We start from the raw sequence: 115406 nt of genomic DNA, 5'->3' as shown, positions 1-115406 counted from the left end.
TGAGTCCAGCATTTTTATCAAATTTTGGCCTAAAACTGAAAAAGGTAACAAGGGGTTAGTTCAGCATTTTTATAAAATTTTTGCCTAAAATTTGAAAAAATCACAAGGGGTAAGTCCAGCATTTTTATCAAATTTTGGCCTAAAACTGCAAAAAAAATCAAGAGGGGTTAGGCCACCAATTTAATCAAATTTTTGCCTAAAACTGAAAAATAAATTGCCTAAAACTTGCGTTGTTATCAAATTCTGGCCTAAAACTGAAAAAAAAATCACAAGGGGTAAGTCCAGCATTTTTATCAAATTTTTGCCGAAAACTAAAAAAAAACACAAGGGGGTAAGTCCAGCAATGTTATCAAATTTCGGCCGTAAACTGAAAACAAAACTCACAAGGGCTTAGTCCAGCATTTTAATTAAATTTTGGCATAAAACTGAAAAAATGTCACAAGGGGTTGTTAGTCCAGCAATTTTATCAATTTTTTGCAGTAAACTGAAAAAAATATCACAAGGGTGAGTCCAGCATTTTTTCCGGCCTAAAACTGAAAAAAGTCACAAGGGGTAAGTCCAGTACTTTTATCAAATTTTTGCCTAAAATGTGAAAAAAACAAGAGGGGTAAGTTCAGCAATTTTATCAAATTTGGACTTAAACTGAAAAAATCACAAGGGGTAAGTCCAGCATTTTTATCAAAGTTTGGCCGTAAACTAAAAAAAAACACAAGGGGGTAAGTCCAGCAATGTTATCAAATTTCGGCCGTAAACTGAAAACAAAACTCACAAGGGCTTAGTCCAGCATTTTAATTAAATTTTGGCATAAAACTGAAAAAATGTCACAAGGGGTTAGTCCAGCAATTTTATCAAATTTTGGCCGTAAACTGAAACAAAAATCACAAGGGGTTAGCCCAGCAATTTTTATCAAATTTTGGACTAAAACTGAACAAAAATCACAAGGGGTTAGTCCAGCAATTTTATAAAATTTTGGCCTAAAACTGAACAACAAATCACAATGGGTTAGTCCAGCAATTTTATCAAATTATGGCTTAAAACTGAAAAAAAATCACAAGGGGTAAGTCCAGCAATTTTATCAAATTTTTGCCTAAAACTGAACAACCAAAACACAAGGGGTTAGTCCAGCAATTTTATCAAATTTTTGCCTAAAACTGAAAAAATCACAAGGGGCTAGTCCAGCACTTTTTACCAAATTTTTGCCTAAATCTGAAAAAAAAAAATCACAAGGGGTTAGTCCAGCATTTTTAACAAATTTTGGTCTAAAACTGAACAAAAATCACAAGGGGCTAGTCCAGCACTTTTTACCAAATTTTTGCCTAAATCTGAAAAAAAAAATCACAAGGGGTAAGTCCAGCATTTTTAACAAATTTTGGTCTAAAACTGAACAAAAATCACAAGGGGTAAGTCCAGCATTTTTATCAAATTTTCGTCTAAAACTGAACAAAAATCACAAGGGGTAAGTCCAGCATTTTTATCAAATTTGTGCCTTAAACTGAAAAAATCACAATGGGTAAGTCCAGCAATTTTATCAAATTTTTGCCTAAAACTGAAAAAATCACAAGGGGCTAGTCCAGCACTTTTTACCAAATTTTGGCCTAAATCTGAAGAAAAAAAATCACAAAGGGTAAGTCCAGCACTTTTATCAAATTTTGGCCTAAAATGTGAAAAAATCTAGAGGGGTAAGTTCAGCAATTTTATCAAATTTTAAACTGAAACAAAAATCACAAGAGGTAAGTCCAGCATTTTTATCAACTTTTGGGCTAAAACTGAAAAAAAAATCACAAGGGGTAAGTCCAGCATTTTTATAAATTTTTTGCCTACACTGAAAAAATCACAAGGAGTAAGTCCAGCACATTTGCCAAATTTTTGCCTAAAACTGAAAAAAATAACAAGGGGTAAGTCCAGCATTTTTATCAAATTTTTTCCTAAAACTGAAAAAAATCACAAGGGGTAAGTCCAGCATAATTATCAAATTTTGGCCTAAAACTAAAAAAATAACAAGGGGTAAGTCAAGCATTTTTAGAAGAAGACCCTCTGATAGTTTGCCGTTGACATGTGCAGTACAATCGAAGTATACATAGATTGTTAAAATTAATTCAAATTGAAGTAATATTCGGCAAAGAGTTAGTCAGAGTGACGACCAGGCGTTCAGGGGACTCAAAGTCTGGTCGAAACCAGCGTGGTGATCACCCATTAGTTCCTTTCTGGGATTGGCTAGTCCCGGTCCCTCCTTTACTCTCCCACCCGGCAAAATTCATCCAACCTAATTTGGGGATAGACATGACGGACCCCAATCCATTCCTGCGGCCAGCAGTAAAATCAAGTCTATATATGTACAGGCAAAGGATTCGAACCGGGTGTACCAGCTCTGGATAGCACGCACAATGGAACTATCCAGTGCACTGTGTCGCCACAGTGCCCGTTGGTGTTCAGAGGTGTTTTTAAACACTACTTATATTATTCACTGCGTCCAAGCAAAACGTAAAAAAAGGACACAAGCGGGAATTGAACCTGTGTGTGGTGGCTCCCAGCCTACACGTGCTTCCTGTAGCTACGGCGCCACATAATTTACATACGAAAAAAGAAAGTTAAAACGCAATGAAAGTAAACAAAATAAACATGGAATTACATAATATCCTGTTTGTAATAATAAATATAAGTATTAGAAGAACAGTTTTGAGTAATAAAAGTTGACCGAAATAATATTGGAAAAACCGAAAGAGAAACGGTAAGATTTTATCTCTGTTTGAAACCAGCAGCACTAGGCCTGTGGGTCAGGATCACAGGTCTTCAAGAATTATTTGCACGACTTTATCAAATTACAATTTTCGGCCCAAATTTGCTAAAAATGCTGGACTTACCCCTTGTGATTTTTTCAGTTTAAGGCAAAAATTTGATAAAAGTGCTGGACTTACCCCTTATGTTTTTTCTTCTTAATTTTTAGGCAAAAATAAAAAGACCAACACTCATCAGACTCTTGAGAAAACCAATTGGTTTACCAATCTCTGGGGTCATATACTGTAAACAAAAACAACAACAGAATCAACAAACAGTAGCCTCCAGAAGTTTCTTTTTCTTCAAAACCACTGAAGAAACAAGATATTTTAATAATTGATATCTACATACCCTCAATAGAGACAATAACTTAAAGGGATTGTATACCTTTGGTAATTTGGAACGCACGGTTTGTGTCAATCCTATAGTAGATCCATAAACCAGCAAAAAAGTGGTAGAATCTTTTAGATAATGCTGAAATTCTGCAACAGTTATGTCCACGCAGGATGAATAATCTGCAACTGGAAAACAAAATCTGAGAAGCATTACTGTAAGTAACGCTTCTCCAATTATTGTTTTATTTTATTAAAAGTGATATCGTTTTCCTTTACCACAGTACTATTAAGTGAAGAGTTTCTCAGATTACATTAAACTTTCCAAAGCTGCTGTACTGATTACCAAAGTTTTGATTGCCATTAATTTGTGATTACCAAACGTATACAGACCCTTTAAAGAACATGGTGTTTTCATTATGATTGGTGGATTAAGCTCTCAGGTTTTTCAAACCAAATTCAACAAAGTCACATCTACTGCCACAACAGACACATAAAAACCAATCATTTCCTTCTTTAAGCAGACAGTCAAGTCTTTACAACCTTAAAGGGAGTGTACACTTTTGGTAAAAACTCAAAAAATAATGACCTTAAAATCTTACTTAATAGAGCAGTGGAGAGCTGTTGGTATTGTAAAACATTGTTAGAAACGACACCCTTTGAAGTGATGTAGTTTTATAGAAAGAGGAGACATTTCACCAAAAACTTGAACCTGAGAAAAACTTGAAACCTTTCTCAGGCATCTGAAGACCACACAATCCTTTGAAACCAGTTTTTTGTTTCATTGTTGTCTTGCAACTTGGCAGACCAATTCGGCCAAAGTTTTCATACATTTGTTATTTTATGCATACACCGGAGAAAGAATACTGGTCTTTGACAATGGGAGACTTTCTGGGACGATAGAGGGCAGCAGACTTACCGGGTAAATCCATTGTTCTCAGAATTATGCGCATGTTCAGAACTACGTAAACAATGGAAATTTACCCGGTATGTCTGCTGCCGCCTAGCGTTGGAAAGTCTCCTATTACCAAAAGTATACCCTGCCTCTCACCACCTTCTTACATTCTTAACACTTTAAGTACAAGTATAAGCTGTTACAATCAAATCTACCATTAAGAATTGAATATTTATATGCATTTGGCAATTAATCAATAAAATAACACAAGCAATTAATATAACCATAATACTTTTAATGTAATCATAGCCATTCATATACAGACATTAAAATATTGAAGCAACACAGGCAAACAATGCAAGATGAGAAGTTGAAAGAATAAAAGTCTGGGAAACCTTGACATTTTGATTTTTTTCCCGTATAAAAATGACCAATCAAAATGCATTGAATTATGTACAACATTGCTCATGTTGTACACGTTTGGTGCAAGACATAGGGTAGGTGGTAGCCCACTTAACTTGGTGCAAGACATAGGGTATGGTGGTAGCCCACCTCTATTGTATATTCATTGTGTACTTGAAATCACATGAATTCTTTAGTGTATTGTAGGAGGGGACTTCTGTACTTCTCAAATAAAAACAAAAAGCCTCAGAACAACTAGTCTCAAGTAACCTTTTGAAAATAAAGTTGTTTGAATTGTTAAAGAGGGGGCTCCAAAGTTAAATTCAATGTTGTGATTTACCAATAGGATTCGGACTGCCTCTAGCTACCGGACTACCTCGGTAGTCTAGTTGTAAAGACATTGCTCCAAAAAATCAAGGGTCGTGGGTTCGAAACCCACCAGAATAATATGCCTGTGATATTTTTTTCACAGGACTCGGGAAAGTGCTGAGTATACAGTGCAAACACACATCGGTGTACATGGTGTATGGGTAACACCAAAAGTAATAATACCAAAATATGTTAAAATCCTTTTAAATAAAAAAATTCATCAGACTTTTTGCTAGAATGAAAGACAAATTAGAAGAACAACGTCTTGAGTTAAAGATAACGTTGATTAAAATAAGATTATATTTCAATTTAAAAAAAGCAAGGCAAGGACAATAATTTATTTTGCAACAAATTTGATACAAAAATCTACCTCAGACTAAAAACAAATCACAAAATGCAATAAAAATTTTCACATTTAAAAAACAAAAAGTTAAAAAAAACAATACAACAAACTGTTGTTAAAAAATTACTTAAATTACACATGCAATGACAACAATCAAATTTACAAAGCAGCTTAAAACATTGGAACACCAAAATTTTGTATAAGTTAATGAAAATAAATTTTCTCTAATCTACTAATATTTCTTACACATTGGAAGCTTTTACCACTCATGAATATGTAAATTAGGTTAATACGTAAATGAGGTAAATATGTACATGAGGTTAATACATACCAATGTATGTCAACCTAGTGGTCCAATCAGATTCAAGTTCATTTCATCTTTTGGACTCAGTTCATGCTGTAGACTTGTGTACAGGTCTTTTGGACCCAGTTCATGCTGTAGACTTGTGTACAGGTCTTTTGGACTCAGTTCATGCTGTAGACTTGTGTACAGGTCTTTTGGACTCAGTTCATGCTGTAGACTTGTGTACAGGTCTGTACAAGTCGTGATGACGGTGTTAGTGTCAAGGCTGTCACATGACTATTTACTGTTTGTCGCATTGGTAGCATATCGTAACGGCACTCATGCAACTTTAGTTTTTGTCGTGGTGGCATGACTCTCACAAGGAACTGATATTTAGTGAAATGGGAGACTTTGGAACGCTTGGTGGCAGCAGACTTACCAATACAAAGAACAATGGATTTACCTGGTAAGTCTGCTGCCACCTAGCGCCCCCAAAAAAATGCACCAGCATGTGCTTTATAAGCCTTTTTGAGATATGGCGGACACAATGCTGTAAAGTTGTGGTAAATTTGTGCGTACTGACCATAGAAATAGAACGTATGTTATTCAATGAAGTGCGCATTTTAGGCGACGCGGTGTTTACATGTAAACCTAATGACCACCAACATGGTGAGCGTGGCATCAGTCGCGGCACGTGACGCGCGCCTATCATGTCTGCCGCGCGTCTATAACGTCTGCCATACCTCAAAAAGGCTTATTGGATGCTGCAAGAGAAAAGGTTTGCGGTAAGAAAAGTCTGTGAAACTGGATCTCGACTGTGTATGAAAATATTACGCACCAGATACAGAAATATTCTACATGTAATCACTAATATTAACGCACCTTGATCAACTGCACCATACTAATACACTATGAAACTGTGTAAATAATATCTCCATTATATCATGTTATTACGATTAGAATACACCATTACATGTGTACTGTGTATAAAATTGTTTTTACTTTTGTTCCGTTTAACAATTAACGTTTAAAAATCTATGCATAATAGCTTCAACCATCATAAAATATAGCTTTTTTTTAATATATACAAATTGGGCAATATTAAAAACTGGCTACAATTAATCTAATTGTACACACAATGGTGTCAATACTGAGTATGTTCTTTTTCTTTAATCATTTCTAAATGTAATTGTCATCAACTGCATGTCTTTTTAGTTGCTAATTAATAATACAAATCAGGGAGATTAATTATTGTAACTTGCAGAAGAGAAACTGCTAAGCAAAGGACACATCTACATGTACAAAATGCTCTAGCAGCAGGCATCAATGACCATGGAGCACAGCTTGAGACTGAAAGCGTTTGAATTTTTCCCAAGTAAGTAAAAATGGATGGCCCAGAGAAACCCTCATGGCATAGGAGAAAACAAACGCATGTTTCAACTCACACATAGCGCCTCAGCCAGGAATCGAACTAGGGACATGTTAGTGAGAGGCAAGTGGTTTATGCACAAACCAATCATGCCACCCAGTTCCTGGCTTTATGTTCAGTCAACTTTTCATCAACATTCCATGTTTACTTCATAATCAACTAACAGCAAGGAAATTTAATTAATTTCAATTTTTTTTTAAGCTGACGCAAAAAAAACAAAAAAACCTAAGCTCAAAGTAAAGGCAATATTTCTCAAAAAAGCCTCTCTAATGCTGGATGTTTCTAAAGCTACATTTGAATAAAGTCCTCTACTACTGACTTATTCAATGTTTGGCACATGTACTTTAAGGGTAAACTTCTGCTGAGTATATATTACTACTCATTGCACGTAGAATGGTCATGTTTACCCTACCAGGGCTCCAAATAACCCACAGCACCCATAGCAATTGCTGTGCTTTTGCTGTGGTGCCGTAGAATGGTCATGTTTCCCCTACCAGGGCTCCAAATAACCCACAGCACCCACAGCAATTGCTGTGCTTTTGCTGTGGTGACGTTTGTAATTTTCTGCTTTTACTGTGGTGCTGTTTGTAATTTTCTGCTTTTACTGTGGTGACGTTTGTAATTTTCTGCTTTTGCTGTGGTGCTGTTTGTAATTTTCTGCTTTTGCTGTGGTGCCGTTTGTAATTTTCTGCTTTTGCTGTGGTGCTGTTTGTAATTTTCTGCTTTTGCTGTGGTGCCGTTTGTAATTTTCTGCTTTTGCTGTGGTGACGTTTGTAATTTTCTGCTTTTGCTGTGGTGCCGTTTGTAATTTTCTGCTTTTACTGTGGTGCTGTTTGTAATTTTCTGCTTTTGCTGTGGTGCTGTTTGTAATTTTCCTAAACAAATTGACACTTGCCTCATTGAAGTGCCCCTTTAGTTGTCCCTTTCAAGAGCTAAGTTAAACGCCTGCCCTCTACACCCACAACCCTCCACCACAACAAGAGCAAAGTTAAAAGCCTGCCCTCTACACCCACAACCCTCCACCACAACAAGAGCAAAGTTAAAAGCCTGCCCTCTACACCCACAACCCTCCACCACAACAACCACTAAACACAAACAATATCCCTTTTAATAAGAAAGCTCCACATTATATAATACGTATGAAAGGTTTACACTGCCATCAGATTGGGCGCTTTGGGCTATAAAAGCATTTGAAATGAATGAGGAAGGGGTCAATATGCCAAAGATAAACATTTTTCTAGAACATTTCTGGACGGGTTAAATTGACCAAGAGAGGGCGCTATACAAATAAGAACATGATTCTTGGGGCTTAGGTCATGCGCATTAACAGAGACATGGAAAGTAACCAGAAGCCTGCCTTACTCTTAAAGTTTGACCCAATCTCATGGAGCTGCTTCAGCAGAAACACAAATCGCTTGACAATGTTATGCTTAGCAGAAATGAGCAGGATACCAGTCACAAATTGTACAGGGGACATGGTAGTTTGGGTGGTTACCTTATTCTGGTAAGCATGTGCCTAAAAGCAGCTTAATGAAATTGAGATGACAGATCCTACTGCATGGGTTTTAGAGTCTTGTTTCTTGGAGTGGAAAGACAATATCTTCATATTCATCTATGTTGTTGTTAGCGTTACCGTTAGCATTACCTTCCGCCGCATCTTGTTGCTTCCACACCGTACTGCTCTCAGCTCTTGGCTTTTCTCCTTTACCATCTCCGCCTTTCTCAGGATGTCTAACCTTTTCTTCTTTACTCTCCCCTCCTTTCTCATGATGTCCGCCCTTTTTTCCTTTGCCCTCGCTTGTTTTCTCAGGATGTCCGCCCTTTTTTCCTTTACCATCTACGCCTTTCTCATGATGTTTGCCCTTTCCTCCTTTACCCTCGCTCGTTTTTTCAGGCTGTCGGCCCTTTTCTCCTTTACCATCGGCTCCTTTCTCATTATGTCCACCTTTTTCTCCTTTTCCCTCGCTACCTTTCTCATGATGTTCTCCCTTTGAATGCTTTTTCTCCTTCTTGGATTCCTTCTTAGCTTTCTTGGCCGCCTTCTGTTTCTCCTTTTTACTGGACGTTGCTGGCGACACCAGGCTGACTGTTTCATAACTATGACTGCCTCCACCTGCATTGTTGACATTCTCGGAGGGTTTATTCGACTCGACGTCAATGTACATGTGTTCTTTCTTCTGCCAGAGATTACTGCTAGTCGGTTGTTCGTCAACGTGGACCATTCCACCAACAATAGCGGCCATGTTGGACTGCGGTGTCAGAGGCATGTCTTCAATCGATTGATAGCTATCTTCCTGTATGTCCTGTGGGGTCTGAGGAAATTCTGGAGCGCTGTCTCTCTTCATGACCTTTGACCCTTGACCTTTACTCTTTTTCTCGACCACAGCGTATACTGGAAGCTCATCATCGCTCATGGATTGTGCTTTGAACTCAGTCCTGGCATTGTTATTGCTTTGACCTGGCGTCGCCTTGTGGACCTTGTTAACCACGGCGTAGTTTGCCTCCGATATATTATTGTTGTGGCCACTTCCTGGTGCGTCAGTTGGGACGGCACGCTTCTCTGTAACTGCATAGGGTTGGATGTCATCATCTGGAATGAGAGCATTTTTTTTTTTTTTATTTGTGTGAAAAGAGGAAGAAACTATGAATAAATAGTAAACGTGCAGGTATAACCATGTGTCAATCTTTTTTGTGGGAGTGTTGTGTCTACATTGTGTGAAAAATACTTCAAAAAAAGATCTCTTACTGCCAAAAGACTGATCAAGTCAAATGAGTGAAATCAAAGCTTGTCTTTTAAAGGCTGTGGACACTATTGGTAATAATTCAAAATAATTATTAGCATAAAACCTGAAATTGTAATGAGTAATGGGGAGAGGTTGATAGTACAAACATTGTGGGAAACGGCTACCTCTGAAGTAACTTAGTTTTGGAGAAAGAAGTAATTTTCCACAAATTTGATTTTGAGACCTCCGATTTAGAATTTGAGGTCTCGAAAGCAAGCATCAGAAAGCACACAACTTCGTGTGACAAGGGTGTTTTTTCTTTCAATATTATCTCGCAACTTCGTCGACCAATTGAGCTCATATTTTCACAGGTTTGTTATTTTGTGCATAATGTTGAGATACACCGAGTGAGAAGACCGGCCTTTGAAAATTACCAATAGTGTCCAGTGTCTTTAAAAATTATAATATGAATGACAGAATTCTTAATTGTCTACAATAAACCAGAACGAAGGTTAAGTCATGGCCTCTGGTATTTTATGTTTACAGTTGTATTTGCGAAATTTATTTACTTTCAAATTATTCTGCCAGCAGTATATATTACAAACAATGTAGATTTAGAGAAAGGATAATATTATACCATAAAACAAAACCTTACAAAGAAACTGAATGTTCATGACTTTCACATTTGGCTTGGTTTCAATATCACTTTGAACTTGATGACATGAGTCAGATATAATTTTGAATTTAGAAGGGTAACAAACACGTGACATTTTATACCATTTTTAATTAATTACTCAATTTGTGGCAGAACAAGACAAAATTGAATAGAGCAGGATTTGAGCCAACAACTGCCAGAATAATGTGCCTGCCAATAAATAATGGTAGAGCGCCGGCACTTTTCCAAAGGTCTCACAAAACAAATACTTGATTTGTACATGACTCTCACATATATGGCATGGTTTCAATATCACTTTGGACTTGATGAAATGACTCGGATATAATTTTGTATTTTGACGACGCATATTGCATTAGTAGGGTAACAAACACAGCTGCAATGTATACCATTTTAACGTGAGGCTTGTTACTAATTTTCAAGGGGGTAAAGACAAAATTGAAAATAGCAGGGTTTGAACCAACAACTGCAGGAATAATGTGGCGACCAATAAATAATGGTAGAGCACGGGCTTATTTCCAGAGGTCTCAGCTTCAAGTCCTGCTGTAGTCAGTTTTGCCTTTGTTCAAACAAAAATTCTTTGAAAATTTACCCAGTCAGTGTTCCTTGCGGTATATTACTTATTGCTATAATGCATGATCAATGGGAGACTTTGGAACGCTAGGTGGCAGCAGACTTACCAGGTAAATTTCAATTGTTTATGTAGTTCTGAACATTACTTTACACTTTACCGTGAACAATGGATTTTACCTGGTAAGTCTGCTGCCACCAAACATCCCAAAAGTCTCCAATAGACAAGGGTAGGGTGTCATGGCCAAGTGGTTTTAAAGCATCAAGTTTGAGTTATCGTGGTTAACACATGGGTTTGAATCCCAGGCGTGACAATTGTGTCCTTAAAGACCCATAGTTGTCAAAGACCAGTCTTCTCACTTGGTGTATCTCAACTATGCATAAAATAACAAACCTGTGAAAATTTGAACTCAATTGGTCATCAAAGGTGCAAGATAATAATGAAAGAAACAAAACACCCTTGTCAAACAAAGTTGTGTGCTTTCAGATGCTTGAATTTGAGACCTCAAATTCTAATTCTGAGGTCTCAAAATAAAATTAAAGTATAGTGGCAAATACAATCTTTTTCAAAAACTAAGCTTTTTCAGAGTAAACCGTTCCTCACAATGTTTTATACTATCAACAGCTCTCCATTGTTCGGTACCAAGTAAGTTTTGATTATTTTGAGCAATTACCAATCACAGTGTCCAGCGCCTTTATTAGCAAGATGTTTTACTACAATTGCTTCTCTTAACCCAGGGTATAAATGGGTACCAGCGAGGGTAGAGGTTGATATTGTGTTTAAAAAAGCCCTTTGGAGTGCTGCAGTTGCCCAGGTTGTAAATTCCCCAAGGAGCTGAGAAAGATTAAAGGAATGTTACTGTCCTAATGACCAAGGCACTAATGTAAAAACACTGCATTGAGACGTTATTGTAAAATGCCTGATGTAAAAACAAGTCATAATTATGACATACCTGTGGGCTGATCGGGGGCAGCTTGAGTTGGTTGTGGTCTCGTCTCGTCTGTTATCTCTTCATAAAGGCGTGGTGCCTTCGTCATCTGCCAATCATTGCTGGCTGATGGCTCTATACTTGAAGATGGCCCCTGAAACCAAATCACCAATAAAATATAATCAAATAATCAATCCAGAAAACACTCTTCCAATCATAAATAAATCCTTCATCTATCAGGGGCCAAGTTCATAGAGCTGCCAAAGTGCAACAACATTATATATACTTATCAGAACAAGGCAACCAGCCAACATACTGTGTCATCTGTAAGCGCCATCCTGCTCACTTTTGCTTAGCAGAATATTGTTAAGCACTAATTGCTGAAAAAGCAGCCCTATGAAATACACCATTTCAATCCTCATTCTAGCACAGACGTTTTTAAACCTCATTCTAACACAGATTAAATTTCAAACCAGCAATAGTAATAAAAACCTCATCCTGACGTTTCACAAGACGAATGAGCCACGTCCGAAGTCTAAAACGGAACTCCTGTGCCATTCTCTTTACTTCCCACGTTTAACAGAACACCACGAGGTACTTATCCACAATAATTTCTGATCATTCTGAACTGTAGTTCCTTTCACACAAATCTCCGCTTCTATTCCAAAGAAGGAAATCACTTCTTTTGAAGTGAAACCTTTTCATAACAAAACTAGATGTTCCAGGAAGTATCTGAAGTTACTTTTGTAAAGCCCTGGATTGAACTACCTGGGCCCAATTTCATGGCCCTGCTTACCGTAAGCACAGAATCGGCGCTTACGGAAGCAGGGAATTCTGTGCTTACGGCAAGCGTATTTTACAGGTTAGCGGCGATTTTTGGCTTCTGCGCGTGCGTACTCCGCGTTAATAGGCATTCTACGCTTACAAGGCTAGCGCAGAAATTCGGCGCTTGCACATAAGCGGGGAATCGTGATCGTAAACACAGAATTGTATACAGTACCTCATCCAGTACCTGTACATGACACTTAGTACAGGGGTCACGACCAGGACCTAATTCATGGAACCGCTTAAGCAGAGAATATTGCTTAACAATTGTTTGCTAAGCAGAAATGAGGATGATACCAGTTACAAATTGTACATGTGACATGATTGTTTGGCTGGTAACCTTTCTCACACACACATGAAATAAGCATTAGCATAACCTTAAGCATAATTTGGTTGTGCTAAGCTACTTTTTGTTGTGAAGCAGCGTTATGAAACTGCCTAGGGTCGAGACTTTATCGATGATGATCACCTGATTAAAACTGAAAGTGACAATGTAACTCTACACTAATGTATTTGTCTTTTAACGATGTTGATGATATGGAAAGGTTTGCGGTTACACCATGCAATGACTATCTGTCGGGATGATTCTAGAACTGTTTGTTTCAATTCAAAGTTTTAATCAGTATGCTCTGATTGTCTTCTGGACAAAGGTGGACTCTGATACTGCATGCTGCTTAAGTACTGTGGATGCAGATTAGCATGAAGGCGGGATGATGGTGTAATATGTTTTTTTTCTTTTTAAGTAAAGTTTTTTGTACTGAACTCAGTCCCTAAGCAAGACACTTTACTATAATTGCTTCTCTCCAGCCAGGAGTAAATGGGTACCTGTGAGGGCAGAGATGGCAGTACATGTAGTTGGTGGCACAGACTGTATACTCCCCAGGGAGCTGAGATGGTTTAAGGAATGAAATGGCCCAGTGATTAGGGTAATAATGTTAGAAGCGCTTTGAGACATGGTGTATAAAGCGCTATACAAAGACCAAATTTTATTATTATTATTTACTGTGGGCCTCTAGACAATTAAGAAGAGGTAAATAAATAATAAATAAATAATTGTGTACTTTGTATCTTATTATTAGGATTCACTGGCGTCACAGCTGAGAAGCTCAACAGAAAGGATGGATGTCTTGGAAGGCAACTAATCAAAATAATTAACCATGGAGCAAATTTTCCCCAACGTTATACATGAACTTGTACCTTGAAAGTAATTAAAAACAAATTTGAGCTTAGATTTAGTCTTTACGACTTTAAAAAAGAAAATAGAGAATATCCTTAAATAAACCAGCCATGACTATTACCCATAGTTTTAGGGAATTAGAGCAGGTTATTTTTTCAGGAAATCTAGTGCCAACTTCCTCGTTTTACTTTCAAATTATTTCCTCATTTTCACTGCTGAAGACAAAACAAACAATCATTAATGCGGTTTGCACTTCCTGTTTTAGTATGCAACACTGTTACATGTAAATAGTGTTTGAAGCTTTACATGGTGTGGAGAATAAGAGTAACTAGAAATATAAATATGAATAGTAAACTTGCAGGTACAACCATGGGTAAAAATCTCTTTTGAAGGAGTGGTGGCTCTGAAAAGAGCCGCTTAGGTCTTGACGTTTCGAACAGTATACTCTGCTCGTCTTCAGGAGAATGAAGACGAGCAGGGCATACTGTTTGAAACGCCAAGACTAAACCGGCTCTTTTCAGAGCCAACACTCCTTCAAAAGAGATTTTACTCATGGTTGTACCCGCAAGTTTACTACTCATATTGATATTTATAGTTACTCTTACTGTTACAATGAACTGTTTTAGTTTGTGCAACAGTTGAGTTGTTCTTATTGTAGTACAAAAAAGGCAAAGTTACATTCTGGTTTCGGATAAAATTTCAAAGCAAGGGTTGAGCGTAGCATACAAATGAAGTGTTTCCAGACAGGAAGGTCGTATGATCTTGATTTTTTTTTTTTATGTTGAGATTTGCTTGTGATTAGGATGATAAACTCTAAAATGAAATTTACTTGATATTCCTCATTACGATAGAGCAGGTCACATATAGGGTGTGGCATACAGGGTGTGGCACAAAGAGTCTAGCATATAGGGTGGGTATACCTGTCTATCACCAGGTAGTGGGTGTTTGGATCTAGGGTGTGGAGTACAGGGTGTGGCATATTGGGTGTGGAGTACAGGGTGTGGCATATCGGGTATAGCATCTAGGGCGTGGTATACCTGTCTGTCACCAGGTACATGTGGGGGGGGGGGGGGAGGTGTTTGGATCTACGGTATGGCATATACATTGTATAGGGTGTGGCATCTAGGGCGTGGTATACCTGTCTGTCACCAGGTACATGTAGGGGGGGGGTGTTTGGATCTATGGTATGGCATATACATTGTATAGGGTGTGGCATCTAGGGCGTGGTATACCTGTCTGTCACCAGGTACATGTAGGGGGGGGGTGTTTGGATCTACGGTATGGCATATACATTGTATAGGGTGTGGCATCTAGGGCGTGGTATACCTGTCTATCACCAGGTAGTGGGGGTGGACTCATTACTGGTTGTTTTTCTACATGTTGATCATCTACAGGTTCATAGATCCCATCATGGTCCGCGTCAAGTGTTTGGTCGTCCTCAATGGATTGGTAGTGAGTAGCGATGCGAGCATTCTGCTCAGCTTGTTGGCGAGCTCTAACGACGTCCAGGCTTTCCCGAGCCGATACCTGAAAGATAAAAACCAAGGCATAGTTGAGTGTTTAAGACATCTAATGTACTTGGGAAATACATGCAGGGCTCAATATTGGGGAATATCTACATGACTGTAGGGCTTGTAGCTTAACATTTTTACTGGACCACAATTTATTTCACAAGACAAGAATCAAGATGCACATGTCTGTTTATTTGTTCTGGTATCTGTCACTTTGTTCCCGAGTCTGTCACTATGTCCTTGTTTATGACACTTTGTCCCTGTCTGTCACTAAACCCCTGTATAAATAATAATTTGGGGGGCTCGGGGCCTCTAGCTGCCAGCCATATCAACCCATTATGACCACGGAGCACAGCCAAGACAGAAAGTGTTTGATTTTTCCAGAGGGAGGAAAACTTGAAAGTCTGGAAAACCCTCAAGGCACAGCAGAGAAACAACGCACAACTCAACTCACATATATGGCCTTGGCAAAGAATCGAAACAGGGTCACCTTGGTGAGAGGTGAGCGCTTTACGCACAAGCCAACCATGCCACAAAATCTGTCGTTTTATCCCTGTCCGTCACTACATGTTTGTCCTTGTGTTTGTCACTCTGTTCCTGAGTATGTCACCATGTACCTTGTTCATGACATTTTGTTCCTGTCTATCCCTATATCTCGGTACTGTCATTTGAGACTAGTTTGTTTAAAACAAAAAACGGAATTCTGGTAGATAAATTAATGTAAGAATCGCAGCCCTATTTCCGAGCTACATGTACCTGTGTGTATGGAGGTTCTCTCTTCTTACTGGGCCCCGTGCTAATACCATCAGACATCACACTGACAGCTGCTCCTGCTTCTGCATGCCCAGTGCTGGACGTTCTGTATAACAAGTATTAACCAATATATATTTGGTTTGCGGTAACACCATGTGTGTATCTACTTGCCAAGTAGAGTTTGTTCTTAGAGAACTGTCTTGCTTAATTCTACTACCGCGGAGTAGATTGTTCGGGTTTTCGAGAGACTTCTCAGTTCTGAAAAGAACTGTCCTGCTTATTAACAATTACCTGGGCGGATGGTAAAGAAATAGGTTGGGTATTAACCAAAGTATTAACCAATCAATCACTTCATTCATCATGTTGTAATTTCATTAATTCCAAACTGGTTCCATTTTAGCTTTTTAAAAAGACTCTGCTCGGGTCGAAACTTCAGGGCATTAGCTTTATTTTTGCTTCTTCGCAATGGAAGTAAGACTATTCATTCATCACTGCTGACTCCACAGCTTTTGACATTTTCTTTATAAAGCCCGGTTCATACTTCCTGCAAATGCGAATGCGAAGCGAATTTTACGTGAATTGACGTCACAACCCTCCTTTCGCACCGATATTCGCAAGTGAGTTGAGCAGAGTTGATCTGCTGCGAATTATTCATTGCGAATTTTTGACGTCAACATTCATATCGCATTCGCTTTCGCAGGAAGTATGAACCGGGCTTAAGAAAATGATGACTGACCTTTCAATCGGTGATACTTCATCAGCGTCCTCTTCATTCTGTAAATCAGGTGGCTTGTATGGCACAGGCGGAGCTTCTTCATCATCAGCCCCACCCGAAGCCCTACCTCCTACCCCGCCCACCGCACCACTTTCCAAGGTGACATCTCTCAGCCGAGCATAACCGCTCTTTTCACTGCCATCCGGCGACGAATCTCTCACGGGATGCTTCTGCAAACTACGAAGTCTCGCATAACCATTCCGGTCATCTTTGTTTCCAACGCTCGCGTAGGATGCAGTTTGGGTTTCTGTGACTTTGCCCACGACAACGCTTGCATAGGCTTCATCTAATTCCTCTCCATCCATGTCCTGCTGGTTGACGACCGCCGGATCGTTGGTGTCTTTCGGGTTAGGTTTCGACGCAGAGGCCATTTTATTAGCTGCGCTGTCAGTAACACAAGCGTACTGATCATCTTCAACATCAGCGATCTCTTCTTCCTTTGATGGTTGACGCTCGACCTTTGACATCTGATTATTTGCTCCTTTGGTGTCTCCAATGACATCATACGTCCGATTGTAGTCATCCTCCTCTTCCTCATTTGTGGGCGTGACCGGTGCCATGGGAGTGGGGGGTAGCTCTGGAAGCCTTCGGTCGATCGTCGCGCTGCGGATGAGTGCCTCATCCGAGGGCCCATTAAGTGACTTTTGGGACTGAACACTGGACGAACGGACCTTAGGCTTGCTGTTTTGTGGAGCTGTTGGTTGTGGATCTGTTGGTGCCTTCAACTCGTCTGGAGTTGGACTCTAAGGAAACAAAACACAGTATTAAACCATAAATAGATTAATTTAATTGAACAGAGTTTGTGAGAGTTTGTGTTTATCCCTTTAATCTGCTTTGTTGTTAAAAAATCTAACAAGCTGGCAAGAAAAACCGATTTGAATCAAACCAAATTATTATTTAAATCTGTTTCTAAACTGCCTAAACGGTTCGAAGCCAACATAATTTTTTTTAAACGAAGCAAACAGAATTTTTTTTAAAGATAATAGAACCTTCTAGTTCCTAAAAAGAATGATTGACATCCCTTTTGTTGTTAGAATTGTCTTATCTTATAATCCTCTACAAAATGTACCACATTATTTTCCTTCCCCTACAACTTTGCTGAGTTCACCCTCCCCCATTATTGCATGTTTGTGGTTTGTGACTGTGAAAACTGGGTATCGTGTTCTATTTTAACACCGAATCCATCATAGAAAGTCCTATAGTTCAGTTTGGAATAGGTAGAACTGGATATCAGGGTTAAACGGAAAACCGGAAGTCATCAATCAATTTAGCTGTTTAGGCAAATATATTAAGATGCAAGAATGGCCTAATTGTTAAGATTACTTTCTAGTTGGACTTACCAATGGTACGATGTGTACTTCATCATTAACAGCTTCAATATCGCCATTTACTTCTCCTTCTTCTGTCTGGCCATCCCTGAAACCAATTACCAAAGAAAACCATTGGTTTTTGTACAAATTGACCGCGACACCACAAAAGCAAACATTATGTCAGCATGCATACAAATAAAAACGAGCAATCAAAGAATACAGCATATAACCAAACCATGCTATAAGTTGATTGTTTTTTAAAAGCAGTGGACGCTATTGGTAATTACCCAAATTAATTATTAACATAAAACCTTACTTGGTGACGAGTAATGGGGAGAGGTTGATAGTATAAAACATTGAGAGAAGCGGCTCCCTCTGACGTGACGTAGTTTTTGAGAAAGAAGTAATTTTCCGCAAATTTGAATCAATGACCTAAGATTTAGAATTTGAGGTCTTAAAAATCAAGCATCTGAATGCACACAACTTCGTGTGACAAGGGTTTTTTTCTTCTCTCATTATTATCTCGCAACTTCGACGACCAACTGAGCTCAAAATTTCACAGGTTTTTTATTTTATTCATATGTTGAGTTACACCAAGTGGGAAGACTGGTCTTTGACAATAACCAATATTGTCCAGGGTCTTTTAATTATCAAAGAGTTGTTTGTTTGTTTGTTTATTTGGATGATCTTCTCGTCAAGGGAACTCGGAAAAATAGCAGTAGGGAATATAAATGCCAAAGCTGGCAACAGCCAGTCTCTTCTGAGAGATTATTGGATTAACACCTTATTGGAATTGCACAAACGACTTGTACTTGATAATTTGTTTTGACTCTTTTAGAAAAGATGAAATGTTAGTTGGTGCAAATAAATAACAGCAAAACAGGCCAATATGTTTTTATGAAATAACAGACACTAATGCGCTACAACACTACATATGAGTGTTGCTAAAACTAAGAATGCCCTGCATGAGGATAACAACCTCCTAAAATCGTTTGTGTTTATATTTGAGCAGAGTAAACTCTGCTGATGAGTTTACTGCCTCAATGTTTCAAAACCTCTGGCTTCTGGCCAATGGTATTATTGAAATGTCAAGCCCAGCAAAGCAAGACTAAAGAGAAAAGGATAACCTAATGTGATAGGAAACACTTCATAATCTCAATTAGTAAATAAAATTATCGTTAATCTGAACACGGAAAAGTGATAGGTGTGTAAGTCTTGTAACATAATCACTGTGACATCATCAAAGCAGGTGCACCTATTATGATGAGTCATCTCATGATGGCAGAGACTAAAACAACTTAATCTCCAAGACAGTAGTAGGCCACTTAAAGGCATTGGACACTATTGGGTATTACTCAAAAAAGTTATTAGCATAAAACCTTTCTTGGTAACAAATAATGGGGAGAGGTTGATAGTATAAAACATTGTGAGAAACGGCTCCCTCTGAAGTGACGTAGTTTTCGAGAAAGAAGTAATTTTCCACGAATTTGATAGCGAGACCTCATATTTAGAATTTGAGGTCTCAAAATCAACCATCTGAAAGCACACAACTTTGGTGTTTTTTCTTTCATTATTATCTCGTAACTTCAATGAACGACTGAGCTCAAGTTTTCACAGGTTTGTTTTTTATGCATTTTTATGTGTATGTTGAGATACACCAAGTGAGGTAGTCTGTGACAATTACCAATAGTGTCCAGTGTCTTTAAGCAGCATCCAGCAACAGAGTAGACTTGTGAACAAGTCATTAATGGTCCTTAGTGGTGAGATAGGAGAGTTGTGGTGGTGCTATGGCGAGATCGCGACTTGTTGCATGCCAACTTCTACTACCCATTAAAGTCGGGCAACCTGCAGTTCGCAGGGGAGCAGTGATCTCGCGAGAGCACCGCCACAACTCAACTATCTCATCGTGTGGGACCACTAACCACTTGTTCACAAGTCTAGCAACAGAGTCCTGAAGCATGCTTCTGAAGACAATCAGAGCATACTGATCAAAACGTTGAGCTGTCAAGCATCGGTTCTTTCCAGAACCAACACTACTCAAAAGAGATTTACACATGGTGCTATCACGAACCTCACCTATTTTTACTCCCAACAAGCAAACTTTCAAATCCGTTTAAAACTTAATGAACTCCCCATCATCCATTGTAAATCAAAATCATATTCAGTCACAAAATCACTGCAGGGCTTCGATAAGAGTGCCCCCCCCCCCCCCCCGCCCCTACCCCCAGAACCCCTTTTCCCCAGCAAGCCCACACAAAGCCCCAACAATTTAAGTTTAGGATCAAATCTGTGTGGAATATAAAATTGTTGAGGATTTTGGAGTATAGGTACACACAGCCTTTTTTACTGTGTAGCTTGAAGGTGACGCTGTGCACTGTCAAATCTGTTAATGACAAAAAGAAACTTTTTAGTTAAAAACACAAAAAGATGATACTTACTTTTTGGGCTCATTGTTGCCACATGCACAGAGAACTAACGCAGCAGACAGGGTCACCATTGTTGCCATGGAAACAAACAAAATGCCTAGAAACCTGGATGATGAGTAGCCCCCAAAACCTGATGAAAAGGTAAATAATAGTTTAATTTTTAACATAATCGAGGACCCTGCGGATAAATAATAAAATAAAATAAACGCCGAAAGGACTTTTATTTGATTGACTGCACGAACGATAAAAGTTGCTTTAATCAGCTACATAATCAAGAACCCACCTTCAATAGAGTTTGTTTAATCTGTTTGTTTGAGATAATATTCCCAAACAAGGGAACTCTGCAAACACCCACAAGGGGATTTAAACACCAAACTGGCAACAGCCAAGCTCTCTCATACAAACATGCCATTAGTTAAACGTTAATTGCACAAATCAAGAAATTGTGATTCAGTAACTAGACAACAATACTTATTGTAGTAACTGAGAAATCAGCAGTTAGCTTGGAAAGATTGGAACCCACAAGTTAACCGCAGAGATTTCTGGAAATCAGCAGTTAGCTTGGTAAGATTGGAACCCACAAGTTAACCGCAGAGATTTCTGGAAATCAGCAGTTAGCTTGGTAAGATTGGAACCCACAAGTTAACCGGAGAGATTTCTGGAAATCAGCAGTTAGCTTGGTAAGATTGGAACCCACAAGTTAACCGCAAAGATTTCTGGAAATCAGCAGTTAGCTTAGTAAGATTGGAACCCACAAGTTAACCGGAGAGATTTCTGGAAATCAGCAGTTAGCTTGGTAAGATTGGAACCCACAAGTTAACCGCAGAGATTTCTGGAAATCAGCAGTTAGCTTGGTAAGGTTGGAACCCACAAGTTAACCGCAGAGATTTCTGTATCCTGTGACCACTTTTCACTCCCTTTTATTTTATTTCATTAAAAATGAAAAAGCTGGATACATAAATTTGTCTGATTCCTTTTGAGGGTCATTGGGGAGCCTTACTAAAAGGCAGTCAGGTTGGTGTATATTTGGGAAATATTTCGAAGAAAAATGGACAAAAACTTACCAGATCCCGGAGCGAATTCCCAGGTTCATATTTTGAACCTGTCGCATCAAACGCATCATTTTGTTGTTGGGCTAAACAATTCTGTAAAAGGGGTGTTACAATGTTGCAGTGCGTGTGCGCGCTGTCTGTTTGCATTGCACACCGTTCACTCATAATGGCGCGCACGCACTGTAGCACTGCAATACTGTAACACCCCTTTTACAGAATGGTTTAGCCCACTAACAAAATAATGCGTTTGCAAAGCGAAGCGACAGGTTCAAAATAGGAACCTGGGATTTCGCTCCGGGATCTGGTAAGTTTTTGTCCATTTTTCTTTGAAATATTTCCTAAATGGTGTTTTGAGTATTACTATATGGCAGGCTGCATTAGACATTGCGGATTAAGTTCGTACCCTCACCTCAGAATTTGTGTCATGATTTTTGAAAGTGGTAAAAATGGGGCAAATCTGGTGACTAGCCGTCAAAATTGTACATGTTGGACCAGATCAACCGTTTCCGCTCGAAACAAACTTGTAACCCTCCGGCCTGGCGGCCGTCGGGAGGAGGGTTACGTTATCGCAACCAGAGAGGGTGGGGAGTACGTGTTGATTGTTTATTCAAAAGAGAGAGGACTGCGACTAAGGAGGAATTGACCTTTGAAGGAGTCGACTGCCTCAGCTTGAACAACGTTTTATTCCAGTCATGTCAGTCATCAATTATTGTTCTATTTTTGTAATTGTATTGACATTGTATTGACGAATATTTGACCCATGAGGGATAACTTTCCGTATGGCGCCACCACTTTTTCACTCATTTTTTATTTTACAAAAAGGGATATATCGAATATATCCCATTGAGGTAAATTGGATACTTTATTGTTTCATATCGAACGCAAAAGTGGTGGCGCCAAACGGAAACTTGTCCTTACATAATATAATAGTAACTACGTACAACAAAAACAACACATTTATTATACGAACCAAATTGACCGCCGTCGTCCGCCGTGCCTCCATCGCCACCATCATTCGCTGCACCGACAGGCAGCGATTGAACACAACTCAGGACATTTTGCACCACAAGGACACAGAAAACCCACCCTGAAAACCTCTCTTTACCTTGCATCATAATAATATTGACTTCGATGACATGATTTTAGAACAGAATCCATCCATTATTCGCGACAATCGTATGGTTTTAATACCCGGAAATAACAACCGATATAACAACAACTTGAACAAGCAGCCATTTTTTTTCAACAGTCAGTGAACAGTCAGTCGGGTGCATTTACTATCTGGTAAAAGTACGTAGTAGGAATACGTGGTGGCGTCTGGGTGCGAGACTAACAAATAAATAAACAAAAGTAGTAAACAAAAATAATGTAATGCCGTTCTATAAATAGATGTGGCATTCGAGATGAGTCATCGGATCCTGTTTTCTTAATATATGTTAATTATTCCAAGGTAATAACAGTTATGTCTAAACAAAATATGAATCGATTAAAACAAGAAACCCTTAAAAATATTAGTCACATTTCATTAAAAAATTATATTAGTTATGTCAATAAAAAAGTATATAAAAAACATACGGAGAAACAAGATTTAATAACAAAACTTAAAAATGCCTAGAGAAAGGACCCCGTCAACTCAAACAATTAACAGATTAAAAAAAAAAAAACGAAAAAAAACCTCGATCAAAAGGAGGGCGTTTTTTTTTTTAAATACACGAAAATATTTAAAATGCTCACACAGCTTTTGACAGTCGGCCTACGTGGGAAAGTATCGTTGACTCTTTGAACTTCCATCATCTGTTCACGGGTTGTAATTTGCATAACGTCAAAAAAATCTTTTAAAAAAAATGTCCATTTTATTTCCAGGCCAAGTATGGAAGTCAACTGACTGGACTCGACCCAATTCTTTTATAGAGCTGCATAAGCACAAAAAGTAGCTAAGCATTATGCTTACCAGAACAGGCCACCAGCCAAAATTAATACGGTCACATGTACACTCTTTTAAGTTTTACTGTCATCCTGCTCATTTCTGCTAAGCAGAAAATTGTTAAGCAACTTATATTTTTTTCTATAAGCAGGTGTATGAAATTGGGCCCAGGTCAAAATGGTGACCGTATTTCGGTTTCAAATTGTTGGATTTTAGATGTGATTGGCCGTTATAACTAGGAGCTATAGGCTTTACACTGCGGGTTGAATCTCATCAGGTTCAATAACGAAGTCCTCGATTTGGTTTTCCACTCCGAGTGCTTGGATTTTTTATGAAGATAATTATGTGTCAAATAATCACCTCCTCCCCCGGAGATTTGCTTTGCTGCTCTGCTGGGTTTTAATTAACACTGCTTGGAAAGATTTGGCTCTCAATAAGAAAATGCCGGATAGACATAAATCGACCTTCGGGCTTTAAGAACACTTCTATAATTTCAGATGAAATATTACTTTATTAATCCACGAGTGTCTGAGTCGCATGTGTAGTAACTTTTAAAAATTACGAAAAAAATATTCGTTATTACTTTTTATCTTTTTAAAACACATGGACACTATTGATAATTATTTTGTCAAAAACCAGTCTTCTCACTTGGTGTATCTCAACATTATGCACAAAATAACAAACCTGTGAAAATTTGAGCTCAATTGGTTGTCGAAGTTGCGAGAGAATAGTGGAAGAAAAAAACACCCTAATTGTCACGCGAAGTTGTGTGCTCTCAGATGCTTCATATCGAGACCTCATATTATTCTAAATCTGAGGTCTCGAAATCAATTCGTGGAAAATGTATTCTTTCTCGAAAACTACGTTACCTCAGAGGGAGCCGTTTCTCACAATGTTATAAAATAATTATACTATCAACAGCTCTCCAATGCTCGTTACCATACGGTTTGTAAGCTAAAAACCTAACTGATTAATTACCAATAGTGTTCACTGCCTTTTAGGAAACCGGGGGAGATAAAAGTGTTTGGGTATGATTTCAACCGAGCTCAGATCCTCAACAAACTTCAAGCGATTGTCAAGAAACTTGATCGACCGTATAGCTCACAAGCCTGAGGAAACCTATATACAAGGATGCTTGCATGTGAACCAAAAACACTGATTTAAAGCCATTGGACCCTTACGGGGGAAAAAAACTTCACAGATTTACAAATAACTTACAGGGTTTACAGAAGGTAATGGTAAAAGACTTCTCTTGAAATATTATTCCATGAAATGCTTTACTTTTTGAGAAAACTTTAAAACAATATCAATATTCTCGATACGGAACATGTCCTGACACGGCGACACATGCGGAAACAAGGGTGGGTTTTCCCGTTATTCTCTCCTGACCGATTGGGCCTAAATTTTCACAGGTTTGTTATTTTATATATAAGTTGTGATACACCAAGTGTGGGCCTTGGACAATACTGTTTACCGAAAGTGTCCAATGGACTTACCTTACCCTTCCATGTGCACTATCAGAATAATTATTTCGGCTTGAAGTCTCCACTAAAGGAAAAGCATTGGGTAAAAGCATTCACCTTGCTCAATGATACAAGCGTCGTGACCGGGACTCGAACCAAAGCTCTGTTCTATTTTAAAGCATGTAAAATCACAAAAGATTGCTTAGAACAGAAAAGTATTGCTTAACAGAAACAGGATATCAGACGAAATTTCAATGAGTTACATTGATGTGACTGGTGCTCCATACTAAAGTTCTGTCTAAAGAAGATTGTTAAGCAGTATATTCGGCTAACAGCTTGATTAAATTGGGCACTGATCAAAAACATCGAGTTCTGAGTCCGCTGCTGCTATTAACCGCTCGGCAAAAAGACAGTACACTTTAAAACTCTTTTTATTATTAATTAAAGTTTTAAAGTGTAAGAGTTAAAATTAAATCTTATTCTTCAGGTTCACTTCTTGATGTCTGGTTTCGATTTGCTTCTTGTTCGTTTTGCCTCGGTTTTCAAATACATCACAAATAAGACACGGACAATGCTATACTTTTTTCAATCAAGGCTTCATTTTATTAAAGATTCAACCACACAGATAAAGCACCGAATAGTGTAAGATAAGGGTAGATTGTAAACCATTAAATGGAATTGCATTTCCCCGAGTTCCTACTAAAAACATTGGATTTAATGTAGGCCTATCCCCAAATTACTTTCACAGTGTAAGCGTTTTTGGTTGTCTTTACGATTAATTATTAAAAGGGAATGGCAGGTTTTGTTTTAAAGAATTTGGTGTAATAAGTTATTCGAATACAGTTATTTTTTAGGTTCAACATATTTTCAACTGGGATCCTGGCTAAATGACTATAAAAATAGGGGATCTGTTACTTGTAAAAAACGTATATTTCTATCATTTTTTGGGACAGGGTATTTTATTTTATAAAGACCACAACTAATAAGTAGGGGTTGTGGATACTACGTCATGGGGAGACTAAGGAAGAGCTGAGAGAGGGCGCCATACTCCAATAGTCACGTGATCTGACCAACGCACATGGAGGCTCGGATGACATCTTAGCTACTGCTCTTGCGTCTACGTGCTACGACGAACTGACGGAAATATAGGCTGAAAAGAAAAAAGAAAACAAAATTACTCATGATACATCTCAAAAATAGACTTCAATCTCAGGAGAGGTCATCTTTACCCGTCGCGTCATTTCCCCCAATAGACTCGTTCTAATAGGACTAGTCCTAGGACGTATTAACAACTTTAGGCTTGACCTAAGTTAGAATGAGTAGCTCGTCCTAACTCCAGATAAGACTATCGGTCTTAACTCTTTATGAAAATCCACCCCTGGGGTGCGTTTTCGTGGTAGCAACCAATACATGTTGTGGTAAACCACTTACCAAATGACTGAAACAATTATTGCTCATCACCACGAAAACGCAACCCATGGGCTCTATTTTTTAATAACTCTATGGACGAGAGGTATCAATACAGAGCACTGCCCTTGGTGGGGAGGTTGTGGTAAACGCGCCTGCACTATAATGTATCACACATGGTGGTTGTAATGACTCACAAAATGGCGCAACCAAGATTAGGGTGATGTTGACGTCACTGGTTAATTGGGTCATATTGCCTTTAAATATGTCCATGCAGTACATATTGTATGTATGTATACACAAATTGATTTGGTTGAAATGAGTGCACGAATGAATGAATTTATACGTGACGTTATGTGACGTCATCTATAAACTTGTTTACTTCTTGTTTACTAACCTTGTTTACTTCTTGCACCTGTTGATTGATCGACCTCTGACCTTGTCGCACGCACACCTCTGTCCTGTGATCTGGTCAATGCAACCTGTTGTAACGTCACAAAAAAGAATGAATTAAAAAATGATAAAACAGAGAAAGAATGTAATTATCGTCACCCTTTATACTATATGGATTACACATGACTTCATTGACCACCATCTTTGATGAAAAACCAATGGTAAAATTGCACGCGTGTATAGTACGCGCTGCGCAGGACTCTCAGCCAATGATAGGCTTTCTTTTCACGCGTGTGTATTCGTCTACAATGGCGGCCAAATGCACATTGCCTCGTGTACGAGCAATAGGAGACTTTCCAACGCTAGGCGGCAGCAGACATACCGGGTAAATTTCCATTGTTTACGTAGTTCTGAACATGCGCATAATTCTGAGAACAATGGATTTACCCGGTAAGTCTGCTGCCCTCTATCGTCCCAGAAAGTCTCCCATTCACAGGCAACAGCCAGTTCCGGGTAATCTTCAAGAAGAATGGATATGGGCAATTCCAAGCAAACAAGGACATATGACACCAACAAATCAAATTTTTGACACAACTTTCTTTCCACTTAAAAGTTAAATAGCAACATATGAAATCAGTTTATTTTTAGTTGTTGACATGCAAGGAATTAACCCAATTTTGCCAAGAATAAGAACTCAACTTGGGCTCGAAATAGGCTTCGCTAGTAGAATTGACCGGAAAACTGTAATGCGACTGACCGTAATGCGACTAACCATGGTTTTGCTATGTAGGCCTATACCTCAAAGTTCAAGTTGCTGACCATTTATAAGTATCCTGTTGGATACTCATGTGTATATATTAAAGAGTTGTGTGATACATATTATGGTAAAAATTTCGCAAACTTTTTAGCTAAAGGAAACTTGAATTGTGACTAGTATATTTTTGTCCATGTCCTTTTGTGTAATGCGACTGCCCGCTTTTTACAACGTTATGACATCCAGAGCACAAAGCCCACAAAATGTATAATACCATCAATTCAAAGCCTTGGGTGTCAAGTACAAATCAGTCTATAAACTTAGTGGAAATAATATCTCGCATAGAACTATCTGATCAAGAAATGACACAGACAAGTGTTTATAGTGTAATGTGACTGGCCATGGAATTGCCCATAATGATACATGCACTTGTTGAATGTTCATCTTTTATTTAGGGATCGTGAGGCATGGATTGGAAAATTACTCATGTGCTACCAAAGTGGTCGCGTAGCATGCACTGCCGTTGGTTGCCTCCAAGTTTCCTGCGAAGGTTGCTTCGTGTGACAAGGTAATAAGACGGTATCTGCTTTTATTACACCTCATAGATAGATTATGCGTAGTGATTAGTTTATGGCGCGTCACAGGATGTCTTAGTTTTGCTAGGAAGGCACACCAACGGCTATGTACTATACCCATTAGCAGCCAATGTACTATACCATTAGCAACCCGGGTACTATTCCGCGCTGCGCGGTACCAAGACGTCTAGGCATGTATGGGGTGTTATAAGACAAATATCGATTCCGGCTTTTTACTCGTGCTACGCAGAGCTACGGTTAAAGACACTGGACAATATTGGTAATTGTCAAAGACCAGTCTTCTCGATCACTTCGTGTATCTCAACATATGCATAAAATAACAAACCTGTGAAAATTTGAGCTCAATGGGTCGTCGAAGTTGCGAGATAATAATAAAAGAAAAAATACCCTGGTCACACGAAGTTGTGTGCTTTCAGATGCTTGATTTCGAGACCTCAAATTCTAAATCTGGGGTCTCGAAATCAAAATTACTTCTTTCTCGAAAACTATTCCACTTCAGAGGGAGCCGTTTCTCACAATGTTTTATGATATCAACAGCTCCCCATTACACGTTACCAAGAAAGGTTTTATGATAATAATTCATTTTGAGTAATTACCAATAGTGTCCACTGCCTTTAAAACAATAATAATAATAATAATAATAATAATAATAATGATAAATAATAGTAATAATGACACCCTCGGGGACCCCCTTAGTGTTCTATTTTCCCTCGGCTCCACCTCGGGAAAATAGAACACTAAGGGGATCACCTGTGCCATAGTTTCAAAAATAGCACTTGAAGCAGTCAATAGTCAATGTATACCCAAAAAAGAATTGTAACTTACGGATGTATTGTCTGCCCCGTCCGCGTTTCTGCAGCATGTATTCAAAGTCGTCCATATCGGAATCGTCCCAAGCTCCTCTCTTCTCAAATTCATCAGCGTCTTCTTCTGTGTAGTATGGAGTGACAAGCACCACCAGGGCAGCCACGATGGCAAGGGCTAGAAGAACCTTCGTATTCATTCTGAAAATCAAACAAATTAATTTTAGTTTTCCCGGCAAAACTCAGCAAAAATAAATTTAGTCTCATTTTATACATTCCAATCCAAACAATCCATGTTTCGAGATTCATTCTGAACAACGTTCTTTATTATTATAATGCATCCGTGCACACGTAATTTTGTTATAATATACATTCAAGATTACATTTTCACTATCCTATAGTTGAAATTCTGCTGCCAGTTTGCAACACTGACGAGATTTAATTTGATTTTGGTTGGTGTCAGACGAGGCTATTGTTGGCGTCCTATACCATTAAGACCTTTGGCAACAATCGGTACATGCAAAATTCACACCTCTTCTTATTACTGCGTTTTTGTATTTTTTTTTGCTATTTTGTGAGTTCAAGTTCGGTTGAAATTCGCATCCGCGTCAGGAAAGAGATGAATTTCCACATTTAGAATGAACCTTCGAGGCCATTTACAGGAAACAGGCAATCTCAATAAAGAGAACCCATTTACAGTTGAGTATTTTGTCAATAAACGTTTTGGTTTTTCCACAAAACTGTTTTCAGAAACAAATATCCATCAATGTGCGGTTATTTCTCGATTATTTAAAACTATTACCACAATTACAATGTTGATTTTCTTACCTAATGATGGCTGGATGTACTCAAACAAGACAGAACAGACTTAAGAATCAGCAAGACGGTATGAACTAGAAATCACAACAATCTCTGAGTTTTATACCTTTCCGACACCCACGCCGCGGCCACTGGCATCGATGGACCGCAACGGTCGCTGTGTAAAAGCTGCGATTCGGTACCCTAATTAGCTGGCAGCAGTCACTTCGCGTCGTCACACCTCGGTAAATACTACCTCTATCAATGTTTGAGAAGATGGAAAAACAACGCCCCCTTTTTGTGTTTTGAAGCCTACGTCTTCGTTCAGAGTAATCAAATGGAATCAATTTATTAACGCCAATTGCTGCATGCTGAGTTGTTGTGTTCATTTTAAGATCTATCACAATATTACATTAAATTCTGGACTGTGAAAAGATATAGTACGGATATTGATGCATGAACACCAAGATTAACTTTTCAAAGTCATGCTTAATACAGCACTGCAATTAGATAAGGTAACATCTTAAGGGGGCACAAGGGTCTACCACTTTTTGCTATAGAGAAGGGGCACTTCTGGCCAAGCTTCCTTTCGCCTCCTAAGGATTCTTTTGCCATTTGCTTGTTGTTTATAAGATAACATAAATGTAGCTGTTGCAAACTGTTTAGCAACCGAAAGGACCTATGTAAGATATGATGAAGTTAGTAGGTTGCGTTAAAAGCTTAATTTATTAAATTACTCTTCTGTTAATTTTTAATTCCTTCGAGAAAGACTCTGCTAGGGTCGAAACGTCAGGCCATTAACTATTTTTTACAATTTTTAATTTCAAAAGTTTTTTCTTCAAATTGGGGTATTGGGTGGGGGTACTGACATCAATTTTGGGGCGTTGCCACCAATGTTACTCATTTTCTTTCCACAGATTATTATTTCCATACTTGAGAAGTATTGTACGCTTCTCAGCCCCTTTTAAAAAATGGTGGAGCGTTGAAAACTTGATCATAATCTGAGGTGAAATATATCTGGTTAGTTTACGGGATTTTCCTTCAAGCTGTGCTGATGAGGAAACTGGGCCAATATTATTATTAATTATTGTGTCTTATCACAGTCTTAAAAGTATAGTCACCCTGGGAAAGGGATACAAAAGATGGACGAGGTTGACGCTGGCACCTGTTTGTAACATTGTAGGATTTAAAACTTTGCATGGTGGAAGTAGGTGAGGTTTGCCGTCTACTATGTGTAAATCTCAGTAGTGATGGTTCTGAAAAGAACAGGGCCCAATTTCATAGAGCTGCTAAGCACAAAAATGTGCTTAGCATGAAATGTCTTCCTTGATAAAAACAGGATTACCAACCAAATTACCTTTTGTTGTATATTGCTTGTTATTGATATTCAACTGACTATCCTGAAAATCAAGTGGAAATTTGTTTGGTAATCCTGTCTTTAACAAGTCATGCTAAGCAAATTTGTGTGCTTAGCAGCTCTATGGTATGGGCCCTGGTGGATGACAACTCAACGTTTCGATCAGTATGCTCTCTAATGGTATTGGGATGTTTGAAACATGTTGGTCTTATAGTTAGAAAAACTACGACGTCGATTTTGAGCTAAGAGTGGTTCAATTATTAAGGGGCCACCCTATAATAAAATAGTTTATATTAAACATGTCTCGGCTGCACTGATTTCAGAAAAATAATATAAACAATTCTATTAAAAAGTTGGCATGGCTCGTTAGACATAAATTGAAAATAATTGCTACATTGATTCAATTAGCGTTCAATCGTTAACAGAAGTATTTCAACTTCATTCGTTGAGAGATTATTGTGGCGTCTCATGGTTAGGCGATTTGGTGAGTGGCGCACAATTCAAGTTCTGGCGATTAGGGTGCTGGTTCGAGTCTAAGTCGCATATTTGTGTCTATAAATATCAAAATTGCCATTGTCGTATGATTTCAATGGGGAATTTTGTTCTTTGAAAATGATTTTAAAAGGGTTAATATCCATAAAAACAATATCACGAATTTTTTTGAGGAGGTCACTTTTATACTACAGAAATAAAAATCCCGGCCACGTGAGTTCTTGAGCATGATGCTTTACTTTCGCTTCATATATGTGAGGGCAGTGGTTGATGAAATAGGCTTCGGAGCACCACGACAGCACTTTGCTAGCAGGGGGCTGAGAAAGATTAAGGGAATGTTATTAGTATAAATGATTATAGCGCATTGATACCTATTTTAGTATGTCCAATACGCAAAAGATTGCATAATCACTGTTAATCTTTCTGAATAGTCACAGCATCATTTAAACTTAGCGTCTTCCGCAGTTCAGCTTTCTACTGAGAAGACAAGTTGAATATACTGTTCGAATCTAAGAACCAACACTTCTCCCAAAAGATGTTATACGAAGTCGTACTCAGAAGTTTTACTAACATGGTTTATCTTAAAGACACTGGACACCTTTGGTAATTGTCAAATACCAGTCTTTTCAACATATGCATAAACAAAACTGTGACAATTTGTACTTAATTGGTCGTCGAAGTTGCGAGATAATAATAGAAGAAAGTACACCCTTGTCACACAAAGTTGTGTGCTTTCAAGATGCTTGATTTCAGGACCTCAAAATCTTATTCTGAGGTCTTGAAATCAAATTCGTGGAAAACTACGTTACTTCAGAGGGAGCCGTTTCTCACAATGTTTTATATTATACTATCAACAGCTCTCCATTGCTTGTTACCAAGTAAGTTTTTATGCTAAAAATTATTTTGAGTAATTACCAAAAGTGTTCAGTATTTTTAAACTGTTTTTTTTTTTCACTCAGTAGATTCACCGTAAACACTTGAAGTTTGAACTTTTACATTTATATTTTTCGAAAGGGAAATGTCAGTGTTCAGTTCAGTGTTCATTACTCTTATGAAAAAACATATCAAGACTTCTCCTTAAAGATTGTCTACAAGGTGGTACCCACAAGTTTACTGCTATGGTATTTCTGAAACAGTTTTTAAAACTCGGCAACTTTAATATCCTTGAAGTTTGAACTTTTACACTTGAAATTTCAATAAGGAAATGTCAGTGGTCGGTACAGTGTTCTTCACGCATTCTTTAGAATAACACGTCAATAGTTATGTTGCAATCGGGGCCAACTTATGGCAATAGAATCAAATCCTTGTCTGGTTAACAATTATTTAATTGGATTGGACAGAGAAGTCTTTTAACAGATGTTGTTTTTATTTCATTAATATCTCCTCATACCGGGGTGATGTTTTTGCTATATTATCCGCCAATCTTTCATGCCCAATTAACTCGCGAACGAAATCACACATTTGTACAGTGATTTCTGAAATCCATTCCACTGTCTTTATAATAAAAACTGAAGTGTTTAAGATTGATGAGTGTGAGTACGAACAGGTCACTGAGGTTGAATTGGTTTTGCCCCGAGGTTGTTTATTTTTTTATTTCTAGTTTTTATTTTGAATTACAAAAAAGAAGAACTTTTAACAACGTTAAACAAAATCTCCTCATAAGTGAATCGTTAGTACAACATCAGGCTTCAGATAGCTCATCACAGTAGAGAGCCGGCACACACAAAACATTATCTTGAGGTCGCAGGTTCAAGACTCGCTCTAGTTAATTTCTCTTGGTTAAATTTAAACTTAATAAAGCCTCATCCCATCAGTTTCCCTTTTTGGTTTCTTACTTGAAAAATGAAAATTGTACACATTTGAAAAACCACTCAGCTTCTCCTCTGACCCACATCATGAAGAGGTGGCAGCATTCCAGTGATGTTGAAATCGGCTCTAGAATGCAACTGGCGTTGGGTTCGAATCCCACTGCAGTATATGTGGAGGCTTTCAGTGAGCGCAGCGCTTACTAAAGCGTCAGTGTTTAAATAAGATACAGACCCCTTGCAAAGTCCGCCATCTTTGATGAAACGTGCACGCATGAAAGGCTATCATTAGCGAGGTGTAGCTGCACGTTCAACGTGAACTTGAACGTGAACCTCAGAAAATTGTGTTGTTTAAGTCTCACGTTTTTAGCAATACGTGAAGTTACCAGTTTTTTACATCAGCTATGTACGTGCGCGCAGACGTCATACGAGAGCATGAAATAAGCCCAAAGTGGCGTTGTCACCTAGAAACAACACAATTTCGATGCAAAATAAACAGGTACCTCAACTCCTTCATACCATACTCTGTCCGTCTACTCAACCTCAGTGTTTAACTACTTTGTTTACTTTCTGCTTAGATGGTGTTTTCAGTATGATTCCATTGTGGTTTATTATGTAGTTTTCTGATTAATTAATAGTATGTTTTTCCAGTAGTTTATTTATGATTGTGCTTTATTCATTTTGTCTGTATTGCATGTATTCAAAATGAACTTCCTCCATGGTAGGACCAATAAAAATTGAATTGAATTCAATTGAATTGAATTGAATCGAATTGAATTGTCTGTATAGTTCACGTTCACGTATTTGCTCGCGTAACGTCCAGCTAAACCTCCCTATTGGCTGATGAGAGTTGTGCGCATTGCGTTTACCAAGTGCACATTGACATTGTTTATCAACGATACATCCAAGATGGCGGTCAATGACGTCATGTGCAATCTATCTTTTGGGTGAGCAGCTATGGGATTTTACAAACACATTACCGCAAACCAACATGGTGTTACCTCACCATTCAATGCCTCAAATCCTGCATAAGGTTGTATTTTAATGTGTTAACGGCGTGGGATTTTGTTCGGTCCAAGTGGTTCATCACTCAAATATTAATTTGTTGCATTCTACTGTTGATCTCTTTGTAATTCTTTTAATTGTTTAAATAAAAATGTTTTTCTGTAATTTAAAAAAACCCATATATTATGTCTATAAAGCTCTTAATTTTAAACACGATTCAGCCTTTGGGTGCGAAGTTTGAATGTTTTTAATAAACCAACCAATAAACCAACCAACTATTATAAATATTTCTGTTAATATCAATACACTTATTATGTGAGGTTTGCGGTATTACAACGTGTAAATCTCTTCTGAGTAAAGTGTTGGTTCTGAAAAGAGCTGGGTGGTTGACAGGTACATAATATGAGCTTACATTAGATAGGTGTTAATGGCTGAGCTATAAATTGTGGTATATTAAAAATAAAGCCGCACACACTTAATTAAGTTAGGCTTCAATGTTATTTTCTTTGCGGTCGTATAAGGATAGAGGTCTTTAATTTGCCAAAATATTGTCTTGTCGAGTGATTAGAAGACCTTCTATTATCTCTGCTCAGTCATGCATGACAATCTTCATCCATTAGTAGGCCGTGGACATGAACGTCTATAATAACCCGTGGACTCCCTGCGATGCACTCAACCGTTGACGTGACGAGAGTGTCTGTGTGTCACGCTCGGGGAACACGGAGTGATATCCTCTTAAGCGTGACACGTTGGGGCGCTGGTTCCGAAGGAGCATTATAAAGGATAGAATTGTATATATGGTTCAATACCGTGTTAGAATTGCCTGTTTGTTTCAACATCTTTTAAAAGGTATCAACTTCTTGTTATTCTGCTTGTAGATATTGTGGTGGATACCATTTTTAATATGAGTGGTAGATAAATCCGCTCTTTGAATAGCAAAGGTTATAGGTTCGAATCCCACCCGAGTAATATGCCGTGGAAAGTACTGTGTATACATTACTCTACATCGATGTATGGGCAAAATTATTATTTTGATGCTTTGCGTTCGTATAAACAAATTCATGAACAACCAGATAGGCTTCTTTGACCAATTAAAATAATCAGAAATGATAATTTCTGACAATTATATAATAACGAACCATTTGATATTTTGTTTTGAATGATTTGTATGCTAGAGATTAGACGCCGCAAAGACCCGCACGATTTACCAAGCTTTAGCATATAGGTCCATGTCATACGCGGCAATTTACAAGCAACCAGTTCCAGGCAATCTCCAAGAAGAAAAGCCATTACAATTGAATATTTACATATTATTCTCGGGGATCGTGAGACATGTTTGAGAAATGACTCATGTGCTACCAAAAAGGTCGTTTAGCATGTTGGTTAACCTCCTCATACCTACAAATTTGCCTCGTGTGACAAGACCCTAGACGTCACACACATGCAACGCATCAAACACAGACAAGTTGTATAGTTTGATGGCACTACCTTTGCCTTTTTGGTCGGATGGAAGTGAGTAAAAGCTCCCGGCCATTAAGGACATCGTTGGTCAATGTGGTCTTATAGATGGTAATAATTTAGCGTGTGGTGGGCAGCAAGCAGTAGTGCATCAGACTCAAGTTCGGATTGCTGAAATATCGGAGTGTGGACTTATCATCGACTCCATTCCCGGCTTCATGCTGCAGCAAGTCAGCTCTCACCGCGATGTCAGAGGACCAGGGGTAGCCATCACACACAACCAACGTTCCGATTATGCACGGCAAAAACTGTACACGCTTGTAATGAACGAACGCTAGTGGGCGCTCTGTTTCTCTGATTCCCGGATCTCCCCAAGCACAGGAAATCAGAGAAACAGAGCGCCCGCTAGCGTTCGTTCATTACAAGCGTGTACAGTTTTTGCCGTGCATAATCGGAACGTTGGTTGTGTGTGACCACGCAACACCAATGGTCTAGGAACCTAGACTAGGTATTACCTTGTGTTTGGGGTTATACCGCCCTCTTGGAAATTATTAAAGTCTTACAATACTATTTTATAGATGGATTGCACATGACGTGCCATATTTGATGAAAACCAAAGTATACGCGTGCGCACGCGTTGCGTACGACTCTCAGCCAATGACAGCCTTGCATGCGTACACTATTCATCAAAGATGGTGGAGTGCGATATGTTAGATCGCAGATTGTGTTTTGGGCTCTCTGAAGGTCTTCTCGGGTCTCAGGTGGTAATATTGAGTCTTGGTGGTAGTATGAGTTTGCAAATAATGTTATCTAGCTGTGTCATTCGAGCCTTGAAGTGATGACGTTCAGGCTAGGCAAGTGTAAGAATCAGTTTAAGTATCAAGAAAAGGAAGTTAGGAGTACACCACTTATTCACAGTTGCACATGTGACTGTGCCCTTTGTTTCCGAGCTGTATTTTAAGAGGGATGTGACACAGAGGGACCAGTTTTGTTTTGTCACTTGGTTTCTGGACGCCATTTTGTCTCAAATGCAGCACAACCCAATGGGCAGACTAGTCTGGCACCCTTTGTTTGCCATTTAGTTGTCGTAACTCTCTCAATTTTCGGCTCTTCTTCTAGACCGCCCCCTAGTGAAATATATTATTTTGTTTGAGGGAACAGCGACCAAAAGTCACACATAGGTCCTTTTCAAAACGACAGTGGCTTCGGCTTTGGATTCGACTCAGGCTAGCTTGGCCCCGCCGGTTGATTTTTCAATAATATTGCGCGTGCTTTGCGTACGCACTCAGGGCTTCAGACGAGAGACTCAAGCCGAATCCAAAGCCGAAGCCGTGGCTTCAAAAGGGGCCAAAGTTCAAACAAACTTAATGTGCGACTCTTGATGTCCACTCATTTGCAACCATCGTCTTTTGGGTTTCGCTTTGACGTCAAATGTCTTTTCGTCACTAGCTGGCGCTATTCACGAACAACAAGTAGCAAGTTCGAGTGAGCGACTAGACCATGTAGACTGACCAGGAACTGTGACGTGCTTTTCGAATTGACCATATCGACCATGCCCCATGTGCATGTCCAATATGGTCAATCTCCCTGTACTCTGGCTTCTAGTTAAGTCTAGATTGTCTAGTCACTAATGGTTTGCTCCGTTAAGGAGAATGTGGTAATATGTATTCTGACATGGATACAAGAACATTATATAAAGCCCATCCGACAATACAAAAGTTAGTAAATATCGTGTAAAATTCAAATTTCCATGTGAATCACAGAGAATTATGAATAAAAGAAAACAATTTGTAAGACTCACATTTGGGGCTTTATAAAAGGCCAATTTTAATTTTATTTTCAAATGGTAAGGCATTGACTTATTGTTAAACACAATTGAAATACAGTAATTATAAGGGATGTTATTATGTAGAATATCAAAAGATAATATTATTGTAAACACAAGAACAACACATGTGTAGCAAACCCCCTCAGTCAACATAGACAGTTAAAAAAAAATCTACTGAGCAAAATTGGGGAACCAATTTGAAACCACAAGGGAAACTGACTGGGTGAATTTGAAAATGATTTTGGGTGGAACAAAATGGAGGAAGTTACCAGTCAGTCATTGATAGTCATGTGAGATCAAGGTGCTTCATCGACTCTTTGAAGTTGGCCCTGAAAGGCGTTTGCAGAGAAGAAATGCTTATAAATTCACAAAATACGAGCTTAACCACAAAGGAACATCGATACTTTCCCAAGTTTGTAGAATCGGTTGACATTTTCACAGGTTGTTGTCTAGTGGTATTTTTAATAAAAATAGATGATTAAAATGAGTTTTCAGTTTAAATTAGTTATCTATCAACTAGAGGCATTGACACGCATTGAAATGATATAGACTTGAATTAGGAATTCAACAAGTACAGTCAACAGTGGTGTATAGGACACCATCATGCGCTATATAAATCTTTTTAATAATAATAATAATAATCAAGTTTGCAGAGTTAAACATAGGTATACGTTTCAATGACAATGCATCAACTAATTTAAAAGTCACATTGGATACGTAGGATACATCGAACGAAATTGAAAATATAATTAAATAACTATTTTATTAAGTCATAATATATTGTTTGGAATGGTTCAAACGATAGGCACTTCCCTCTATGTTCGCGAACGCTAGGTGGCAGCAGACATATTTAGGTAAATCCATTATCCACAACCAGATCCACGCATGTCCAGAACACCTACGTAAATTACGGATAAAATCGGTTATGCAGCCTGCCACCTAGCGTCTGGAAATCTCCATTTTGCAACATGCAAAAAACCGCAGTTCTAAGGGGCCTCGGTGACGTCTTTTGTAGGTCATCAATACTTTGCAGACTCGGGATAAACTTGAATAAACCCTTAAGTTGCTCACAAATCACAGCAAATGCAACAAATGCATCAAGCAGTCAGCTCTGAAAATTCAAACGTAAAATAAGACATTCAGTGTCTTAGGATTTATTTAAAACACACATAAAAAATAACAATAATTAAAACAATGGGAGACTTTGGACCGCTAGGTGGCAGCAGACTTACCTAGTAAATATTTAGTGTTTACGCAGTTGTGAGCGTGCACACATTTCCGACAACAATGGGTTTACCTGGTAAGTCTGCTGCCACAGTGTCACGAAAAGTGTCACATTAAGTTCATCAATAATAATCGACATTTCAAAATGAATCAAAGTTACAAACACAACATATCAAGCGCAGCGGATTCAAGGTTCAAAGTGGCACTGATGGATTGTAGTGATGACGTCACTGACGTGACCGCCATCTTTGATGACAAACAATGAAAAACAATGAAAAAGTCAAAGTGCACGTGTGTCGTACGCACCATGCATGACTCACAAAAGGGCAGCAAATAAATGTAGTCAATATTGTGTGAGCTAAAGGTAAGGTACTGCTCGTGGAAATGATGAAATGATGTATCCTCAACTGCAAATACCTGGGCTGTTAAAATTGACACCATTGGTGTTGTCACAATAATAGATACCAAAGAGACAATCCAATAACCAAATCCAAAATCCAATTCATCATGGTGTTCAAATACCACTAATGTTTGTGTTGGACGAAATGAGCGTTATTTGAACACCCTACGGTGTAAACTTTGATACTCTATATGTCTATTATGTGACAACACCCACTGTGTCAATTTGAGCACCCCAGTTTTTGCAATCGACGCCTAGAAGTGAAACTTACCTTATTTGAAACAGTGGATAAACTGAGGGCCTTGTCTGAATAGATCACATTTGCAGACTGAACCTGTATCAGGGTTGATGCATCCTGAAATAGATTAAAGACAACACGAAAAGGCTTAAATTATCTCCGAAATATTCTTATTATCTTCATTGCTTTTACAAAACATGCTAAAAAATCCAAACTCGAACTATCCACTCATGTTAAATGAAGCACGTTCTCGGTGTGCACGTATGATGTAATCTACCACATGTTCTATACAATTGCATTTTGATACTTTTTGTTCTTATTATATTATTTCAAATGAAGGCACACCTCATAGCCAAGTGCCTTCTCAAAACCACAAATTGGACTTGGGCTAGAGCTTAGGCTCCTTCAGTTATTTATAAGACGGGCACCTTCCAAGACAAACCCCAAGACATGGTTTCGAAAAGGCCAAAGAATTGCATCATTTCTGAAGGACGCGTCTCGGGAAGATCATGGAATCGGTAAAAAGTACAAACAGATTCCATTTAGGTTTTTGCACACAATTTGACCGAGGATGTCTTTTGTTAAACATCACAGTTCTAAAAAATAAAAAATGCTTTCGTTAACACAATGTGGAAATATCTTTTAATAGTGTTCGTTCTGTAAAGAACCGGCAACGTTGTCAACTTTGTCAGAGTCCAACATCCAAAGAGATTTACACACGGTGTCACCGCAAATATCTCTTAGTAATAACTCAACCATGACAAGTTTCAACTTATACTTAGTGACAAAAATTAACAAAATTGTCTTACTTCTGTATCGCATGCCACGCCCTCTCTTGGCAAACTCCTCATCAAAGAGACCGACTTCTCTTCTCTCTCGATCAAAGTTGATGGCGGGCTTCGTTTCTTGTTCTTCAAACGTCTCACAATTGACTGTGACGATAGCGAACATGACGACAGACAGGACAAACACCATTCGGAAATCCATATTGCTTTGGGAATCTGAGAGACACGGAGAAATTGTGTTTAGTACAATTCATAAACAGAAAATGTCACAAGGAAATTTTAAGGCAACCAGTTCCAGGCGATCTCAAAGAAGAAAATGAATTCACATTTGAATGTTCACCTATTTTTCTTGATGATAGTCAGACATTGTTTGAAAAATTACCCAATACCGAAGTGGTCCAGCAGCATGCACTGCAGTTGGTTGCCTCCAAGTTACATGTAAAAGTTGACTCGTGTGACAAGACCCTAAACTCACTCCGTGGCAATAAAGTTACACAGAGAAGTCCCCTCGACCCACTAAGCAAAAGTAGCAGTCCCGGCAGATTTCCTAGTAGACCTTTCCAGGCGCAGACAGTTCTTTTCAGAACCTTCTATCTACCGAATTCCGAAATCTACTATACGCTGAGAACAAGAAGCAAGTAAGTTCTCAAACTGAGAAAAATCTACACAGCAAAGTCTGTATTTGTATATACGTGTTACTGTAAATTGAATATACATCTAGATGAAGTAGAGCTAATGTAAGGGTATTGATCTGTTTTCTGTACATAGTTGGCGCTTTTGGTAACTGCAAGGATCCTGAAAAAACTTGAGATCTAAGGCTATACGGGACGTAGCCTGACTCGAGGAGTTACCGGCACAAAGGTGATAAGATGAAATAATCAGATGCTCGAGATTTGCGGGATAAAGCCTGACAAAGCCTGACTCAGTAATTTACCATACAAAAGAAAAGGTGATATTTCTTTTGCAAGCTCTGATATCACAAACAAAGACTTTATAAGAACATGTCAAAAGGTAACGAGCATTTTAAAACAGTGAAGATGGTGGAAGCACTTAAAATGAGTAAAACCATTAACGTAAAACAAACTGCATGAGCTTTCGTATCGACAACAGCCCACTACAACATGGTCCAGCATTCTCCTGAAGACGATCAGAGCATACTGATCGAAACGTTGAGTTGTCAACCACAGGTTCTTGTCCAAGCCACATTACTCAAAAGAGATGTTCACATGGTGTTACCGAAAACCTCTCTGATAGTTTTACTCCACCAAGTTTCACATCCTACTTATACTTCATCAGTTATTGGTATACGAAGGCTCATGCAGGTTTTTTGTATGTAATTATGTTAGTCTTTAAAGGGTCTGGGTATATTTTGTAGGACAAAAAAACACAATTTCCACAGGTTTACATTAAAATTACTCATCAGTTCGAAGATAATGATGGTAGAACGCTTTCCTGAAAAAAAATACTTGCTGAGGTGCCGTAGTTTTTAAGAAATGGGTAAAACATTGTCATGAAAATAACTTTCGTCTCAGTAAAAAGCATGTAAAAACGTATTTTCATGACATTGTTCACTTGTTTCTCAAAAACTACAGCACCTTTAGCAACTAATATTTTAAGGCACGCTTTTTATACTGTCATTGTCTTCAAACGGTGTAAGTTTAATAAATCTGTGACATTGTGTTTTGTGTTACAAAAGTAGCCAAATCCTTTAAGTGCTACCACTAACTTCCTTGTTGTATCTATCAGAGTATCATAGATGGCTATTTTCTTAGTATTGAATATTTCAAGACAAAGATGCTTACCTGAGTATATTCGGAAGGCGACTCAAGTTGGTTTTCTTCTGAGATACAAAGTGAGGAGTAGTCGAAGATGAAGATGTTTATAAGCTGTCAGTGAGGAGACGCATGGGTAGTGAAGCTTGACACCGCGTAGGGGGAGATTGCTTTAAGAACCTCTTCCGGCATCTCCTTTGAATTTATCCCATCAGTAGTAAACAATTAATAAATTACATGTAATGAAATAAACTTGAATGTTTCGTGTTCATGTTTTTTTACCATGTTTGGAGTGATGGTTATGCGTACAGTGACTCGAGTCGATATGATTGGGTGTGATTTGATGTTTTCTGAAAATAGAGTTGTGTTTACGGGACAATACGTCAAGCATTTTATTTTCAGAAATATTTTGTACCGCATCTTATAACAGAAAAACTATATTATCATTACAAATTAAAGACTTATTTCAGAGGGAGCCGTTTCTCACAATGTTTTATACCATCAACAGCTCCCCATTACTCGTCACCAAGTGAGGTTTTATGGTGATAGTTATTTTGAGTAATTACCAATAGTGTCCACTGCCTTTAAAACAGGCCTATTAAAATTGAACGTGATCAGAAAGTGCGCCCCTTTTCACATTTTTAGCATTAAAGACAAAAACAGCATTGTTACAGTGCAGTCCCAAGCTTAGTTTCATACTACAACCATTTTCCAGTGAATAATTCTCTAGAAAAATGAATCTTAAAACCCATCAAAAGCACACAAAAAGCAAACACAAACCATAAACCAAGGACATTATGTTACTTTACAGGCTAAAAACTGTGTATCACTATTTTCTCCTGACTCACACAACTATGGTGGCTTTAAAGGGACATCGCAAATATATATTGACGCCAATATTGACGCCAATATTTGCGACTTTTACCCCAAGTTGCAAATATTGACGCCAATATTCACGCCAATATTCACGACTTGGCCCAAAGTCGCAAATATTGACGCCAATATTCACGCCAATATTCACGACATGGCCCAAAGTCGCAAATATTGACGCCAATATTCACGCCAATATTCACGACATGGGCCCTATGTCGCAAATATTGACGCCAATATTCACGCCAATATTCACGACATGGGCCCTATGTCGCAAATATTGACGCCAATATTCACGCCAATATTCACGCCAATATTCACGACTTGGCCCAAAGTCGCAAATATTGACGCCAATATTCACGACATGGCCCAAAGTCGCAAATATTGACGCCAATATTCACGCCAATATTCACGACATGGGCCCTATGTCGCAAATATTGACGCCAATATTGACGGCAATATTCACGACATGGGCCCTATGTCGCAAATATTGACGCCAATATTGACGCCAATATTCACAACATGGGTCAAATGTCGCAAATATTGACGCCAATATTGACGCCAATATTCACGACATGGGCCCTATGTCGCAAATATTGACGCCAATATTGACGCCAATATTCACGACATGGGCTACACGTCGCAAATATTTACGCCAATATTGACGGCAATATTCACGACATGGGCCCTATGTCGCAAATATTGACGCCAATATTGACGCCAATATTCACGACATGGGCTACACGTCGCAAATATTTACGCCAATATTGACGCCAATATTCACGACATAGCCCAAGTCGCAAACCCACTCAGGCGTGAATTTTTTTTAAAGCAACTTGGGGAGTCTGTTTCCCACACAGTCCGGCACCCAGACCCACCGATCTCTGGCTGTACTTTCCTACGCATGGCGCGGCGCAGCACGAGTAGTCCTTGTTGTATGTGTACATTGTTTATGTTGCATGCAGCGCTCTGTTTTGCTGGCGGTGCACGACGTGTTCGAAGATCTTTTGCTGAATTTAACCCGAGTTTTTATATTATTGTCAGAGCGCGCGAGCGAGATCGGGACCAGTGCGCCAGACTATTTTCTTGCCCACCCAGCTACCTAGGTTGCTAAAAAAACAATGAATATTCACGCCTGAGCGGGTTTGCGACTTGGGGCCCATGTCGTGAATATTGGCGTCAATATTGGCGTAAATATTTGCGACGTGTAGCCCATGTCGTGAATATTGGCGTCAATATTGGCGTCAATATTTGCGACTTGGAGGCAATGTCGTAAATATTGGCGCCAATATTGGCGTCAATATTCGCGACTTAGGTCATGTCGTGAATATTGGTGTCAATATTGGCGTCAATATTTGCAACTTGAGGCTATGTCGTAAATATTGGCGTCAATATTGGCGTCAATATTTGCGACATAGGGCCCATGTCGTGAATATTGGCGTCAATATTGGCGTAAATATTTGCGACGTGTAGCCCATGTCGTGAATATTAGCGTCAATATTGTCGTCAATATTTGCGACATAGGGCCCATGTCGTGAATATTGGCGTCAATATTGGCGTCAATATTTGCGACTTTGGGCCAAGTCGTGAATATTGGCGTCAATATTGGCGTCAATATTTGCAACTTGGGGTAAAAGTCACGAATATTGGCGTCAATATTGGCGTCAATATATATTTGCGATGTCCCTTTAAAGCCACCATACACAACGGACTATTGAAGCCAAAATTTACACAGGTTTAATTATTAATACATGTATAATGGTTGATCACTGGACACTGTATGTGACAATTTCGTTATCTCTCCTGTACCAATCCTGTGCAATACCTTTAAAATATTCAGTAGTCAGAAGTCTCATGACGCACTCTTGGTGTAACCCTCCCGTTATTTCAACCCCCTAAAACCAAATCATAATAATCCACACAACAACTAATTTGTTTACACCATTCATGCCTTCTGTCTACTGAATATACTATTATTATATGATTTCATCTTCCACTGTCACATCTAATTGTCTTTATTACAATCAGCCTCACATTACCTCTCTCGATTATTAACCGCTAAGGTGCAATTAGATACCAGACCCCACCATGTCGGCAGCTGGAAATCAAATTAAGAATTGTTCTTTTATCACTAGACAGCTGTGATTTACATGAGTGTGGAGAACTGATTTGATATTATGAGGAGAGCATGAGATTAAACTGCGGCAGTTCATTTGATGAACTGATGAGTTTTGCAGTTGAGATGTTTTGAAGCTGATGTTGTTTTGTTTACGACACAGAGCGCTGGGCAGGTACTAAAATAAAGAAGAAGCTATGACTAGACAAAGATAGTGCCATAGCTCAGTAGTTGTAGACGTAGTTCTGATTATGTCCAACTGTTATAAAGATGATTTGGGGTTGAACATAGAACTTTCACTAGAGTGGGATGTGAACCAACGTCCCCGGATTAACGTGCCGGTGCCCAATCGGCGGTCTCCCTTTATTTCATTAAAATTTTCCAGGGTTCCAGTCAGAAGCCTTTCAACCCGTATCGCATGCCTTGTATAGTCAGAGATGACATCCACGTTTACGATTCAACCTGGTTAGCGGCAGCAGAGGGATCACCTGAAGGGGACGTGAGGTTTAATTTCATATATCAAATAATAAACCACAAAGGAAACTAATTAAAATTTACCAAGTCAGTTTCCCTGGTGGCTTATTATTAGATATTATACTTAAGAAGAAAAAAAAAGACTTTAAGCAAAATGGCGGTCACCATAAAATCACCACCATTATTAAATTTTTTGACACCAACACCCAATCTCATAAAAGCAAAAACTCTAGACCTACACGTGTAATGCACTCTCAAACCCGTCACAGTCGAGGACAATAACAGTAAAGCTGGGGTTACCCAAAACAGTTCCCCAGACTATCTCCCAATAGGAAAAGTATACGACACTTGAGGGTGTACCCCAGTATTACAAGAGAAGTCAGGGTGTCAGTCTGATTAATATGTATAGGCAGGCCTTCAAAGTATTCTACTCTATAGAACTTACTTTTGTTGATAAACAAAAACCGCCTTGCTTGGCATGGACGGCCGAATGTTCGTAAAACACACAATCGCATTAACAGATTTTTAACCAAATCCACGATTTCTGTAAACTTTCAATTAATTAAAATACCTCCAATAATTAGTTGTTTATTTTTAACAAAATTAACACAATATTTGAATATTTGTGTAACATTGTTACAGACAGTAGCGATCTGTTTTTGGTTTGCATTCTTGGCTTTCCATAGTTTTCCAACCTGGGTTCGCAAAAACTCGGGCTGTGACGTTGCAAAAGAAAGGTCTATATTGAGTGGGGTTTTTTTTTTTTTGGGGGGGGGGTAGCATATCTCGACTGGCTTTGGGACTCCCAACATTAACTGGAGTATAGAGGATAAACGTTCGAGAGTCAATGGATAATTCCCCCTTTAATATCCTGAAAAAAAGCTGTGAGACTTCAATTAGGTACCTTATCGTGTATTTTATTATTGTTATTTTAGCATTTTGCCTGTAAGCTTTGAGAGTTCAATAAGGGGGTGCTTCACGCAAAACTAAATATCAGTAGAGGGCGCTTCAAAAAATAGCCATGAGTCACGTGTTTTATAATTGGTCTTTGGTGTGAATATTTTTTCATGAAGCCGGTGTTAAGATCTTAAATGAATAGGCTTATCATGATTATAACCAAAACGACTTCAATTTCGTTCCAGAATAATAATAAAAAGTAACACAAGCTTACACTTTGAAATAATTAAAGAACAAAATAATTTAAAAGCAAATGTTTTAATCATAACTATGTTAATACAAAATATTATGGCAGTTATTTAAAGGGAGTATTTATAAAAGGTCTATATTAATATGCAGATTAATGAAATCACGTTGTGTTATTTACGTTGCAGTGGGCGGGGCTTAATGCACCCTTGTAATTTAGACCGTTCTGTTTACACTTTGGGAAATAATCTAATACAATAATTTATAATACTTTTTGTATATATAACAGGCCCTATAGCAATGAACATTAGTCGAAAGGTACGTACAACAATTTCACGTGCACAACACTTGAGGTCAAAAACCCTTTAAGTTGAAGAAGCAAAAAAAAAATACCAGGTAGTTCTAATGGCTACCCCCCCCCCCCCCCCAATGCTCCATAAATGCTCCTACCACAATGCTCAAACCAAGGCCAATTCACAGAGCTGCTTTGAATTAGTAAGCACAAGTGCCAAAGCTTAACAAAGTAATGCTCACCAGTTAAAGTTCGTGCTAAGATACTGGGTCACACGTACCATCTGTGACTGGTATCCTATAAACTTCTGCTAATCATAATTATTTAAAGACACTGGACACTATTGGTAATTGTCAAAGACCAGTCTTCTCACTTGCTGTATCTCAACATATACATAAAATAACAAACATGTGAAAATTTGAGCTCAAACGGTCGTCGAAGTTGCAAGATAATGATGAAAGAAAAATCACCCTTGTCACACGAAGGTGTGTGCGTTCAGATGCTTGATTTCGAGACCTCAAATTCTAAACCTGAGGTCTCGAAATCAAATTCGTGGAAAATTACTTCTTTCTCAAAAACTATGTCACTTCAGAGGGAGCCGTTTCTCACAATGTTTTATACTATACCAGCCTCTCCCCATTACTCGTTACCAAGTAAGGTTTTATGCTGATAAATATTTTGAGTAACTACCAATAGTGTCCACTGCCTTTAAGCAACATTTTTTGCTTGAGCAGCTATATGAAATTGTGCCCTGATATGGTCCATGCTTTCGACTCACAAGAACTGGGTTGGACTTTCATTGAAATTACACACACTTACATTTTAGCTAGTAGAGCATTTCGTTCTTAGTGAATGAAAACTCTGATAAAAAGGCACTCAATTTTATACTGGGTTATTTATAGAATAGACAGGTGTCCGTAATTTATTTCTTTGTTTGAGTAAATTTGGGTGGATGAAAGGTTGTTTCTACTGAAAGAATAGGTGCAAGCGGAAGTATTGTTATCTGTAGTTTAGAATCTAAATAAGCCGTGGCCAAAATCTATTTCTTGTTGTGAACTTGGAAAATCTGGTTGGATTAGACTCGTCTTAAATCGAAGGATTGCTTCCTTTCTTAATTATATTCTTAACAAATTGCACCTGTTTTTAAATTAGTAAAAGTCCTCTCATTTATTGAACCCTGCGGTTTATTATCAGCTGAATAGTATTTGCATTTAAAGATAAGCTGCATTCTATTTCATTTCTACAAAACATATCAATAGTTCAGACACCGAGTCTGAGGAATCGATAATGAGTGCACCACAAAACTGAAGTACATCTTAATTAGAGGTTCCTCTTTTGTGGCAGAATATTGCGTAATTCACAAGCAACAAAAACAAAATGTTAGTTTATTATGTGAATTTCCAATCTTCACACCCGGTCCGATATTGAGATCCGGAAACATCTCCTATACCGAGGATCACGTCCACTCTTCGTTATGTCGCATCTACACTTAACTTTCCTGCCGTAGGTTGGATGAGCACAAGCTGTGTATAAAGTATAGGAGAAACAAAATATTATTACATCATTATTAAAGGTAGTGGACACTATCGGTAAGTACTTAAAATAGTTATTAGCAGAAAACCTCACTGCCCTCTGAAATGACGTAGTTTTCGAGAAAGAGTTAATTTTTTCCGCGAATTTGATTTCGAGACCTCAGATTTATAATTTGAGGTCTCGAAATCAAGCATCTGAAAGCACACAACTTCGTGGGACAAGGTGGGTTTTTTTTCTTTCATTAATATCTCGCAACTTCGACAACCAATTGAGCTCAAATTTTCACAGGTTTGTTATTTTATGCATATGTTGAAATTACCAATATTGTCCAGTGTCTTTAAGAGAATGGTCGATAGCGGGCGTATTATACTCCTCGCTGATAGCGAATTAAGTATTAAGAGTCAGTTCAGGTAAATAGTTGACATACTTGCTCACGGTCAAAACAATTTTTTTTTTTATACTTTGTGGGTGGAAGGGCCTTGGGCTGCAAGTAACCAAAATTGCATTTTCAATTCCATATATAGCCCGTTGCCATGGTTTTTTGGCAATTTTAGGCCGATTTTGGGGTCTGAAAAACTGGTTTTTAGCTCATATTTACAACTCCACCCCACCAAAATGCAAAATAATTTCAAAAAACCTTGTATATCACTACAAAGTATCATCCTTGGCCTTCCTTGAGAAAAAAAATTATTGCTTTAAATATCACCCTTGTGCTATTTTTGCATCGTGCATTACAGTATGTTTTTAGAACTTGCAAAATCGCCATTTTTACCCTATTTTTGGACCCCAAAATGTCAACTTGCCAGGGGTCTCAGAAAATTTTCCTTTTGGCTGTGATTAGGGCCAACATTGGTCTTTTCATATCTGGTGAGAAAAACTTGGGCAATTGTATCCTGCTGTGACAGTACTGCCTCAAAACTAGACTTTTTTCCCCAAAACGTGAAAATATGCTCTTAAAGGGTCTTTTCAAATAATATTGACATACGTGTCCACGTTGAAAAAAAGAACATTTTTCTTATACTTTGTGGATGGTAGGGACTTGGAGTCCAAATAAACAAAATTTACATTTCAAATCATTATATAATACGTTGCCATGGTAACAGTTCATTTGTGTTTAGGCCACTTTTGGCCGATTTGGGGGTCTGAAAACTGTTTTTTAGTTAATATTTACAACTCCACCCCACCAAAAAAACAAAAATATTTCATAAAACATTTTCCATCACTACAAATTATCATCCTTGGCTTTACTTGAGACAAAAAATTATTACTATAAATTTAACCTTTGTGCTATTTTTAGAACGTGCATTAGAGTGTGTTTTTAGAACTTGCAAAATCAACATTTTTACCATATTTTTGCCCTCAATTTTTTTTCTTTTCAGGAGAACATTTTCCTTTCGGTTTTGAATAGGGCAAAAATTTGTCTCTTTATTTCTTGTAAGAAAAGCTTGGGCAATTTATTGTATCCTGATGTAACAGTACTGTCTCAAAAATAGACCCTTTCCCCTCAAAACATGGAGAAATGCATTTTGAAATATTTGCTTCATTTTGAATTTATAACATCAATCTTGCAGATCTTCATAAGCACTCTGTAGGCTTAGTGCATTACCCAACATTGATCAGGACTTGTTGATGACCTAAATCTTAGAATTTGCCCCACCTCTGCCCCACCCCAATCATATTTCTTGACATTGCATAAAACAAAGTTTTGTGAACAGCGGCTCTTTTTTGGAAGTCACATTTTTGAATTCACTTTACAAATCAAGAAAGTTTGTGCAGTCTAAATTTGTTTTGGTTCTCAGAATATTTCCCTTTTGGTTGTGATTGGGCTATCATTATGGTTTGCATGTCTGCTGGGGCGAAACACTTTGGTGTTGTGACACTTCTGCATCAAACATGGTAATTTTTCCAAAAACAAGAAAAATGCATTTTGAAGATATCCCTTAGTTTGAATTAATAAAACACAAAAACGAACATGATTGTTAAACAATCTGGCACTGTTTCCATGCTCTTTAAAGTAGCAAGTACAACGTTTTTATTTTTAAGCCATAACCATGCTTTGCCACTGAGAGTTCTTGTTTTGTCATGACTACTTTACCAAGTTGTACAGGTATGATTCACATTGCAAGAAGAGAAGTAGTGCGATGAGCATACTTTACAAGTTGTCGTACATGGCCTTTAGCAGTCTCCTTGGTCTCCTGCCTGCTACCAAACTAAACATTTTCATCCCAATCGGAACAAAGAGGCTCTAAAAGTGCGCAAATACTGTCTCCAAAGTATCTAAATGGCCATTCACCTGCTTTGGCCTTCTGTAAGCAGTTTGTACTGTTGCAAACATTAAAAGAGTTGGTTTATTTTTAACGTGATAAACAATTCAGCAGGTAATGTTTGACAATGTTTTTTGTTCATCGTTCTCAGAGACATTTAACAAATATGAATTAGTAGGATAGTGAATGGAAAAAAATAATCAAACTAGGATAAATAAACTTTTGTTACTGCAATTGCATCTTACTTATTTATGTTGAGCAGGTGCAAGTATTTACAACTTCTATTAATGTTGTTTCATTAAAGGAACACGTTGCCTTGGATCGGTCGAGTTGGTGTTTAAAAAGCGTTTGTAACCGTTTATTTCAAAATGCACAGATTAGAAAGATATTTTAAAAGTAGAATATAATGATCCACACAAGTATCACCCAAAAACATGTTTCTAACCATGCATTTTATAACAAACGGTTACAAACGCATTTCAAAGACCAACTTGACCGATCCCAGGCAACAAGTTCCTTTTAAATGATCTCTTACGCTCATCTTGCAAATCGTTAGTATCATTGTTTTTAACAACACTTTTATGCGGAGGCTTTTTAATTTCCCACATTTGTGTTGGACATGATTGGATGCTCAGCACAGAAACTATATTGTTTATGATCTCTATCTCTATGAAAAGTTTTACATTTGGTAGCAGGCAGGGACCAAGGAGAGTAGGCCCTGTATTAAAGACAACTTGTAAAGAATGCTCATCGAGTGTTTCTCCCAGAAGACACGAAAACACCAATAATCGCCCCAATCACAACCGAAAGGGAACACTTTCGAAAAAGAGGCGCTATTCACAAAACATTGTTTTATGCAATTACACGGAATATGATTGGGGCTGGGCCGGGCAAATTCTAAAATGTATGTCATCAATAATTCCTGATCAATGTTGGGTAATCCCTACAGAGTGCTTAAAAAGAGAAGCAGATTGATAGAATTATTACTTTTTAATGTTATAAACTCAATTTGAAGAAAAAACAATTCAAAATGCATTTTTCTGTTTTGGGAAAAAAGTCTATTTTTGAGACAGTACTGTTACATCAGGATACACTTGCCCAAGTTTTTCTTACAAAAAATATCAATGTTGGCCCTAATCAAAACCGAAAGAAAAATATTCTGAGACCCCCCCCCCTGAAAAAACTTAAATTTTGAGGGCAAAAAATATGGTAAAAATGTTGATTTTGCAAGTTCTAAAAACACACTCTAATGCACAATCTAAAAATAGCACAAGGGTGAAATTTATAGAAATAGTTTTTTGTCTCAGGTAAATCCAAGAATGATACTTTGTAGTGATGTAAAAGGTTTTATGAAAGACTTGTGTTTTTTGGTGGGGTGGAGTTGTAAATATTAACTTAAAAAAACAGTTTTTCAGACCCCCAAATCGGCCAAAAGTGGCCTAAACACAAATGAACTGTTACCATGGCAACGTATTATATAATGATTTGAAATGTAAATTTTGTTTATTTGGACCCCAAGTCCCTACCATCCACAAAGTATAAGAAAAATATTATTTTTTCCCACCGTGGACGACGTATAACAATATTATTTGAAAAGACCCTTAAAGAGCATATTTTCACGTTTTGGGGAAAAAAGTCTAGTTTTGAGGCAGTACTGTCACAGCAGGATACAATTGCCCAAGTTTTTCTCACCAGATATGAAAATACCAATGTTGGCCCTAATCACAGCCGAAAGGAAAATTTTCTGAGACCCCTGGCAAGTTGACATTTTGGGGTCCAAAAATAGGGTAAAAATGGCGATTTTGCAAATTCTAAAAACATACTGTAATGCATGATGCAAAAACAGCACAAGGGTGATATTTAAAGCAATAATTTTTTTTTCTCAAGGAAGGCCAAGGATGATATTTTGTAGTGATATACAAAGTTTTTTGAAATAATTTTGCATTTTGGTGGGGTGGAGTTGTAAATATGAGCTAAAAAACAGTTTTTCAGACCCCAAAATCGGCCTTAAATGGCCAAAAAACAAAATGAGCCCTAACCATGGCAACGGGCTATATATGAAACTGAAAATGCAATTTTTTTTACTTGCAGCCCAAGGCCCTTCCACCCACAAAGTATAAAAAAATCATTTTTTGACCGTGAGCAAGTATGTCAACTATTTACCTGAACTGACTCTTAACTCTTTAATAAAGCCTTTTCGAAATTAGGCTGAATATAATAATATGGCCAAACAAAATTAACTTGCTAATCCAAAATGATCGGGCAGCCAGTCACAGACAATTTTTATGTTGTAGGCCACTTGCGTCAATATAATAGAGATCATTGGCCCCTTGCATATGACGTCACAAGCTCAAACGGTCCCCCACACTGAGGTCAAAGGAAGACCTATCATTGGCTGAGAGTTGTGCGTGGCGCGTACGTTCTTGCACGTTTCCAATGTGTTACCTCATCAGTGATAATATGGCAGCCAAATACTTTAAACAAATGGAAATTTACCTCTATATCGCTGATTACCAACTCCTCGTTTCTCTGCCTCAAAACTTGTTGAAGATTCCAAGTTGAACATGGACATAGAGGGCGCTGCAAGAATCGTCACTGCCAGGATGCAAATAAGAAAGGTCCTCATCTGCAATGTGTGGGTGAAAAATGAAGGTGACAAACCGAACCCCGTTGTGTACTTAATAATACTAATATATATACAAGGCTCTTATTTATCGCTATATCACACCCCTATAGGACGTATCAAAGTGCTTAGTATTTTGTCATCCAAGGTATCTAGAGTTACTGAGACCTTTTTCGTATAACGTGTTGTGGCGCACATGCATGCAGAAAATAACCAAACCAGTAACACTGGGGAGAACACCTTTTTATGATAAGTGAACTGGTTGTTTTACGTTCATTACAACACACGGACCTACGGCTATACGCCCCATTCGAAGGACGCAACAATGATCGTTAGGAGGCTTGCTTCAGAACAAGTGGCATGGACCAGAACCCGAACCCACACCGGGCTGGAACATGAGAATTACATATCAAAAGACTTGAGCGTTAAGCTTCACAATTAGTCTAATCATTGCCAATAAAACTAGATACAATGTGACACATAAATGAATAAATCAGGAAATAAAATGCAAGATTACTATTTAAAAAATTGTCAGTCTCAAGTAAACCAACTAAAGCCTCAATACAAGTTCCAATTAGGTCAACTTCAAATCTAACTCAATCTAAACCCAAGATGCCTATCTTTACACATACCTTGGAATTCTCCTCACTGTAGTATACAAGTAGATAAAACAGTCGTCAATCTTTGAGTCTCTGGCCTCCCGCTTTGAAGCACAGAATAGTTATCGCTGTGTCTAGATTAAAATGGTCATTTTATACCATACACGAACCAATAAACCAAATGGGTCGTCGTTTGGTGTGCACTGATTTCCCTTGACGTGTGTATTAATTCTCTTTCCGGAAACCAATCACTGCTTTTTAGTTTGATTCATTAATCATTAACGATATTTTATTTTGGAAAATTAATATCTTCATCATCAACCTGATAATTTTATAGTTAAATATCCTTTTAAGCATATCCCTTTGTTTTGCAGATTTAATGACCCGTGCTAATTAAAGCTGGGTTGGTGCTTGCTTTTTAACTAATTGGTTGTCTCTTTGTAAAGATAATGAAGATGTCATACAACTCGTATTGTCTCGCTTGGCTAGTCTAGTATGAGAGGCTCGCCCCCTCCTGTTTGGAGCACGACAAGCCCACTTGTACTACCCACTCTTTCCTATTATTGTTAGATCGTGGAATTGACTAAGGGAAACCATTGTCAAGATCGTAATACTTGGTGTTTGTGTTTCATAATGGCAAATATTGAGAAAACACGCGATGGTTATAAGTTGTTTCCGCTTGTGTTTTCTCTTTCTAAGAATCGTTAATTTGACGTCATATCTTCTAAATAAATAAGATCCACGCGAATCTTGTTTTCTTTATTCAGGATACAAAGCGCGCATGTATTAAAAATGCAATGGTCTTTTTAAAAATTAAACTGAAGTCTGATTACTGAAGAGGAAATAAGCAAGATGTTCTTTGAGTACCCTTACTTATTTTATATTCAAAGGCTGTATTACGTGAGGTTGACTGTGGAAGCGTTACACAATTGTGGACCTGAGAACATTAGAGTTCCATGCGTACTGTAGGGACTTGAAACACTATGTTGACTTACACACGTCCACACACCCACTTACAGCTCTATGCTGCAGTCACTATGTGAACATTCAACTGTTCGGTGAAAATTAATCAAACTCCTGTTTTCCAAAACTGTATTGACTGTGCTCAGTTTATTTATGAAGAATATTCCTTTTAGAAAATCGCACAAAGGGACTTCGAACATATTGCAACACTTCACATCTTATATATAATAAGCCATTTGCGTGTAATGTTTTGAATATTGTCTGGTACAAAGACGTGCTTACCACTTAGATTTAAATTCCTCAAGACAGTTGCATGATTCGGGGCAAGCTTTTGCTTTATTACGTAAGAGAGGGTGAACACCTATTACACGATTCTGAATGGTACAAGGGTTTTCTCATCTGGAGCATCTGGAGGTAGCTATACAAAATCTTGCCCCGAACCATTTGACGTGGCAACTGTCTTTATAGTCTGAGGAAACAGAAAGTCATGGTACCAGACACTATTAAAATATAACACGCAAATAGATTATTGAAAGTCCAGTGGTGTACACCGGTTCTCATTTTTGACACCGCATAGACAAGTTAGCGTGATGAACCATTTAAATATTGATGCCTTGCCATCGTTATTAGAGCGCAAAATGATATGATAGTGTGTGATCCATCAGTGTAAGATTATTATCACGCAGCATCATGTGTTTACCTCATTCTATTTCATTTATAAAAGAATTATGGCTGTAAAACCAAGGAAAGAATCCTTAAATCCTATAGCCAAGGCCCCATGGAGATAAGACAATAGGGAGGAAAACCACAGAAGATTTTTCCAGGTAAAACGCACACAGACTCCCCAATCCATGTTTCTGCAAGCACTACTATTATGTGGTTAGTAAGTTTGTATGCTTATTATACATGCTTCATGAGATTGGGCCCCGATGGTCTTTATGTTGTGCTAAGCATGCTCGAAAGATGTGCCATGTGTACTTCTCTTCCGGGTTGTGCCCAAACGTGTTAGTACATGCATAGAGTAAGGACAGAGAATGGTTGTATCACTGATCACTCCTCTATACACGACGTGTGCTCTAATTAAAGGCAGTGGACACTATTGGTAATCGCAAAGACTAGTCTTCACAGTTGGTGTATCTCAACATATGCATAAAATAACAAACCTGTGAAAATTTGAGCTCAATCGTTCATCGAACTTGCGAGATAATAATGAAAGAAAAAACACCCCTGTCACACTAAGTTGTGTGCATTTAGATGGTTGATTTCGAGACCAAGTTCTAAATCTGAGGTCTCGAAATCAAATTCGTGGAAAAAATAATTCTTTCTCGAAAACTAACGTACTTCAGAGGGAGCCGTTTCTCACAATGTTTTACACCATCAACCTCTCCCCGTTACTCGTCACCAAGTAAGGTATTATGCTAATAATTATTTTGAGTAATTACCAATAGAGTCCACTGCCTTTAAGAGAATGGAGTTTTAAACACCGTGCCCCCAGAGGAAAACCCCCAAAGTTGGTGTACTGGAACAACTAATGATGAAGGTTTGAATAATTCACATTAGAGAAGCTACATGGACGTGTCTCCGTGCCGTAGAAGATGTAATGACAGATCTAACCATTCAAGTTATATAGTGTTTTCTTAAGACTCTGTCGCATCTTCGATTTCCCGAAGGAGGAGATCTCGTCTCAAGAAACTGTCTCGCTTCGCAGGTTTCTCTCCCTCTGCGGATATTCATAGTTTCTGGTAAATGAAGCAACAGACGCCTCAAACACACGAATTACTGTCGCTCTGAAGCCTAGATAAAAGGTCCCGAGTCAGAAGGCATCACAAATACCGAGCTATGCAAATTGCACCACACCCACTCTAAGACAGCTGTTAAGAAAGTACAGCAATACAAGAAGATGCAACAATTGGCCTGGATTTGCTCTGTATATTACAACGGTTTATCACAAATTTAGAGTTCCAATAATCCATAAATCAATGGAAGCCAAAACGTTTTTGCAAGATAGGCCTTCCCGGATCTATAATAAAAACAGTTCAAATTACATTGAGGGGGAAAGACGAATGCCCTTTTCAGTTTTCACACTTCATAAATAATCCCCATGAAACAAACTCTAGGGTTCCTATAAGAGATTTTACCCCACTACAACCCCGGAGAACGTTCACACTAAACACGTTTAGAACTCCCCCGGGTTACTGTTTTTCCCCGGGGAAATACACGGTCGCTTCACACTAACCACTTGCAATCAAACCATAAGAAATGCGCTGAACGAATAATGCGACTTCAATTGGGAGTAAAATATTCCTAAAAAAATGGTTCCAAAGAGAACTTCAAAGCGCATGCATTCAGACATAACCACAAAGCTTTCAGTTATGTTTTTATTCTTAGGTTAGAATCCTTTGTATGCATATATTTTTCCCTGTAAAGGTCAACAGTATCACAACAAACACATGCTCTCGACTCCAAATTTGGCTTTCCAATACTTCATTCATAAAAAGGAAATGCTTTGTTCATTCCAGAACCGCCATCTTTGTTAATCAAACTCTCTCGCCAGACGAGTCAACAAGACTGTCACTTGCCGAAGCGAGTACTGGTTGCTTTATTGGCTCACAATGCAGTCTCAATGAAGGTTCGCAAATACGAGTAAGAAAGAGTGGATGGATAGATGATGGACGACTCTGAAATAAATTGAAGTCTCATGAAGATCTACACAATGATGCAAGTAACAAAGCTATGTGTCAGTGGAATCATCTGTCAGCCTAAGACATATTTTACTATTTCATCAATGCCATTTTACGAAACATTCTAAAGGCTCATGAAGTAATTAGCAACCAATTCTCAAGAAAATAAAAAACAACTTTTGAATAAAAACTTCTTGGCTGATGGGGGCGAGGTAACGTCGGGAATTAATTTGTTTAAATATACTCGGTTATTGATATTCCAATTATGATTGACGGAACCTTTTCGTGTAGAAGGGGCCTATAGTAAATACAAGCCTTTAACTTTCTCGAAAACATAAATTTAAAAGACTGTAGCTATGAACACGTTGCCTTGGATCGGACGAGTTGGTCTATAAAAAGCGTTTGTTACAGTTTTTTATAAAATGCATGGTTGGAAAGATGTTTTCAAAGTAGAATACAATGATGCACACAAATTTGGCTCGAAATTGCGTGGTTTTCCTTTTACTGTGCGAATCAACACGGTCGGCCATTTATGGGAGTCAAAAATTTGACTACCATAAATGGCCGAACGTGTTAGTCGATGAGGTAAAAGGAAACCCGTGCAATTTCGAGGCATATTTGTGTAGATCATTGTATTCTATTGTCACAACATCTTTCTTCCCATATGCATTTTATAACACACGGTTACAAATGCTTTTCGAAGACCAAATCGACCGATCCAGGGCAACGTGTTCCTTTAAATTTTGATCTACATTTTGGGGTAAAATCGGCTTAATCAAACCTAGCATCTTAGCTTTCAGCGTTACGAGAATCAACCAAATATTTCCGAAGCAAAGCGTGTGACTGAAAACTGTATGGTAGGGCCATAGATTGCTGATTTGTATGCAACATTTTAAAGAGAGATGCAATAAAAATCACACCAACTTGGCTTATAACTTTCTAATTACGAACTAGGAGTGAAGTTGGTATAGAAACAAAAAGTATTCGCAACATATCTCGTTCGTGTCGTGAATCTGTGGTTAATAATGCATACAGCCAGATTTCAGTGCCATAGTAGTGTAACTTACTTAATGAGCAATGGGGAGGGGGAGCGGGCAGTCATCTAACAATGACCCCCCTTCGTTGCAAGTAAAAATAAGGACGTCAACAGTGGGTATTTACGTATAGAAACCATACAGCATTGACCACCCACTTCATATTACGCTTGTACTGTCTTGCATATCAAAAACAACGCCAATAAGTGCCACAATAATAGTCTACGTATTCCTTACCTACTGATGCGTACGTAAACATTCAGTAGCCTCGTCTTATGTTTACCTGTAAGAATTCTTAATAAAGACCTATCTAGAAGTACGTCAGCAGATGGTGCTTTGAGATTACTGAAGACTTGTCTAATTAACACTCATTGAAACAAAGACTTCACACGTGGTATAGAAGCCGCCAACGTCTAATTGTAATTACCTTAATTATGAGAATAATAACACACTGTTCTTTAATTGGATACCAATTAAGTCCTATGTTCTAAAACATCGTAACACTACATGTACCACGGCTATGAAACTTTACGAAGTGTAACCGGTTTTAATTCGAGTTCGAATCCATCATTTTGGTGTTCATTAATTAGGTCATTGTCATGATTAAAGATGGCGGCCATGCATCAGTAAGGCTCGCGCACGGCTAAGCAATATGCAGCAGCCTGTGAAGGATGGGATCTATACGTCTTACAATGTACAGTACTGTTGCAATCGTGGTAGTCAGACACACAGTACAAACACCTTTATGTCGTGGTGTTTATTACTTAGTCTTCTAAGTATGTGTTCAGATGAGAGGTTTGATATTAAACTAAAATTAAAGGGACTGGCAGGGCGTGAATTTCACTCATACACGCTCGCTTTGATGAAATGAAGAACGAAGAGCCACCCCTATAGGTTTTGTCCAATTACTGCATCATAGAAGCCTGGTGCAAGTTTAATTCCCTCCACCCTACAATCTACTGTTTTAAGAGGAATATCAATATCAACTTATACTGGTCTGTTTTCATTTACAACATAAACCGCATTGTATTTTTCTCCCATCTTTGTATTGCTCAATTTACGTCTGTCCGGCAGCCTCAGTTCTCATTGCAATTGGAAAACAACAACAACTTTAACCAGCACTTTACATTCATACGAACTTAAGCCATTTCCACACCACTCTATTCCCGGGGTTGCCCCAGGGGGTAACCGCTGCCCTTTTTTGCAGTACACCACCAGGGTTTTACCCCCGGTCTGCCCGGTCTTCCTCCAGTCTGCCCTGGCAACCCCGGGGACTAGTAAACCCTGCTCCGGAGTAGCTAAAACCCCGGGGTAGTCTGGAATTGTGCAACCATCAGAACCCCGTCGGAGGAGGGAGACAGTGTGAAAGTGCACCGGAGCCTACCTTGGGATAAGTCCCGGACATCTCTAGAGCCAAACACGGGGTAAGGGATACAGTGTGAACATGACTTTAAAGACAGTGGACACTTATGGTAAATTGTGATGAAGACCAGTCTTCTTACTTGGTGTATCTCAACATATGCATAAAATAACAAACCTGTGAAAATTTGAGCTCAATTGGTTGTCAAAGTTGCGAGATTTGAACGAAAAAATACCCTTGTCACACGAAGTTGTGTGCTTTCAGATGCTCGAGTTCGATCGGACCTCAAAATCTAATTCTGAGGTCTCGAAATCAAATTCGTGGATAATTACATCTTTCTCGAAAAAGACGTTACTTCAGAGGGAGCCGTTTCTCATAATGTTTTATATTATCAAACTCTCCCCGTTACTCGTTACCAAGTGAGTTTTTATGCTAATAATTATTTTGAGTAATTACCAATAGTGTCCACTGCCTTTAAGTTAAGTTTTTCCGATTGCATAATTCGCAATTGACGCAGTATTGAAAGTCAACCACCAATGCTTAAAGACACTACGGCATAATGTGGACGTCATCCTTCATTATTCACCCACACAGCTAGGCCTACGTAGTACCACAGTTGACTAGAGATCGTGTAGGTGGTTTGACTACTATCAGTAGCACTAAACAAGACGCGCCACTTTCACAGTGTGAGTGTAATTATTTAATGGTTGGCGCATCAGCAGGGGTTTATTAAGGTGACGCTAACCGGAAATAGAAGTGGTTTTGGCAACACGGCTCGCAGGTTTGGCTTCAAAAGCTTTACCAGAGGGGGCAGGGGATCAGAACCCTTCCCCAAACCCCAAATGAGATCGACTAAATAGTCAAATGAATAGTTCGGTTCTTTAATTAGCCCCTTTCAAATTGTGTCTTTGCCCCACTCTACCGCTCTCATACATTTTTTTTTTCTAGAAAAAAAGAAGGGAAAAAAGTATTGTTGTGTCACTGAAAGGCTTAATCCTCCCAGTGCATTTTTTTCCATTTTCGTAAACAAGTCTCTGATTGCGCGGTTTAGTTCATTGCTTCATTCTTAGCCATTTCTGGATCATTTGGGCAAACCCTGGGTCAAACTGACACAGAAAGTGGTCAGGCCCTACACATAACCCGGAAATGGGTCATTTCTGACGCGGGGTTTGTGCAGGAGGAAACAGTGTAACAAGTAGACCTGAACCCACTTCCGGGTTCTGATGAACGGATTCGGGGACCACAATGACCGTAAATCGGAGTCATAAACGTATTCCTGAGCAACTTGACCCTTGCGGGACACGATGACCCGAAATTGGGTCTGACCATAAAGGGAAGAAACATTCCTCCATGGTCTGACTCACTTAGACCCGGATATGGGTCACTTCTAACCCGGGACTTTGTTAAGTGTAATGTCAACCTCATATAGTAGGTCTATACACAGTATATCAAAACGTTTCACAGTCATCGAAATGTTTTTTTTTTATCAGGGGGATTTTTTACTTATTGATCTGTTGATTCAACCAAAAAGAATAAAGTCACAATAAAAAATATACGTTATTTACACCAAATTAAACCCTAAAGAAATCCAGGGTTACTGTTTGAATGGAAATAACAGAAGTTTGAATTAATCGAAATCCCATCCCAAGTTCACTGAACTTGTGTAATGACTCCTCAACCCACTGACACCTTCGAAATCATTTCGTCGAAGCCCTTCTTTTAATATCGACCAGTAGGGAGTGATGCAACCAGTAGTAGCCATAGCGGATTAAAAAGCAATTTCACTATTGATTGAATACTAATTTGTTACGCGGCTGCGCATCCGTGTGTAGTGCGCACAGCTCAGACCTATAACAACACTACAACCAGCGCGCCTCAAGACGTAACAAATGATGCGTTAAGAGCAATAAGACGTTTAGAAGTAGGCGGCAAACTCCCCTGTCTATTCAAACACCTGTCGACGATCTCGCCTCCATTACCAATTCTTCAAATCAAAAGGGAGTTTGGAGAAAAGGCGCCTACTGAAAAATCACAAAGTTAGAGTTTCGGATTGAGGGATATAAAACGCTGGTTTAGAGTTTGACGGTCAGTTTACGAGAGGACAGCGCAAGAGAAAGTTCAAGTTTGATTTTTCATAGCGATTTGAGAAATCTGGTCAGTGCGGCTTCGCAAAAGGTAAGGGTGCTCTTAGAGGTTATACGGGATTCCTAGAGCAGACATATATAATTGCATACAATGTTCATGTTTTGAGTGATCAGCATTTAACTGTGTACATGGGTTTAATCCGTTGTTGTTTGAGTCAAGAGAAAATACTGAACATCATCTCATTGGCAGCATTGTCATCCACATTTTGTTATTAAAACCGAAATAAGCTGTTGCGTTATTTTTCTTGTTTTTTTATTTCTTCAGTTTTCAAATGCTGTTTTGCCGAATTTTAAATTTATTTCAGAGGAAAATATTTACCGAAAAAATAGGGAAAATCTTGTGGCCGCTTTGGGGTGTTTTGGTGCAATACAAGCAACTATATGTACACAATTCAAGACTCAGAGAAGTGCATTTTTGTTTCCAGAATCCCATTGTCATTTGGGTCGTGGCTGAGTGGGCAAGTGCACTGGACTCGAGCTCTGGTGTTTCTGATCAGCAGAGTTTGGGTTCGAGTCCCGGTCTTGAAACTTGTGTTCGGTTGGGTGCGTGCATTGTCAACCATGCCAGAAACACCAAGACGAACCATTTTTTTTTTTAACTTACCGAGTTCTTTAACGCTTATTTCACAACACACGGGACCTACGGCTTTATTTCCCATCCGAAGGACGAAGCAATAATGGATAAAGTGTCTTGCTTTGAAGACACCTGCGCTTTTAGCCCGTGATTTTATTCAAGCAGGATTTTATCTCAAGGATACAATGGAAATTAGCCGAAAATATTGTGTGTTTTGGGGGTTATCCTTGGATAATTTTGTGCAGTCCTTTTTTTCTTGTGTTCTTTTTGGTTTATCATATCTCATTGTCAATTCTCATTGTGTATGTTTTTTGGGATGTCTTTATCAGAATAAATTAAGTCAATCAATCAATCAATCAATTCTTGTACTATCCACACCAGATATTATGTCAAAGTTGTTTTTTTTCCTCTCTACATCAAAAGTTGTATTTCTGATAATAATTACTACAAATCATCCGCAAATAATTCAAACTTAGTGAGGAAGATTGGGGTCGAGTTGGCTCAGTGGTTTGTTACTCTGTCATCCACCTCTATGGACCCCGGTTCGAATCCCACCTCAGCTTCGCACGTGGATTGAGTTGTCAGTCCCTACCTGATTGTGAGGGGCGTCCCCATATTTGTTTTCCCATAAGTATAGTTTCCCTCACAAATTTCCCCATCAGTGTCGCCTCTTCTCCAATCAAATGATGTCAATCCAAGATTAGTAATTTTCCAAGGATGCCGAATAAATCAAAGATTTTTTTTGCGGATCCCGTAAATTACAAAGCCACATTGACTTCATTCTGTCCCATACAGTACACATGACTTCACCACACTCACAAACAAAGAAGTCTAGCATCCGACTGTCACTTCATTAATCCATCTTACAATACGAGTTTCTAATCAGGACACGGCTGATGATACTACTTCCCCCAGACTAAAAAGAAAACCTGTTGGAGAAACTAATTAAGTGGTTTTTCCTCCAAACTAATACGCAGTGTGGTTTGATTGGTCATCCATCAACTAGTGCAATTTATTCTGGCACTGCCGCTAGCTAATTAGTCATCGGCTACGGGAGCCAAGCTTTACTGTTAAAGAGAGTGGTAAGAGCTGACTCAGATCTGACTCCCAAATGGCAATTAGCTATGCTCCTCCCCTCCGAGTCAGTATGAGCCACGATCTTGTCAAGTGAATGGTTCTGACCAGATTTTAAGGACAGTTTGACTTGGATTTGCGTCCCTGGTGAGCGACAGGGGGGGAACAGAACAATCTTGTAGTACGCCTCACACAAAATGGCCAATTGAAATTTTGCAATTAATCTGCACTCCATAATCTTCCAATTCCTTTAAGGGTCTGGCTAATTTCTGAGGCTGGTTATAAATCGGATTCTGAGTCGGTATCCATATTATTATTTTTTTGACACCAATTCCGGTTAAAACTTTGTGTCCATCTTGGCAACTTGATTTCATTTTTCAATGTACTCGATTTGAGAATAAAAAAATTATGCATTGCGGTATCTTTATTAAGGTGGTACTTGTGTGTTTGGGCTATTAATCAAACTTTTCCCTGAGTATTACTAACGTTGTGTTTACTACTGTGGTTTGGGCTAAATATTATGGTTCTTTTTTAATTGCAAGGGTAAAATGTTCCACAGACGGTTTACTACCATGACTGAAACAATTTAACCTTTCCATCTGAAGTCCTGTAAAACAGTTATTTTCATTCTCTAAACGTACAGATACAAATACAAAGAATCAAGATGGCGTCTAAAACTCTGCTCACAGTATTCGCAGTTGCTATGGTGATCTCATTAGCGTCAGCTTTTTTGGATGACGACGACGATGACGTAGATTTCTTGACACCATTAGAGGAAGAGCTCGCAAAGAGAGATTTTAATGACTTCCTAAGCTTGGAAAAGAGATCGTACCCAAGTAAGTATAAAACATAAAGATGTAATAATTTGGAACGTTATAGACCCAACCTCCACCGCTGAGGTCAAACAGTGTTAATGTGCACGTACGCACCGCGCACACCTCTCAGCCAATGGTAAGTCTTCATTGACCCCAGTGAGGGTGCAGTCGGTCGGCATGTGACGTCATGCAAGGTATAAACAATGTGCGATAAGCACTACGCACTAAGTGTTTTCCCGAGTCCTCGGTTAGGAAGCAACACAATATTCACAGGCATAAAACTTGGTGAGGTTTCGACTCCTCGACTCCCGGGTTCTATAACAAAGAAAATGTATACCCAATTCCCAAGACGCTTGTGATAGCTGTTTTAGAATTCATGCCGAAAGGGGCGCAATTACAACGGGCATACGCACACACATTGCCGGTCACGGATGTCTCGAGCCGAGAATACTCACTTAATAAATGTTATCATGTTTTTGTTGGTGTCTTTGTTTAGAATGCAGACATTGGTTTACAAAGGCCCTCTGTCGGTGTGATGACAAGTATGACAAATACGACGAACGAAGATACACATGTTTTGGAAGTAAGTGTTGGATCTCATTTTTATTGAACACTCTCCCTCTTCACATTGTGCTACAATTATGCTACCATCATCTTTAGGGTTTGGCAGTGTGCGGCTTGGCGGCTTCGGAAGGAAGAGTAGCATGGGCGTCAATCAGGGGGGGGGGACAGGGGGACATGTCCCCCCCCCACCTTTTGGAGGGTGGGGGACACAATATCAAATGTCCCCCCACCTTTTTGACCACCTTTATCATGAAGCCCAAGTTTTGCACTGTGTAAGACGAAACCCTGTGTCCCTATATGGGCATTAATTCTGTGGGCAAAGGATGACACAATATCCCCTCTCTAAATTGGCCCTAGATTGCATCACAGAGCATCTAAAATGCAAAATTTTCCCGGGCCCTTAATCGGGCACGCACCCCGAGCCGTAAAGGCTTCTCACACGCATGCTCCATCGTTGGCAGATTTGCACCTCCCCCTTAAAAGAGTGGAAGGGACGTGTACCCCACCCCACCCCACCCCATTTTCGAAGGGTGGGGGACACAGTATCAATGTTCCCCGTGTCGTTTGACCACCTTTATTATGAAAATCGTGTTTTGCACTGAGGAACTGTGGAGCACTGTAAAGGTTTTACACTCGCGTGCTCACTCTTTGACAGTATTTCCCCCTAAAACTTGGTTTATAGATCCGCACTTGCAGATGCTGTTAACCCAAAAGGTTTTACTGCTGCTCACATTTTTACATATGTTCTGTTCCGTTCTGTATGCCTCTTATTGGCCTATTAGATTGCACCACAGAGCATCTAGAATGCAAAAAAATTCCGGGCCCTTAAGCGGGCCCGCACCCATGCCGTATTGGTTTCGCACTCGTGAGCTCACTCTTTGACAGATTTTCCCCATAAACTTGGTTCATAGATCCGCACTTGAAGATGCTGTCAACCCAAAAGGTTCTACTGCTGCTCACATTTTACAGATGTTCTGTTCCGTTCTATATGCCTCTTATTGGCCTAAGATTGCACCACAGAGCATCTAAAATGCAGAATTTTCCCGGGCCCTTGAGCGGGCCCGGACCCATGCCATAAAGGTTTCGCACTCGTGAGCTCACTCTTCGACAGGTTTACCCCCTAAATCTTGGTTCATAGGTCCACACTTGAAGATGCTGTCAACCCAAAAGGTTCTACTGCTGCTCACATTGTACAGATGTTCTGTTCCATTCTGACAGATTTGTCCCATAAAACTTGTGTCTTAGGTCTGGTGATGATAGGGATGAAACACCGTATGAGCATTAGAATGCAGAAACAATATTGATATATAATTGAGTTGCTTTTTAGGTACATTAACCATGATAGCAAGAATAGGTGCATCATAGCTTGAAATAGGCATTAAATTCCAACATCTGAGAGGGGGGGAACATCACCCCTCAGATTCACTAGATTGCACCAGAGAGCATCTACGGGCTAAACAAAATTACGGGGGCCCTAAAGCGGGCCCCGGACCCCACGCCGTAAATGTTATGTGTCCCCCCCCCCACACTTCAAGACGGATTGACGCCCCTGAAGAGTAGCAACACCTTTAACACATGTCGTAGCCGTAGCTACAGCCGCCAACTCGGGTACTATGCGTCATATAGAGGGAGCCCTCATTATTAAAAACATGTACCACGATGTCACCTTCATAATTATAAATCCCTGTTTGACCCATTGTGGGATCATTTTAACACAGACTCCGCGTCAAACTGCCTAGTCTTGTTTCAATACTCTCCCCTCAAATTGTTGTGCATTAAAGACACTTGACACTATTGCAAATTGTCAAAATCCATTCTTCTCACTTGGTGTATCTCAATGCATAAGATAACAAACCTGTGAAAATTTGAGATGATTGGTCGTCGGAGTTGCGTGATAATTATGAAGAGAAAAAAACCCTTGTCACACGAAGTTGTGTGCTTTCAAATGCTTGATTTCGAGACCTCAAATTCTAAAATTGAGGTCTCGAAATCAAATTCGTGGAAAATTGCTTCTTTCTCGAAAACTATGTCTCTTCAGAGAGAGCCGTTTCTCACAATGTTTGATACTATCAACCTCTCTCCATTATTACTCGTTACCAAGTGAGGTTTCGTGCTAATAATTATTTTGAGTATATTACCAATTGTGTCCACTGCCTTTATTAACTGGATCGCTTTGGATTATCTAGAGGGAAATTAAGTGTGGAACAAAGTGTATCCCCAATTTAATAGTTTGGAAAAGTGCCTTACCGGACATTCATAAAAAATACTAACTTTTCAACAAATTTTGTTTCTTTCTTTCCCGCCCAGGAAGCCGAGGCTACAACGACATGCCATTCGCTTGAACGTCTCTTCTTCTACACCGTCTCAAGTCTTTTTCTTTAATTGATGAATCTTTATGTAACTTCTGTGTATCACTGGTCTTGTAAATTGTTAATGAACCCAATTTTCTCAGTTCCAAGCATTTTGAGTTTCAATTATTATGATACAATTTTTGCCATTGAAACACATTTACTTCTTATGGTCCACAAAGCTACCCTTTTGTTAATCCAAGCCGTGTCTTGTAGAAAACAAGATTACTTTGTTTAAACTTGTGGAATAGTTTTGTCACGCTAGATGGCAGCAGACATGGGAACTACACATTATTCACGAAAATGTGCACATGACGTGCATGACGCGTCATGACGTCATGGCGTAAACATGCCGCGTTTGTTATGTGCTGCCACCTAGCGTCGCCAAGTGTCCATTGACAATAAGGTGTAAGTCTATTACTTTGATGCCCATTAAAGATATTGATTGGTTTTGATTATTGTGTGTGTGATTGCTGTCAGGAGGCCAATACCACCTACTTTTGATTGTTAATTATTATTTACCTAGTATTTACATCGTCACAGCCGAGAGTTTTTTCCGATCTTGATTGGCAAAAGTACAAGCGATGTCATAGGGAAATATGTTCCCCTGAGATTCTGTTAGAGCGCTATTAGAAGAAGTTTGTACACAGTTCACTGTAATGGGGTTAGGGTGGTCTCCTTCTACAATGGGTTTTAAATATGTTCCCCTGAGATTCTGTAAGAGCGCTATTAGAAGAAGTTTGTACACAGTTCACTGTAATGGGGTTGGGGTGGTCTCCTTCTACAATGGGTTTTAAATATGTTGCCCTGAGATTCTGTAAGAGCGCTATTATAAGAAGTTTGTACACAGTTCACTGTAATGGGGTTGGGGTGGTCTCCTTCTACAATGGGTTTTACTGAAAAAATAAATACAACAAATTATCTTTTAAGTTTAATGCTATTATATCATCCGTAATTAGAAAAGTCTAACTTCTTCATGCTTAAAAACATAGCTAATCGACTCTAGTAGAGTCCTTCTCGAGGGCTAAAATAATAGAGGTTAATGCTTAACTACAGAATGGCTTGTTCCACGAGTACGCCTTCTGTCAAATTTTATTTTTAATATCCTGAATGAAATAGTTTTTGTTATTGAAGTGAAGTCATGAGAAAACTGTGTAACTGTGTTTTTTTTTTTTTTTCCATCAAATCCTCGGTGCTAATTCTCTATGAGGAAAAAGACAATAATATTTTAGATAATTTATTGCAATATTTCAGAATTACCCGGATCCGCGGGGCCTGATCCTTTTCTGAATCAGTATAACCCGGACTCTGTGTCAAAATTACCCCTAAAGGTTTAAAATGGTGCCGAAACTGGATTTGAAATCCTATTCGTAACCGTTTTCCGGGCTTACTCCGCACGGACACGGATTCTGGTCAATTTGCGTTACACTGCCGTAAGGTAACCATGATTTCACATGACAATCATTAATACAAATCCAAGCTGTTTGAGTTACTAGAAGTTTCAAGTTAAAACTATTCTCTCGTTTTATATTGTTCGATTTGAAAATAAAAGTACTGAAATTGACTTTCGATGATTGTTTTTGTACTTTATTTCCTTTAGAAATTACCAATTTGTTAATAAGACTTATTGAACATTATGAATCAAGTTCAATTTAGATTGTACTCCCGTCCTTAAAATTGAAGTTAAAGTTGAACATTGCAATTACGAATAAACATGACAACAGTTACTGACGACTTGAAGTATTGATCCATGACAGAAATTCAGTAAGACGTCTCCTAATTACAAAGCATCTTCATTGGATTCGACCAATCGCCCAACAACGTGGGGCGGGGTATAAAAAGGGGGTCTCTTACACGGTGCTTTATAAATATTTGTACTGTTATCATGACTATTTAAACATAAAAAGGTGAATAGCTGAGCAGAAGTGAATTTGTTTAAAGTGGAGGTCGGATATAAACCAAATTTACCTTAATCCGGCGACGACTCCAATTAACTCCAGATGAGACTGAGACAAACACACATAAACCAAATATCCATAGATCTTCAACTCCCTGGGCATCTTCTCTTATAATAGAGCTATCAGCTCTAAGAGATTTTCTCGCAACTTAAGAAACAGTCCCAGGTCGATGTCTCTTGAAGCTTGGCTGGACGGGAAACTCGCTGCGAATGGCTGCTGGGGCTGCCCGAAGTAGCTCCCCGTCTTGCTACACCGTCTGCCTGCGTCCCGCTGGGTCTGTCGGGTTCCGTCTGGAACAATGTGTTCGGCTTTGTGGTCGTGAAGTTTTACACTGCAGTCTATTGCGAATTACCACAGAGCTCTCTCCGGCTGGAAACTGCTTTAAAAGTCTATGTTTGAACCGGAGAGCTTAAGATAATGTGTAACTAAACAGTTATTTTAAATGTCGCGTTGATTGTAGGCTACTAGATTGTAAAGCATCTGGCCATGACAAAATGCCCAGTTGTGGTGATGCTGGATGCACCCCAACAAATACAAATCGTTGAACCACTTTTCTACATTCTTCATTACGCAATCCACATGCCTTTCCTACTGTTGTCTGTCCTTTATTGTATGCCATACTCGTTCATTACAGGAAAATAAAATCATTCACAAGTTTGATGGAGGCGTGGAATGTTTCGCTGCGGGGCAGTATGGTTTCACAAACGCCAGCGTGTGCTGCAGCAAGCATTTTGAATAAAATAACCATACAGGGAACAATATTTTCCAATGCATTGACTTTTTTATTAGGAACACTCAAGAAAATCCGTAGTAACATCAAGTGCCTTGAAACTCTACAATAGTACAAACTTTGCGTTCAGTTAAATGAAGTAGAAGTCGCCTAAAATAGCACAAGGAAATAATATCTATACAAAATCCTTGCAAGTAAACGTTTTCAAAGAAACGGAAGCACAGCACACTTTTCATCTTAAAGTAAACATGTATGGGAAGTAATAAAAAAAGGAGATAAAAATCATTCATAACTTGTACCATCTAACCACTTCCATAACCGTGCCATGGTGATGCCACAGATTACAAACACTGTTACGTCACCGGACTAAATTGTTGAGGTATTTATTTATTTACAAATAATGTCTGTAGCCATTATATTCCTATGGCCCATTTCGTTGATTAAACCCTTATTTAGTGAGATGCACCTGTGAGATGCACCTTTGATCTGCAAGCTATGGTATCATGTCTCCCTTGGTGTGTCTTTGAATGGGATTTGAGGTTACAGACCAGAGCAAAGCGTTTACCGCACTGTACACATACATGCGGCTTCTCACCTATTTGACAAACAAGAAAATCATAATTATTTGATTTTGTTTGGGCAGGCTAAACTAATATGGATTTAGGAAGGGAAAACATATTGCCATATAAGCTGAAGGCAGGCAGTTACAGCACAATATAATTGACATTTTCCGAAAAGCATACGGGTGTGTCCCCGGAGATGATGTCCCCGGAGATGATGTCCCCCATAGAGGTAAATCTAGCAAGGGCTGGTGAAGGATCATTCAAAACAGAGCGCTATTAGAAGTAGTTCACATCATGTGACCCATTTCTCGTCATTTTGATGCGGGTGGGGGTCAACTTCCATTGACCCGGAACTTTTGAGATGCTAGGTGGCAGCAGACATTACCAAATAAAGCATTGTTCTCAGCAATGTGCACATGCTCAGAACTACGTAAAGGAAATAATATACCTGGTTAAGGCCCGGTCACACAGGCCTCGATAACGAGAACGAAAACGATAACGATAAAAATGCACGCCCTCGATTGGTTGAATGAGCGTGGGCGTATTCTGCGTGGAGCAATTCAACCAATCGCGAGCGTGCATTTTTATCGTTCTCGTTATCGGGGCCTGTGTGACCGGGCCTTAAGTCTACCGCCACCTAGCGTTCATAGTCTCCCATTCTGCCTCCTCGGGAGTTTTTTTTTTTTTAGACCGTAGGGAATTACAAGTACATACCTGTATGGAGCATGATGTGGTTTTTCAGGTTGGTATGTTTGCTGAATCCACGGTTACAAAGATGACATTTAAACGGCCAGGAACCGTTGTGGACGAACATGTGACTTCGTAGATCCCCTGGGGTGGGGAAGGACTTGCAACACATCGTACATTTATGCGGTTTGTCCTTGTGTAATCAAATTGATATAAGAAAGTAAACAGGAATAAAAGAAGACGTCTTGTTACTTCATTTCACAGAAGAAAAAATATATCATGATATAGGCAGGAATAGAACACATAGGCAGGAATAGAACACATAAAATATTCACGTTTGCTCTATTTGAAAATACATTGCAGCTGATAATTATTTCTACTATGTGCCTTGTGCTCAAAATAATGCTTGGCCGCAACATTCTTCTTTTTAAAACTGGTGTAAGTGTTTGTGTCATGTGACACTCATTAAAGTCACTACAACAATGACGTCATCTGAGTTTGTGACGTACCTTTCTATGCGTCATGCGGTGATAGTAGAGATTGGAGCTGGCTGTGAACCTCTTGCCGCATATCCCACATACATGAGGTTTCTCTCCTGAGTGAATACGGCAATGAGTATTGAGAGAGCTGGACGTACTGAACGCTTTACCACACACTGTGCAACCATGAGGCTTCTCACCTAGTCCAAATAAAAAAATGGCTCAAATCAAAACAAAACAGATGTCAGAAATGGAAAGAAAATCTGTCTCAATATTAATGGACCTTTTGCATTGACATCATACAGCCGCCATCTTAGAATTGATGAAACAATGGAAACGCACAAATTTGTAATGTGACGGCGCACATGATTGACCAATGAACAACGTCCTTTTGACTTCTAGGCGAGGGCGCCCTACTCAAATGACGTCATGCGCATACGGTCTATTGAAATACAAAAAATGGTCAGAGTTTAGTATACCTGTATGTGTTCTCGTATGACGTCTTAGCAATGATGGTCTGTCAAATGCCTTCCCGCATACTTGGCACGGCAGTGACGTCCTCTCCTTGCCCTTACGAGGTGACGTCCATAATGGTATCTTCTTCATCAATGAGGTACCTATTGGTGTCAATGGGGTAGGCCTACCCATTGGTGTCAATGAGGTACCCATTTGCGTCAATGATGTACCCATTGATATCGACGAGGTACCCAGTGGTGGTGTCAATGAGGTACCCAGTGGTGTCAATGAGGTACCCATTGATGTACCATCCTGAAGGAGCCCACGAGCCGCCAAGCCCCCCGGTGATTTGGAGTCTTTTATTGGTGCAGGCTTTCCGGTCGAGTTGGTAGACATCAATGTACCGTGCGCATTTGTATTTGTACTGAGTATTCTACGAATACTGTGGTCCGTAACTTGGAAGAATGCAACCAATTCCGTGCAAGCACAGATGACCTGGGTCACCTCAAACACTGGCTTCCCTGTTCGAACAAACACCAAATTGGATGTCATAAAAGTAAATGCGATTTACGAATATTTAGTTTTTGGTTCTAGTGTGACATTTGTTTATACAAAAGCATGTTGACTAAACACTGAATTAGACAAGTATTATTTGGCATTAACGAAATATTTAATTCAGTTTTAACTCGGATTATGTGCCAGGATGAAACAATTTTGTATAGGTCATTTGACACAGACTCGGGGTCACACTGAGCCAGAAATGGATCAGGCACCACGGAACAGAAGGATCCGCGTCAATTTTGATCATGGAGTTTTCAGAGTGTTAAAGGATTTTTTTGTAATTTTCTAAAGCATAAAAATACCTTTTGCTTTGTAGACCACAATATTCGCCTGGCTTCTATGAATTGTTGATTGAAGGAAACACACCCAGTTACAATAACGCTCAGGTTTAGTACCATCATGACGTACCTCTTCGTAGCATCCGAAGTTACGCCATACCTGCAATGGATTAAATGGGCATACTGCTTTGGAATGAGAACTCTGGATAAAGTGTTTGTTGTGAAATGTTGTTTAAACAACAAAGGACTTTTTAAAAGTGGAATTTAGTAATGATTCGCACATATACCCCTCGAAATTGTGAGGTTTTACTTCTTCGTAAACTAACACGTTGGCATAACTCTGCGGGATCAAATAATTATTTGGATCTACAAAATAGCATGGTTATAAATAATTGAGCATAATCACAAAAAATCAAATCAGAATTTTACTACAAGCCTCTTGTAAACAAAAGACAGAATCATACTGCACCAAATTACACCCAAGGCATGTCATTAATCACCAATAGTGCAAACTGGTAGCCGCTTTCACTTATAGCTGACAGGGGGCCGGGAGGGGGGGGGGGGGGTTACGTGGAACTCTTTTTCTCTCCTAGATAAATTAATCATCAAATTGAAGGCATGTTTATAATGTCCAACACTGTATTACCCTCCGGTTAGTGTTGACCTATGACCCCTAGAAGCGCAATATTGAGATAATCTTTTTATATTGTAAGGGTAGATGTACACAGAGTGCCCTTTGATTTGGCAGGTACTGCGTTTAAGTCTGCTTGGGTGGGATTCTCACAGCGAGTCACTGGACGTTAAAATGTGATGTTTTTCTTTCTCATGTTAGATTAGTGTAATATCAATTAATAAACCACAGAGGAAGCTGAATTGCCAACAAGATTAATTAGATTGGATTTGAACAAAGAAACATTTACTGGAGCGGAACTTGAACCGACGACCTCTGAATTAACGTGCTGGCGCTCCAACAACTGAGCTATCCAGCACTGTGCGGGGCGGTCTTCCTATTAGTAAAAGAACTTAGTTTGTAATTTTTATATAAAAAAAACAATCAAAGCTAATGATTGGTGCACAGGAAAATACAGGGAAATATTTTTGTATAACAGTATATAGGCCTACCAATCGTATACGGTTTAACTTCGCTGCAGACTTTGCAGTAATCACTGCAGCAAAATTGATTGAATTCGAGGTCAGATAAGGTGCCCGGAAATGATCTTTTCATGACATAGTTTAGATAGTTGGTACAATCCATATTGCAAGTAAAACAAACACTCCACTGTCATCTTAACAATCACCCCAAGAAGCTTAGCACTTAAAGGTACGGGACACTAATGGTAATTGTCAAAGACCAGTCTTCTCACTTGGTGTATCTCAACATACACATAAAATGACAAACCTGTGAAAATTTGGACTCAATTGGTCGTCGAAGTATAATGGATTAAAAAACACCCTTGTCGCACAAGTTGTGTACCTTAAGATCATTGGATTCGACACCTCAGCTGGGGTCTCTTATTAAATTCGAATATTTTAGTGAGGTGTTTTCTCAAAAACTATATAAACGTTACTTCATCGTTTCTCACAATGTTTTATACTCATCAACAGCTCTATCCATTGCTGGTTACCAAGTATGTTTTTATGCTAAAAATTATAGTGAGATTATCAATAGTGTCCAGTGCCTTTAAGACACCACAGCCAAGCCCCTCCATAAACACACTCCTCAAGTCAACACTAAGTGTTTACCATTGCTTTGCTCCCTTCGTTTTAACAGGGTGGTGTATATTTTAGTAGGTCGGAAACCGCCGCAGATTGTGAAACTTGATGATGGTTAGTGTCAGAAATTGTCCTTGAGAACTTTACATATTGAGGAAACAAATCAACTTGTAGCTTTTCAGATATTCCATACTGTGGTAATTATCAACACTATTGAAAATCAATTGACTTGTACATCTTCAAAGATGATCTGCAAAAAAATAGTTAATTACCTGATGTTTCGACCCTAGTAGAGTCTCACGCAGGCTAAAATGACAACACTACACAACACACATGAACAGGTATTTAAAGACCCTGGACACTAGTGCTAAAAATTGTCAAAGACCAGTCTTCTCACTTGGTGTATCTCAACATATTTTATGCATAAAATAACAAACCTGTGAAAATTTGAGCTCAATTGGTCGTCGAAGTTGCGAGGTAAGAATGAAAGAAAAAACACCTTGTCACACGAAGTTGTGTGCTTTCAGATGCTTAATTTCGAGACCTCAAATTCTAAATCTGATGAGGTCTCGAAATCAAATTCGCGGAAAATTACTTCTTTCTCCAAAACTACGTCACTTCAGAGGGAGCCGTTTCTCACAATGTTTTATACTATGAACCGCTCCCCTTTACTCGTTACCAAGTAAGGTTTTATGCTAATAAATATTTTGAGTAATTACCAATAGTGTCCACTGCCTTTAAAGTCAAACATAAGCAATTCAATGAAAATACATGAATAGTGAGAGAGAGTGCCAGGAGATTGGTAAGACGCTCTCCAAATGCGATACCAAAACAATCTCAGGTTCAGTTTATTCAAAGATTCTTGTGAGCGTCTCTTCAAAGAAAAAGTTACCGCCTCAAACCTTGGGGCATTTTGTTGCTTAAACTTTCTTATTCTAACGAGATAAACACCATTGAATAAGCTCTCTCTGTCTTGTGGTGGTTCTGAAAAGAACTGGAAGTCTTAAAAAACGACGTTTCGATCCCTAATGCTCTCAGCTGATCGTCATCAAGAAAAGTATCCATACTGGACTTTGTATAGAGCACGCATAATACACATTGAGTTAGAATGAGTATGACCCAAGTTGAAACAATTTGCCAAAGCAAAAACAAGTGAAATATAAACTTCAGAAAAATCATATCACAACTTAACACACCACGTCAGACCTTAGGCACAGTTACTGCTTTTTTCTTGAAAGGATCAGAACAGGCTAACTTTATCGCTACGTTTTTTTAAATAAACGTTCTCGGATATGAAACCACTGGTTTGCTTTGTCAAGTTCTTTCAAGCATGTCTGTATTTAATAGCTATGGACCTAAAGTAAAAGTGATTCACTGACAATTTTAAGTGTCAGAAAAATTTCAAACTAATAGGGAGGCTTTAGTATTCTCTTTAATATTTCGTTGATGTAGATTGGTGGCTTTGAGGACTACAAAACTTATACTTCCTTCATAAACAATTAACAAATTCCTAAAGGAATGTTACAGAATTGGTAAGAAACAAAAAATGTGAAGATCACAGATATACATAAAACGTACACGGTCTTATGATGATGATGATTGAAATATTTCTGTCTGAAATGTCATATTTGATGAGAAATATATAATATAATTTCGCGTTTGGAGTTAATCGCTCTTAACTTCTACAGGTTTGTCAATTTATGTTTATGATGGATTACATAAAGCGCTAGTATACACTGCCAGCAACTGTTTTGTTAATTAGCAAAAACCAAAACTGTAATGTTCCTTTAAGTCGCTACTAAGACGCCCAAGATAACAAGATATGATATATTAAGAAAAGTGAAATAGAAGTGGATAATTCCGTAATAATAAAAAATAAGTGACATATTTTGAGTTAGCAAAACAAAAGGCGAAATTAAACGTGCACAAAAAAGCTCTTTTCATTATGCTCCTTAATTGGGTTCGTGTTATATAAGAATAATGCATATGAATGTTTAATGACAATTTTTATACTCGTTTGCAGAATAACTTTTTTTACTTTTACATAAAACTGCTACGTTATTTATGTCCAAAGTTGTTAGAGTGTGAAATTCGGAAATATCCCTACCTGAGGATATTGCCCATTACCACCGAATCTTGCTCGCGGAGCAACAACTACCGAGCCTTGTAGAGCATCAAAGCGTGTTCCAGTGCAGAGGGGTACCGTGGTCCAGACGCTCAACCCCCACGACTGCTTCGGCTGCAGGCCTGGTTTCTTCATTTCCTTCTCGGTCCCTTGTACAAACCGGCCCATGCGAAGGCAAAACTCGCTCGGTACACATACGTAAGTGTCCATTCTCGAGCCGTCCGGCCGGCCACTGCAGTGCGCCAGGTAAAGAAAGTTGAGTTTCACTTCAAAGTGTGGCCCCGTGGTTTGTAGAGAATGCTGGTACATCCGTATTCCATAAAATAATGAAATACCTTTGGAAGTCGCAAGATTTATAAACAAAAAAGTGCCGGACCACTCCCTTTGAATTACTTGCACTGGGATACCTAAGTGTCGATGTACTGTGAAGAAGAAACAAATCTTCAGTTTTTGAAATAATATTGGTTTGCGGTATAACACCATGTGTGTCTACTTGCCAGGTAGATTTTGTTCTTTCAATTGTTGAAATGTTAAGGACAATGTGTAAGATTGGTAAAGACAAATCCATTCCGTTGGTTCTGTACCAGTAAGTTTATTTTACGTCCGCTAATAGACATTTTCTACAAAATGATCAGGGCCCAGTTTCATCAAGCCAGTAAGCACAAAAACATAAGCACAGGAACATCTTGCTTAGCAAACACTGGTCACCAGCCAACATTCCATAAAGTTTACACTGTTGCGACTTGTGCCCTTCTCATTTTGTGCTTAACAGAGAAATTTGTCAAGCAGTATTTTCTGCCAAACAGCTTTATGAAAATGGGCCCTTGGCGCAACTGTAAACACTAAATCACGTCACGTGATGAAAAAGTGAGAAGTTTCTTTACATTATTCAGGAATGCTTGAATCCTTTATTCTGATTGGTCAATCCATAGCAACAAGGAGTGTGATTTAAACTTATAGTATAATAACTAGTAATTCAAACGCGTTTCTCTTAGTACAATTATTTAATAGACTATTTATTATGAGTGGAAGGGAAGAGATTTCAGTAATCAATGATAAATTCATTCAAATGTACATTTCAAAGATGGCAAGTAAAGATTAAAATTTCAATAAAGTAATACAGTTCCTAAGAGACTTAACATTAAATGCTATTGAATAAAATTACGTAATGACATTGATACAAATATTGGTTATGAACCTGTCCAATTTCAATTTAACGGTAAAATGCTCCGGATATTTTTTTGTAAAAAAAATTAAGTCACCTTAAAATGAGTAAAACATACAAAACAAAGAATGAATTGTCAACACAATCGGAATAATATTCAATTCACTACTCTTTCCCCAATTCGAGGCTCTACATGCAAATTGCTGACTGTGCAAAGGCGAATAGTGCAAGAATTAGTTGTGTACTTAGCGAGTTTGAGTAAACTAAGTAGGATTTGAAACTTTGCAAGGTGGAAGTACGATAAGGAAAGGTTTGCAGTAACACCAATGACTATCTCTAAATGAGTTGGTGTGGTTCTGAAAAGAACCGTTGATTTCAACTAGGCGTTTCAATCAGTATGCTTTGATTCTCTGATCGAAACGTCAAGTTGAAACCAACCGTTATTTTCAGAACCACCCCAACTCATTTAAAGATAGTCATTACATGGTGTTAAGGCAAACATTTCCTTATTGAGTAAACCAGTAAATTTTTACCCAGGGTTTGTCCTTGCATGCTAAAGCCTTTAGCATGCAATGACAAACCCTGGGTAAAAATTAAAGGGAATAGTTAAAACTAATTAATCAAATATCCAATAGGAAGAACAGCGGAGTGTAATGAGGAGTTTATCCAAGTTCTTCTGACAAACCAGAAGTTACTACTTTATAAATTTACAGTGAAAATGGAATTGAATGTGATGTATATTCAAAACTAACCACATCAACAATTAATATTGCTGAAAGGTACATACATTATAGTGGTATTTAAATTCATTTATGAATACATAAAACTATTTTGGCTTTGATTGTTCAAAATCTAAAATCACAATTTGTATTGTTATTTGGAACAGATCCAACCGAATTTTTAAAATCCTATATTGACAGGGGAAACTATATAGGCCCTAAGCCTTTAACTTCTATTATATAAAATAATACTATTCAATTCATTTTATTCGCTTCTTTTAAACTATACTGGGAGTTTTCTGAACGCTATGGGCAACAGACTTATCAGTTAATTTACAAAACTATGGGTGCGTCCAATAAGCTTCCCTGGGTCCGCCCCGATCTGCCCCCGGTACCTTCGAATGGCTTTACCGCAGCCCCAAGTGCCCTGCTTGTGGAACGGTCACTTGGGGCTTGCCCCGAGGTGCATGACGATTAGCTCTTGTCAGGGGCTCACCTGAGTGAGCACCGCAGGGTCGACCCAGGGAAGCTAATCGAACGCACCCATTGAATGATGGATAAACATGTGCCTGGTATGTGCCGCTACCCAGCATCCAGAAACAATTCTACTGTACAGTTTAATACATACAACATGCAAAAATATGGTTTATTATTTACAGGTTTGCCTTATTCCCGATGACTCAGTTTGGCATTTTCATTTACTGCAACTATGTATGAAAATATTCCATAAACACAGCACAATAAACTAGGATTTTAGTATTAACATTTTTGATAAAAAACGAGACACTTTTTGAGGAGTCCATGGTTTTATTATAAGAAATAAGTAAAACAAATTTAAAACTACATAAGCCTAAACTGAGCCAATAACAATAACAAACAACTTAACCATCTAGGTGCCTCCGTTTAGAGACCAGGTCCGAGAATGCCTCCATTAGAGACAAGAAACATCCGGATTCTGTTTTGGGCTGAGAACCGTCCGAACTCTGTTTCATGACTGGGACCAGGTTTGGAGAAGTTACCATCATCCCAAAGCAGCAACAAATTTCTGTATAAACAAATCTACATGATCTTTGTTTTTGTTGCAAAGTGTTAGAAGCAACTGTCATGGTTTCAGAATATGCCCATTTGAACATTCTAGAATTCTCGCAATATAAATAAATCAATTTATTCTGTTTAATTAAATTGAAAAAAAAAAGGTTAACTCAAGGGTTAAAAATTGTTTTGTTTAAGTAAATATAGCTTCTAGTGTTTATGTATTAACCCTGGGAAAAGGGTAATCATGCAAAAATACATCTTCTACAAATCTACTACTAGATACATGTAGTAACACAGTTTTTAAAAAGTCTTTTGACGGAAGGAATAGAAACCACATTTCTAATTATCATTTAAAAAACTAAATATTTCCAAATAAATAAAGCTAAAAATGCACCATAAGTTGACAAATTATGTAACAACTCTAACTTTTAAGAATTAAATTCTAGTTTCTCTATGTGATTTGCTTATGAATTAAATGGGTGCTCTTTGCGCATTCTAGATGAGTAATAATTACAAATCTCTTTAAAATGCTGTTTGTGTTTTCTTCAAAAAAAGAAATTGTTTCTGGCAGTAGCTGCTGAATGCCCAAACACCTTGTAAACCATTAGAAGGTGCTACGTAAATCCATCTCATTATCAAAAATATATGTCTGCTCACCCTGTTGAAAAACACACATTGCGCACTTTGATACAACCCAAGGGGTGTGATAAAGCGCTAGAAGAAACCAATATTGTTATTATTTATGGCTCGGCCATAAGAACTTGTGCCATAAGTGACAATACTCAGCTAACATAAATTTTTAGTTACTAGTCAGATGGACCAGTGAGCTTGTCTTTTCACTTGTCCACCAGCATTTTCCCTTGTCCATATTTTAAGGTTTTATTTTAAAAATTGTCATTGGCTTTGGACTTGCAGGATTTGCCCTTAAATTTTTTAGTGACTTTAGCTTGCCTATTCGCGAGTCCGCCAGTTTTTTTACAAGTTCAATTTTTAATGAAATGAGGATGTTTTTCAACATTGAACTAGCCAGCCGGACCGCCTGGAGTAAACTTTAACTGGTCATTCGGTATTTCAACCAGAATTCGACCAGTGGACCACTGCTATTGCTAAGGGAGAATGTTGATAAGAGTAGGGGTTTACCTAGGGGTGTGATCAAGCACTATATAAGAAACCAGAGTTATAATATTATTTATGGCTCAGCCGTAAGAACTTAAGCTTAGTATGCAAGATTTCTTGGCAATTACTCAGCTCATAAGTGTATGGGTTACCTTGGTGATGGCTGTCAGCACAGTCAGCACAGAGCGATGAACTGAGGATGCAGCAGAGATGACATGACTTGAGCTTCTTGGTGATGGCTGTTTAGGACACAGTCAGCACAGAGCGATGAACTGAGGATGCAGCAGAGATGACATGACTTGAGCTTCTTGGTGATGGTTGTTTAAGACAGTCAGGACAGAGCGATGAACGGAGGAAGCAGCAGAGATGACATGGCTTGAGCTTCTTGGTGATGGTTGTTTAAGACAGTCAGGACAGAGCGATGAACGGAGGAAGCAGCAGAGATGACATGACTTGAGCTTCTTGGTGATGGTTGTTTAAGACAGTCAGGACAGAGCGATGAACGGAGGAAGCAGCAGAGATGACATGGCTTGAGCTTCTTGGTGATGGTTGTTTAGGACAGTCAGCACAGAGCGATGAACTGAGGATGCAGCAGAGATGACATGGCTTGAGCTTCTTGGTGATGGTTGTTTAAGACAGTCAGGACAGAGCGATGAACGGAGGAAGCAGCAGAGATGACATGACTTGAGCTTCTTGGTGATGGTTGTTTAAGACAGTCAGGACAGAGCGATGAACTGAGGATGCAGCAGAGATGACATGACTTGAGCTTCTTGGTGATGGTTTTTTAAGACACAGTCAGGAACGAGCGATGAACGGAGGATGCAGCAGAGATGACATGACTTGAGCTTCTTGGTGATGGTTGTTTAAGACAGTCAGGACAGAGCGATGAACGGAGGAAGCAGCAGAGATGACATGGCTTGAGCTTCTTGGTGATGGTTGTTTAAGACACAGTCAGGACAGAGCGATGAACGGAGGAAGCAGCAGAGATGACATGACTTGAACTTCTTGGTGATGGTTGTTTAAGACAATCAGGACAGAGCGATGAACGGAGGAAGCAGCAGAGATGACATGGCTTGAGCTTCTTGGTGATGGTTGTTTAAGACACAGTCAGGACAGAGCGATGAACAGAGGAAGCAGCAGAGATGACATGACTTGAACTTCTTGGTAGCTGGTGAGATTCGGTCAATAGAGGGCTGCATTGGATATAATATCAAAGATCAAACATTAAAGTGGTTGTGTCAACATGATCAAAGCAGACCTCTGGCTGTACATGGAATTATGAACTCTCAACCAGTTACTTTTTTCATAAACAATTATTTTTTGTTAACAGTATATTTAAAGCACTTGTATGCTGATTTAGGTTGGAAAGCATCCATTACAAATAAAACGAATTGTTGTTGTTGTTATCATTATGATGAAGAATTTCAGAAATAAAAATGTACTATGTTACCTGTGGGAAAACAAAAACAAAAAACTAAAGGATAACATTCTTAATACACATAGGGAAAAAGTTAAACGGCTCATCAAAGTCTTGTCATCAAAATCTTGTCATCAAAAACGTGTTTTAAAAATATCAGTTTTCAAATTAATCAATGATTCTTATTTGAAAAATGCAAATGCGACAGACAACCAGTTAATTTACTTATATCAACAATTGTATAAAGACATGCTATGGAATTTCTTATTTGAAAGCAAAAAGAAAGGCAAACTCGAAAACCTGGTTTTCATGTCAAGTTGTTATTGTTCTGATTCTGAAGTACCTTGGGAATGGTTTAGTCTCCTCAGAAGAGACTTTGAAGGTGTCATCGATACTGAAGACATCTTGGTCTGGTTCCTTGAGGTCTACCCTGTTCAATGAGTCAGGATCACTAGATGTCACCAGATCAGATACCCCTTGTTGACCATCCATAGTGAAGAACCTTGTATTGCTTGAGGGACCTGAAGTGACTGCTACAAACAAACAAAATAAATATAAAAATCACAGTCGGACACTTTTGGTTACCTTTTAAACAGATGCAAAAAATAGTTAATGGCCTGACGTTTTGACCCTTGCAGAGTCTTTCGGTAAGGGTTAAAGAATATAACTTGTTTTTCCCCTACCATCGATGTGTTTTAAGCACTGTATACTCACTACTTTCCAGAGTTCTGTGAAAACAAAATCCACAGGAAGAAAATACTCAATGAGATTCGAACCAACAACCTTTACATTGCTAGAGCAGATGTCTTACCACTAGACAACTGAGCTAAAGCCTGCTGGCTCGAAGCAGTTTGAACCCTTTGTGTTAGCAGCGAGTACTTCAATGACTTAAAAGGATGTTGGTTTGAGTGAATTGACTCAACACTTTTTGTCCACAGAACTCGGGGAAAGGGTGTAAGGGTAAAAGCAAATCATATGTTTACCTTTAGCCGAGTTGTCTACTTGGTAGTTAGTCAGGTGTAGAATGCTGGACTTGGGTGCTTTACGTTTGCGGCTTCCAGCTACAGGCGTTTTTCCGACAGAATGATCTCCTAAAATGAATGAAATTGAAATAAAACAGCTGACTGTTTTTTGAAATCAGAAAGTTTGGAAACCAATCTCACAAATTCCAGACTGCGCCTTCGACTCTTGAAGCCTGGTATAACATAATCAATCAATCAATCAATCAATCAATCAATCAATCAATCAATCAATCAATCAATCAATCAATCAGCCAGTCAGTCAATCAATCAGTCAATTACAACATTTATATAATAATAATAATAATAAACCGTTCTTTTAAAGCGCATTACACACGGAGTCCCAATGCGCTGTACAAAGTCAGAAAGAAAAAACAGACAAAACTAGTTGGGGTTTAACAAGTGAGTTTTGAGAAGGCGTTTGAATTTATCCAGAGTTTTAGCGTCTTTGATGTTGCGTGGGGAGTTTGTTCCAAAGAGTAAGAGAAGACGTAGAAAATGCACGCTGGCCGTAAGACTTAGTAGAAGCGGATGAACAGGCAAGTAGAGATTGTGATTGAGAGAGGATATTTCGAGAAGGCTGGTATTTGTGAACAAGTTGTTGCAAGTATGTAGGTGCGTGGACATGGATACAGCTGTATGCCAGAAGAAGGGTTTTGTAAGCAATCCGTTTTCTAACCGGAAGCCAGTGCAAGTCCGAGAATATAGGTGAAATGTGGTCACAGGTTTTGGATCGTGTGACCAATCTGGCTGCTGAGTTCTGAACTCGCTGAAGATTGGAGATTCCGGAGTCAGGTAGACCGAGAAGAAGACTATTACAAAAATCAAGGCGGGATGTAATGAAGGCGTGAACCAGTTTTTCCGTGGTGGATTTGTCAAGAAGATTGCGAATTTGTCCAATTTTGTGTAATGCGAGGTACGAAGACTTGCAGATATTTTTCACATGGAAGTCCGTTCGAAGATCGTTCTGAAAAATGACACCGAGATCTCATACTCTCTGAACCGGTTCTATTGGAAAACTGCCAATTGAGATAGGTGAAAGTGTGGTAGACCTCGGTCTTCTCTTCATTCAATTTTAGTTTGTTGGCGACAGACCATGCTCGTACGTCATTAAGGCAGTGTTCTAGCTGTGAGATGGTAGTTGGGCGATCTTGCTCGTTAGTGAAGACGTATACCTGGGTGTCGTCGGCGTACAACATTCTATTGATATCATGGCCCTCGATGATGTCTTCGAGGGGGGATGTGTAGAGAGTGAAACATAACGGTCCCAAAACAGATCCTTGAGGAACACCGCAGAATGGCACTTGAGGGTTCGAAAGAGCACCATTGATGACGACACTCTGGGTGCGATTTTCTAGATATGACTCAAACCAACCGATAGCGTGACCGGTTACGCCGTATCTGTTTGTAAGACGCTGAAGCATGATGCTATGGTCGATCGTGTCGAAGGCAGATGAATAATCAAGGAGGACAAGAATAGCTTCTTGCCCCTTATCGGCTGCCAGGAGTAGGTCGTTTTGAACACGTAGAAGGGCAGTCTCAACACTATGATGTTTTCTGTAAGCGGACTGGAAGTGTCCATGAAGATTGTTGTCGGTGAGGTAATTTTGAAGTTGGGCAGCGGCTGCACGTTCTATTGTCTTTGAAAGAAACGACAGGTTTGCAATGGGCCTGCAGTTCTTGAGTTGTTCTGTGTCCAGGTTAGGTTTCTTAAGCAAGGGAGTGATATGGGCGTGTTTCATTGCTTCTGGGAAATGACCATGCAGCAGAGAATGATTGACGATATTCGTGATGATAGGAACGAGCTCGTCTAAACACATCTTCAAAATCCATGTGGGAATCGGATCAAGCCTGGATGTAGAAGAGGGGGAAGCAGCAATGATGAGTTCTGTGAAAGTGGTTCAAACTGATGAAAGGTAGTCATGCATGAGTCGAATACTGGTTTAGAAACTACGAGCTCAGGAGTTTCGTCAAGTTCTGTAGTTATGTTCCGCGTTTTCTGGACGAAGAACTTAGAGAAACGTTCAACAAGAGGTTCAGATGACAAATCGGCCGACGGGAGGGTTTTTGAAGAGGCTGGTGTGCATAATTTGTCAACCTTGCGAAAAAGTTGGCGGGAGTCACAGTCCTTCAGTTGGTTCCTGTGATATTCCGATTTAGTCTCGGTTATAAGTTGATTGTAGTGATAGCTCTGCTCTTTAAGTAGTTGTTTGTGAACCATCAATCTTGAAGACATCCACCTGCGTTCGCACTTACGCAGTTGTCTCTTTGCTTTGCGAATATCTTCATTGTACCAGGGAGCATGAGGGCATGATGAAATGGTACGCCAGATTTGAGGGGCATGCTTGTCCAGAAGATCTCCCAGACTTGTATCATATTGATGAACAAGAGAGTCTAGGTCAGTGGCTGGAGTTGTAGATATTGGTGAGGCCAGAACATCTTGGAGAAAAGCCTCAATATCAATCTTGCGGAGTTCACGTAGCCTGATCTCTCTTTTCACATGATCCGGGCGATTAATGTTAAGCAAGCATTTTACGGCAGCGTGATCGGAAGGCAAGTAATTCGCAGTGCTGACATGAGAAATTGCATCATCTGTTGAGCGAGTTAAGAGGAGGTCCAATGTATGACCATCACAGTGTGTGGGACCAGTAACATGCTGCTCGAGGTTGAATGAGTCGATGAGATCAAGAAAGATCGCAGCTTCGCGGTTTGCTTGGTCATCAACATGGAAATTGAAGTCCCCAGATATCAAAACATACCCTGGCTCAGAAACAACCGATTCTAAAAGGGTAGAAAATTCAGTGAAGAAAGTTGGACCTGTCAAATGGCCACTAGCAAGTCTTTGGGGCCGGTAGATGACAATGAGACGAAGAGGAGTTTTTCGAGCGGGCATTGATGGATAAATCAATATGTTCAAATGATTCAAATGATCTACCTTCGTTTCTATGAACATCAAAGCTCTCTCGAAGAAGTACACAAACTCCACCACCGGCACGGTCTATACGAGGGATGTGATGAACTTGGTAGTTAGGTAACGTAGAAGTCAGATCAGCGACTGCACGGTGGTCACGATTATCTCCAGATAACCATGTTTCAGTAATACAGAAAATGTCAATGGAATTAGAGATGACGAGATCACACATGACAGTGATTTTAGGTTTTATTGATCGTGCATTCCATAAACCGAAGTTTGTAGGGACCGTTTTCTGCTCAGTATAAGAAGTAGGTGGTGTTTGTACAAGGTTGGTGAGATGAGCACCGTTTTGACTTGGCTGGTAATCAGGGTGAAACTCACAAGGTTGGTGAGATGAGCACCGTTTTGACTTGGCTGGTAATCAGGGTGAAACTCACAAGGTTGGTGAGATGAGCACCGTTTTGACTTGGCTGGTAATCAGGGTGAAACTCACAAGGTTGGTGAGATGAGCACCGTTTTGACTTGGCTGGTAATCAGGGTGAAACTCACAAGGTTGGTCACAACGAGACAAAAAAGGAATTGGTTTCTGCCTTTTAGACCATGATCTGCGGCCCCTTTTCGTCGGTCTAGCCACACCAATTCCAAGTTCTTTCAGTCTGTGGTGTATATGCAGGGGTACCCTGGCTTTCACTGGAGGAAACAATTCCAGTAGATCGGCTTTGCTGTAGGAGTTTGTTGTAGTTGCAGCCATGATTACAGCTAAGAAAAGCATCAGCACAATGGAGAACAAAGCAGAGTCAGCCATGCATATGACAGTAGTTGGAGTACAAAGGAGATCAAAACCACTGCAAGGGCTATACTATTGAGCTTGCCTGAATCCCAAGGGAGAAACCGGATGAAAATCTCAGAATTTTGCAGAAATGGAGGCGTAGAATTCCACGACTAATGAACGAGGATGATCACTGACAGATAAATGTCTACTGGACAAGTAAGGGAATTCACCAAGTTTACTTAGGCAACAAAAATACAAAAAATTGCTGGAGCTTGTGTGGAGGTGCAACCGGAGGCGCTACCAGCAATATAGCTCAAAAATAACACACAAAAAAGTTACATGAAAATAATTACAATACATTTGTTGAAAAAGATAATATTTTAGCAGTTTCTTAAAAATATATGACATAACAAACGGTTGACATTTCTGAGGCACAATTCCATCAAGATCAAAGCACAATGCTTACCCTTAGAGTTGTGTTTATGAGACGTCTTCCCTTCTTTCTTGACGAAGGTTGAATTCTTGTAAAGGAACGTTGACTTCTTATGATGCTGAGATTTACCCTGAGGTTTAAACTGAGCTGGCGAGTACTGGGGCAATGAAGCAAGGCGAGCTTCCACATCAATCTCGCCATAGTCACTGAAAAAATATACATACAGGTACATGAGCTTTAGAATATTACACAGTAACCCGGACACAACTATCAGACCTTTCACACAAATTAAAAAAAATTGCACTGTAGAGTGCACTTTAACAGTACTGGTTGTCAAAATAAAACTTTGAAATTATGTAAAATTGCACTGTAGAGTGCACTTTAACACTACTGGTTGTCAAAATAAAACTTTGAAATTATGTAAAATTGCACTGTAGAGTGCACTTTAACACTACTGGTTGTCAAAATAAAACTTTGAAATTATGTAAAATTGCACTGTAGAGTGCACTTTAACACTACTGGTTGTCAAAATAAAACTTTCAAATTGTCAGCGATATACTTTTTTAACATTTCAAGAACTAGAATCCGTATGCAACATTTTAGCTAAAAAAGTGCAAAAATGTTACATGCACTCAGGCATGTAAGGTCAGGAAAGTAGAATGCAAAGAGCGTTAGTTCTATGCTATGTGCATGTGTGCATGCGGTAAATCAGAGGAGGCAGAAGAGTGTAATGTAAGCCCTGCAGAGGGTATGTACTGTGATCCCTGCATTCCTTGCCTTCAAACAACAAGAATCATTCAAAATCAACTCACAAATCTGCAGAGCTGGATAGCGACCCGCATCCACTGACTGTCCTTTTGCGAGACTTTCTCCTGCTTGCTCGTTTTGGTTTGTCTGGGCTGGGTTTAAACACGACGTCATCACCATCACTCAAGCTACTTCCATCAATTTGCTTCCAGGTCTTCTTGCAGTTGAATGGTCGTTCTGGCCTCTGAAGAGACTCTAACATTCCTGAAATAACATCAAAGCATACAGGGATGTGACTGGACTAACTTCTAGATATGAACACTCTCAGCAAATATAGAGTTTTGAGATCACATTTTGTTTTTAATATGAAGTAAGGAGTTCAATGCCAAATGAACAGGGCCAAATTTCAATAAAACATTTTAGCACAGAAAATTCTTGCTTGGCAAAAATAGGTTACCAGCCAAAAGAACATACATTTACCATTGCTGTGGCTGGTACCCCACCACAATTTCTTGCTTAGCAAAGGCATTCACTAAGCAGAATATTCTGCTTCACAGCTTGATGACATTGGGCTATGTATGATTGTTTCCTACCTTCCATGACAAACTCCCTGTAGAGACGCCCTTTACAAGATCGAGCTGAAGTTCGTCTAGTACCCTGTTCCTCCACCCAATCTCCTCCATAACTACTAGGTAGATCCATCATATCCTCCATCATATCCTCGGCACCAGACTGTAAGCCTGAGCCTTGCATCTCGCCTTTATGTTCCATACACTCATTTCCTGATTGCAGTGCTCGACTCAAAACCGCAAATTCTTGTTTGAGTTCTTGGTCTTGAATGGCAGACAATCTTCCGGGGGATTTCTCTGTCTGCTCCTTATTCCTGATTGTAACTCTTGAGTCGTTGTTATTTATCTCTTGTGGGTCGAAATTAAATCTTTCATGATTTTTTCTCTGCAACTCTGTTTTTGAAGTCAACATATTATTGTCTGTTTGACTGGTCTGGAACCCTGACTCTGGCTGATGGGTACATACGGTTTGATGGGATAGAGTGGGTGGATCAGGCGAGTATTTCAGGTCCAGTCTATCTGAGCACATCTGTTAAAGCAAGTTAAGAACCAGTGGTTAGACTACATGACTTGTAATCACACAGTTGTGGGTTTGAATTCTACCAAGCTGACTGCTGATTTTACTAGAATAAGTTTTGTCGTCTGAGTAACATAATCACAAAAATCATGTTTAAGCGGTTGATAATAACCAGCTGGGGCTGTTCAAAACCGGTTGTTTTTGGATACGTTTAGATGCATACTATATAAGTGCATGAATGCATATCCGAAAACTGTCTCAGTCATAAAAATGCAACACGCGTACAGAGCTCAAGGACGTCAGAAAACGTATAAGCTGAACAGAGTTTCATAATTATTTATTACGCCTTTTAACCAAAAGGCATTTATGAAGATCATCTAAACAAACAACAAAAATAAAGTGATACTTCCGGGGGTTAAGATCTCTGGGAACAAGGTTGTGGCTAGTCCATTACCTCAGCAAATTCAAAGAGTCTTGATTTGGGGGACAGCGGAGTTCCTGGGCTGAGAGTATTAGAGGTTGTTGATTTGCTCATTGATTGTTCACCAGCAAGAAGCAGCATGCTCAAACCACCCATATCACTAGGATCTGTAATATACAAACAACAAAGAGTTTCACAATCTGAACCACGTTCTCCCTTTAGCAGTGGTCTGTTGACCAAATGCCAGATAAAAAAACAGCCGAGGACCAGTCAGGGTTTGACAATGCCACTAAGCTCGCTAGCCTGAGACTACCAGATTTACAGCAGGGCTACACATTTGTCCAGTTTGATAGCCCGGCGAGCTAGTGGAAAAATAATGCAAAAATCAATATCACAAACAGCAATAAACTGTGCTGATGGTGTATAGTAAAGTTTGTGTCGTGACTCATGACATAATGTGTTTTTCGGGCTACCAAAATCTCATCAAGGCTATTAAAAGTTCTTGGTTACTAGCCCTGCTGACTACCATGAAAATACACTTAATTTCAACCACTGCCAGTCACAAAGTAGTCCTGCTGGATAGTTCTATTGAAAAGCATCCCTATTTTATATGAAATATGAACGAAGTGACAAACCAGACAGACCAGTGAAGTGACAAGTGAACTTGTCCTGCTGGCCAGTCACTGAAAAGGTTAAGGGTAAACCCTGAACCATACAGATCCAATACCGACAATTCTCAAAACAGTGACAGCCACTGCTGACAAAAGGTCTGAATTGTTTGGTGGTATATGATGGTATTTTAACCTTTTGGTTACCCCTCGAGAATAGATTTCAAGGAGCTTATTGGGACAGTTTCCCGAGCACTGGAGAGGTAAAAAAGAAAAAGGAAAAAAAGCAAGATCTATACCATGGTATAACAAAACAATTGCTGCAAGCTGCGATGGGGTCCATGGGTTTTGTACACCCCGCGAGTGCATACGCAACCCTGGCTTCGTCGCAGGTTATTGTAACATGAACTTTAATGTTAACTGGTACTGTCTTGTACAAGTGTACAGTGTGCTGAGATAATTGCATGTGGTGCACTTAGAACTATAAATGATAAGATTAGATAAACATACCGGCGAGCTTGCCTGGTGAGATTCGGCTGGAAGAAAGCAGATTAGTTTTTTTTGACGAATTGTTTTGAGGCCAGACTCCGAGGGTTTGGTTCGGTAGGTGCCCACAAGATGACTTGGTCCTTGTCTTCATTGTTGGACTGCTTGACTTGACACTTTGTTTATTGGAACCACACCATTTATAGTCTGGATGGGCCTTCATGAATGCCACCTTGCACTGCAATAAAATAAACAAAAAACAATAACTGTTAAAGGTACAATTCAGGAAAATGTAAGGACAATTTTGACATGAACAGAAATATTAACACACCTATACTTCCCACCAATTTGATTTCATCCCGTGTGTTGCTTTGAATGGTCGATAAACTATGCCAGCTTGCTATATGATTTCATCCCGTGTGTTGCTTTGAATGGTCGATAAACTATGCCAGCTTGCTATATGATTTCATCCCATGTGTTGCTTTGAATGGTCGATAAACTATACCAGCTTGCTATATGATTTCATCCCATGTGTTGCTTTGAATGGTCGATAAACTATGCCAGCTTGCTATATGATTTCATCCCATGTGTTGCTTTGAATGGTCGATAAACTATGCCCGCTTGCTATATGATTTCATCCCGTGTGTTGCTTTGAATGGTCGATAAACTATGCCAGCTTGCTATATGATTTCATCCCATGTGTTGCTTTGAATGGTCGATAAACTATGCCCGCTTGCTATATGATTTCATCCCGTGTGTTGCTTTGAATGGTCGATAAACTATGCCAGCTTGCTATATGATTTCATCCCATGTGTTGCTTTGAATGGTCGATAAACTATGCCAGCTTGCTATATGATTTCATCCCCTGTGTTGCTTTGAATGTTCGATAAACTATGCCAGCTTGCTATATGATTTCATCCCGTGTGTTGCTTTGAATGGTCGATAAACTATGCCAGCTTGCTATATGATTTCATCCTGTGTGTTGCTTTGAATGGTCGATTATCTATGCCAGCTTGCTATATGATTTCATCCCGTGTGTTGCTTTGAATGGTCGATAAACTATGTAAGCTTGCTATATGATTTCATCCCGTGTGTTGCTTTGAATGGTTGATAAACTATGCCAGCTTGCTATATGATTTCATCCTGTGTGTTGCTTTGAATGGTCGATAAACTATGCCAGCTTGCTATATGATTTCATCCCGTGTGTTGCTTTGAATGGTCGATAAACTATGCCAGCTTGCTATATGATTTCATCCCGTGTGTTGCTTTGAATGGTCGATAAACTATACCAGCTTGGAATATGATTTCATCCCATGTGTTGCTTTGAATGGTCGATAAACTATACCAGCTTGCTATATGATTTCATCCCATGTGTTGCTTTGAATGGTCGATAAACTATGCCAGCTTGCTATATGATTTCATCCCATGTGTTGCTTTGAATGGTCGATAAACTATGCCAGCTTGCTATATGATTTCATCCCCTGTGTTGCTTTGAATGGTCGATAAACTATACCAGCTTGCTATATGATTTCATCCCGTGTGTTGCTTTTGAATGGTCGATAAACTATGCCAGCTTGCTATATGATTTCATCCCATGTGTTGCTTTGAATGGTCGATAAACTATGCCAGCTTGCTATATGATTTCATCCCCTGTGTTGCTTTGAATGGTCGATAAACTATGCCAGCTTGCTATATGATTTCATCCCGTGTGTTGCTTTGAATGGTCGATAAACTATGCCAGCTTGCTATATGATTTCATCCCCTGTGTTGCTTTGAATGTTCGATAAACTATGCCAGCTTGCTATATGATTTCATCCCGTGTGTTGCTTTGAATGGTCGATAAACTATGCCAGCTTGCTATATATCATATATAGGATATCATGTGGTGAATGCATCTACACAGTACACAGTCAACCCTCCTACTGTCTGACCATTCTGATCATCCACTGTGGTTCCGAATAGACAGTGAAGGCATCTACACAGTACACAGTCAACCCTCCTATACTGTCTGACCATTCTGAACATCCACTGTGGTTCCGAATAGACAGTGAAGGCATCTACACAGTACACAGTCAACCCTCCTATACTGTCTGACCATTCTGAACATCCACTGTGGTTCCGAATAGACAGTGAAGGCATCTACACAGTACACAGTCAACCCTCCTATACTGTCTGACCATTCTGATCATCCACTGTGGTTCCGAATAGACAGTGAAGGCATCTACACAGTACACAGTCAACCCTCCTACTGTCTGGCCATTCTGATCATCCACTGTGGTTCCGAATAGACAGTGAAGGCATCTACACAGTACGCAGTCAACCCTCCTATACTGTCTGACCATTCTGATCATCCACTGTGGTTCCGAATAGACAGTGAAGGCATCTACACAGTACACAGTCAACCCTCCTACTGTCTGACCATTCAATATCTGCTGCGCTTTTGAGTGACATGTCTACTGTATAAACGTTGTGACCTGTGACATCACTTGTTTACAAAAGAGCCACCAAGCCTGGACTTCCTGCAGCCACGATTTGTACAAGGCCTAATAGAAGAAAACATAAAATCTTATATTTTATGGAGATTGCACTGTCTAATTCTTATCAACTCATGAATGATGAAAGGGGGCACATCTTAAAACTTGTCCTGGTTTTACTTTCATAACTCTTGGATTTATGTGGAAATTATGGCACAAAATGTAAACTTTCCCATATGACCAGTGTAGTATCTTGCCAGCCAGACTAGCAAGAGACTGGCAAGGTCACGCCCATTGTAAACAAAGTTCACATGGTCTATGCTATGCCAGCTTAACCTAGCCTGCATAATTACATATGCATCTAAATCACTATCTAATCATTCAATATCAGCCAATGTGGTTCTAAATAACAGATACACTATGGCAGCCCAAACATTAGCTTCTATAGCCCCTTTCACACGAGAGAACATTAGCAAGGGTCCCTTGCTACATTGTAGCATTGAAAGGACGACATCTACTGTCCAAGTTCTCTCGTGAAACATTTTCAAACATGATTACATTTTACAACCATGCTAAAATAAAGCAATGGACCCCAGTTAAATTTCTGTCATGTGAATAGCACTTTTGATTTTACCTCTCTTGCAAGTTGCAAGTATTTGGATTTCTCATCCCAGTCTAGCACTGCCCACATATCAGCCAACATCTTGGTGCAGGCTCGGTTGTCAAGCCATGGATGGCCACTCTTTACAACGCTCCTATGTCGTTTACAAAACAACAAGAAGGCATTCATTGGTCGTCTCAATGTTGAGTCTGCCCCATCTGGGTTGGTTACTGGAGACTCCATGACTGCAGACACAGGGAGGAAAAGGAAAGGTAGAAATAAGAAGGGCCTAAAGAGCTTCTAAAGCAGCAAATACTGCTTAAAAAATGAATTTCTGCTAAGCATAAATGAGCAGGATACCAGTCTACACATGTCAAATTTTATTTTAACTGATAACCAAGGTTTAAAGCAATCGCACAACATCGGTAAACAGTATTGTCCAAAGGCCCACAGTTCGTGTTTCACAACTTATATAAAACAACAAACCTGTGAAAATTTAGGCTCAATTGGTCATCGGAGTCGGGAGAAAATAATGGAAAAACCCACCCTTCTTTCCACACCTTTCGCTGTGTCATGACATGTGTTTAAAATACATCCGTTATTCTCGACGTTGAGAATTGATAATAGTTTTAATGTTTTCTCAAAAAAGTAAAGCATTTCGTGGAATAATATTTCAAGAGAAGTCTTTCACTATTACCTTCTGTTATTTGTAAATCTGTGAACTTTAAATTTTTGTTATGTTCAGAAAGTGTCCAATGGCTTTAAAGCATAACTAAGCCGGGCTTAGTTACATGTGCCTCATGGAGCTATAAAAAGGATTTACTTTCTCTCCTCATAAGTAGCTATATATGCTAAGTAGCCAGCGGGGCCAGTGGTAAGACAATTATTGAAGTCCACCAGAAAACTTGGTGGCCAAATAACTTGGTGAGAGTTTGTTTTTTCATTTACAGTCACATGACACACCCCTTTAAAAAGTTGTTTGAACCAACATGAATCAGCTGTTAGGGGGAAATATTTCACACACAATTTTGTTTTAATATAGTATGAGTTTCATAATCAGTAGGTCAAAGTTTTCAAATTCAGAATAAAATGTTAAACAATGGTATTTTTTACCCTCATCAATCCTGAATAAATACATTTAAAACCAACATGTACAGCTTGATAAGTTGCAGTTAAGATTAGAAATATTAATTAATCAATCATCAATTAACTTGAGTTGAGTTTTAAATAAAGTTCATAAAAAAAAGTTCACAATCAGGAACTAGCCTTTCCAGTTATTATGATGTTTAACTTAGTCAACGCTCTAGGCCCATACTCCAAGATACTTTTCTATTTTTTTTAAGAAGAAAAAAATATCTTGACTTGTGAAAAATTGGTGGGGTGCTTCATATTTAACTTGAGGGAATGAAAGATAAATAAAATGTTTGATGTCAAATTTTAATTTAGTGGATACAAAATCAAATATATATTATGTTCACACAAATAATTATTGACACTTTTGCCTTTATCTATTTAAAATGTTGCTCACAATGCCAATGGTAATGGTACACTGAGACTGAGAGTCTAGGTTTTGCTAGCCGATATTTTCTTATTTAATTCTTGCTTTGAAAAAATGAAAAATGTAGTTGGCAATTGTTATTTAATTACGGCAAAGTTACATTTATTATTTGTACCCTACGAATGATGATATGACCCATCAAAGTATCAAAATACATTTTCATTTCATTTCATTTCATTTTCTTTGCCAGCAAACATGAAAAGACACATGTATTAAAAAATTGCACATCAAAGATTTTACAAGAACATGCAATGCAATACAATACAAATGGTTATATAAATAAGATTATAAATAATGTAATTTTAATTGTAAAAACAACTCTGAGAATTCTGGCCAGGCCAGGTGTTTGTATACACAAATTTATAGACAAAGACATGTAGGCATACAGCGTATAATTGAGAAAGAAGAAAACAAAAAATATCCAATCACTATGTAAAATAGTTTTGATAATAAACAAACACAGAGTACAGCACTGGTCCAGACAACGGAGGAGCTGCAAGGGCCAAGGGAAGTGTGACATTTTCTATTTCGTCGTCATCCGCAAACAACAATCTGTCTCAACAAACTGTCAGATAAAACCAGGAAAACAAAACAAGCACCTACCACTTCACTTACTTATCATGTGACAGGCATATGTTTTGCAATTAATTTTGACGTTCTCTCACAAAATATACCAAAATGTGTCAGTCAGTAAAGAAGATGAAACACATTTTCTTCACCAGGTCAGTCATTTGCCTTTAGCTTTCGCGTCGCTCGAAAGGTCAACTTTTCACGTGTGTTTGTGTAGTTAGGAACTACGCGTCTAGAGGCCAGACTATAACACCTGAATACGCAGCGCCAGACTAAAGTTAGTCTTCATTCGTGCTTTTCCCGGTGTGGCGGTTTCAGTCTTCCGCCGTGTTCAGTTTTCCGGGTGACGTAGTCGGACATATCAAAACGCTGTGCGAACGGTTTTAGCTTTCCGGCGTGTTCAGTTTTCCGGGTGACCTGTCAGATACCGCCGCGAGTACCCTGGCGAGTACTGTAGTTCTCTCAGCAGTGACCCCCAAATTATTTATATTACTATTCTTTTCTGTGTAGTCACATAATCTCTTGCCCCATCTTTACATGTATTCATTGGTACAACTTTAGGCAGGTCACACTCTGCTTGCATCAAAAACAACTCATACGATCCACGCGTTTGCCGCTAGTTGTACTCGACTCGTGGACGCCGCCATGACAGCTACCGGAGGGTAACTTTCGCTTGCTGTGCGCAGACATCGCATGACGTAATGCTACCGTATTTGGTCATTCGGAAAACTGAACACGGCGGAAGTCTGAAACCGCCACACCGGGTAGAGTTTGAAGTGAGACATTGGCGTGCGGTATTAATTTAACTGAAAAGTTGAACAGGAACGTAACGGACGTACCAGTTTAACTCCTTCTCTATTTAGTGCGTTCGATTAGCTTTCCAGGGTCGACCCCGGTCTGTGGCGTTTTCTTTTTCCAGGACGAACGTGTGCAGAATTAATTACCCACGTTCGTCCTGGAATTAAAACCCGCCACACACCGGGGTCGACCCAGGGCAGCTAAACGAACGCACCCAATATAATACCCAGTGACGAAATGGTGGCCCCTCCTTCTTCTCGCACTGGAAACTCTTGGAGCCAAAACTAGACCTATGCCTAAATACGGGTTCAACTACCCATTCTGTAATCGTACACCTAGTCATTTTTCTTAAGGCATAAATGAATTTGTAATTTCAACCGCAAACTCATTGTTCTCCACACATCCTCTTCTCCAAAGCGAATCACTCATTTTCAAGCATAGAACGCTTTCTCAATTTCTAGGCTATCACTTCTGCACATGAGGCGTCATTTGCACGGCACCCTAAGCTAAGTTTCGGGTCAAATAAAGTTTTGTTTATTTATATAAAAATAGGTGTTTCCCTGATACCTAATCTTTATGAATACTTGGCGCTCGAATAATTTCTCTACAATCGATCTTTTCAATGCCTCGAGAGGAACTTGGCCATAAAACAAAGGTGAGAAAGTTACCATCTGCCGAATGCAGTTTTCTTATAATGTGAGATAATAAAGTGTTTGTGCAATAACAATGGACTTTGGGCTCATAGCGTTTTTATGGCATTGTGACTTCTTGTTAAATCGACTGTTTTTACTCTTTTCTTTTCTACCCGACAAGAATAATGGATTGGCAACCAAGGACAGAGAAAAGGGAAATAGCAGACAAAGAAGACGATGGGGAGATGACATCAGTATGGTGGCTTTAAAGGGACATCGCAAATATATATTGACGCCAATATTGACGCCAATATTCGTGACTTTTACCCCAAGTTGCAAATATTGACGCCAATATTGACGCCAATATTCACGACTTGGCCCAAAGTCGCAAATATTGATGCCAATATTGACGCCAATATTCACGACATGGGCCCTATGTCGCAAATATTGACGACAATATTGACGCTAATATTCACGACATGGGCTACACGTCGCAAATATTTACGCCAATATTGACGCCAATATTCACGACATGGGCCCTATTTCGCAAATATTGACGCCAATATTGACGCCAATATTTACGACATAGCCTCAAGTTGCAAATATTGACGCCAATATTGACGCCAATATTCACGACATGACCTAAGTCGCGAATATTGACGCCAATATTGGCGCCAATATTTACGACATTGCCTCCAAGTCGCAAATATTGACGCCAATATTGACGCCAATATTCACGACATGGGCTACACGTCGCAAATATTTACGCCAATATTGACGCCAATATGCTTTGGCATACTCGGTCGGGATTTGAACCCACGACCTTTGTCAGTATAGCAGTAGACCAACGAATTTGAACTACCAATGAAAATTAGTAGAGCGGCAGTTTGAATCTTATATTGGGACTCATTTAAAAGTATTTAACGTGAAAACTCATTGTCTCAAACTTTACCACATGCTTTATAAAGAATTTAAAAAATTAATGTTGGTGTTTTTTAAGTTTTTTTTTTTAGATTCTCATTTATTTTATCAGTAAGCGGGATATGTGCATTTCTTGGCGAATTCCTTTGTAAAATTGTTTGTATTCTTATTATGTTAGATCTTTTATCAACCATTTCCATTTCTCTACAGTTTCTGGTGAACTCAGATCTCAAGATGGTCTGATGAGAGAAGTGCGCCAGGCGCTGTAAGTAGGACCTAATCAAAATCCAAGAAAAACAACTAATTGACAACTCAACGTTGCGATCAGTTTTGCTCTATCTTCTCCGGGGACTTGAAGCACATAACAAACTCTGTATGGGAACACTTTTTGGAGAAATATCTTTATATCCTGGTCAAAATTCACCATGGCACATATCAAGAGACTGAAGAAATATTGACCAATACTCTCTGGCACAAGGACAAAATTAAGGTGGATAAAAAATGCATCTATTTCAAACATTGGGAGTCGGCAGGAGTCAATTATATCCATAACCTTGTTGATGATGCCGGGACTTTTTTTGTCCTCTAATGATTTCAGAAATAAATTTCATATTAAAACTAATTGTGTTTTTTAACATGAGGGTGTGGTCAGGGCCATCAAGTCTGCTTTTCCAGACATTAACTTGTCTTTTACGAAAGGAACTGTCCAACTTCAAAGGCTCCAACAGAATCTTAAAGGTCTTGGCCTCTTCCAGAAAAGTCACTTATACATTTATTCCTAAGTGGAACTTTCAACTTTGCAAATAGAAAAACAAAATAGAAAAAAGAAAAAAACGATCAGAGCATACTGATGAAAATAATGAGTTGTCAACCACCTTTTCTTTTCAGACCCATCACTAATCAAAAGAGGTTTTCACATCGTGTTACTACAAATATCATTATGCCAAATTTGGTCTCGTCTTATTATAGGGCTCGCAATGGACGCCATTTCCGAGCAGCAGAAGATCACATTTACTGTGGAGTAGTACTGGAGCAAAATAGAGAGTCAGTATGTGGAGTAATTCCAGGATCAAAAAGAAGTAAGTTAAAGACAATGTGGACACTATTGGTAATTGTCAAAGACCAGTGTTCTCAGTTGGTATCCCAACATATGCATAAAATAAAAAACATGTGATATTAATTTGAACTCGATTGGTTGTTGAAGGTGCTTTCAGATGCTTGAATTCAAGACCTCAGACCTCAGCATGAGGTCTCGAATTCAATTCAAATATTTAAGTGAAAATTACTTCTTTCTCAAAAACTACTTTACTTCAGAGGGAGCCGTTTCTCACAATGTTTTATACTATCAACAGCTCTCCATTGCTCGTTACCAAGTAAGTTTTTATGCTATAACTAATTGTGAACATACCATTAGTGTCAGCATGCCTTTAAGGTGGCTATGCGGATGTGAGCCGATTGTCTCCCCCAGACTGATGTGAGTCTGAATTCAGAAACAGTGGTGACCAGACGTTTCGAACCTAGCAGAGTCTTTCTCGAAGGCTAAACGAGAGGAAAACTCTGCAAAGGTCGAAACGTCTGGTCATTTACTATTTGTTGGTTGGTGAGCAGTTTGCAACAGGAATTCTAACTTTCTTCAGATAAAAGTCTGACAGGTCTCATCATACCTGGAAACGAATTTCCACTGTCACATGTAGCGCAAAATTCAACATACATTTTTCCAAAGCTAAATAAAGACTGTAATGTAATTAAATTACCCTTGTGGGCAATATTTGAGTAGTTTCTTATTGGGTGCCTTAGTTTGGTGTTGTGTACTGAACTTTATGGTGTTTCTGACTTTAACCCAACAGATTTGTTCGTCAGGAAAGAAGCAGCTAGTGAATTTTTAGAGAGGGGTGTCCAAGGCTTAGCCGAGGAATGCTGTGGAGAAGGTTGTACCATCGAAGAAATCAGTGAGAGCTGTTAAAATCGTTTCTGTAAGACATCTGTCGCCTGAGTTTCCATACTACAAAAACCCAAGCAACAAGCCTTTGACATGTTCACCAAACTGGTTAGGTTATTCGATTTACATTGTTATAACACATTTTGTGAGGGTTTTGCACGCTCACGAAGTGCCTTTTTCAACTGCAAACTTGAGGTCTTTAAAGTACATTTTCAAGCGGAGTAGTCGAGATTGGCATATTGCATACTATTGTATGAACTAGAATTATTAACGCTCAAGAAGTGCCCCTTTCCATCTGCAAACTGATGAGGTCTAAAGTGCATTTTCAGCCGGGATGGTAGGGGAGATTGGCATTAGTATAGACCAGCCTACTATAACCCTGTTTTACTCTGTAATTGTTTATGTTTGAACTGATTTTTTTTTGTAAATCCAATGTAATTTTAACCGTTGCAACCGAATTGAATGTTCATAAACCATGAATAACACAAAATGAATTTCCAGATTGATTATCAATCCGTAGGCCCATATTAATACAGTTAGTGTGTGCACTATTGAGATCGTGCTCAGTAATTGTAAGGTTATTGGTCCGGGTGGTCAGTTTGTCAAAGGGAAATAAAAACAGCGTTTAGACTGTGACAGGAATAAACAAATAGTTTGTTTCGTCTTTATATAATTTTTTTGACATATTTTTGTTTCTGTTAAAAATTTTCTATTTATATAATTTGCTTTGCTTTTGTTTGGGGTGATATAAAAGAAAGTGAACATCGGTGGGTTAGCGCAGCATGCAACGCATTGGAGGAGTTGGTTGTTTCTTTGAAACTGAAGGCAAAACTCAAGACATTTGGTCCATCTTTGCACTTATTTATTTCAATCTTAAAACAGATATCTTTCAATCGTACTTTATTGTGAAATTTTTACATATTCAGTAAAGCAAGTAACAACTTAATAAGTAAACCACATCGAATTAAATGTCCAATATAAACTCTGACGCAAGTCCCACCACCATAAATGTGACGGTCCAACACCCAAACTGCTGGACTTTGATTATGGTGGTTTGCCTGATCCCATGAGTGATGCACTAGGATCCTTCCTCACTCTAACAAAACCCACTCTTTACAGAAATCCAACACCATGTGGTAACACAGCAGCCAAACTGTTGGACTCTGATTATAGTGGTTTGCCTGATCCCATGAGTGATGTACCAGGATCCTTCCTCACTCTAACAAAACCCACTCTTTACAGAAATCCAACACCATGTGGTAACACAGCAGCCAGACTGTTGGACTCTGATTATGGTGGTTTGCCTGATCCCATGAGTGATGTACTAGGATCCTTTCTCACTCTTTACAAAAAATCAAACACCATGTGGTAACACAGCAGCCAGACTGTTGGACTTTGATTATGGTGGTTTGCCTGATCCCATGAGTGATGTACTAGGATCCTTTCTCACTCTTTACAAAAAATCAAACACCATGTGGTAACACAGCAGCCAGACTGTTGGACTCTGATTATGGTGGTTTGCCTGATCCCATGAGTGATGTACTAGGATCCTTCCTCACTCTAACAAAACCCACCACCATACCCAACTCAACAACCAACCTATTAGACTCTGATCAATAACTGATCCTAAGAAAAAGTGAAACATAACCAGTTCGATAGCACTATCCCATGGGTGGATTTCACAAAGAGTTAAGACTAGTCTTATCTCGAGTTAGGGCGAGTTACTCGTTCTCACTTAGGACTATCCTTGTTTTTAATATATCCTAGGACTAGTCCTAAGTTATGACTAGTCCAACTTCTTTGTGAAATCGACCCCAGGTTAGCTGCATAGGGATCATTTTACCCAAGTCTCAAGAAGAGTGCAGTTTTAAGAGGAATATCAATTCATACCTTCATCTCCACCAAGTTCTTTTCACCTTAAAACAATTTATCTTCTTGTAGCCTTATACCAAGAGTAGCTTTGAGCCCTGTTTGGGTCGCACTTACATGAACAACGAAGAAACAAAAGTCTTTAGTCTGGATTGCCTCTCTCGGCAAAGCCACTATTTTAGTGAATTATTCTCTCAAAATTTTTAAATTAACCCTCAACCTTCCAGATAGTCCGATTTAGAAAAAAACTACCCCCAATTTGTTTAGCCAATAGTACTCAAAGGTTTGTCCTTGAATGATATGTAATCTATTGAAATACATATGTAATAGCCAAAACACACAAATATAGTAGTCTGACAAATACTCATAACTGAATATTTGAATACTCCACACGAAATCAAAGCCTAACAAAAATAACTTCACAAAATGCTTGAGGGTGAACCCCGTCTCTTTATGGTAAGTACACTGGGTTCTCTAACGTGCATTACACAACACTCAGGATCTAAGTCTTAACGTCCCATCAGAAGGACGAAGCAATTATGATGAAGTATCTTGCTTAAGGATACAAGTGTCAAGACTGGAACCAACACACTACTGATCAGAGCTTGAATAAGGTGCTTTTATCAGCTCGACCACTACACGCCAAGCACTGTATGTTATACTGTGTCTTGTGAAAAACAAATTACCTATAAAGTGCCTTAAAATTATCTACTACAATATTCTTATACAGGCAAGAATGTTACATCACTATCAGTTGTACATTACAAAAATTCCAGATGTCAATCAGAGCATACTGATCGAAACGTCAAGTTGAAAGCAACGGTTTTTTTCAGAACCACTCCCAACTCATTTAGAGATTATCATTATAAACACAAACCTTTACTAGAATTGCAAAAATAGCTATATCATTACTTAAAAAGCCGTACCTTTTTAAAAGGTATCTAAAGTTGCCATCACCTTTGTATCAATAAGGGCTTGGTGACCGAGTGGTCTGATGCATCTTAATCAAGTCTTATGTTATCCACAGAAGGTGGCTTCAAATTCAAACTGGCAAGTCAAGACAATCGTCTTTCAGAAAAATACTTTACCACAATTGCCTTGTCCATCTGATGGGACGTAAAGCCGAAGGTCAATGTCATTAAACAGTTTTTTCAGGCAATGATGCTCAGCAAATTTATTTGCTAAGCAAGAAATGAGTGGGGCACCGGTGACAACTATATAAGCAATATGGCATGTTGGCTGGTTTCTGCTACGCAGTGATTTTTCTGAGCAAGATTTTGTGCTTACAGGCTTTATGAAATTGGGCCCAGAACCAGTAGAGCATGTAAAAGAACTGGGAATGTTTATCAAGCAAGAGTAGGGTTTAACTCTGAGTCATAACAAGCAAACTTGTCTCTCAGGCTTCAAAGTTGAGTCATAACGAGCAAACTTGTCTCTCAGGCTTCAAAGTTCCAGTCATTTAGTTCACATTGTAATTTATAAATAACAATCATGCTTTAATAGTCTTTAGTCTGAAAACTAACTTTTTTATTAACTTTCTTCCAGTTCCAACCCGTCCTGAAAAATATTTCTATGCACATTTAAACATGTTCACAAAAAACACATTTGTGTATAAACTCTTTAATATGATGCTAAAAAAATCAAACAGTGCCCCCACAAAATGGGCATGCCCATGTCAACATTTAAAGCACATATCATTATGACAGTGCATACAGATCCTGATATATCAAACTTCATTTTATTGTTTTCACTAAAACGTGATCGCTGAATTTGAAAACAAGAAGAAACAACCTTACGCTTATTTGGAAACTATCAAAGACAGAGTAGACCCTCTAGATAAAATTTACAACACAAAGACATAACAGTTAACATGATGCACAAGAGTTGTACAAACAAACCGATTACGTAGCAGGATAAACTAGCCTTGAAATCAAGGCTGTGTCAAGCTTTGCTTAAAAAACATAAATAATCGTTAACCCAGTTGCTTTACAGTGGACTGTTCTACATCCGACACCCTGTTCCGAAAAAACACCTTCATTCCAACCCCCATATGTTCTGAAAACTCTATGTTGCGACACCCTTATGTCCCGAAAACACTATAATAATAATGAACCATTTTTGTATTATCACAATCACAGGAGTGTCTATGCGCTTTGAGTTGAAAATTTTTTGTTTTCTGAAAACTTCCTTTTGACTTACACCTAGGGTTAGGGTTAGGAAAAAACACTAGGGGTGTCGGATTAGGGTTAGGGTTAGGGTTAGGGTTAGGAAAAAACACTAGGGGTGTCAGAACAAAACCCAACCTTTACAGAGATGTAAACCCATCCACAAACATTTCCAATAGGGTTAGGAAAAAACACTAGGGGTGTCGGAACAAAACCCAACCTTTACAGAGATGTAAACCCATCCACAAACATTTCCAATAGGGTTAGGAAAAAACACTAGGAGTGTCGGATTAGGGTTAGGGTTAGGGTTAGGAAAAAACACTAGGGGTGTCGGAACAAAACCCAACCTTTACAGAGATGTAAACCCATCCACAAACATTTCCAATAGGGTTAGGAAAAAACACTAGGGGTGTCGGAACAAAACCCAACCTTTACAGAGATGTAAACCCATCCACAAACATTTCCAATAGGGTTAGGAAAAAACACTAGGGGAGTCGGAACAAAACCCAACCTTTACAGCGATGTTAACCCATCCACAAACATTTCCAATAGGGTTAGGAAAAAACACTAGGGGTGTCGGAACAAAACCCAACCTTTACAGAGATGTAAACCCATCCACAAACATTTCCAATAGGGTTAGGAAAAAACACTAGGGGTGTCGGAACAAAACCCAACCTTTACAGAGATGTAAACCCATCCACAAACATTTCCAATAGGGTTAGGAAAAAACACTAGGGGTGTCGGAACAAAACCCAACCTTTACAGAGATGTAAACCCATCCACAAACATTTCCAATAGGGTTAGGAAAAAACACTAGGGGTGTCGGAACAAAACCCAACCTTTACAGAGATGTAAACCCATCCACAAACATTTCCAATAGGGTTAGGAAAAAACACTAGGGGTGTCGGAACAAAACCCAACCTTTACAGAGATGTAAACCCATCCACAAACATTTCCAATAGGGTTAGGAAAAAACACTAGGGGTGTCGGAACAAAACCCAACCTTTACAGAGATGTAAACCCATCCACAAACATTTCCAAAGCGAGTTCATCTGTTGGTAGCCTACCGCCTTTCACCAGCTTAAAGAAACTGTCAGCTGCTTTAGAGCCTAGGGCTCTAAGAGATTGTAGACGTAGCAACATTTGACCGTAGTGTTCGGGACGTTTGGTCTGGCAGTAGGCGTAGAAACAATCCATGTAGCGTCCTTGCAACGTCTCGACAGCTTCTCGATCTTCCAGCCCTGCAGCATCTGAAATAATGGAATCAAGTGATGATTAAAGGTAGGGTCATAGATTGATAAATACTCCAAAAATAAATGACCGGCAAACTTACTTAATGAAAACTATTTTGAACAAGGACTCCTTTCGAACTAAGGTTTAGAGATTCTTTGGTCCCAATCATTAGAATCTGAGACAGGATTCATGCATGAGAATTAGTGTCCAATAGCAATGTCTAAGCCAGAGATGGGGTTGGTTCTCGCCCCACCTCGCTAAACATGGATGGATTCTACGTTCTTGTGAGAATACTGTGACAAATATTGTTTTGTTTTTTCCAGCAGATAGACACTATATTCAGCTGACACTTTCACATGTGCCTTTTGTTGTATCTTTCTTTACACTCTTGCCCCCAAAATCAGCATTACCAGGAAAAAAAACCAATGTATGTTTTCCTTCAAGTTAAGAGGTGCAGGCAAAGATTATACAGTGCTGAAGATGCAAGATGGAGAACTGGAGCTCTATCTAGTGTTTGAACATGAAATACCCATGGGTGCCATTTCAGTAAGCAAATGTTGATACATCATTGATGGCAATGTTCATTGAATGTCAGCACTGAAAACAGTTCCTTGCTAAAATGGGGTCTAGTCAATATTTCACATTTAGGCCAGATTTCCCCATCTTGCACCTTTGTCAAAACTTCTAATTATTTCATTTCTCAGGTACAAGCACACTTGTGCGGATCAACTAGGTGAAAACATTAAAAGATACTTCATAAGCAATGAAAAACCAGTTGGTGCCTCGGAAGTAAACAAAGTTCCTGAATAGAGGCTCCAGCTGGTCATAACGAGCACAACTAATTATTATATTGGAATATAGAAATATAGAAATATAATATTATACAAACAGCAATAAAACAGCAATAACAGTGTTCGGGTATGCATCAAAATACACATACAGACATAATAAATCTTATGTTCAAGACATTGTACACGTTTGGTAATCGTCAAAGACCAGTGTTCTCACTTGGTGTATCCCATCAAAGCAAGCATAAAATAAAAAGCCTGTGAAAAATTGGGCTCAATCGGTCATCGAAGTTGCGAGAAAATGATGAAAGAAAAAAACACGAATTTGAGATAGGAACAATATACTTCTTGCCAGAAGTCTTTTATTCCTATCTAAAATAATAAAAGACTTTATTATTTTAGTGAGAACTATACCTCTTTCTCAAAAACTACGTTACTTCAGAGGGAGTCGTTCCCCAAAATGTTTGATACTATCAACATCTCTCCTATGCTCGTTACCAAGTCATTTTTTAAGCAAATATTTGTTTTGAATAATTACCAAATGTGTACCTTCCCTTTAAGGTACTTTGACTCACCAGGGAATGTTAGAGCCAAAACATTCAGAAAGCAGAAATCTGAGAAGTCAGTATCAATCTCATTTAGACGCTTAGCGAATAAGATATTTAACTGCACCAGTTCAGTATCCCAACCTAGCTTAATAACATCTTCTTCTTTAAGTTTCACACCATCAGCAAAGTAGATAATACCCTCAGCACATGTCTCCATTGACCTGTAATATAAGTCGATCAATCAATCAATCAATCAATCGATCAATCAATCAATCAACCCAGCTGCCGACCTGTTATTTGTTACAGACTGTTGTTTATTAATGAGGAGGATTTGAAACTTTGCATGGTGAAATACGATATGGAAAGGTTCGCGGTAACACCATGTTTATTAATGTAATTTTTTTTAGTTTTATGTTTTTGCAAATTCTGTATATTTTGTGAATAAATAAAGAGTTTATTTGAGATTCCGGTAGATCAAAAACCAGTGCTTTTTATTACCTGTAGGAAAGCCTAAGAACAATGAGTTCCAGAAATGCACTCTTCAACAGGGACATTTGATCTCCGAGGCAAAACTGACTGAAACCAGGAACTTTCTTAGCCCACTGGATAACGAGTTGTAGTTCCTTGTATGCTGGATTCATAAACGTGTCCGCATTACATTCTTCATCATCGTTGGATTGCACTTCAGTACCCATTGAAACAGGAACTGAAAAGGAGAAATAAAAGGACTGCTTTTTACTGGGGTTTAACTAAAGGTCTTAGAGCGGAAGGTGAAATGGTGCGCTCATGTTATGAGACAGGGAGGCCTACCCAGCGCAGCTAGCTATAGATAGCCTTGCTCAAGGCAGTCAAATTATTCACTCCAAAAAAAGACCGCCGCTGTATAAAAACCCACCCGTATTCACTGTGCATAACATCGCACGACACGATGCCCCCGTACACTATCCGCATTCGTCGGCCGTCAGGACGACAGCCTTGTAGGGTCTGTGTTGAAGCCACTGACCTCATTACTATAATAAGCGAAGAGTTCCCACGGTCAGCTCATTACCATAATGCCCGCGAAAGACTAGACATGTTTAAATCACACACCACCACCACCACGGACGCTCAGCGAGCATGATAGGGTCCAAAGGTCGTGATAAGGTAGCGTCTCAAAAGTCGGGAACGTTCCAGTCAAAACGGAACATTCCCATTTGAACGTTCCTTTTTCGGTGGACCGCGTCCCCATGCCCGTTGGGACACGGCGGCATGATATTTTGACCATTCCCTTGGACGATCTACCTGGACGTTCAATTGGGAACATTCACACATTGCTAATTTGTGCCCGATTGCGTGCATATGTTTGCACTCCATTGCGGGAGTTGCGTTGACTCAGTCAAAGAGTAATTAAACAACAACTAAAGGTAGGTTCATAAATAAATGTTTTAACCAGTCTGAAACAATTCGACTTATTTTAAATTATTATGTTGTCAATTTTGTTAGAATAATAAAGTCTATAATGTTCCGTTACGTGACTCACGCTCCCTGCAATTTCCTCAAATCCAGACTACCTTAATATATTATTAACGTTACTTCATAGTACAATATAGGATAGGAGGATAATTATATTTTACATAATTTCCACACTTCATAGATGTAGTGTCATTTTTAAACTGCAGTTTAGTGGTGACCATTGACTGAGATTGTTTTAAATTTGTTCATAAGTCTGGATAATCATGTATTTTAAGTCTGGGTAATCAGATATTAGTAGTTCCGGCAAATCGTAACCTTCCATCCTACCGACTGTCGTACAGACATGGGCGATACGTCGAAACCCAGTTTACACTACCCTTCAAATCAAAATAAACCTCATGTTTTGCATCCAACTACAAACGTTCCATAAATGCCAATCCCTCTTCAAAAAGATTGTTGTGTATTCATAGTGTTAACTTTATCAAAGGGAAAACATCACTTACTGGAATTCACCAGCGACGTACGGGATCGAGACACCATTTTGTTAGAAATTACACGTTCGCATACAGGCCGAGTTCCCAAATGGGTAAAACCGGGCAACCATCCCAATGGGAATGCATAGATTTCTTGCCTGGGAACATGCGGGAACAGCGCCCGCGGTGGAACGTCCAAACGGGGATATGCCCGCGATCCAGCGGGGACACGGAGTATGCCCGGCGGGACGGTGATGTGTTCTCATTTGGACGTTCCAAGCGATCCGACTTTTAAAACGCTCCCAAAGGGAAGTGCGTGATTGGACGTCAAAATGAATAATTCATTTGCCTCATATCCTGTGTTGTCTGATAGGTCTGACGAAAGATATACATATTCATGAGATGCATACTAGCATATCCGAGAGCCCCCCCATTTTTTTCCACTGGTGGAAATTTTTTCATGAAACACATTAAACCCGGAAGTTACAGACTCGACAAGGCTGTCGGCCTGACGGCCTCCGCATGCGGTTCGTGGTACGAGTGTGGATGAATTGTGTGCACAGTAGTCGTACGATGTGACAGTGTGTATACGGGTGGGTAATGTGGTGTGATTACACGCACCACGCACAGTGTATATGGGTATGTTTACAGCAGCGTCTTTTCAGAGCGAATAATGCGACTGCCTTGAGCAAGGCTAAGCTATAAATGGTCTGCCTACAGCTACTAGGCAGACTAGTTTTAAGTTGCTTTAGAGGTGGGTTGTATCGGCTCCTTTAAAGGTCTTAAATGCGTGGGGGACATGATGTCTTTGGTGGTAATGTGTTTCAGACTTTAATAACTGTTTTGGGTATGAAATAATGAACCCCTAGAAGTGATACAAATATGTGTGAAAGCACCCTCACACGGTAACAAATATAGCGCATTAAGACTTACCTGCGGATGGAATGATATCAGGGCGGGTGTCTTTAAGCTGTTCTAGTAACTCCATCATGTCACTTTTCTCTTGCTCTGTTAAACCATCATCGTGTTGCTTCAACTGCTCTGAGATGTCAGTATCTGCTACTAGCTCAGAAGGTGACTCTTCTTCAAAACAGATACAATGTTAAGAAAGACAGCAATTTAATAAGATAAAACGAGTTCTTAGTTGCACTTTATCAAAGTGCTTAGTATTTTTCCCTGCACAGTATGTGGAGCTTTGCTTTGAAGTGTGAGACGTATATTCCTTTATAGCACATTGTAATGGTTTACAAGGTGCTGTGGCGCAATATGCTGCCGATCGAACAAGGAACACCGGGGCAAACCCCTTCTCTTTTACGATTATTAGCTGTTATAATGCCATACAGATTGTACTCTGATTGAAAAATAAGTGCATGAAGTACATACCTGGAGCTACCTGAACGTTGTATGATTGACTGCTAACTAAAGAATCTTGATCTAATGGTGACATTGAAGATGTTGACCCTGTTTTCTTCCTCTTACGGTTAGGCTTCCCTCCAGGCGTTCTGTCTTCTCTTACCGCTGATCAAAACAAACCAAGAAATCATTTTAGGCCTTTAAGAGAAACTATACATATAAATATGAATAGTAAACTTGCAGGTACAACCATGAGTAAACTGTCTTGAAGGAGTGGGGGCTCTGAAAAGACCCGGTTTGGTCTCGACGTTTCGAACAACCCAGACACAGCAGAAGACGAGCAGAGTATACTGTTTGAAACGTCGAGACCAAACCGGCTCTTTTCAGAGCCACCACTCCTTCACAAGAGATTTTACTCATGGTTATACCCGCAAGTTTACTGTTCATATTATAGTTTCTCTTATTCTCCACACCATGCAAAGCTTCAAACACCATTTATTTTAGGACTTTATTGAAAAGTAGCCCACACAAGGCCAGTAAAATATCACCATCGTCCAGTGGTTGTAATGCATCATGATCTGCTTTTTGTTAGGTTTATTTTTTTTTTATTTTTTTTTTTTTTTTTTGCTACTTTCATTGCTTAAAGCCATTGGACCCTTTCGGTAAACACTATTGTCCAAAGCCCACACTTCGTGTATCACAACTTCTATATCAAATAACAAACCTGTGAAAATTTAGGCTCAATCGGTCATCGGAGTCGGGAGAAAATACTGGGCAAACCCACCCGTGTATCTGCGCGTTTCGCCGTGTCATGACATGTGTTTCAAATAAATCCGTAATTCTCGCTAACGAGAATTGATATTGTTTTACTGTTTTCTCAAAAAGTAAAGCATTTCATGGAATAATATTTCAAGTGAAGTCTTTCACCACTACCTTCTGTAAATCATGTAAGTTATTTGTAAATCTGTGAACTTTTTTTTTTTTTCTGTACCGAAAGGGTCCAATGGCTTTAATAGTTGTTGTTTTGTAGAGTAGCGCCATGAGCGCCACTTGCGGCGGATACCGGATATTAAGTGGCCATTATTATTATTATTTTTTATGATCACAAGGTTAAAAGTTTGAATCCTTCCAGGCTAAACGCTGATTTAAAAATTATGTATTGTTGTCTAGCTACTGAATCAAAATGTCTTGATTTTTCAATTAATAATAATAGATGTTTATCCACTTTGCATGAGAGAGATTAAGGCCTATACCCCTGATCTACCCGGCCAGTGGGCACACCCTGGGGAAAGCCACACCCCTGCTAACTAAGGAGTAGGGGCAAGCAGTAAAACCTTGAGGTATTCTTAAAACGTGGTGGCCAGTGGAAGAGGGACCTAGGCAGGAACAGTGTGAAAGTGCATCAGAGTAAGAAAGGGGTGAACAAACTCTGCCACCCCCCCCCCTTCCTCCGAGCTATATTCCATGAGGATAAGAGATACAGAGTAAAAATGGCTCTAGTAATATATAGGATTGACTTACCATCAACTTTCATACCGACTCTCAGGCACTTATTGTACCTACAAGAAAAGGGCTCTAGTAATACAGGATTGACTTACGATCAACTTTCATACCGACTCTCAGGCACTTATTGTATCTACAAGAAAAGGGCTCTAGTAATATAGGATTGACTTATCATCAACTTTCATATCGACTCTCAGGCACTTATTGTACCTACAAGAAAAAGGCTCTAGAAACATAGGAATGACTTACCATCAACTTTCATACCGACTCTCAGGCACTTATTGTACCTACAAGAAAAGGGCTCTAGTAATATAGGATTGACTTACCATCAACTTTCATACCGACTCTCAGGCACTTATTGCACCTACAAGAAAAGGGCTCTAGTAATATAGGATTGACTTACCATCAACTTTCATACCGACTCTCAGGCACTTATTGTATCTACAAGAAAATGGTTCTAGTAATATAGGATTGACTTATCATCAACTTTCATACCGACTCTCAGGCACTTATTGTATCTACAAGAAAAGGGCTCTAGTAATATAGGATTGACTTACGATCAACTTTCATACCGACTCTCAGGCACTTATTGTACCTACAAGAAAATGGTTCTAGTAATATAGGATTGACTTATCATCAACTTTCATACCGACTCTCAGGCACTTATTGTATCTACAAGAAAAGGGCTCTAGTAATATAGGATTGACTTACCATCAACTTTCATACCGACTCTCAGGCACTTATTGTACCTACAATGCTGACACGTGTTTCTGTTCTCCTTGGTTATAACACAGTTTCCCGTCTGTCCGATTCCTCGGCATGACACATACTTCAACTGCTTCTGAACGGTACGCTTAAAGAAGCCTTTGCATCCTTCACACGTACTCACTGAATAATGCAAACCGGTAGATTTATCTGAACACACGATGCATTCGATATTGGTTGTTGTCGATACACCATCTTCAATACTCAGTCTATGAGGTGCAATCTTGCACTGTTGTGAGTTTGTGCTACTGCAGGTTGCTATTTGATCCTCCTCCGTCGCCATATTGTCAAGTTATCTAGTATCGTCAAGGTAACGGCTGAACAGATCTTCTAAAATTCCTGCATGAAAATTTAAATGAAGAAACAATGATTAGGTCAATAATTTCCTCAATTATTTTTAAACCAACAATTATTCAAGTAAACAAATAATTTGTTTCAAACAAATAATTTGTTTCATGAGAAGATCGTAGACTACTCTACTACTGTACATGTAACCATGAGGTTTGTTCGGCTAGACGATACCGGAACGAACCTCATAGTTCTAGGAGCACCGGTTGGCCTACATGTAGACAGGACAGACTCAATTTTAGCTTTTTCTAAAGTAACACAGCAATATGTTTCGGATGCCACCACACCCCCTGACCCCTCCCAAGGAAATTTTATGTGTAGTAGAAGCCCAGAGTACTTTTTTGGATAACTTTCCGTATGGCGCCACCACTTTTTCATTCGATATGAAATAATATAGTATTTAATTTACCTCAATGAGATATCCCTTTCTGTAAATATGAGTGAAAAAGTGGTGGCGCCATACGGAAAGTTATCCATTATAAAAGTCAAGGAAAAAAGGTACTTACAGTTACATTGTCATGCGATGGAATCAAAATGCTCCATAGTAAAGTTGGGACAGAACGTGAACATGTTCAGTCTGGATCAAAGATCGTAGAACTACATCCATGTAGGGCCGGGTTTGGGGGGGGGGGGGGGTGGACTTGACTCAAGTCCTAATCCCCTGACATCACCAGAAAACTGTCGTTTTGTGTGCTTGGGAGCGATTACTCGGGGACCTCTCACAGCAAATGGGACTTAAATCAAGACCGCCTGCAAAAACTACCATACAGAATATGTACGGCAGCTGTTGGTGGCGCCCTCATTAGGCCATTCTCTTTGTCTGTAATAATGCTGTAACTGGTTTATGGCATTCATTTTCAATATACCACTACTTGGATACCTTCCCGGAAATCAATTTTGATAACAATTGTATAAGATTTATAGCTAAGGATGACCCTGTTTTTATTCATCCAAAAAATTGTCATAGAAGAGTTTGCGGTAACACCATGTAATAACTATCTCTAAATGAGGAAGGGTGGTTCTGAAAAGTATATGCTCTGATCGTCTTCTGGAGAAACAGAATAATTGTTTAAAAAATTGTTTATTAAAAAATGCAGTCAGATCACGCCCTCAGACTTGAGTCCATAAAACAACTCTAGTTTTTAAGATGAACCTTGAAATTAAAGTTTCTTATACTTTACTGGACATAAAGACCTTTTATATAAATGAAAATGTAAGATTCAACAAGGATAACCAGCCCCGCCCACTGCCCCTGGAAAATATTCAAGTCATAGTCATTAATTAATTAACTCAAAACATTTGTTCAAAAACCATGATGTACATTTATTCTGAGTACAATATTTAAATCCTTGGGTAGATATAAAAACTGATTCAACTTACATAAAGTTTGGTGGCATCTACCTTCATAATTGCATTGTTTGGATAGATATGACATGGAATACAGGTTTCTGAATTAAAACAAATACAAATGAATAAATAGTTCATAGGAAAATACTTTGTAAGATAATAATACTTTTCTGTGATCTATGCATAATTTCATTTAAAAAAGTAAATCAAGAGCAAAACAGTTAATCTATATACCAGAAACAAAAACTAACAGTAAACTTAACATGTCTAAACTGTTTGTTTAACCCTAGCCACTGTTTTTAATTTTCCTTTTTTTTCTTCAGTTGTAAAAATTTCACAATTCACTAGTTTTTGTTATTGTTTATTAATTTTCAGTTTTAAAGTTTGTTAAAGACAAAGTACTGTTGTGGCTTTTACAAAATAAAAATTAAATTGCGTCACTCTGAAAGCTCAATGGTTATCAAATTCAAACCTAGTATCGTATCCTTCGGAGTTTGTGTTTTCATTTGAAATACAGTCAAGCACCTATTACTGTAGTAAAATTCTTTTCTCAAATAAACAATAAGTCATGTTGGCTTGATTGCATAATTTAATAATTGTTCACCTGCACTGCAAAAACAAACCAATACATTTAAAAAATAAAATAGTTGAAGAGTCTAATGCTTTGAAATGTTCTTGATTTGAAGAAAACTATCTAACCAAATCAATTAACAAACACTTTACAAAACTTGGGTCAGTAAAAAAATATAATTTTGAAATGAAAATACTACAACCATCTTAAACACCAGTAAACAATACAATACATAATACAAAACATGCCTTTAAAGGCAGGGTATAATTTTGGTAATTACTCTACAATTACACAGTAATTATTGACCATAAGAACTACTTAGCAAGGAGCAATGAAGAGCTAATGATACTATAAAACATTGTGTGAATAACTCCCTTAAAAATAGTGTAGAAGGGTGTAATTGTTCACCACATCAGGCATGAAGCCTTTCTCGGCATGAAGCCTTTCTCGGCATGAAGCCTTTCTCGGCATCTGACAGACAGTAC

At 38.9% G+C, this 115406-nt stretch overlaps 7 protein-coding genes and 2 long non-coding RNA genes across 13 annotated transcripts; 2 read left to right on the top strand and 7 right to left on the bottom strand.

The window, feature by feature from the left end:
* Positions 1–8291: 8291 nt before the first annotated feature.
* On the bottom strand, positions 8292–22786 carry LOC117301558. Of its 3 annotated transcripts, none has more exons than XM_033785589.1 (9): positions 22523–22786; positions 20513–20630; positions 18105–18180; positions 16726–17507; positions 15993–16095; positions 15052–15252; positions 11748–11877; positions 8642–9418; positions 8292–8599 (listed from the first exon to the last, which is right to left on the bottom strand). In XM_033785589.1, the coding sequence occupies exons 1-9, from the start codon at positions 22665–22667 to the stop codon at positions 8394–8396; spliced, it is 2538 nt and encodes an 845-aa protein (XP_033641480.1). In that variant the 5' UTR covers positions 22668–22786; the 3' UTR covers positions 8292–8393. The 3 variants fall into 3 exon arrangements, with proteins under 3 accessions (XP_033641480.1, XP_033641479.1, XP_033641478.1); XM_033785588.1 differs by having other exon boundaries at positions 8292–8614; positions 8657–9418; XM_033785587.1 differs by having other exon boundaries at positions 8292–9418.
* A 2730-nt stretch (positions 22787–25516) lies between these two features.
* On the bottom strand, positions 25517–29828 carry LOC117301537. The gene is made up of 4 exons (XR_004520328.1): positions 29721–29828; positions 28915–29093; positions 26744–26828; positions 25517–26089 (listed from the first exon to the last, which is right to left on the bottom strand). It is a non-coding gene; the product is annotated as an uncharacterized LOC117301537 (long non-coding RNA).
* A 7781-nt stretch (positions 29829–37609) lies between these two features.
* Positions 37610–43871, bottom strand: LOC117301675. Its single transcript, XM_033785705.1, has 5 exons — positions 43803–43871; positions 42085–42168; positions 40307–40498; positions 39531–39614; positions 37610–38746 (listed from the first exon to the last, which is right to left on the bottom strand). Exons 1-5 carry the CDS (start codon positions 43869–43871, stop codon positions 38741–38743), a joined length of 435 nt encoding a protein of 144 aa, XP_033641596.1. The 3' UTR covers positions 37610–38740.
* Positions 43872–47848: 3977 nt separating this feature from the next.
* LOC117301440 lies at positions 47849–54080 on the bottom strand. The gene is made up of 3 exons (XR_004520312.1): positions 54002–54080; positions 53243–53372; positions 47849–48472 (listed from the first exon to the last, which is right to left on the bottom strand). It is a non-coding gene; the product is annotated as an uncharacterized LOC117301440 (long non-coding RNA).
* A 7804-nt stretch (positions 54081–61884) lies between these two features.
* On the top strand, positions 61885–69089 carry LOC117301439. Its single transcript, XM_033785431.1, has 4 exons — positions 61885–62181; positions 64442–64634; positions 65110–65196; positions 67485–69089. Exons 2-4 carry the CDS (start codon positions 64463–64465, stop codon positions 67517–67519), a joined length of 294 nt encoding a protein of 97 aa, XP_033641322.1. The 5' UTR covers positions 61885–62181; positions 64442–64462; the 3' UTR covers positions 67520–69089.
* Positions 69090–70665: 1576 nt separating this feature from the next.
* On the bottom strand, positions 70666–77285 carry LOC117301674 (gastrula zinc finger protein XlCGF57.1-like). The gene is made up of 6 exons (XM_033785704.1): positions 77058–77285; positions 73262–73397; positions 72422–72919; positions 71973–72142; positions 71491–71656; positions 70666–70808 (listed from the first exon to the last, which is right to left on the bottom strand). The coding sequence occupies exons 1-6, from the start codon at positions 77283–77285 to the stop codon at positions 70666–70668; spliced, it is 1341 nt and encodes a 446-aa protein (XP_033641595.1).
* A 1381-nt stretch (positions 77286–78666) lies between these two features.
* Positions 78667–96366, bottom strand: LOC117301432. 3 transcript variants are annotated; one of them, XM_033785418.1, is made up of 10 exons: positions 96250–96366; positions 94122–94333; positions 91038–91251; positions 89953–90086; positions 89006–89510; positions 88478–88676; positions 87699–87871; positions 83511–83618; positions 82871–83060; positions 78667–82303 (listed from the first exon to the last, which is right to left on the bottom strand). In XM_033785418.1, exons 2-10 carry the CDS (start codon positions 94329–94331, stop codon positions 82207–82209), a joined length of 1830 nt encoding a protein of 609 aa, XP_033641309.1. In that variant the 5' UTR covers positions 94332–94333; positions 96250–96366; the 3' UTR covers positions 78667–82206. The 3 variants fall into 3 exon arrangements, with proteins under 3 accessions (XP_033641309.1, XP_033641307.1, XP_033641308.1); XM_033785416.1 differs by having other exon boundaries at positions 96262–96366; XM_033785417.1 differs by having other exon boundaries at positions 82871–83057; positions 96262–96366.
* Positions 96367–97636: 1270 nt separating this feature from the next.
* On the top strand, positions 97637–102251 carry LOC117301672 (insulin-related peptide 4-like). Its single transcript, XM_033785703.1, has 5 exons — positions 97637–97669; positions 97828–97900; positions 98778–98832; positions 99537–99646; positions 100415–102251. The coding sequence occupies exons 1-5, from the start codon at positions 97637–97639 to the stop codon at positions 100528–100530; spliced, it is 387 nt and encodes a 128-aa protein (XP_033641594.1). The 3' UTR covers positions 100531–102251.
* A 2596-nt stretch (positions 102252–104847) lies between these two features.
* LOC117301431 (steroid hormone receptor ERR2-like) lies at positions 104848–113743 on the bottom strand. The gene is made up of 7 exons (XM_033785415.1): positions 113516–113743; positions 112602–112994; positions 110418–110552; positions 109968–110117; positions 107608–107815; positions 107137–107330; positions 104848–105790 (listed from the first exon to the last, which is right to left on the bottom strand). Exons 2-7 carry the CDS (start codon positions 112936–112938, stop codon positions 105546–105548), a joined length of 1269 nt encoding a protein of 422 aa, XP_033641306.1. The 5' UTR covers positions 112939–112994; positions 113516–113743; the 3' UTR covers positions 104848–105545.
* Positions 113744–115406: the final 1663 nt, after the last annotated feature.

The sequence above is a fragment of the Asterias rubens genome, chromosome 17 (genome assembly GCF_902459465.1).
Source record: "Asterias rubens chromosome 17, eAstRub1.3, whole genome shotgun sequence".
In the NCBI taxonomy this organism is placed as follows: domain Eukaryota; kingdom Metazoa; phylum Echinodermata; class Asteroidea; order Forcipulatida; family Asteriidae; genus Asterias; species Asterias rubens.
Note: the sequence above shows the minus strand (reverse complement) of the source record. Positions and strands in the feature narration are given on the sequence as shown.

Coding starts and splice junctions, on each gene's coding strand:
- LOC117301439 (XM_033785431.1), top strand. CDS start 64,463: ATGGCGTCTAAAACTCTGCTCACAGTATTCGCAGTTGCTATGGTGATC. Junction 64,635..65,109: donor GGAAAAGAGATCGTACCCAA/GTAAGTATAAAA, acceptor GTCTTTGTTTAG/AATGCAGACATTGGTTTACA. Junction 65,197..67,484: donor AAGATACACATGTTTTGGAA/GTAAGTGTTGGA, acceptor TTTCCCGCCCAG/GAAGCCGAGGCTACAACGAC.
- LOC117301672 (XM_033785703.1), top strand. CDS start 97,637: ATGCCTCGAGAGGAACTTGGCCATAAAACAAAG. Junction 97,670..97,827: donor AACTTGGCCATAAAACAAAG/GTGAGAAAGTTA, acceptor CTACCCGACAAG/AATAATGGATTGGCAACCAA. Junction 99,647..100,414: donor AATTCCAGGATCAAAAAGAA/GTAAGTTAAAGA, acceptor TTAACCCAACAG/ATTTGTTCGTCAGGAAAGAA.
- LOC117301431 (XM_033785415.1), bottom strand. CDS start 112,938: ATGGCGACGGAGGAGGATCAAATAGCAACCTGCAGTAGCACAAACTCA. Junction 110,118..110,417: donor CAACGTTCAGGTAGCTCCAG/GTATGTACTTCA, acceptor TCTGTTTTGAAG/AAGAGTCACCTTCTGAGCTA. Junction 105,791..107,136: donor TTTGGCTCTAACATTCCCTG/GTGAGTCAAAGT, acceptor CCATTATTTCAG/ATGCTGCAGGGCTGGAAGAT.
- LOC117301675 (XM_033785705.1), bottom strand. CDS start 43,871: ATGTACACATACAACAAGGACTACTCGTGCTGCGCCGCGCCATGCGTA. Junction 40,499..42,084: donor CGCCTTCCGAATATACTCAG/GTAAGCATCTTT, acceptor CGTGTCTCTCAG/ATTCCCAAAGCAATATGGAT. Junction 39,615..40,306: donor GCGTGGCATGCGATACAGAA/GTAAGACAATTT, acceptor AATCTATTTCAG/GATGCATCAACCCTGATACA.
- LOC117301674 (XM_033785704.1), bottom strand. CDS start 77,285: ATGGACACTTACGTATGTGTACCGAGCGAGTTTTGCCTTCGCATGGGC. Junction 73,398..77,057: donor GTAATGGGCAATATCCTCAG/GTAGGGATATTT, acceptor AATCCATTGCAG/GTATGGCGTAACTTCGGATG. Junction 72,920..73,261: donor TGTGGTCTACAAAGCAAAAG/GTATTTTTATGC, acceptor TTGTTCGAACAG/GGAAGCCAGTGTTTGAGGTG.
- LOC117301558 (XM_033785587.1), bottom strand. CDS start 22,667: ATGATGCAAGGTAAAGAGAGGTTTTCAGGGTGGGTTTTCTGTGTCCTT. Junction 18,181..20,512: donor GGCAACAATGAGCCCAAAAA/GTAAGTATCATC, acceptor AATTGGTTTCAG/GGATGGCCAGACAGAAGAAG. Junction 16,096..16,725: donor GAAGTATCACCGATTGAAAG/GTCAGTCATCAT, acceptor CTTGTTATACAG/AACGTCCAGCACTGGGCATG.
- LOC117301432 (XM_033785416.1), bottom strand. Junction 91,252..94,121: donor ACTTGCAACTTGCAAGAGAG/GTAAAATCAAAA, acceptor ATTTTATTGCAG/TGCAAGGTGGCATTCATGAA. Junction 82,304..82,870: donor GAGACTAAACCATTCCCAAG/GTACTTCAGAAT, acceptor TATCCAATGCAG/CCCTCTATTGACCGAATCTC.